We start from the raw sequence: 144,179 nt of genomic DNA on the forward strand, positions 1-144,179 counted from the left end.
TGGTTAGAACACGTAGGAGCCATAGACCTTGAGCAAGCAGGCCTAGCCCAATTGAGAGCGACACCGGTGCTTAGGACAGAATCACCATCTGAACTGCGACCACCAAGGGAGACCCCCTCTTCTAGCGAAGACGACGAGTTTGAGTTTGAGTCGGAGGTAAGCTCGGATAGTAACCCAGAAATACCTAGGCCACCCAAGACGCGACGCACCAACGGGGACCTACCTGTCCACTTGAGGCGCAGACGATTGAAGCAGCAAAGGGCAAAACAACCCAGGGACACACGAACAAACGAAACGAAAACCGTGGGATCTCCCTAAAAGATTTATGAAATTCAAGAAAGGAGATAGGGTAGTGATTTTGTTGGGTGCCAAATGGCAAGGGCAAACGAGCGAACTAATCGAGGGACCAGCCAGGGTCAAGGAGATGAACCTAGCCCAGGAAGGGGAGGCACCCCGACCAGCCTTCATTGCCGATGACTTGACTGAGGAAGAAGAAATGAGTCTTGTTGCTCTATTGCGAGAGTACGTAGACGTATTCGCTTGGTCCTTGGAAGAGCTTAAAGGGGTGGACCCGAGTGTAGTGACTCATAATATACCCATGACACCAGACGCAACACCGGTGAAGCAGCAACCGTACCCAATGAATCCAAAGCACGCTCATGCTGTCAAGGAAGAGATTGATAAGCTGATGAGAGGGGGATTCATTTACCAAATTGAGCACACAGATTGGGTATCACCCATAATCATTATGATGAAGAAAAACGGGAAAATTAGAGTGTGCGTCAATTACAAGAAGGTGAACGCTGCTACTAAAAGGGACAACTATCCATTGCCATACACGGAGCACATGCTTGAAAGAGTGGCGGGCAAGGAGGCCTACAGTTTTCTGGATGGTTTCTTAGGATACAATCAGGTGCAAGTGCATCCTGCCGACGTGCATAAGATTGCCTTCGCCACCGAGTGGGGCATCTTTGCTTACATAGTCATGCCTTTCGGGTTGACTAATGCCCCTACCACCTTCCAACGCCTCATGTGCACCATATTTAAAGACATGCTTCGCAAGGATTTGGAAGTATTTGTCGATGACCTCTGCATTCACTCGACCTGGATGGAACACTTAGACAAACTCCAAGCAGTCTTTGAGTGGTGTCGCCTATATCGTCTCTCCTTAAACCCCTTGAAATGCCAGTTTTGGGTGAAGCATGGATGCATCCTCAACTACGTGGTGTCGAAGAACGGCATTGCCACTGACTTCTCGAAAGTCCGGGTTATTGTCGACCTTCCATCCCCAACCAACTACAAGGGAGTTCAATGCTTCTTAGGCCATACGGGATACTATCAACAGTTTGTGCTGAATTACGCATTGATAGCTAGACCTTTATACAAGCTGTTGATTGTATTTGAATGGACTGAAGCATGCCAACGAGCATATGAAGAGTTGAAGAAGGCTCTAACCACAGCACCAATTCTACGAGCCCCAGATCCATTACCTTCCACATGCATATCGATGCTTCTAAATTTGGTGTGGGGACAATATTGTGCCAACCTGGCAAGCACAACCTAGACTATCCAGTGAGCTTTGCTAGAGCAGACAACTCATTGAGATGGAAAACTACTCGAGGATAGAAAGAGAGGGCTTGGCCATGGTGTTTGTTGTAAAGAAGTTCCGGCATTATCTATCGACTACACCTTGTACCTTTTTTGTGGACCATCAAGCCTTGCTATATCTAGTGAATAAACCTTACTCTAAAGGACACATAGCTCGGTGGCTCCTTCTGCTTTTGGAGTTTGACTTCTCAGTTGTTGTATAGAAGGGAAAAAAGCATTACATGGTTGATCATATGTCACGTATCCCCACAGGAGAAGCCGTTGGGGAAGGCATTGCTGATGAATTGCCAAACGTCCACCTGTTTAACCTCTCCAGCAAGAGAGATTTATTCAAGGCCGATCTAACGCCATATTGGGCAGATGACATAGTCCAACTGCTTGAGCACGGACTGCCTGAACGGTCAATAGAGAATGCAAGGCTGAGGCGAATCATTCTCAAAATCCAATCCTACCAGTCAGCAGGTCAGCTGTATCGCTTAGGGCAAGATGGATTGTTGCACAGATGCATGTGCGAGCATGAGATGCACAATGTACTCTCAGAGGCACACAACATAATTGCTAGTGGACACTTTAGCGGAGACACGACGGCTCGCAAGGTGCTACAGTCTCAATTATGGTGGCCAATGCTGTTCCGTGATGCCGCACGATTTGTTAAGCATTGTGACGAGTGTCAGGCGGACGAAGGTCCTGATTCGCAAGGATCAAATGGAGTTGACCGCAATCATTGCACGATAACCCTTCGAAAAATGGGGAATTGACTTCATAGGACCCATCAGCCCCGCTGCACAGTATTCGCAGGCCAAATACATCATTGTGGCCACAGACTACCTAACGAAGTAGGCAGAGGCGAGAGCAACATGAAAGAACGATGCTCGAATGACTGCCAAGTTCTTATGGGAGCATGTGATCTCATGATTCAGCTGGCCCATTGAACTAGTCAGTGACCAGGGGACACACGTTATCAATGAAGTCATAGCGCATCTCCTATCCACCTTCCTAATTATCCATAGAAAATCCTCTCCATACTACCCTCAAGCAAACGACCAGGCAGAATCCATGAATAAGATTCTTGTCAACGTCCTAACCAAGGTGGTCTCTGCCTCGCACAGTGATTGGGGTAACAAGCTGATGGCAGCCTTGTGGGCTTATTGCACATCTTATAAAATGGCTGTCGGCCAAACCCCCTTTAGGTTGACCTACGGAACCGAAGCAATTCTCCCCATAGAATTCTTCGTGCCTAGCCTGCGAATTGCACTTCAGGAGCGATGGGAAGGAAAGGAGGCATGGACACAAGGCCTAGTTGAGCTCGAACGCCTCTCGTCGGAGACTCGCCTTCTAACCACTCATGCACTCATATGTGAGAAGGCACGATGCAAGAGCTGGTTTGGCAAGCATGTCAAGCAATGCGACTTCGAACAAGGCAACTTAGTGCTTCTATTCTCAGTTAAGGGGCATAAGCAAAAAATGAAGTTTAGGGGTCCTGGACCTTTCAGAGTCCATGCAATTAGCCGAACGGGCAACGTCGAGCTCGAGACTCTAGACAGTGAGGGAATAGGCTTCTTCAATGGCAGTCGTGTCAAGAAATACTATCCTCCCACGCATCCTTTGCATGAGCCACCAATGTTGGAACTACTTGTCAAAGTATGAGTAGCCACCATCACTGAAATCGATGATGAGGATGAGAAAACCGTGGAGCCTGCATACCTGCACATCACGGTCACTACCAAGCGAACATGCATCTTCAATGCCTTAATTGCTAGGGCGAACCTTCAAAAACCAAACTTGTTGCAACGTTGATTATGAGTTGCAGTGCATTCACCTCACCATAGGCAACATCCGCATTGTTACAACTTTCAGCAAGGGCTGCGCGACCTCACCCTTGTCCGCACGGCCACACCGATAGAACTGTTAGCAGCCAAATCTAAGGAGAAGGATAGTGCTCGGCCACCACCCACCACCTCTCAAGAACCACTACTCGTGGAAGCAAAAGCTAAGACCCAACAGCCTAGGTTTCAATGGAGGCCTAAACAGCCGCAACCACCGCCTAGGAGTCTCCGCACACAACCTCATAAGACCCGAAGCTCTAAACCTAGGAAACCAAGGCGCAGTACAGAAATCAGCGCATGATCAAACAAAGGTGGGTCGTAGCTGCTACTTCCCCGGCCCTAAGCCAGGAAATCCAATCGCAACCTCAAGAACACCCGCAGCCACAACTATTCATTGTCAAAGGCTCTAGTGCCATCAAACCCCAACCACCACCAGCACGTCTTAAACCCTCCTATGAGCAAAAATCATTTTTAACATTGTCCTCAGATCTAGCTGAAGATACAGGGGATGACGTGGTTGATTGCATTAGACGGCTCGATGCCACTTTCAGAGAGCTAGCTTTGAGCTACGACCGCTTGGACTTAGGCTTGTTGCCCGAGCCTTTTGCAACCGAAGTTCGTATGATGCCTTGTTCTTGGGAGAGGTTTGAACTTGCCTTCGCAAAAGCAACTAACTCCGCTACTGTATTGCTCAACAATGAGATCTCTAAAGAGCAAGCCCTCAAATAGTGCCTCATCACGTCATATGATCAGCGAACCACTTCTGCCATCACCGACCAAGAAATTGCAGAATTATCCAAACTTGCTGAGATCGAATCCCCGTTCTTGAGACACTGGTACACTCTTAGGTTGCAATGGGAAGTAGAAGGGTATCGAGTCATGACAAACGTTGAGCAGCGCCGCACAATCAAAATAGTGGAGTACGACCCCACTTATGTTGCGCCAACCTCATATAGAGTGTGAATCACTCTTCGCGGCCGCCCCCTGGAAGAGCACATCAAGGGACACCCTTATCTCGATCGCCTATACTGACTGAGGAAGAGCTACATATTGCTAGCCGTGTCGCCTCCGGTGACTTTCTAACAGATGTTCTCACTTACATTACACAAGTGGGCACTCGACCTTTTGATCTAGACCGCGAAGCTCAGTTAGAGTACAACCCTGATTTCTACACTTGGTTCTTATGCCGGTAACTCCTAGGCCCATTGTAGAATGTCCTTGACCTCCAAAACCTTCAATCCTAGGAAGGATTCTTCTCGAGCTGAGAGGGGAGGGGGGTGAGGTGAATCAAATTAAAACCAAGGAAAATCAAGCGAAATGCATAAACACGTAAGCAACGAGCGAGGTAGGAAAATGGCAAGGGAACTTTGAAATAAGGGGCAAAAAGAGCGCTTTGCCTTCCTCAGGAGGTTGATGGGCATGGGATGAGATGACGTCTTTCTTCATCTTGTTGTACATGTGTACATGTTGTATTGTCTTTTTTCTTTTTCTTTTCACTCCTCACTAGGGCAGATTCGCCTTTAAGTGGGGGGTTGTTGGGGGTAAAGGTGCCTCCGCCTAGCCGCCCGTGTACTACTACACTTGTTGGGGGTAAAGGCGCCTAGCCGCCCGTGTATTACTACACTGACAGTCACTGCCACTGCACACTGCAGGTGGCGGGCACCCGTCACCATCACTTTATTCTTTATTCTTTTAGTGACAGTTTGAATAAAGGAAGGGTTGGTCACACATTGTGACTGTTGGAGTTCCCATTTCTTGTCTCTCTCTTTCTTGTTCTTACTCTCCCGCCATAGCTCTTGAGTGCAACCTTCGATCCTTCTCACCTTTCAGTTGAAACTGATCATAACCTGAGTAAAGATCACCCAAAGAATAGATCGCTCTGCCTGCAAAAGCCTCTACAAATTCATCAACCACAGGACCTGCACCCACATTTCTTATGGTCACTTTATTGACCGGTTGCATGTCTTGAATAAATCTCAAAGCCCCATTCTTTTTAAGCACACTAAACCAACAATTTGAGTACGGGGCTAAAGAAGGCTCCAAGATCTTCATGCAAATCTTTTCATTTAGCAAATCCATCAGCTTTGGCAAGTAAGCTTTAGGCACTGGAATAGGCCTCAAGTTCCATGGTACATGTGGCACAGTAAATATGACCATAGGAGAGACAACATTTGGATCCACACAACCTATTTCACTTGGCTGAAATGCAAATGCCTTCCCATGTCTAGCCAACATCTGCATAAAACAGTCTCTCTCAGTAGGCAAAAAAAACTCTTCTACACCAACTTTCAATTCCTATAATGTTTCAGATGTAAACTGATGACCTATATCTTTAGGATCTCGTAAGCTTGGCTGCCTTGACACTTTTTCATACATACCCTCACTCTCTGGTGGAAGTGGCAAAGCAATTGGTTTCACCTTTTTGTCAATTGTCTTATACTTTGTCTCCACAAGTGCTTCAGCCCATTGTAATCCTTCCTGTTGAGCAAACAATGCTATGACATCATACATGTCCAAAGAACATACTGACAACACTATGTTTTCAGCCACATTTTCTGCATGTATAGTTGTTGAAATTTCAGCCATAGTGTCATTAATATTCAGCCCATAAAAGATGCCTGAAATACCATCATTTTCAGTTAACAATCCCAATGCTCTCAGTTTCTTAGTAGCCTGTTTCATAGATATGCGTTCAACCCTACACATAGCTTCCATAGGCTTAAACCAACATGAATTGTTTGCTATAAACTGAGAATTACCAATAGTAAATACATGCTTCATTTTATCAAGAGCAAGTACACCCTCTGAACATCACTACTGTAGCCTCCCGTTACAACAGTGCTTAATGAAAATCCAAGTCTTTGAATTCCCTTGCATTTGGAACCAAAGGAGACTCTTGAAGTGTATCACGATTTCTAGGATGATTAACACAAACAGTAAGAAATTGGACTGCTTTTCTCCCATCCTTGCTTCTGACTCTTGCATAAGCAAAACCATCATCAAGCACCTTTGTTTCCATACGCACACCTGTAATATAGGGCTGTCCCAGAATCATTGCATATGAGGAATTATCTTGCACAAAGAAGTGTTGCTCTTCATGTACATCAGCAATCATCACTTTTACATTAGGACATGCAGCATAGAGCTCCCCTAAAGAATTATTTGCAGCCCTGTCTAGCCATCGAACTTATTTGGTAGACAACTTCAGTTGGGATTGAAAGTATTTGAGGGAGATGTTGGTGAAGACTACTATGTGTTGTTGTCTTGGACATAATGCTTCCATTTTCTAAGACAATGAATTACTGCTATCAAATCCTTCTCATGTGTGCTCCATTTGGTTTCGACATATGTGAACTTCTTAGATTCATAAGCTACGGGGTGGCCCTCTTGCACCAGCACGCCCCCAATGCCATAATTTAATGCATATCTGGAGATCTCGAAGGGCTTGGTGAAGTTTGGTACTTTAAGGACAGGGGTTTGACTCATACATTTCTTCATCAGCTCAAAAGGAGCTTGATGCTCGCTTCCCCATGCAAGCATGTTATCTTCTTTGGTGAGGTGGAATAGTGGTGCGATGATGAGGCTATAATCCTTTATGAATCTTCTACAAAACACCATGAAGCCTAGGAACTCTCGCACTTCCCTCATAGTCTTCAACACATAAAAATTCTTTACGGCTTCTACTTTCTTGGGGTCCACCTTGATGCCATCCTCTTCTATAATGAACCCTAGGAACTCTAATTCATTTACTACAAACTCACATTTTTCTAGCTTGGCATATAGTTTGTGTCGTCTAAGCTTCTAAAAAACTAGGCGTAAGTGTCTTTTGTGTTCCTCTAGAGTTTTGTTATTTACTAGGAGATCATCGATGTGGATAATGATGAAGACATCTATTTCGGACTGAAAGACTCCATCCATGAGACCACAAAGGTTTCCATCCCATTACTGAATCCAAAACCTAATACTAGCCATTCAAAGTTGCCATATCGGGTATGGAAAGTTGTTTTGGGGATATCTTCTTCTGTTATGTAAATCTGATGGTACCTTGACCTAAGGTCTATATGGCTAAAGTATTTGGCTCCATGTAGCCTATCTAAGAGGTATACCTATTCTTTATAGTGATCTTATTAAGGGCCCTATAATCTACACATAGTCAGAATCCCTCATCCTTCTTCTTGACAAACAACATTGGGCCACCAAAGGGAGACTTACTAGGGCGGATGAAACCTTGCTCTTCCATTCATGTAACTGCTTCTTCAACTCCATGAGTTCTATGTGATTCATACAATAAGGGGCTCTAGCCAGTGGGGTGGCCCCTGAAATGAGCTCGATCTTGTGATCCACTTCTCTTTTGGGTAGTAGGCCCTTGGATAGTTCTGTTGGCATTACATCCTTAAACTTCTCAAGTATTTCTACCACTTATGTAGTATTAGTAACTTGGAGTTTGGGTTTCTTGGTGACCTCTTGCTCCAATGGGTCGAATCATGCATAGATATAACATGCCTCCTTACTTTATTGACTTCTCCACTTGCTTGGCATTACAAGTCATGATGCAAGGCCTAATGTGGTTAGCCTGGCAAGGTGGTGCTTGGGTTGGTGCTCCTGGTTGGCTTGTACTTGGTTTCGTTGTCTGGCATGAGACTCCAAGCTTGTTCTCCTTCATTTGCACTTTGATTGATGTTCTACTTGCTGGTAGTTGCACTCTTTCACAAGGTACTCTAATGCCTTCTCCTTGCATATCCAACATCATCTCATTAACTCCTTTTCCAAACATTGTGATGACATACTTGTCATAGAATTCCAGACCTAATATGACTTCAAAATCGTCCATGGGAATGACTAAGATGTCGAGTTTGGCTTTCCATTTCTCTGTTTCTACTTGCATTGCAAAGACTTGTTTCACCTCCTTCGCTTCTCCTTGGGCGAAAGTTATTGATAATCCTTGTGGGGCCTTAGACAATTTGAGCCCATAATTGGTTGCACAGTCTAGTGTGATGAAGTTGTGGGTGGCCCCTGTGTCCACCATGATGGCTTAATCCCCTTCACTCACTCTGCCCTTGATGTATAAGTGTTGAACATCTACTACACGGACTGCCATGCATTGGGGATGAGCACTAATTGTCCCCACCCTTGGATGGTCTAGGCTTTCATCACTTCCAATGGGGATTTCTTGGATGCAAGGGGGTTGTGGCTCCTCTCCTCCATATGCACTAGTGGCTACCACATTAGACCCACTTCATGAGGCTATGTCGTCCATGGGGCATCGATTTTGATAGTGGGGTCCCCCGCACTTAAAACATATAATCCCTGTGGTTGAGCCATGGGGTCTCCACCATGATGTATTTGATCATATGGGCCAATATGATGCACTCGGAGTTGGTTTATAGTGGTTAGTCCCCCCATATGCCAATTTCTCTGCTTGGACCTATGGCAAATTGTGACGTGGCTAGGGTTATGCATGAGGTTTGACTCTATATCTCTCCGTAATGGGCCTCTAGGGGTATTGGGTCTCGGGGTCTAGGAGTTGTTATTGAGGTTGGTGTTGAATCTGTTCTAACTTCCTTGGGTTGTCCTCCTCCCTTCTAGGTCCACTAATCTTTCAGCCATCCTCATGGCCTCAACTAAACTGGTTGGCTCCTGTCTCTCTACATCTCTTCTGGCCCATTCTTGCATATCAAATAGGAATCCATGTACCTTAATGTCAGTGTTCATGTTGGGTAATTGTAGCATGAGTTGCCTATATTTGCTAACATACTCCTTTATCTTCCCTTGTGTCTGTTTGAGGTTTCTCCATTCATCTCTAACTTTGATTTTTTCCATCTTTGGAATGAAATAGTCTTTGAGTTCCTATTGGAGTTCTTCCCATGAAAAGATGGTGCATTCTTGCCCATGTTCCAATAGCAGGTACCAACTAGCAGCGTCTTTCTCTAAGTAGATGGCTGCCACTTCTTCCTTCCTATCTTTTGTGATCATGGCATACTTCAAGCATCTGTCTACCTCAACCATCCATTTCTTTAAAACCAACTAGTCTCTCTCTCCTTTGTACTTAGTGGGTTGGGACATTTTGAACTTACTGTAGTCGTCTTCTGAACTATCGCTCTCCTCCTCTTCTCTGTGGTTGTGTCTTTTGTCATTCTTCTTATTTCTTGCTTCCACTACCTTCTCCTTGTCTTTTCTTGTATCTTGTACCCTCCTAGAAGACTCCTCTCTCCCTAACCTGTCCATATCCTCTTGTAGTTTGTGTCTTCTCTCCTCTTCTTGTTGTTGTAACCCCCACTCTTTGTAACCTTGCTCCACTTCTAGTTTTCTTCTTCTTTCCTCTTCTTCCTCTTTCATTTGCATGTTCCTCCAAATTGAGCCCAATAGGCTTGACATGCCCTCCAAGTGCCTCTCTAGTTCGGTTACCTTCTCCTCTTGAGCTACCCTCCATTCTTGCCCTCTGCTCTTCATCCTCTCTTCCATTGTTGGGATGGGTGCATTCTCTCTGTCGTCCTCCATGTGGTCATTGGACATCGTCCCTCAGCTTTCGAGGTTGTTGATGTAGGGAAGCCGCATTTCGCCTTGGTGGTGATCGTGCCGCAGGAAAGCTATGGCACGTCTTTAGATGTTGGTTGGTGTTGGGGTCGCTGTATTGGAGTCATCACGCCGAGGGGTCGACGCAACGGGGATCGATGCTATGTGGGGCATTGCGATGTGGATTTTTTCGACACGATTTCTTTGGGACACTTGATCTCCTTTCCTACTTCCATGAGCACTCCTTCACTCTGAGCAAGAGTTGCTCTGATAACAAGTGTGATGCACTCACACTCGTTCACTCACTCAACACGGCACAGAAAGGTTACACGATATGTGAGAGCATGGTACACTCTTGTATTATTCAATCAAAGAAATGGTACAATGGCACATCCTACAACTGCACCCTCATGACGCTGCACATATGAGAGTTCACCATTGGGTATAAAGAATCACACGTAGAGTGGAAACCAAGCAAGGCTCAGAGTCACTACTACTCTCTATATAAGTGTTTCTGGTAACAACACCATGGTATACCTACAAAGCCCTTATAGACGGAACATTGTTATGTCTCGGGTGGTACTATGAGTTGCGTCCCTTAGATGACTGTCTCATGACTCCCAACCCTCTACTGGTAAGGCTATGTCCCCCTCTGGTAAAGTTGTGGACCCATGTGAAACCCTCATCGCCCACCTACGTAGTCACCTTCACACCAAAGCGAGTGCCACCCTACTTTGAGAACCCTTGTGGCCATTATTGCATTAGCAAAATAGCAAAAGAAGAGGGGAGGGGAGGATCGTGCTGAAGATACGCCCAAAATCCTCTACCAACTGCCACTACTCCATTTGCTAGTCTGGGAAAACTTTGCATTGCTAAATTCACTCTTGCAACATCATTTTCAGCCATAAGAAAGTCATCTTCTTCCTCCTCATCCATCATCCCATCTTCATTCTCATAGCGTGCTCGAGATAACATGTCTGCCTTTGGGTTATCTCTTCCTGCAATATGTTGAAATTCAAGGTTCAAAGATTTGATGTATGCAATCCACTGGAGCATAGCAATGTCCAGGGTAGCACAACTAGTATTCATACCCAATACCAGCAAACAATCAGTCTCAATGACTACATGAGAACCCATAAAATACTCCTTATCACATTTCATTACCAATTTATTAGAGAGATCATTGAGGACAAGTCCGTTGAGCTTGTCAAGATCTCAACTAGCCAAAATCTTGCAAATTTTCTCACTAAAAGTCTCTCAATGAAGTGTTTTGTCTCCCTTAGAAAGTTTATAGGTGTTAGATGGGATTATGCCTTTCTTCATCCTATTATACTCTATGTATACTTGTACTTTGAGTGATCGGATATTGAGGGAGTCTGATATGGAGCTTGAAGCTCTCGATAGTGAAGTTGCTGTACCACGGGACCAACTAAATGACTCCTTTCATGGTGGCTATGGGGGAGCTGCCAACAAGCTCCAAAGCCCCACAACCTTACCGAGAATCGTGGTCCTCTCTAGCGAATGGACAAGAGCTATTCCTCCGTGAACGGTGAGAGTGAAACGCAAGGCGTGTGACTAGGGGGTTCCCACTGCAGGTCTTCGTTTGGGTGGGGAGCGGGTTTGCCTCGAGGGGAGGGGGGCAGCAGCGATGGTGCAGTTCCGCCATTGACCTGTGGTGGGTTTGAAGGGGGGGGGATGTGTGTTGGTGGGATGGGGTGGGGAGGCAGGCGCAGAGGGCGGCCAAATGGTTGGCAACCAGGGCTATGGTGATGAAGGGCCTGTAGGGGGGCGGAGCTATGGAGAAGGCAGGTAGGGGCTGCTGGAACAGCGAATGGTTTTAGTGGTGAGGGAGATGCAAGGTGCCATGTGGGGGGTTGCGTGACTGGTAGGAGGCTCAGCGGTGTGTAGAATGTGGCGGGGTTGCAGTAAAAGACGGAAGGCTGACGGCGCTCGTGACATTGCTGGAGGAACATAAACATCATCAATATAAATATAGATATAGATGTAGCCCATTGGAAAATACAAGAAGGCTCTCTTTCTACTTTGTTACTTCAAGCACTTATTAGCTCATTACTTGCCTACTTCGAGAGGTGAGTGAGAGAAAAGAGAGTGTAAAGAAGGTGCATAAAGGTGACGTGAAAGCAAAGGTGAATAAGGTGATGTGAAAACAAAGATTTTGTGGTATGCAAAAGACAACTACTAAGGTAAGGGGGGCAGTTGTTGAACACCCGCCAGTAATGGCACAAAACCTTGACACTGCTAGGGCCCAATGATAGCATATTTTGAGCCTATTTAAAAAAGAAAAGCTTATATTTTTCGGCACAATTTGTTACATAGTCAAAATCTTCTATTTTTTGTCTCTATTTGTGCCTTTTCCAAGCTTGAGCCACATCACTACTCCTACAGGCCTATCCCATGCCTCACTACTATGTATGCATTCCTTGGAAAAAAAACAAAGCAGATTCTCTTTCTCACTGCACACTACATTCTTCTTCTCCAACTCCTTTGTCACTTTATTGGCCCCCACACCAGCCACAATTGCTTCTTACATGCAAAAACCAACAAAATCCAACATGCCAATACTCAACCGCCCTATCTTCTTGCAACTAATACCTGCATAGCATCATGATAATACCACATCCACCTACAATCGCAAGGGGGACCAGTAGAAGACATTGTATTTAATCAAACATTGACAGAGAGAATTTTGAAGAGAATTGCAAGTAGAATCTAAATTGCTCACTGTGTGATTGGCCAATACAAATTGGCTAGCCTGGCAGTGAATCACTCACTGGTTTTGGCCAAGTAGAAGCAGGGAAGAATATATAGGGAACTATGGGCATGGAAGGTTATGCAGGGAAATTGGAACAATATGTAGTGACTTGCTATGAGAATCTGGAATACTATGGCTCGCTTGCTGTCACTGTGAGAATTTGGAATACTAATCACTTGCCTTGTTGTGAGAATCTGAAATACTAATCACTGGTTTAGTCAGTAGAAGCCTTCAAGAATAGGTAGCAAAGAAAATGCAGGTAACAGTAGTACATAGGGAGAGCAAGTATGCTTGCTAGGAACATAGGGAGAGTAGGAGGAGACAAATATTTAGTTTGTGGGGTGAGGCTTCTATGCTTTGCTATGGAATATGGAACAGAGGGAGAGCATGGGGAAACAAATATTTAGTTTGTGGGGTGAGGTTTCTATGCTCTTAGGAGAGCTAGAAGGTTACCAACCTTGTATAACAAATTGTGAAGAAATCTATTTTATATGTTGAACACTGTGATAATATGCCTTACTTAATTACATAATTAAAACAAATCTATTGAGGAAAGTGGGAGGCTTGGGACTTGATGATTGCTGATAACTAGACAGACTTGGTAAGTTAGGTAACTTTCCTAAAGCACTAGCTAAAATTGTTAGAATATGACCCAATTGAGTAGGATTAAAATGAGCTTAACATTGTTCTAGGGGACCATAGTGCAATTGACTATAGGTCCTAATGGCCGTGGAAGTTAAAAGATAACTCTAGTATCTTTGAACCAACTATGATGTTAGCCCACTCTCACCTTTGGTTGATTATAAAGTGATCTTTCTTAGGTAGGCATTATATTGTTATTAGGGGTGATTGTCCCATGCTTCCTTAAAATTTCCATGCCCAACTAAATTTGTTATTTCTGGAGGGAAGATTAGATGATAATGCACATGGACTCATGTTTTAGTAGACTACTACTAGAGGACTCATCTTGACTCATAGACTAGAAAGGGTATCTTACACACATGTGTCACACTATTTTATAAATAGAGAAGCACACATAGTTGCTCATATAGCCTATCTAGTTTATTTTTGTTATCTAAGATATAAGTTGATACCCACTATCAAGTTTAGGCATCAATACAATGATTGTGAATCCTCTAATTGTGATTATAGATATTTAGATTATCAAATTCCCAATGTTTACAATGAAACCTACATAATGCAAAGGGGAGGTACAAAAATATATTGACCATACAATGTAAATCTAAATTATTATGAGAGATTAAAATACAAAAATATGATAGGGGATTTGAATATTCAAGCAAACCATTGTGGTTTTTACCCAATGTAAATCTAAATTATTATGATAGATTAAAATAAAAAAATATGATAGGGGAATTGAATATTCAAGCAAACCATTATGGTTTTTACCCAAGAACTCCATCTTAAATATGATCCAAATTTCAAAACCATCTAAGTCACTATGAGACCTTGAAATACATAGATATGTTTGGGGAATTGAAGGCTTAAGCAAAAAATAATGTTTTTCATCCAACAACTTTGATGCAAATTTTGCTCAAAATTTCAAAACAATCTATAGTGTATATTTCTTTTATTGTGATTAAGGGAGATCTAGAACATTGAAAGGTACATTGCTTCAAATCTACAAAGAAATATTTCAAATTTTAGTCGTCCTCTCTTCCCCTCTCATAGCTAGCTAGCTTTATCTCTTTGACAACATCTCTCTTTGTGTGTCAATGCCACACATCTGTGTGTGTGTGTGTGTGTGTGTGTGTGTGTGTGTGTGTGTGTGTGTGTCTTTTTCCACTCTCTTTGAACCAAGTGTGATGTTAGCCTTCTCTCACCTTTGGTTGATTACAAAGTGATCTTTCTTAGGTAGGCATTAGATTGTTATTAGGGGTGATTGTTCCATGCTTCCTTTGTAAAGTAGAACTAGAATTCTACTGCTGAACTAAGTTTGTCATTACTTGAGGGGAGACTAGATGGTGATGTGCATGGACTCAAGTGTTGGTTGACTACTACTAGAGGACTGTCGTGGACTTATAGAGGAAGCACCACACACACACATGCATCGTACTACTTTATAAATAGAAAAGCACACATAGTTATCCATATAGCCTATCTAGTTTCCTTTGCCTATGTTTTGAAGTTTAGATATGCTAAAAATGTGAAGCCTTTGGTGATGTTTGCTTGTGGTAGTGTGATGTCATTAATGGAGCATCTATATTATTTTAGAATCAAGGACTAGAGGGTCTTCTTGATTGTTTTGAGGTCAATTGATTGAGTAGGATATCCTTAATAAAACAATTTTTGGATGAAATTCTTCTATTAAGATGCTCAATAATTTAAGGAATATTGACGCATGAGCATCTCAATTCATCCACAGTCTAATAGGCACCATATTCATGAAGCTCATTGAATATGTGTGGTCAAAGACACATGAGCATCTCAATTCCTCCCTATTCTAATGATGTCATACTTATGTAGCTCATTGAATATGTGTGGTTACACTGACATTGTTCACTATGTATCAACTTCTATGTTTTATGCATGCTAATCTTATGTAAAGAAACACATTGTTGTTGTTTGGACCCTATGGTTAGTTTCATTCTTTCACAATATTTGAAACTACTAAAAAAACCTAGAAATTTGAAATGTGCAACCAAAAAGGTAGTGACTAAACTAATGCTACTAGTGATCCACAAAATGATCATAGTAGTCTTCTTCTAGCCATCATCAGGTGTGCTATTGTTGCACACCTTTGCATACATAAGAGAGAGGGGGGGGAGGGGAGAAGGAGGAGAAGGAGGAGGAGGAAGAAGAAGAGGGAAGAACAAGAAGAAATAAGGAGGAAGAAGTAGTAAATGAGGGAGTAGGAAGAAGAAGGAAGAAGGAAGAAGAATAAATAGTGAGAAGTGTGAAGAAGCAGCAATAGGCAAGGGTGCATGAAGGACAATAAGGTCTACAACATCCTTCCTCTTCATGACATGCTTGTTGTCCACAATATTTTATGATTTCCAAAATTACTAGTGTCCATCATGCAAGCGCTTCAAAGCATAGGGAAAGTCATGGGGCCTCTTATAGGCCCCTTGTTATGCCAACAAGGTAGGTAAGATGGATATACAATGTTTTGAGGATATGTAATAATAGTATTGAAGCCAGGCATTTCCTTTACATCTATTCTTCATACATGCAACAAAACTAGTTTATCTTCAGCTAGATTGAGCGACTTTAAGTTAATGGTAGAAGAACATAAGATTGAACCAACTATAGATCATTATGTATGTGTGATCCATATTTTTCCATGATCAGGAAGTATTTCTAAGGCAGAAATTCTTTTTGAGGCCTTGTAGCAAACACACTATAAGGTTCAAGTTAAGTAAGTCTGCAAATATCTTTCCATGAACAAGTTTTGAGTGGTGGCTTGTGCAAAGCCTAAGTGGGATCTTTGAGGCCATTTACAAATAATTTCTAGAGATTATCTATGTTGATCAAACCATGGTTTTGTTAAAGAAGGTAAGATTTTTTTGTGTTATACCTAATATGTTATCCCCTCACGACCAAGTGTGGATGGATATATTGAAGATTTGATAGTGCCAAGCCTTTCATCTCTAAATTGGGAGATTCGAGACGAAGCAATGGTATAAAGCTATAAACTTAAAAGCTCCTAGGATATTCAAAAGGCCATGAATCTTGAAAGGATTTGAAGAATATGCTTATTTTAGTGTGTGGTCCTACATATCATTATGGATTTCTTCAAACCAACCAAAGCTATAAAAGACAAGGTCATCATGGCTATGCAGATATTTTCTAGAATATTATTTCGACAACATAACAGGACCATTTTGGGAATCTAGAGACTGTGACCATAAGGGTGACTTTATGATGTGCAATGCATTCCCTCTGTCCTTGGCTTTGTCTCACAATATCCCTTGACAATATCTTACTATGGGCTTTGATTATAGGAGATACTTATTCAAATTGGATACCTAGGATCCTTTAGATTGTAATATAGATTGCATGTCATTTATGTCATTTAGAGTTAAGGTGCTACTTATTTCACATGAAGAAGTAAAGGAGGTCAATATTACTTCCCATAAGACATTTAAGGACATAAGAGATACATTAGAGTCTCTTGGTAATAGAACTCCTAGATATAAGTTCAAGGTTATTATATGAGTTGTTTATCTCCCACTCTTGTAAGTTTTGAACCATGAATATATAAATAGTTGACACTTTGTTCTTGCCCATTGGTATTCTTGTGAACAAACATTTGGCAAAAGCTTCATACACTATTCATAAACAAAGTATTTGATTTGTATGTCCAAAAGGACTTTATCCCATCATGTGAGGCACAATATGATTTAGATTATGATGTAGATTGGATGCTTTTTAGACTTGAGAGACATGCAATTCCACATAAAGAAAGGACGAAGGTTAATGTTTCTCCCTTGTGGACATGAAAAGATGTTAGAAATACCTTGGAGTCTCTGACAAGACAATAAAACTTTTGGATATAAGTTCAAGATCAATTATGTGAACCATCGAAAAAAGAGTTGGCTTTTTGTCTTGTATGATTTGTATATCTTTCATTGTTTTAATTTTGGACCAAGAATACATAAAAAGGTGACAATTTTTCCTTTCTCGTTGGTGTTGTTGTGAGAAGAAACATTTGGCAAAAATTTCATAGGAAATTCAACATGATTTCATAAATAAAAATGTATTTGAGCACATATTTGAAAGGATTTCATTACATCATATGAGTTACAAATATCAAAGCATATATATAAATCAACAAAATAATAATCTACCCTTAGGATGGACCCTTCATTTCTACATTGTAAGTGTGGCGATCTCTATTTACAAGAATGGTGGAATGATTCCACAAGTTTATCTTCTATGAATACACTACATGCTTTACTACAATGGTAAAGAAACATAATAAAGCTACTCTTCTGCTTGTTTTTGCTCTTCATTTTCTCATATTTGAGTATGAAACAAGTTAGTTGCATAATAGTCATTTTCAATTATGCAACAAAAGATAGGGATCCTTACATTCAATCCATCTATGTTTAACAACTTTGCATCTATTGCAAAAATTTGCAAACACTCTCCATCTATAAGTGTTTGTATCATTCTATAGTGAGACATCCTAAATGAGATACTTGAATGGCTTATAAGGTTCAGTAATGTCTTCATAACAAGTCTATTAGCACAACAATTTAAAAAATAATTAGCACAAGTAATAAAGAAACCTATTTACAATATTAAAAGAACAAGACATAATTAAATAAATTATAAAATAACATTTGTACTCATAGACTAGACTTATCTTTAATCTAATGGAAAAAAGATGTGATAGTTTGTTAAGCTGTCATATGAATTGAATTTTTTTTCAATATTTGATTCTATTTTTGAAAATAGATCCATTGAGAGAAGTGGATCAATGAAAATCTTTGTTGAGAAAAGTAATGTATACCCTACACTGAAACAAGGGTGTACTATTATGTGCAAGAGCATTGCATATATAATATAATATAATATAATATAATAATAATTATATATATATATATATATATATATATAGAGAGAGAGAGAGAGAGAGAGAGCACCCTTTTTCTTTAATTTTCTAAAATATTTTTTTTCTTGAAAAGCAAGATATCCAAACATTTCAAGGCTAAGTGAACCACTTAATTGGAGTTAACTCCATGTAAATTTTTAAGGACTTGCACCACCTTTTCATTGCACCATGTATAAGCATATGCCCCAATGGAAAATGCTAATAAAGAAATTATGAGTAAATGAGTTGATACTAGGATAGTAATCCTTATTAAATAGGTCATCAAATATAAGAGACAAGTAAGAAGGGTTTACATAATGCAACAATATACCATTGAATCACATAGTTGGACATCTCTCTTCTCAAACATGCACTTGTCTTCGAGAGATATTTGTAGATACTTCTCCTTTGGAAAAAGAGAGACATTCAAAGCATTTGACCATGCACATGCCAAAAGAATATATAATCTACGTAAAGATATAATAATTCAAAACATGTTCTATATTTTCTTGTAGCTAAAAAAGATCGATTATGTTTACTAGCTAGTGCCTTTTCAAAAAGACAGTCTTTAGAAAATCATAAATTAGCTTAGAAATAGCAAAAGAGCTAAAAAACTTCTTAAAAAGTTACCTAACTTTTCTTAAATCATATTGTACTTTTGAGAATTTTTTTTGCATTTTTGAATAGGTTTAATATTTCATTAAAAATAAATAGTCAAACATGACTATCTTATTAAACCACTTTTGACTCTTCTTTTTATTTTTCATCTCAAATTTGCACATGTTATAACAACATGATATACTGTTGGCCTCAATTCTCATTAATGGGACATTGAACATAACTCCTATTGATTTAAGAGCTTCAACTACCATGGATCTAACTATCTCTCACCTAGTTGTCTTATCTTTTGGCTCTAAACAAACCATATATCATTTCCCCCTATTCCAAGAAAGTAAAACACACAAGGCTAGCTTCAAGATGAGTGAACCATGTATTCTTTGTCTCTATTCCAAGAAATCAAAGAACACAAGACTAGCTTGATGAGGAACTCACATACTAACATTCCCACATTGTAGTTTGAAGCTTGAAGGATGGTAGTTGACTCCATGTTCCATGCAATATGTGGTATAAAAAAATGCCTCAACTCCTTCACATTTGCATCAAGCACACTCACCATTATTGAGGAAAGAAGATGGAGAAGAACAAGGAGAAGAAGAGGATGTAGTAGAGCTTTGGCTCCCTAGGTCCATCATTCTCACTCACAAGCTCTCCCTCACACAACTCTAAACTCAACAAGAACTCAATCTATTACCAAAATGGTAAGAAGAGAAGTAAGAGATGGAGATGAGCTTTGGTATCCCAAGTCCCTCACTCATGCACACATTCTCCTCATTCTCTCCCTCACTCTCAACAATTTTTGCACAAGATAGAAGACAAGAAGCAGGAAGAGTAATTACTCAAAGTTTGCAGACACATGAATAGGGTGCTCCACTAATTTTTTTGTCTTTTATATATTAGGGTTAGAGTTAGAATTAGGGTTTCCACCAAAATTAGGGTTAGGTTTCCACTCTTGTTGAGGATCATATTCACTCTGGTGGCTTATTTTCAGTCCTTCTTTTGATTAATGATTTCAGATTAGGTTAATTAGACATGTTCTAGTCTAAAGTGAGTAGAGATACATATCCCATCCCTCAAATCCCATTATGGGTCATCTAAATCTCACAAAATATTGGAAAAATAATAATGTCTTCTCATTACAAGTGTTCAAAAAATATAACAAAGCTTTAAAAATCATCATTCTTTCAAAAATAGACTTTGGCATGCCAACTTTGACTTTGTTTTGACTTTATCTCTCACATTTTGGGGTTAACTTATTCCCTCCTAGACAACTAAAGGTTCCTTAGCACTCATTGTCATAGGTAGAATGCTGGAGCTTTTACAAAAAATACAAAATACTAGGATGGACGTGATATCTTCATATTGGACAAGTGGCAATTACCATCGATGATGAAGTTGAAGACTACTTTTGGTGCTCTGATAGATAATGGTTGAATTTATGGATGATGTCTTTGCTTGTAAATAATGATGTTGTTTTTTTATGTTGATAAAGAAGAAGTGAAGAGATGAAGGAGTAAAGGGTTCGTACTCACACTAATTTTGATGGATCTTCTTGTTTGGTCTTTAGTGGTGCTGCTTGCAACCAATGTGCATTTCTTTGGGGTGTACTATGTTATTGCAAGTGAAAAATGTGCGTATGCAAGTGCAACTAAAACATAGTCAAACTCTAGGTAATCCTATAGTATTGTCCTATGCTTAAGAACCTAGTTGGTGTAATGTTGTTTGTGAGGTTCTAAGCTCAAGGTGATAGCTTGAGAGATCTTACCCTTGAAGTGCCCTAAGATTGTAAAGTGGGGTAAGAAAGGGCTATGGGATTAGAATGTATTCCCTAAGGAATAGAAAAAGCTACCCCTAAAAAAGGAAAGATCATGAGATCAAGTTAGCTCTAAAGGTAGGACCTACAACAAAGAGACCTTATAAAATACCTAATGCTTGAATCCATAGAGATGAAGTATCTCAAATAGTTGCTAGATCAAGGATTCATCCATCCCAACAACTCTTGTTTGGGTGTGCTAGTATTATTCTTGAAGATGCATGGCTTCCTTAGATTGTGAATTGACTTTAAGGGACTAAACCAAGACACAATCAAGAATAAAAACCCCATCCCTTTATTGAATGTACTCCTTAATTAGTTATAAGGAGAAAGAATCACCTCCAAAATAGATCTTAGATTTGAATATTAATAGATTGAGATCAAACAAGAAGATATTCCAAAGACAACCTTCAAAACTAGGTATAGACATCATGCATTTATTGTTATGTCCTTTATTCTAACCAATGGACCAGCTACTTTTAATAGGCTAATATAGGGTATCTTTAGACCATAAATAGATGGTGTGGTTTTCTTTGTTGATATCTTTAATTGTTACAAGGAAAAAGAAGAGCACTCAGGCCACTTGTGCATCACCATAGGGACATTAAGGGAGAATAAGTGTTATTCCAAGAAAAGCAAGTTTGGTTTCTTTAAAAGACTAATTGAATACGTTGGGTGCATTGTCTCAAAAGAAGGGATTAGTATTGACCCATCCAAGGTCAAAGATATCCTAGATTAGCTACCCCCAAAAATTGTCAAAGAAGTCAAAGGATTCCTTAATCTAACAAGTTGGATGTCCCGAATTGGACACCCCCACAAACCATCAAAGAAGTCAAAGGATTCCTTAGTCTAACATATTAGTACCATATCTTCATGAAGGACTGTGCCTTACTTGCAGCACCTCTTATACCTAAGAAGTAGACATAAATTGTTTGGACTAGGGTGGAGCAAGGAAGCTTTGATAAGCTTTAAAAGGAGTGCTTAACCACATCACCCAATTTGAACCTCCCACAAGCCTAAGCATTATGAAATGAGCTATGCTACTTATGACTTAGAGCTCTTAGCAGTTTTACACATCTTTTTTCGATCCCCTTCATCTTGCAATGGAGCTCAACTCTTTTTTTATTTTAAAAAAATAAATATCAATAAATGTAAATGTGAGCTACTCCTATCTACAACTTGGTCATTTTATCATGAATCACACCATATCACTCCTTGCATCCAAATAAAACATTTTTCATGTATTCAATTCAATCCACAAAGACAATATCTAAAATGTCACACTCTACTAGCTTGATGTCAAGACCATTGGACACATTCTTATAGATTCAAGAGTTTCGACCTATGAACTCATGGCTGTCTCTCACCTAGTCTACTCACACGCTCAATCTACAACTAAAATGATGAGAGTACACACTTACATATACTTATAGTGTTGTAGTCATTGTATTGGTAGGCCACATCCTAAATCCACACACAGACATACCTATACTTAGTGTTGTAGTTATCGTATTAGCAAGCCACATCCTTAATCTACACACATGCTCCATTGCCTTTGATCTTGCTTCCATTATTGCCACCATGGAAAGGAGATACCAATGAGGAGCTCAAGGAGATGAAGAGAAGAAGAAGACTTCTCGATCCATGTCCCTCACCTTCTCACACTCTCAACCCACACACTCTTGCTCTCGTTTCCACTCTTGCAACTAAGTTCTATGGTGCTTGGATGAGTGCTAAGTTGTATGTGTATTAAAGTGACTACTCTTAACACAATGTACATTCAACAATAACTCTTGAATGGTTTGGCAAAGTGCTCCTATTTGTATGACCAAGTGTCTCCTACTACTAATTATATGTACAATGCCAATTTACGGGTCCCTTCTATGTGCCCTAATACTATTCATGTGGTGACTATGCATACACTAATGCTAGGTTTCCCTTCTATGTGCCCTAATACTATTCATATGGTGACTGTGCATATACTAATGCCAGGTTGGGCTAGGCTAATCTTGTGACTTAGTCTTTTGGTGTTTAAATGTGTCCTTAAGAGTATAGTTATGCCTAGGTTAGTCTATTAAATTGATGTGCACACATTGTTATGTGTAGAAAACTCCTATTGTTATGTATGGCCTATCCTCCTAGATGTAAGAGTATATGCTACATGCATCTACCCTATGAAAAGGGTCGTGTTTTATTTAAGAAAAAGTCACAAATAAGGATATTTATAAATAGGCCTTGAACACACGTGATATCTTTATATTACTTTGTATTTTCTTTGCATCCTTGGATATAAGAGAAAGCAACCATAGGGTAGATAATGGAAGATCAAAGTAGAAATTGCCATGTGAGGGGCAATAGGGTTGAGATTTCATTCCAAGCCCTTGAAATTAATTGTGAAATTAATTGCATCCTCTTTTGTCCAAAATGTCCTTAAGCTCCAATGGACTCATTAGAAAAAGTTAAAGAAGTATAAGGGAAGAGAATAGAGCTCACACTTGGCTTAATCCTCTCTAACGAGTACACACTAACCTCCTCTCATTCTCACACAAGCTCTAAGCAATGCAATAGAAAGGTTGTGATTCTTTAATCTTCTTTTTTAGAGAAAGGTTTCAAAAATAGCAAAAGAGTGCAAATTGAATGTGCTAATGGCAAATATTTATATTCTCTACTTCCGTACCCATGTCAAGGGGTAATCTGTACCAATCACACCTTCTAATATAGGATTTTTTGAGACCCAAGGCAAGGCCTAATATTTATGCTTCTTATTTAAGATGGCCACTTGTAAGTCCATGGCATGCAAATTACATACATGAAGTAGCTTGAAATTTCTTGTGATGACTACATTTTACAATGCGTTATTGAAAATTTGCATGGGGATTCCTTCCATTTTTCTTCATTATGCTTTTCCACGTCCAACTTTTGTGTACTAGAATTCTCTTTAATACCTGGCCATTCTTTGCTTTCAAATGATCCTTATGCTCATACACTATTTGATATATACTTTGACATGCACTATGGAATCCCTTGGTTGGATCAAACTCATACAAATAAAGTATTCCTAAATCACATAATGAAAACAATTGTGTTTAGTATCGAAAAGTCATTATGACAATAATAAGAGCGAGTTTGCCAAAGTTGGAGACTATACATTATATGACCAAGTGAAAGATTCAGTCACCATAATATTAAAAAAGGACCCCAAAACAACAAATATCATTTGTCATGGTTTACAAATAAATGCCCAAAATTTTCTTTCAAAGCTAGAATATAAACAAGGTGCACATTTTTTGAAATATGCCATTCAAACTATGCTTATTCACCTAAAGCTAAGCCATCAAGAATGGTGTGACAATCTATGCTATATTCACCTCTCTGCAACAACCAAAAAACGAGGATAGAATGGAGCCCCTAATAAGATTTATTGAAACAATTGCAAGAAGAAAATGAAAAATAACAAGCAATGGAGAAGCAATGGAGGAACAAGACAAAGCTGAAAGCTCTAATGAAGAAAGACGTTCCAAAAGATAAAGTATAAAAATATGTGTACACAATGCTAGATTGAACAAGTATAAGGTTGTATAAGCTTGATGGAAAAATGCCTTTTAAGGAGGGAAAAAGCTAAGTGATCCTAATTTTATGCACTAATCACTATGATAGTATATGCTACAAAAGAAGGGATGAGGGAATTCGATGAAGAATTCGTACCTAGAATAGTGATCCACAAGCACATTATAAGAGAATGCTTTGTAGCAAGGCAAATGGGTACATGAAAAATTTACTTTGTAGCAAGGCAAAATGGTGTACGCAAAAAATATAGCAAACAAGTTTGCGTGTTGCAAAATTTTGCTAGAAATTCTCATTGATAGGAACATAGGAGTTGTAGCAGTATGAAAAGACTCTATGTAAGGAAGGGTACCATGTAGCTCAACTACCTAGTTGCCACTTCAAAAATGGAATAGCACTCAACCAATGGAGTGGTAGAAAAGAGGTGACAAAGGTAGACCCCATTGTCAAAATGGTTTGAGCTACATGCCTACCCCCCTTCATGAGGTTACATAAAGTACAGTAATAATAATTTATAATCATCTATTTGATTATGCAAAATAATTGTCTTGATATATTAGCAAAAATGATCATTCAGCTTCCAATTAGTCCATACACTAATCTATTTTTTACCATATATTTTCATAGCTTTATATACAATAAAATTTTATGTTTTGGCTGTCAAGGAATTATCTAATATTGCAAATTACTAAATTTAGTTATGTTCTTCGAATTAGTATGATCATGATGTCTAATTTATTTAACTAATTTGTTGGAAGTCTTTTCAAAAGTGATAAAAGTAATACACTAGATTAATTTTATTTAATTATTGTGTACCTCCCATAAATAATCTACTCACACATAATGTATCTACGTAATCAAAGCTTGTTAATTTATTCAATTTAATAATCTTATTTCTTTATTTTTCTTTTCATTATAGTTTTTAATAGATAATCCCTTACACTTGCATGGTTGCAAGTGTAAAAAGCATACTTATTTTTTGAACTGCTCTCTTAAATGATTTGCCTAAATTAGTAACCAATAACTTACTAAAGTTCATATTTTATAAAATTACTTATACAAATTACTTTTATTATTGAAGACTATGATGCAATATTTTGTGGTTTCTATTATTAATCTATAAATAATACATTATGATGTTTATCTATGTGATTTCTTCACTAATTAACTTTTCTCATCAAATAATTAACGTCTTTTAATTATTTTCATTTATCAACTTGTCTATCATCTTAATCGTTATTTCTTTTATACTTTTTATTTGCTAATATATGTATTTTTCTAATAGTCTATTCTATCATCTTATAACCTTATTAAAAGAATTTTCTAGCTAATCTAATTCATTTAATGGATGAAAATATTTATGTGTATCCAATTAAGGCTCTTGGAAAAAAGTCTATATGCTAAGATAAACCCTTATCAAAAAAGAGTTTTTTAATTGTCTAATTCATTACTTCACCCTAATCATTTAATTCATTACAATTATTTCAAAGCAAAAGTGAAGACTCGCCACATCCAAAGGTACTCCCACATGGATTCACTTACACAGAGGCATCGCAAAGGGAAAGGAAGGGTTGTATTGGAGAGAAAGGGTCTCCAAATGTGCATGTGAATTTTGTCTTAAACTTTGCCTTCGCTTGCTTGTGTGCCTCGAGTGCTTTGCCTTCGCTTGCTTTCTTTCTTCGTCTCTCTCATTCTTTGTTTTCTTCTCTACCTTACTCCATGCCTCTCAATATCTTTACTTCATTCTCTTTTCTCATTCACTTCTTCTTCTTCTTCTTCTTCTTCTTCTTCTTCTTCTTCTTCTTCCTCTCTCCCTCCCTCCCTCCCTCCCTCCCTCCCTCACACACACACACACACACACACACACACACACACACACACACTCTCTCTCTCTCTCTCTCTCTCTCTCTCTCTCTCTCTCTCTCTCTCTCTCTCTCTCTCTCTCTCTCTCTCTCTCTCTCTCTCTCTCTCTCTCTCTCTCTCTCTCTATAGTTTCTTGTCTCAAAAATGGCTTCCCCCCTCATCTTGGGGAAGAGGGGGGGGGGGGGGGGGGGGGGGTGTTGGCAGATGATGAGTTATTCAAGAGGGAGGAGTGTTGCTTCATTGTTGATGCCTACAAATATTTTCTTCTGTTTTCATAAGGGGGAGGCTAGGTAGGCAATGATTTTTTTGTGGGGGGAAGGTTTTAATCATTGGGAAGGGTGGAGGTTTTATCATTCTAATATATATATATATATATATATGTATATGTTGGTGCAAAACAAACCCCTCCCAATGATTGGGGGACTAAAATTTAAACTTTTGTGTTTTTTTTAAACTTTCGACATCTTGGTGGCCTAAAATGGCCACCCCTCCCCTTATTCTCTTTTGAATACCTATCCCCCCCCCCCCCCCCCCCCCCCCAAAAAAAAAACACACATTAACGCTAAATATAAAAATTTTGTCCCATTTTTTATACCATGGTTCACGCACAAGGGGGGTTTAGCATTTTAGCTTTAGGTTGGCTATAGATTTTGAGTATACAAGCTTGAACATGCTCATTCTTGATCGAATCCATAACTGATAAATAAAGTACATGGTATATATTTTATCAAATGCATAGCATAGGTGAGAATAAAAAGAACTGGCATATTACATTCTTTTTCCCTTACTAAAATTCAGATGTCCTCATCTAGAGAGAAAAACTAGGTGGTCTCATTTGAGAATGGACTCCTTGATCCATATTGCATCTTCTTTTGGGAAGTCTCTCCATTGAACAAGGTATTCACATAGAGTGCAATTTCTAAGAGGCTTCCCTTTAATTTTTATAATCCTATTTGGCTGTATCTTAAGGATTCCTTGAGTTGGCATTGCAATTTGACCATTGTCCAAGACATGATCAAGATTACGAATATTGGATTTCAAGAGATTCACATGAAAGACATTGTGTACTTTGAGATGAGGCATTCCTACTAAGACATTTGACAATCTTATAGGGTCAATACCTTGGACACTTTTCTTGAATTTACCAAGGGATAAAAAACTATTCTTCTGTCGGACTCTCAAGAAAACCATGTCTCCTTCCTTCAAAGTTCGAGGATTCCTCTTGGGATCTACATAGGCATTCTTTCTATCTTGGGCTACTTTAGTGTCTTGGCAAATTGCCTTGGTCTATTCTTCCATTTCCTCTAGTAGTTTCTTGGACACTTCGATCCCTAGGGTTGGATCTGAGAAATTTAGAGGGGATGAAGAGTCTTGACCACACAATGCCTAAAAAGGAGTTATACCAATACTTTGTTAGTACGAAGAGTTGTAGGGAAACTCAACTAGAGGCAAGTACTCAATCCATTTATTTGGCTCTCTACTATAATAAGATCTCAAAATATCCTTCAAGACTTGGTTAACTCTTTCATTTTTCATGTCATTTTGAGGATGATAGGTCATACTAAAATATACATGAATACCAATAGCTTGAAAGCAACATCTTCAAATTTTGGAGAGGAACAATGAATCTTTGTCTCACTAGCACTTCTCTTTGGCAAAACATGTAGTTCGAAGATCTCTATGACAAAGAATCTAGCAATATTAGATGTTTGAAGGTGTTCTTTATAGAAACAGCATTTACAACATTTGTCAACATATCTACAATCACTAGAATTGAGTCATCTTCTCCTTGCACAATAGGAAGACCAATTACAAAATCCATATTGATGTACTCCCACTTCATCTATGGTATGTCAAGTGGATGTAGCTTTCCTAGCAACTTCATCCTTTCAGCTTTGATCCACTAGCAACTCAAACATTGAGTTACATATCTCAACACATCAACTTTCATTATTGGCCAATGGTAGCTCTTTCTTATAGCATTCATTGTTTTTGTATAGTCGAGATGTTCAGATATACTACTAGACCGTCATGTGCTTACTATATGATCTTCTGTTTCATATCCTAGCTATTAGGAACACATAATCTACATTGGTAGTACAAAATTTCTCCTTCAATATGATAATATTTGTACTTAGCCTTTTCCCTTGGAGTTTCTCCACCTACTTGTATATTTGAAGGTAGATAGGATTATTCAAGATTTCAATGGTTATGACTTCGAGAATAGGATTATTAGGCATGGAAATCAGATTCACAAGGAATCCTCTATTGTCACGCTCCTTCAATAGTAAGAATTTTAAGAAGGAGTCTCTACTTAAGGTATCAACTACTAGATTGTAAGAACTAGTAGGGTATATAGATGCCAATCATCCACGCAAGGTATGAAACTTGAAGATGTCTCTATATGGGCTAAAGCAAGCCCCTAGATCTTGGTGTACTAAGATTAACTCATTCTTGCAAGCTCATAGATTTTGGATTGACAATGTTGATCCTAATCTCTATAACAAGCAGGAAGGTAAGAATACTACATTGCTTACTATCTATGGGGATGATCTCATACTTACCAATGGAAGGCTTGCATGTATGGATGCTATCAAACATCGGTAAAAAATGGAATATGACATGAAAGATCTTGGTGAACTATAATATTTTCCTAGGCTTGATGTCTTAAGAGATAGAAATTAGATTTTTCTTTGTCAACATAAGTATGCTAATGATAACTTGAAGAGGTTTAACATGCAATCTTGTAAACCAGTCTCTACTCTAATGGACATCATTGTAAGAGATGATTATCACAAACTTGCAAATGTCAATCTATATTGGAAATCAGTCAACTTGGCATGATCTTGCTTTTGCTATAAGTGTTGTCAGTTAGTTTATGCATGGACCCTAGCAAAGTCACTAGATTGTAGCCTATAGGTTTCCATATATGTCAGAGACACTTCAAAATTTGGGTTACTTTATGAGTCTACTTTAGCTCAGAAAGTATTTGGATACATAGATGCAGCATCCTATAATTCCATTATCATCTACTAAACTTGAACATAGAGGAGCAACATGTTAATTGTGAGATTATATGGTTGATAATAATGCTTGCAGATATTGGTATACTAATTGAAGGACAAACTAAAGTGTTTTGTGATAATCTCTCCAATATTTACCTTGCCAATAATCCTATCTGGTAAGTGAAGACTAGACACACTAAGATACATCACCACTTCACCTGACAGAAAGTCATGAACCAAGAAATTGTCTTGATTCATTGCTCCACACATGATTGAGTTTGTAGATAACTTCCCAAAGCCACTTGGACTAGAAAGCTCGTCATCTTTAGGAACAAGCTTAGTGTATGCAAGTACACTTCTTATTTGAGGGGAGGTGATAAAACTCAGTTAATAACTAGCAAACAAGTGGCTAGTAACTAGTAGAACTAGCTAGTCAGGTAGCTAAAATCTAGTAGATAGCTAGCTGCTAGCTAGTACAATTGGCCATAGATGGAAGCATAATTGTCATGGGATGATAATGACATGTCAGTAAAAATATCAATAAGCATATCTCTCATGGATCTAATACTTTACACATCCATATGGTTGGTCAAACTGCCAAGACCCACGGATGCTTATTGTGTCAAGCGTTCCAAGTGAGCTCTAATGGCTATCTCTCACCTAACCGATGCACCGTCAATTCTACGAGTGTAGTGAGTTTACCTTGATGCCAATATGAGTTGCTTCCTCTCTCGCACACTTCGGTAGCTCCACGATCCTAGATGCTAGCTCAAGCATCCTCAAGACTCCTCCATCTCCAAGCTTTATCCACCATAGCCACGCACGCAAGAGAAGAGAAGAGAAGAGAAGAAGGGAAGAGAAGAGGAGATGGTGAAGGGCTTCACCCTCTTGATCCCTCACTCTCACACACTCACTCTCTCACACTCTCACACTCCCTCTCTCAAGAGCACACACAAGCAAGAAGAGGAGAAGAAGAGAAGAGCTCTTGTTAGCCACACACCAAAGAATGAGCTTCCATTCACTTTTTGAACTTTATATATACAAACCCTAAAAACCCCATGGGTGCCCACCCCTTTTTACATGACTAGCCATTGTGGCAAGGTCCTTTGTCTATTTTCCCCTTCTAGCCTTGTGCCTCTAACCTACACCTGTTTAATACTTTACAATCGGCACAAGAGGGAGCCTAGCACTCTTTTACACAAACTTTTGGAGTTTTTTGAGGCGCCTTTCATTTAAAATTACGCTTTTGGCCCCAGCTTAGCTTTAGAGGCCGCTTGCGTGTCTTTGCTCTTTTTCCATCTTCTTCCCGCTTTTTCATTCATTCTTCTGCCTTCTTGACTTGGGGTTAACATTACCCCCCTCTGAGACGGGTGCCAGTCCCACCGCACTCTTGGCTATTGTTGGGGTTCAAGAGGCAATTGGCGAAGTAGTTGTGTAAGGGTAGGGCCACGTGTGAACTCGAGTGCTCATGGAAGCTGGGTAACAAGGTTGGTTAGAGAAGCCAAACGGATAGCAAGTGGTTGATGGGGGCCTCCGAAGTCGGTGATTGGTCGCCTTTGTGATGCTTGGAAGGAAAAGGTGCAGTGCTCTACGTAAGGGGGATGTCAATCTTATTGTGTAGTGTATTGTGCTTGTGCTGGTGGAATGGGGAGTTGGGTCTAACCACGGGCTAGCCTGGGTGATGTCCCACACTTGAGGACCCCATTCGTGCAAAGGGAGGTGCGGTGCAAGGAGCTTAAGGTGACAGGTCTAACCATAGGCAAGTGGTATCCCCCTAGGTATGTCCTATCCTTGATGTGACCTAAGCTGAAGTGGGGGAGCAAAAAGGGCGATGGGGTTAGGAGCGGGGCCAGTCGACCGAAGCCACCGGGCATGCCTAACGTGAGGACCCCTAGGTGAAGTGACTGTGCTTCATGTGGTGCTAAGTGCTTCTGTAAGTGATTTGTTTTGTCCATTCCATGCGTAATGTTTCTCTTGCTCTTCCTTGGATGCTTGTTCGTTCTCTTTTTCTTTTTTTTTCCCTTTTTGGAATAGTATTACACTAGTAGAATGACAGCCTGTGCCTAATTTTCCGCCCTTGCCTTCAAGGACAGCGGGCAGCGTGACTTCTGGTACCTACGTGCTGGAACTAGGCCCTTCTTCCCTCAACGGGCTCCAGGCTCCCAGATCATCAGCCCTACACTGTTGCTCAATGGACCATCATGTGGCTTTGGCCAAGTCCTCGTCCTTCCTTCTTAGTTCCTCTTCTTCCTCAACAGCTCTTCTTTGCCTTTCTTCTTTAACTTTCCTGTACTCTTCCTCCAATTTCTCTTTTTCTTCATGTTCTTTCCTTTTCCTCTTCTCGGCCTCCTGTTTTAATACCTTTTTAGCCCTGTTGACTTCTTCCTTTGTTTTTTCTTCTTCCTGTTTCTTCTTCTTCTCCCTCTCCTCGGCCTCGATGAGGGAGACTCTTTTTGTCTTTTCTAGATCCTCTTTCTCCTTCTTGCGGCCTTCATCCATCTTCTTTTTCTTTTGTGCCGCCTTCTTTGTGGGTTTCTTAGCCTGCTTTTTGCCCGATTGTTCTTCTTGTTCATGCCCTTCCTTATCACTCTCGGTCATGTCGCTGGACCTCTCTTGGTCCTGGTAAGGGGGTGACCTGTCAAGCGTTTCTCCTTCCCCTTCTTCTGCATCTTGTGTCTCCTTCACTGCCTTGTGGATGAGCGCAATCAAAATGCTTCCATAGGCAATAAATGAGGCCTTCTTTCTTTTTGTGGCCTTGGAAGCTGGGGACTCCCCTCATGTTGGTATGCTTCCTAATGCTAGTGCTCTAGTCGTTTGGTTAATGGTTTTGCGTACATAACCGTTCCAGTCGACTTCATGCAAGGTATGAGCCGCTACGTTCTCCAGCACATGCACGCTGATTCGATGCATTAAGGTGTTGTACCGCTGGCTGGAGAAAAGCGTGTGTACTAGCTTTGCTTGCAGTCTGGCTTCCACATCAAGAATGTCCTGGATGCTGATGTCGTAATTAGTTAGCACATCCTCCTTTTTCATTTTTAGCATGGCGTACACATCCCTCTTCTGCTTCTTCTCTATCTTTGGCTCTAGTCCCAGTGCCTTCTCCACCAAGGCAGGGTTTAAGTGAACCTATACCTGTTTGGCATTTTCTCCCCTTCCTACCGTGATGGTGCCGCACTCATTGTTAGGATCGTAAGTCCTGAGAAACTCCACACACTTCGTGTGGTCAGGTTCTTGCGCAAATTTCTCGAGGTACTTGGTGAAGTTGCATTGCTCAATGACTCTCTTGATTGCTTCCTCCTTGGCCACTACACCTTCTACATTGTGAATGGTTCGGAACTTAAGCTGGTTGTAGGCACGACTTTCAAGAGTGATGATGTATTGTGCTCTTTCCTCTTCCGTGAACGGAAGTTAGTGGGTGCGGTCTTGCTGAGTCATCTTTTGTTCCTGTCATAATCCCAAGTTTCCATTAGTGCTTCCAAATTAACAATTCGCAAGAAAAGTTATAGTTAAAAAGGACTCTATATGTTTATTAAATGAAAGCATTAAAATCCCATCCAATGTAGAATCTTCCCTTTTGACTTTCGTGAGCAGATCTGCAGGATTCTGGTAAGTCAAGATCTTGACAAGATCAACAGACTTGTCCTCACCGACCTCACGTATGAAGTGATACCTCACCTCAATGTGTTTCGTCTTCGCATGGAAGACCAAATTCCTAGCGAGATAACATCAATACCAAGGTCAGCAACCAAACGACCCAACCAAATGGCCTCCTTGCAAGCCTCAGTGGGGCTACAACATACTCGGACTCTGTAGTAGAAAGGGCCGTGCTTTTCTGCACCCTGGACATCCAAGAAATAGCACCTCTAGTATATGTGAATACATAGCCGAAAAGTGGACTTCCTACTATCTGCATGTCCTGCATAATCAGAGTCAGTGTAGCCCATGACTCCTATATCCTGGCTGCCATAGCATATGCATATATCTGCGGTGCCCTTCAGGTACCTCATGATACCCTTCACGGCATCCCAATGCTTCTTGCCAGGTGTAGCCATATAGTGTGCCACAACACCAACTGCAAAGGTAATATCTGGATGAGTGGCTATCATGGCATACATAAGACTGCCCACTGCGGATGCATAGGGAATCTTGGCCATCTCAGCCCTCTGCTCATCTGTCTGCAAACAATCAACATGTGATACCTTCACATAAGAAGGCAATGGACAGCCAATAGGCTTTACGTCCTGCATGCGAAAGCGCTCAAGGACTTTATGAATGTACTCCCTCTGTGATAAGTAGAGGAGTCCCTAATGCCTGTCGCGTCTAATGCGCATTCCACTCTCGGCTCCTCCTGAAATATGACCGTGCGGATCTCAACAACTCTCTCAGGTTGCCGATGCATCTTGTCTTCATGGAAGACTACATCATGACTGCGGATGACTTTCTGTGCCTATGGATCCCATCTCACCTGCATCCCCATAACCAAGGAAAATGCATTTGACACTCTTAGGATCCAGCTTACTTCTCTTGACCCTAGGCACATGGAAAAATACCTCACATCCAAAGACACGGAGATGCGCTTAAGCAGGAGGTTTTCCAGTCCATACCTCCTCTGCAACCTAGAAATCCAAACCACTAGAAGGTGATTTGTTTATGATATGCACAGGTATACTAACTGCCTCAAGGGATAGAGGCTGCCACCCTTGGCACCTCTCGCAATCACAAGTCTGCCACGAGTGATCTTCCATGTAGAGTCTCCAAAAGATACATGATAACCTACGTCATCAAGCTGTCCAACTGATAGTAGACTGTGTGTCAAAGCAGGTACATGACGTACATCCTGTATAACAAAAGTGCTTCCAGAAGGAAGCTGCAGCCTAACATCACCAATGCCCACAATGTCAAGAGAGCTGTCATCACCCAAGTGCACAGAACCCAAAATAGTACGGTATGAATGAAACCACTCTCGGCAAGGTGTCACATGAAAGGACGCACCTGAGTCCAAGAGCCAATACTGTGTATACATAGAGTGTATCTCCATCATCTACGAAGCACTAGAAGAAGCTGCAAGGATATAATCATCATCAACATCCTCAGACTGCATAACATTAATCTCTTAAATTTTAACACTGGACTTTGTAGGTACTATGCTGCGATCAGAAGACTTATCTTGCACTTTGTCTTTCCCCTTATCTTTGCGCCTTTCATTGCGCAGTTCATGGCATTGTGGCCTAATATGGCCCTTTTTCCCACAATGGTGACAAGTAACATCTGCATTCCTGCCACGGGATTTGCTACGTGACTTCCCACGAGACTTGGATCGAGATTTCTGAGAATCCCGTCCATGGCCACTGGCACTGCCATGCTTTCCATATCCATCATTCCTTCCTCTAATTGTCATAGCATGCGACACACGAGAGGCATCCAAATTCTTACGGTTAATCTCTTCCTGCAGAAGAGCACTCTCAACATCAGATAATTTCAAGGTAGTAGCAGAGGCACATAATGCAGTGCGAAATACATCCCATGACTCATTAAGAGTACCAAGTAAGAAAAGAGGAGTTACAACCTCTGCAAAAGTGATGTCCTGCGAAGTCAAGTTCTTGAGTATAGCATGGAACTGGCTCAAGTGAGCAGACATAGTCACATTCTCCTTCATGCGGCGCAGATCCATAAGCTGCTTCAGTCAATACATCTGACTCCCTGGACTTTTCTTGTCATAAAGATTCTTGATTTTATCCCACAGCTGCCATGCACTCTGTTCTTCCTCAAATACATTGTAATGAACATGTTCTGTGAGAGATAATACAATAGTGGACTTGCATAACACATCAAGCTCAAGCCATTCCTCATCTGGCATAGTTACAGGCAGATGCCCGCTCAACCTCAATGGTTTGATTTGCGATTTCTGTACCAACACTTGCCAAATCTAGCTCTTCCAATAAGAGTAGTTTGTACCATCAAGCTAAGTGATGTTGAAAATAGCATGATCAGTGGATGAACTCGCCATAATGCAGGTTGGAAGAATGTAGACAGTTCAAAATTGCTTGTTGTTTACTACAGAAAATGACCAAAAAATCACCAAAATCGAGAGAAAATAGCGAGAAAAGTGTAACCAAAGCTGATGTCCACCAAGTACTAGTGAAAGTACATCATTTCAGAATATTTCAGCATGAAAAATCCCTGTCAGTCCGGAGTTATATGCTTGCTGTAATAAATGATACCAGGGTACTGTGAGAGGCAATTGCTGACCAAATCACTGCACCAAGTCAAGAAATGACAGCCAAGACATGACCAGCCATAAACGTGCATAAATCAGCACCAAACGGTCATCAAGACCCTTAGCAAACACCCAAACATGTCACCAAAGCATTCGTCAGTGGAGTAGGCATACCCCCTGGACAATAGGGCAAAGTATACATAACACTGGCAAGACTTGACACTAGTAGGTGTATGCTTACAAGAGTGCAAAGCCCAAGCTTAGGTCAAAAGAAACTCCAAGATATCAGTGCATGAACCATGCAACAATTCAGTGTAAGAGATCCCAAAGTCTCAAGTATCTGCAAAATGCTCAAAATAGCATAAAGCTCCTGCTCAATGTCAGTCAAGCATACAAGATGCTCCCACTGGCACAAAAGGCGGATAAACGAGCTCAACAGCTCAATCAAACCAAGTCAGAGTACCAAAGACAGGTAACCAAGACAATGTCTCAATAGCATCCAAGGTCGTAATGGAAAAAGCCAAGTCATAATGGAAAAAGCCAAGTCAATGTCCAACTGCTCAAGGGAATACTCAAATGAATGTCGAGACGAGCTCAAAAAACTGCCATCCACAGCCAAAGCATAAAGCATTCACTAAGATATCATAGCTCGTACTGGGTATCCTAGGCATAAACCATGTCATAGATGAAATGCCAGCTACAAAGAAGTGATAGTCAAACCCAAGTTGAAGAGGTTTTGATTATTGCGCATATGTGTGGGCCTTATGGGCGAAGGCCATCACCAGCAAAAATAGATGGGATTGATAGAATGCAAGATGTGTGCATGAATGTATTAGAGGTGCGTAGATTCTTGGGTGCATGTGTGTTCTATTTGATATGGATTCCTCACTTTGCACATGTAGCCGATGCTCTTTATCAGCTTCTAAGGAAAGGTAAAAAATTTCATTGGGAAAGGAAGCATCAGAAAGCAATGAAGAAATTGAAGCAACTCTTAAAATCTGCTCCTACATTGAGAAAGGCTAACTATTCACATGGAAAGCCTATCATTATTATTGTTGATACAAGCCCAATCGGGATTGGATGGGCAATTGGGCAAGATGATGAGGAAGGGCAAAGATATGCAATTCGCTTCAGTGCAAAAGTATTGACTGAATGACAGAGAAGATATCCACATGTAAAAAGAGAATGATGGGGAATTGTGGCAGCCCTTACAAAGAAGCTTGGACAACAAAGAGAAGATACTTTAGATGTTTTGCATCTTGTGTAGAAGTGTTTTTGGAAGACAAATATGCAGGAGAGTGGCCAAGAATTGGTCAATATCTCAGTACATTAACAAAGAGAGATGAATGGTCAGATGAGGAGTTTAAGAAGATCAAGAGGAAAGCCTATGGATTTTTTTAAAAAGATGGATACTTATGGAAACATGCTAAAAAGAAACAGGGTATGCCATTGCGAGTTTTGGGGGACAGAGCTTCACAAATAAAAGTAATGCAAGAATTTCATGAAAGCTTGTGGGCTGGTCATAGAAGTGTTTGGGGTACTTTTACAAAGATCAAAGAAAGATATCGATGGCAGGGTATGTGTAAGGATGTTGCTCACTTTGTGGAAACATGTACGATATGTCACATGTATTCAATTGTGAGACATCGGGATGGATTGCAACCCACATATCCATTGTCTCTTCATTTTAAGTGGGTGGTGGATTTGGTCACAATGCCTACAGGTCTTTGGCAAATGAGGTATCTTGTGCTTACTCGTGAAGACTTGACTAATCAAGTGGAAGGGAGAGCTCTACGTACTAAGACGACAAATGCCGTATGTACTTTTCTCTTAGAAGAGATCTTTTGTCAATATGGCTGTGTGGAAAAAATTACAGCAGATAAGGGTGAGCTGGATGCAGATGAAGCTCATGATTTCTTTGCACGGTTGGGGATAAAGATTGCTTTAATTTTAGCCTATAACCCTGAAGGAAATGGAAAAAGTGAAAGAGGTCGTCCACCTATTGTGAAGGCATTGGCAAAAGCATGTGGAGAGAAGGTAAAAGAGTGGCCACGATTTCTCCCTTATGCTTTGTAGGCCGATAGAACAACTCATAGTGCTGTTACATGGTATATGCTTGTAGAGTTGATGTATGGTAAAAAACCTATCATGTCGATAGAAGAGATGACAGTCATATGGAGTGTGTTACCTTGGGAAGTGGAGTTGAATCAAGAGGAGTTGTTGGCCTTACGCATTAGACAGTTGGAAAGAAAGTCATAAGACATAGAGGCAACAACTGCAAAGTTAAGGGTAGCAAGGATACAAAACAAAAAACGGTTTGACAAAAGACATAGACTGAGACTAAGAACCATACAAGATGGGGATTGGGTACTGGTTTATGATAGCAGTTTAGATAACCAGCATAGTGCCATGCGTAAAGTTTCCAAAAGATGGTTTGGACCCTATGTTCTAAGACAGGTGTTTGATAATGCTACTTATGCATTAAATGAGCTGGATGGGACAGCCATCAAACTTTCAATAGCAGGGAAAAGAAATAAATTATTCAAAAGGCGGGAATCTACTACCTATGAGTTGCCAGAATTGGAAGGAAATAGTGGCCATGATACAGGGGCTAGCCAGGAAGATATGGAAGATGAAGAAGCAAAGGATATGGTTGCAGAGGATGAGGAGGACCCAGAATCTAGTGACAACTAGGATTTTGGCACATACTGGAGGATGTGCAGGTTCAGAGGGGATGGATGTCCTGATGTTATGAGGACACAATGTGAAAAAGTATGGAATGCATCATCATCTGTCTTCTTTATTGATCTAGAGAGTCAATGTGATCTGAGCCATTAGTACTAGTGTGAGTTGCATGGATTATTCAAAAATACTAGATTTTTGGATAATTTTAGTCTATTTTTTATATTATTTATTGTAAAAAATAGAAGAAGTTAGAAAAATTTTCTAGATTAGGATGGCATGCAAAAAGCTAGTTGTTTTTTCAGCCAGTTAAGGGATTTTCACAAGAAGGACAGATTGACGAAATCGCACGCGCTGTGATCGCTGTAAATAAGCTGAAAATTGCAGATTAAATGGAAAGAAGAAGAATGAGTGATCTGGGAGACCCATGACCAGGCGTCCAAGGGTTTTATCCCCCTTTCGAAGCCAACGGAGCCATTAGATTTGGATTCCGAGCAGCAGAGATGAAGCTGTAACTTTGATGCACGTTTTGTCCTACGAAGGAGCTTCGGGAGAACTAATGCCTGGAGATTGCTTCTGAGTAGTGCGACGATTCCAGATTATTTTAATAAATATTGATTCAATTCATTGTGCTTTGTCTTTTTCGTGTTTACCACTTGGGTATTCTCTATCTTCTCTTCCATCTCCTATCTCTACTTCCTTCTACTTTTGATCCCCGGTGGATTCGACCTTTCGACAAAAACCCCTCCGACAACGGTCCAAGCCAACATGCTTACTTCAACCAATGCCAGTACCTAGATGGCCATGGGATGTAATTAGCATGGAGTTCATTGTGGAGCTCCTCGAATCCCATGGTTACACCATCATTTTTGTAGTGGTGGACTATTTCTCAAAGCAAGCTCACTTCATACCTGCCAAGCCACCATTGAATGACAAGGACGTAGCTCACCTCTTCTTCACGCATGTTTTAAAGCTGCATGGTTTACCCTTAGCCATAGTGTCAGATAGAGATGGAAGATTAATGAGTGACATGTGGAAGAAACTCTTTAAGACCCTGGAAACACAGTTGAGATTCTCATCCTCCTTCCACCCCGAGATAGAAGGGAAAACAGAGTGAGTCAACCAATGCATTGAAGACTATCTCAGGAGCTATGCTCGAGTGGACCAAAAGGATTGGGCCTTGTACCTCAATGTACTCAAGTTTCACTACAACAATTCAATCCACTCCACCACAGGCTACACACCCTTTGAGTTAGCCACAGGAAAAGAAGTCATCACACCCCTTGCCTTAGCCTGAAGAGAGGCTAAAGCTAAAGATTAGGATGCAAAAGATTTCTTGAAGAAATGGAGAGACCGCAATGCCGCAGCTAAGCAAAACCTGGAACATAGCAACATCACCGTGACAAAACATGCCAATAAGAAGCAAAAGGTAGTACTCTTTACCAAGGGAGACATGGTCCTAGTTAGCTCCAAGTATATGTCACTCCTAAAGAATATGAGCCCCAAATTCAATCACCGCTACTATGGATCTTACCGCATCACTCAAGTGCTGAATGAAGTCACATACAAACTTGACCTGCCAGAAAGTATTTGTGTTCATAATGCATTTCATGCTCGACTTTTGCACAGGTTCTATCCCGACAACCAATGGGGGTGGCACGTACCACTGCTTCACTCCAATGGCCTCTTCGAAGTAGAAGCATTCCTTCGATGCCGGGAACACAAAGAGTACCGTGAGTATCTCACCAAGTGGAAAGGATGCCCTCTCAAGGAACCCACTTGGATTTCGAAAGCAGAGTCACGCGAATGTGGAAGATGCCTTTGCCATCTGGTTCAAGGAGAATCCCACCAATTCTTCTAATGCCCCTTGAGTCATCCATGGAACTCATCATAGGTCTAGTACCACCTCCACTCCTCATATGTAATTGTGTCGAGGGTGGACTTGCATTGTAGCCAAAATAAACCAAAGCACCCAAAAATCCTGGATGAATAGACACTGACTAGCTTGATAGGAAAAGTTGTGTTAAGACCCCCAAGTCCTAGTGTGGCAGACACTGACCAGTCTAATAGTAAAGGCTACATTAAGACCCTACTAATGTATCAAGTTCTAGATTGACAAACACTGGCCAACTTGTTAACAGAAGCTGTGTTAAGACCCTCGGATGAGTCACATAACCTCTACCCTTAGATTGTTGAACAATCTAGTAAGTGGGGGTGAGTGTAAGGGCTTTGTAGCTATACCATGGCTTTGCTACCGGAAACACCTATATAGGGAGTAGTAGTGACTCTGAGCCCTACTTGGTTTCCGCTCTACATGTGATTCCCTATACCCAGTGGTGAACCCTCATATGTGCAGTGTCATGAGGGTGTAGTCATGGGATGTGCCTATGTTGTATCATTTCTTTGATTGAATAATATAAGAGTATACCTTGCTCTCACATATCGTGTTACCTTTATGTGCCGTGTTGAGTGAGTGAATGAGTCCAGGTGCATCACACCCCCCCTCCCCCAAACCAGCACCACAATCCTTTCCCCCCCTCCCCCTTCACCCCCCCCACACACCCCCTCACTTGGTCCTTCAGCACCCTAGCCCCTCAAGTTGCAACCTCCTTCCACAAGGGGTGGACCCCCACACACCTGCTAGCTCTCCTCGTCCACAACCTACCTCCCCCTTCACACCACCACAATTTATGCAATAGTGCCAGCTCCTCGGAGTTTCCCCCACCAAGCATAGCTTATGAAATAAGTCTTTGTGATGTGACATGTGGTCATACATGAGAGTGGCGAGACAAATAGAGTTTTCAATTCCCTTAGAGGTGGGGATCTTTGTGGTTTACAAATAGAGGGGTGGCAAAGCCCACCTACTTGCACCACGAGATGGATGGAACTATACCTTCTTCCTTCAATCTTCTCACTTAGGAGCCTAGTCAATAACTTTGGTGGATGAGTCGTGGGAGACCAAGTAGCAGACCATGTCTCTTAGTGACTGGGAGAGGCAAGATTAGCACTACTAGCATAGCGGTGGTTGAGTTGTCAGATGGACATATTTTTTGGAGTTTTCCTGGGGATACAAGCAACTAGGTGGCATGCTCCTAGAGTGGTTGGATAGGTTCTATGCTAGGGGATGGGGGTGCTTCAAAGGAGGGTAGGTTGGGCAACCAGCTGGGACCACCCTCTAAGCTTGTGCTACTCACACTGGATGTGCTTGGTTCTACAATGGACACTTGCTCCTACTACATTCCAGATTTGACCTATGGATAGGAAAAGGGGAGGAAGCAAATCAAGTAGCTTTGGACCAGGGATTGGGCGTGGAGTTACTAGATTGCAAAGTAGGTCACAGAGATTCTATGAGAGTGGAGCAAGATTTGCCAAGAGTTAACTCTCCGAGCTCGAAAACAGTGTTGAGAGGAGGGCATGGCACTTCGAAGAGACCTAGCAACCATTTATAGATTGCTTTAAGTGGCACATGGAGATCCCACCTCAAACATGCAAGAGCTTAGAGTGTGGGTAGCCCTCACAGGCCTTGAGGATAGGCGTTGTGGGTTCTCCTTCTAGCTCAGTAGCATTTTGGGCACGGAAGGGGCAACAATGTGCAAAGAGCTCGTCTTGGTGCATCAACCTCATACCTCGGGTGACTAGATCCGGAGTCTCCATGATCAGCATGGGAGGGTCTACTCTAAACCCTTGCAAGGTGATGGAGGTCACTATCATCTTGTACAAATTTCTTTTTTAGTAGGATGTAGTATCAAACAAGGCACTCCAATGTAGACAGCATGTGTGGGAGTGCAACTTGGCCCTTGTGATCAAGATGATGGGATAGGCACTCCTTAATCCATTCATTGAGAAAGAATTAGTTCAGATGTTCCACACATGGGATGGGCAGAAATGCCCCGGAGAGGATGGGCTATCTAAAGCCTTCTTTGCCACTTTTTGGGAGGTGGTGAAGGAGCGCCTACTTTAGGCTTTTTAGGAGATTTTGAGCTTAGGATGGATACCAGGCACCTTGTTTGCGAGTCTAGTCAATCTCATCCCCAAAGGGGAGATCGCTTGGAGCTATCACATCGATAGTGGGCGATCATCTTGTTGTAAGTGGCCTATAAGGCCTTGGCCAAGATGATTGGTAGCAAGCTTTGCTCGATTCTCCTAGACATCATTTATGACACACAAACAGGTTTCATCTAGGAAAGGAGCATCCTAGACAATGTTTTGACCTTCTTTGAGGATAATGAGTGGGCTCAACATAAAGGCCAGAGGACGGAAGTGCTTCTCATGAATTTTGGGAAGGCCTATGATAGTGTTGACTGGGACTTTCTAAAAGGTACTATGGCACGATTGGGTTTCCCCCAAGAGTGGATCAAAGAGTTATCAACCCTGTATAGGTTAGCCATTAGTAGGGTACTCATAGGGGATGCAAGGGGCGAGAATTTCACTTGGAGAGGTCGATCCAATAGGTCTGCTCTCCTCTAGGCCCCCAACCTTTTCCTACTTTTTGCAAATGTGATGTTCTACTTTCTCCACTTGAGTTGATCGGCCTGCATGGCCTCAAGCTTCCAATGAGTGACAAGATAGAGCTAGTGGACTCTGAGAGGTTGAGACTGGCACTGGAGGTCTTCTACATAGAGAATCAATTGACAAAAGTTAGTTGCCTCTCTCATGGATCCAAAGTCTACCACCGAGTGGGGCATCCACTTGGATTTCAAATGGGTGAGTAGGAGACTAGCTGTCCATTATCATGGTCTCTAGGTGGGCCTCGAGATTACCCCAACCCAACAATTTCTCCTCATACTTGACTCCAATAGAAGGAAGTTGACCTACTAAATCATAATCTACCTATCCGTGGTCGGCATGGCCCTAGTGGTCAACCAAGTCCACTTAGCAATAGCCTAGTACATTGCTTATTACTAGTGTTTCTCCTCATCCTATGTGGCTCATCTTCATCACCTCATGCATAATTTTCTTTGGGTTGGTTCAAATGGGTCTAGGGACTACCAAGCCAAGATGGCATGGGAAACCTTTATTTGGTATCACTCTTGGGGGGGGGTGTGGGGGGGGAAGGGGGGTTTGGGATCATCAACCCTAGGGTATCAAAGTCAGACCCTCCTGGGCAAGTTGGTGGTTCAAGGGCTCACACTAGAGGGACACACATGGAAGGTCCTTCTATAGGAGGAGCTTTGGAGTACACACCATGGCTCATCAGGGGGTGGAGGCCATCCTTGAGATGGATCTTCACATCAACACAAATCATTCCACCCAAATCCTCCTTCCTACGTAGTTTGCTCTACCAATGTAGTACGGCCTACATAAGGCCCTAATTCAGAGGCCTCTAGTCTTGTCAAGAGGAGAGAGACCGCCACATAATGGTCTAGAATCCCCATATTTGAGATCGAGACAAGATCCACATCAACAAGCACCCTCATGTTCTGTGGGTTGGGTTAGCCCTATTGATATTGTCAAAATGTGGAGGGAGATTTACACGTTGGCTGATGAGGCCATCTTACAACAAGCATTTGGCTATCAACATGGAGTTGAAATTAGGAGGGATATTGAGGTAGCAATCCCTCAAGATTGGTTGGCCCCCCCATTCAAGAGCCAATGTTACTTGGTGAGCTGTGGGCGACTGGGTTTTTGCCAATGGGCGTCTCCTTATAGGTTGCAAGTAGAGTGGGCGGCAAGGCCCCCCACGAGTTATTATTCACAATCCAAATTGGAAAAAGGCTAGCCCTCCATAGAGGTCAGCTATAGAGGAGGAGCTACTACCTATACCCTAGAGAAGGATCCGTGTTGTTGGACTTCAAGAGGTGCTACTAGACCCCTACATCCCTTATAGTGAGTTTCGAGAATAGTGCTTATGGGTTTCAAAGAGCCCGGTCCTTGATAAGGTGGAGTGGGACCACAATGACTAGCTTTGGCTGGCCATTTTGTGGTTGCCAAGAAGCCTCATGGTTTCTTGGCCTACACAACACACATTGTTGGGAGGCACATCCCTAATGCAAGAGGACATGATTGACCACCCTCGGGTACTAGATACTAGGATGAACATGACATTACCTAGTCTTTTCGAGGACCTAGCAATAGGTGTGGGATAGTTGGAGGCCCTCTCTTATTTCCTATGGATACTAGCAAATGGAGGCTTGGCAATTGGGAGTTGGCTTGTCCAAATATAATAGGATTGAGTTTGCAATTGTGTTGTCCAATTCATCGCTTGGAAACTCCAAAGCATTGCCTCTAATCTTGTGACGCAATGTAGTTGGTGTGGAGATGAGCATGTTGCATTCTTTGTGGTGTGGTGCATAGCTTAGGTTTTGTTACCATTCTTCTTATCAAGGTAGGTGCTTGTGTTGTGGTTAGTTTGGAGGCATTGCCCATCAGGTAGGTACTAGAGTTGACTAGTGAGCAATCATAGGAATGGGGGATTATTGGAATCCTCACAGCTTGGCACAATTGGAAGGCACACTAGCAGTTGGTATTGGGCAGTGAAACTTTGGCAAAGCTCTGAACCTTGATCATCCACTCTCTCTGTAGCTAATGGAATCAGATGCAGCATGACTCTCCAGCTCACAAGGAGCTCCCACACCACTTCTTATGTACCTAGGGTGGTCATGATTTATTATTCACAATGTAAGCAAGCAACCCCAAGTGGCATTAGTCTCCTCCATGGCTTATATTCCCATTCCCCCTAGACCACCTTTAGAGGCTTGAATATATGATCTCAACATGACCTTGTATCAGCTCTAGCCAAGCTCTTGAGCACATAAACTTCATTGTAAAGTCTTCTAGGTAATATAATAAGCACGTTTTTTCTTGTGAAAAATAAAACCATATGGGCTACAATAATAGGAGTTCTCTTCTGAGCCTAAACTCATATTGCTCCTTCTCACTAGCAGTCCTTGATTTAATAGAGCAATTTATCTATGACAACCTTATACGTATTAGATTGGGACCTTTGCACTCTTTAGCTGTGTCTTCCTCAAAATCTAAGAACAATTTTATATTCCATCACTCCTGCATGGAGAACATGGTTTTCACAAGCATTGTCATTGTTGTTGGCTCACTTCTTAGCATTGTTGAAGTTGCTCAAGGGCTTTTACTTTTGTCTATTTCAATTTCTTCTTTTTTCACTATTGATCTTTTTAAACACACATATAGTTTAATGCAATTTCTTGTTTTTTCGCTATTGATCTTTTTAAACACACATTTTAATACTAATTTTTTTCTATCACAAAAGTGTAGCTTAAAAGTTTATGAAAAACAAAAATAATCAGCTTTTGTGGTTTTGAGATAGGTATCCTTTTTTGCTTCATGGCTAATAATGAAGATGATAGGACATTTTTAATATTCAATTTAATATATAAAACCAATTGCTGTAATAAATTGACATTATTAAGTCATATTTTAAGAATCATGATTATCTTTGTTTAGTGTTGGCATAGGTTAACAAGCTATATATTTTTTTGAATGTTGCTATACAAATAACCAATATATTAGCAAAATGAATACTAAATATCTAGGTAAGTTAACTGTTAGCTGACTTCATTTTTACCACACTATATAAAACATTAAAATGCAATACAATACAAGCCAATGATAATTCCCAATAATTATGAATTCTTGAAAAGTACCATGCCAAACTATCTACCATGCTAGCATAATACTATATATTCCATGTGTGTTAAGTGCTTATGCCTAGCCTCATATCACCATGCATAGATCTTTCTTATCATTTTGGCATTTTGTTCTTTAACAATTGTCTTTGTTCGCTTTCCTTCTTGTGCGAGATATGGACATTGATTGTATCAACTCTTGTAAATGTACTCAACCTTGACTTATGATTCTCATATAGACCTCTTATACGTAGTTAATTATACTTAGGCTCAATGTTAACAATAGCATGTAAAAAACCACTCATAGTTTCATCTTTATGATACTACAAAAACTAAGAATGCAATGGCTTCTTTTATAGAGCTTTGCCTCCTCACTTCGAATGTACCCACCTTGGAAACGTGAAAATCGAGCCTTGAGAGTACATTAAATTATTTTCTAGAGTGAATGGATATAGACCCGACCTATGTTCAAATTGTCTTCTAGCTCTTTGCTTAGAAATTTTAGCCTATTCTAGAGAGGCTATTTGATCTCATCTATTGATGTTTGGTACAACCCATATTGTGACCATGAAGTATTGTCTTTTAGATGTGCTAGATGTTTGTAACATGATTGGTTGGGAATCACTAGTAGATCCATATTGAGTGTACATATATTTACCAAAAGTGCAAAACACGAATGTACTTGTGAAAGAGAAACAGAAGAGAGATGAAGATAATGTAGGGATATTTAAGAGAGTGATAAGAAGAAGTGTGGATCAGCTTAAAACTACAAATCAACCATCTCTTGAGCATATTGTGGAAGAGGTTGAACAGGAGTAAAACATGATAGCAAACAAGAGGCAAGCAATCAGGATATAAGTTATAGTGTTATATTGAGATAGCCGTGGATCTCAAGAAGATTATTGAAGAACAAATTTTAAATACTTGATGGAATTCACCTTGGGAGAGATACTTGGCATCACCACAAGTGGGAATTTCATGACAAAATCATTGATATCATTAAGAGAAAGCATTAGTTTCTTGATACAAAATACATCACAAATTGAACCACATTTGAGATAAATGATTGATTTTTCCTTTAAAACTACATTGTCAACAAAGTATAAACTATGTCACGTAGAGTAAAAAAAAGTTTCAACCAATTCTCATCTGTTAACATTCAATCTCTCTCTACTAACTAATATAAGTACTAGAATAAACTCTAACAAGCAACATAAAAGGCTTGATATTGTACAACCAATTTCTACCATGACAAGTTTTTAAAAATATTTGCTTTGTCATCACTCTTAGTTGCACGTGTATACCACCTTTCAATTTTCTTCTATACCTCCCCTTGCATGGTTGTCATTTCCTTGGCTTCATCTTCAACCTTCTTATTAGATGTAGCCATCTAAGCTAGAGCAAAATCGTGATGGGCAATACCAGTGGACATGCTCACATATCTCACAAGAGAGCAACAATGCCAAGGTACAACAAGACTCACGAGAAGAAACATGCTCAATTAAGAACTTTCTTTTTCGAATGTAGATTTCCAGTGTAAGCAAAGGCACCACATACAGTATTGTTAGCTTCTATCCTGTTTTGTCCCAGAAGTTTATAAATTAGCACATTTGAAGCACATACATCATTTCAGCAGTAATCTGGAGTGCTTAAGAAAAGCCACTGGAACACAAACCCCTGATAGCTAGCCAACATCCACCAATAGCAAAGCCAGTTCCATATATGCCCCCGCTCAATTCGTATTTCACCCAAAATAAAACACACACACATAAATGACAAATAATCATCAGCTTCTGTAACACTTCCTTCTCAATACAACTTTTGTCAAAGTTGTGGATACAGGCCTCTTTTTAACAAGGCATTGTTCTCTTTACAATGAAAGTAATCTCTTTACATCTGAAGTATACCGCCTCAGAACATCTTTACAAATAACAAAGAATTTAAATTCCATTTTCCAATAATTCTATGGATGACCTGTTCCTTTAAACCCCATTCAGCAAAGGATAATGCATCCAAACACCCTCATCCCAAGGGATAACATGTTGAAATGCACATGTGCTTTTATTCTTAAATCTACAGCTTCCCGTATCAGACAGCAGTTGGAAAGCCATCCAATCTTAAATATGGGGGTTAGTCGAGTCATGAGACATCAATTTATTTCCTATCTGAACAAGTTTCCACTGTAAACCTTGTGCTTGATTCCCCGTGAGTGTGGATGGGCTCTTTAGTCCTTGGAGTCCAATGAAGCGGGCAAAGAATTTACCTCTCCTCTTGCAGCCTCCACACCCATCTTCCTCAACTGCTCTAACTGCTTGAGCAACTCCAACCTTTCTGGAGCATATGCTGAGGGAATCTGTGTTACAAAAGCCAATGCATTCTTCAAGCCTTCTAGATACACATTATCCTATGAGTAAAGTAAGATAGACTACTTTATGTTAATATCACAAAGTCCTTTGAAGAATGATTGGGTATTATAATCCTTTTTGGGATAAAAGTCATCAGAAAGCATTGAGCTAAAACACTCCTTATATTCCTGTAATAAATTAATTCGTTTTTACTTAAAACATTCAGGCATCTTAAATGAAATAGCATAACTTAAAGACAAATATTCAGTTTGATAACTCAATTTTCATTTCCAATCAGGTCTTGAAGTCAAAAACATTTAGGACACAATTTTTAATACCTTAAGACTTTTCATGTTTTGGTTATTAGTATCTTATGTAATACTGTGACCACACTACAGCTCTTAACACATATTTAAATGTTACACTCACGTTCTTATCTATCAGAAACTTTCATCGGTTTCATGAATTGTTGTAAATTGAAAATTACAAACCGTTCTCAACTTGTAAATGAGCTACTAAAAGCAATCAATCATATTTGATTCCTTTGCAGTCTGTCTGGAGAAGTGCCAAATGTAAATGGAATCTCTCTCTCTATTGACTGTTCAATTCCTTACTACTTTATCTTTTCTCAGTTACTGCAATGGAGTAATCATCCATCGAGGTGGAACTTGTACATGATCTATTGTATATTATGATTAGCGTTATCTATTGGGTGTAAAGTCCCTTTAATCTCCGTGTGTATAAACTTAAGGGTGTGAACACACCCTTATTTGTACCCTGACATATAAATACATTTTATTCTTTGTGTACCGTAACTCAACTGGTACACTCATCTTGGAATTCTTTCACTAACTCAACTGGTACACTCATATTGGAATTCTCTCACTCTCACTCTTAACACTGTTTTGCTCCATTTCTGTCTCGCACTCCATTGTGCACTCATCTCAACAAGTTGGTATTAGAGCTCTTGGCAAGAGTGTGAGTGCTTCCCAAGAGTGCGAGTCAATTCTGCATGTGTGAAGAAGCCGTTCACCTTCTCTGTCAGTCATTGAGAGCAGGCCAATTGTCGTTTTGACCAAGCAACAAGTTAGCTTGGTCTGGCGCAGCTTTTGCGGGTTAGCGGCAGCCAATAGTGTCCGGTCAACAGCTCAAAAATCTGTCATGGGCAGGCCGCAGCACATGATGACCCACGGAGGCTGACGGAGACAGGTCTGACCAGCATGGCAACAGTCATGACCAGCATTCATGACCCAACGGACAGTGTGGACCCAGGCGACGGCAGGCGGCAGCACGTGAGACCTTTTTGATGATGTGGCACATTTTTTAAAGCCCCAATTCATGCGTGCAAGCACAATTCTCAATTTTATGCAAATTTGTGCTCGGAAATTTGGGGCTTTTCCCAGATTTGATGCTGGTCATCCATAACAGTGACATCGGACCCAGAAAATGCAAATATTGTGTACATTGGCCTTGAAAATTTTGGGGCTTTTTATGTATCAGCGAAATTTTGCCTAGTTGAGCCAAATTCACTCACATTGGTGCACATTTGGACCTAAGAAATTTAGGGCTTTTGCAAAATTCTGTAAAAATTTGCTAAATTTGCTTGTTTTATGCCCTCAAGAACACATATTAATGCAATTGGGGAAGATTGATCAATGAAAATTTGGGGCTTTTGCCGAAATTTGTGGATTTTGGCAAAAATTGATGTGTGGAATGTACATTGGGGACATTACTAAAGCAATCTTGGTGTTGTACGCACTGAAATTCAAGCTTATTATCTCTCACTTGCAAGATTTTGAAGAAATTGCAGAGAATTCTGGTGTTTCTGTGTATCAAAAGTGCTTTTGGGCACATATGTATGCAGTTCACATGTTTGGTAGCTCCCATTGAGTTGATATATTGCTGAATATTCATGGTGTAGTAGTCTTAGTGATCATTTGCAGATTTGGGATTGTTGCAAATGTATTTTTGGTGATATTGCTAAAGTGGGAGTCACTTTGCAGTGGTGTATGCATGGATTATATGCTGAAATCTCAGTTATATTGTTGAAACTTGAAAGTCATTCCTTCTACTGTTGTACATGAACTTGGATTAAATCTTGCTCTTATCTCCTGAAATTTTGGGCTGAAATCAGCTCAATATTCAGCCTAATATTTACTGTTATAAAATACAACATTGGTACTTGGCACTTTGCTGAATAATGGCCACTAATGCTTCTAGCAACAGTGACACTAAATCCCTTCTTGAAATCAAGAGGTTTGATGGCACTGGCTTTGACTTGTGGAAGGACAAGATGCAAGGCATTTTGTTTCTCAAGGATTGTGATGATGCTCTCTTGGAAATCAAGCCTGCAGCTATGATAGATGAGGATTGGGCTAGACTCAACAACAAGACTATTGCATACATTAAAATGGTTGTATCTAATGATGTACTTACATTAAGCGTCTTGATATGGCTTATGCCATATGGAAAAAGTTGATGGACACTTATGAAAATACAACTCCAGTAAATCAAGTGTATCTCAGGCACAAGCTTGTAAACATGGAGTTGGATGAGTCTAAGCCAACATCGAAGCATTTGAGTGCTTTCACAGGGATTTTGAGTCAATTGCGGGACTCTGGTTTCTAGCCCTTCAATGGTAAATTGAAGTCTATTTTCTTGTTGGTGACTCTGCCTGATAGTTGGGAGTCTTTGGTTGTTTCACTAAGCAGCAAGCCTACTTAAACCTTTGATGGTGTTAGGGGCTCTATTCTCAATTAGGAGATAAGAAGAAAGTCCAATGGAGAAAGCAGTGGTTAATGCTATGATCTTAGAGGCTGGTCTAAAAAGAGGAGTAATGCAAGAAATAAAGGCAAAAGTAGGAGTAAAAGCAAGGGCAAACAACAGGATGTTACTTGCTATCAATGTAGACGTAAAGGGCATAAAAAACCCAATTGTTGGTACTATAAGAAAGAGCAAGAAAGAAAGAAACAAGGGAAAAAAAAGAATGATGACAAGAAAGATGATGATAGCTCTCCCTCAAAACAAGTTGCAAAGGAAAATTTTGCATCTAGTGTGGTCATTGAAAAGCTCTTTCGCATTGAAGAGATACTTGTTGCAACCTCATGTAATGATGTAGACATTATGACAACAGCAGGTGATATACACATTACCAAAAAGGAGGTGATTGATGCCTTACTTTCAGCTCATGATGAGATGTCCCAATCATGGATAGTGGACAACGGTGCCTCTTTTCATGTTACTTCTTGTTTGGAGTCATTTTCTGAATACACTCCGGGTTGCCTAGGCAAGGTTTACTTGGGCAACAATTATGCATGTGAAATAGAGGGTATAGGTACCATTCACCTGGTCCTTGAAAATGGCCAAGAGCTGATTTTAAAGGATGTCAGATATGTACTTTGGCATAAAGAACAATCTATTGTTAGTTGGGCAGCTTGATGCAAGAGGATATTTTACTACCTTTGGTGGTGGATCTTGGAAGGTCCACAAGGGCTCTATGCTAATTGTTAAGGGTAGCAAAAAGGGGACTTTGTACTATTTGCATTGTAAAGCATTACCTTGCAAGTTCTTGGTTGTGGCTGAAGTTCATTCACAGATGAAACTTTAGCATAAAGGACTCTGTCATATGAGCCAGAAAGGCCTTCAAGTTCTCTTCTTTTGAGGGAGACTTCATGTGAAAAGCTCTGGTCTTGACTTTTGTAATGATTGCATATGTGAAAAACATGTGAAGTCTCCTTTTTACTCTGGTGTCGTTAAGAAGTCCAATGCTCTTGATTTAGTACACTCTAATGTGTGCACTATGCTTGTTAATTCACATGGGAGTGAACGATACTTTGTCACTTTTACTGATGATTTCACTGGAAAGTCATGGATATATGTGTTAAAGAGCAAAAAGGAAGTATTGGATGCCTTTAAAAGGTTTCATGCTTTTGTTACCACACAGAATGGCCTTAAGTTAAGAGCTATAAGAACGGATAATGGAGGCAAGTATGTTTCTAACGAGTTCAAAAAGTTTTGTGAGATGCATAGCATTAAGAGGGAGTTGACAACCCCTTACAATCTTGCATCAAATGGCGTGGCTGAGAGAGATAATCGCACACTTTGTGAGAGAGTTAGATGCATGCTGTCCACAGCTAATCTCTCGTAACAATTCTGGGGAGAGGCTCTTAAAACTGCATTCCATGTATACAATCGCTCTCCCGATCATGCATTGGAAAATGGCATTCCTAAAGAGGATTGGTCTGGCAAACCTGCTTCATATGACCATTTGTGTGTCTATGGTTGTGATGCCTTTGTGCACGTTCTTGTAGATTAGAGGACTAAACTAGACACGAAATCCATAAAGGGCATCTTCATGGGATATGGAGATGAGGGAGAGATGGGTTATAGAGTTTGGCTTCCTCACGACAAGAAGATAGTACGCAACCAAGAAGTAGTATTTAATGAGGCAAAGTTGCTGAAAAATGCTACACATGGTAACCTTGACAAAAAGAATGTCAAATTTTGGTATGAACAACCAGCCATTCAGCAACCATTAGCTGAAGATTTTATTCCTTTTGATGCTGAAAATGAGCAATAACCTATTGTGCTACAACCAAAAGATAATGGACAGCAAATAGATGCATAGGATGGAACAAGACAGCAAGAAGAACATGCTGAAAATAGGTTACAACAGCAAGAAAATGCTGAAAATCAGCCACCAGGTGATGGTATGCATATACTTGAGGATGTAGACCCATTGCCTAACGATACAGATCATTGGGTTAAGAAGGTCTACACGTGTTGTTTTAACCATCTTTGGATTGTATCTTATTGACCAATGAAGGTGAGCCTCTGACATTTAGACAGGCACAATCACGTGAAAACAAGAGAAAGTGGGAGCTTGCTATGCAAGAAGAGATGAAGTCTCTGTATGCGAATAACACATGAGAGCTTGTACCTTTGCCCAAGGATAGGAAAGCCATTCCTAATAAATGGGTTTACAAGCTGAAATGTATTGATGGGAAGCCCAAGTACAAGGCACGCTTGGTTGCTAAGGGCTATACACAAAAGGAAGGCATAGACCTCCAAGAGGCTTTTTCACCAGTGGTGAAGATGACTACGCTCCATGTTTAGTTTGCTCTCACTACATCCTTGGATTTAGAGTTGGATCAGATGGATGTGAAGACTACTTTTTTTCATGGTGACTTGGATGAAGAATTGTACATGAAACACCCCGAAGGTTTTGCTATTCCAGGCAAAGAGCATTTAGTTTGTAAGGTGAAATGTAGCTTATATGTACTAAAACAAGCCCCTAGATAGTGGTATAAAAATTTTGATGCTTTTATGCTCAGCCATGGGTGGATTTAAACACAATCATGCAAATCATCACTTATACACTAAAAAGGCAGATGATGAAAGCCTCATTGTGCTGGTTTTGTATGTGGATAACATGCTGATTGTACACTAAAAAGGCAGATGATGAAAGCCTTATTGTGCTGGTCTTGTATGTGGATGACATGCTGATTGTAGGAAAGCATAAGAGTACTTTAAATGCTCTTAAAAGGCAGCTGAGTTTAGCCTTCTCAATGAAAGATTTGGGAGCAGTTGAACACATTTTGGGCATGCGCATTAAAAGAGATAGAGGACAACACTTCTTGTTTCTCTCAGAGGACAAGTACATCAGCAAAGTACTTGACAGATTTAATATGGTTGATACTGAGCCTCTTGGTGTGCCTTTATTGCCATATACAAAGCTTAGAATTAATATTGTGGAAGCTAATTTAATATTAATAAGGAAGGTTGCCACTTGGCAAAGCGTCCTATCCAAAGTTTGGAAAGGCTGAATTGGGCTGAAGGAGAGAAGGAAATCTCGTTTTTGCAATCGAGAGTTGTTGGGGAGAGGGGTTGGATTGCTGCTACATGCTTTTGGGGCTATTTCCTAGAGACCATCTTGGTGAAGGGGACTGCATATTCTTGACCTTGGGAAGCTAACAATTGCTGCTGATGCACTTTCTCAGAAAGATTACAGTCTTGAATGCTCCAATTGCTACTGGTGAATCCATTTGGGGCTAGAAAAAAAGGACATCAGCTCAAAGTCTGGTTCATGACCAAAACATGCTTGGAATGGAGTCACTATTTTTAAAGCTTTAGTTGGACCTTTGCTTAGGATCTAACCATAGTTTCTGCGAAGTATCCTGTTACATTAATGAATGTAACTTATGGGGAAACAGCACGAGAGATGACCATCCGAGGCCTTGGGTGCCCGTACGGGGTTCGGGGGGCTTAGGAATGAAAGTGGGAACAAGGCAATTAGTAAGTGAATTATAAATTAGTATAACTCATGAGAAATCGACGGCTGGCAGGATGCTAGGCACGCATTGTTCCTGAATCTTCCTTAGCGTGGCTGAGAGGTGAATCAATAGACTCTCGTGCTTTCTGACACAGGGCGACTGCAAACACTGGTCGCAACACAACACTCGACACAACATATCCTTATCATATATTGAGTCATTTCCATGATGGTTCAATTTTTCATTTTCACTACTACATTTTATTGTGGAATATACCTAGAGACACATTGATGCTTAATATCCTTAAACTTAAGGAAATTTTCAAGAGAATTTGACAAATATTCACTTCCCCATCCGTTATGAGGATTTTAATTCTTTTCACAGACTCATTTTCTATCCTACTTGTAAAGCCTTTGAATGTTAGAGTTACATTAAATTTGATTTTCAAGCCAAATACACAAGAATATTTAGTTTTTGTATAGAGCTATAAAGGTTGATGGGCATGGGCTCCAAATTCTTCAAGGCTTTAACAATTCATCCTTTACAAATGGTTTACAATGCATTTCCCAAGAACCCATCCTTCGGATAGCTACTATTGTTGGGAGGCCTCCACAATGTCTAGAAGATCGTTCACCATCTACAATCATTGTAGTAGCTGCAAACTCTTGTAGTGACAAAAGTGGGAATGCTAGAGATTTGCAATCACTAGCTCTCCTATAGAGATGGTGGCAAATGCTTTTGCCTCCCTCGAAATGATCAGCAGACTAGTTTATACAAGCCTTGAAGATGTGACCCTAATATTACAATAATATTCCCCTTCTCAAGGTCTCAAGCCATGCACTTATCTTGCTAGAAATAACAGCTAAGGCAATACAAGATACAGACAAAATACCAGGACATAAGAGTACATCTTAAACATCTATTTTTAGCTACAATGATTACAATGCGTCGAATGCCCTAGACTGGATAAGAAATGTTATTAGCACATTCTACCGTTTTTCAAATGGAGCTGATCCTTGGATATCTAGTAAGTTTTTATGTGAAGTGGTATGCTTAGTAGCACCACTATCAAAATACCATGCATCATACATGAAGGGTGGATGAAGTGTGAAGGGCCTTTCCTTCTTTTGGATTATAAATGCATACAAGGAAGGACTGAGCATCTGAAATGGCATGATTGGCCTCTTCAAATTAGAGTAGAACATTCAGCTAAGGAAACTACCACACTTGAGTCTTTAGTCTTCTTTCATTTTGCAAGCCATTTTCTACACTCTCCAATGTAGTGACACGGATTCTTACAGTGGTGCCACTTGCCCTTCTTTGCATTTTCCACTTTTTGCAAACCAGTCCAAGATGATCCTTGGAGTAGAACTTATGTTACTACCAGACTTCCCTTTGAGGTCGGAGTCCAATAGATTTGGAGGAGAGCTCTTAGGATAGTATTCCATGGTACAGCAGAGTCCATGGTGGCGACATGGGGGGCTGCAGCTTGGGTCACAGACAGAGGTCCAGCATGCGGCTATGAGGACACTCAAGGGAGCATTTCTTTTCTCATCATTGGACAGCATCTGAGCAAGATCCATACCCAAGACTACTCACAGACACAGTGGACTCAAGGACATTGTCACAGATGAAAGCTGATTTCCAGTATCATAGCTTGGTACATATGGACAACGAGATGTAGCCAGGTCATTGATCTTCAGGATATACCCACTGGGAGTCTTTATCGAGGATTTGGACAAAGATAGTCCATACTCTCCGTGGGAGATGGGAGAGGTTGCAAGGCAGCTTTGAGAGGATGAGGAAGAAAAGAGAGGCTTTCCTGAGGATTTGGGATTCAGACACCTTCTTTCACACTACCCCTCAGATAGTCTGGCACTTTAGCCCACGAGATTGGTTGTTTACACAACCATTGTATCTTTGATGTACTTAGTTACTCTTCATAGAGTTTCTTGTACTTTGTATTTATCTTAGGGGAACTTTCTCCGAGGTGTTATTAATAGAATTCTCTTTTCTTGGAAAAAAAAGGACCTAGGTTTCTCTCAAAGAACACGGCTCTAATATCATGTGAAGAAAATACCCTAACACAGAAACACAAATAACATTGTACGACAAAGCATAGATTGATAGAAGAACAATGTTAGGGTTAGGGTAACTGAGAGACAATGAAAACAGAGAATGAATGAAGTGATACGATTATTGAATATACAATGCTCATGCAATAAACACACTATGCAATGACTGAATATTGTATCTCAAACTCTTGTATCTCAAGGATCAGGGTAGGGGTAATGAGCTGGAGAGTATGCCATACTCCTAACGGATCCCAAACCGCAGCAAGATAGCCTCCGGATGTTAAACACCAACAAACCCAGCCAAGGAAGGCTGGATCTAATGCAGATGGTAGTGCAAAAAGAGAGAAATACTAAAAACACAGGTCAGGAGAGAGAAAACAGCAAACGCACATGGGAGGAGAGAGAAAACAGCAGACGCATGTTGCAGGAGAGAGAAAACAGCAATGATAGGTTGAGAAAATGATGGTGACAATTGGAGGAGAAGGAATCTATAGGGCAGCAGCTGCGGCCTGCAAATGCAGCAGTATGCTAACATGGCAAGTTTTACAACAACTAGATGATAAACAGCAGCAGTTGCCTAGCTGAAAACAGCAGCAAATTGATGACAGAGGGCTAGAAACAGGTGCCAGATGAGTAAAGACTCCAATGGACAGCTTGGACTGCGATGTCCTCCGACCATGAACGGGGTGTGGATGAAACTTGCAAAAACGAGATTAAAGCTAAATGGAGGGCAGCATACCTATTTATAGAAAGTTTGGGCCCTCCCAAGTGGGTTTGTGCTTATGGGATACATACACTCTCTGGGAACGCATTTCTTTTTAAATAAACAAGGTTTTTTCCTTAATTAAGCATGTTTTGGGGCTATTTAAGTAAAGCTAGTGTATTTTTAGCTCAACACACAATGCATCATATGAGCCCACAATCGACGATTGGTTCCATCCAACTTGTCCTCAATAACCAACATACGAAATACGTCATTGTTGCTAGCTATGGCCATTGAATGTACTTGATGCAAAAATTACTCGTGTAGAGAAAAATATGCACAAAATCAACTTGTGCTATGTAGCATAGTACAAAGGAGACTGTAAGGGCTCTTACACAGAATTGATAGCTATTGAAAATTCTATACAAAAGGATGAAATATCCTACATAATACTAACAATAGTGCAAATAGAGAACAAAATGAACCCAAAGCAAAATCAGATGATGCCAAGCCCTTACAAGCTTGCCCTCAATATCTGTGACCTACGAACGCTTGTCAAACCTCATCCCAATCTGAGAAAATCACACAAAGGGTATTGACGACTTTGCCCAAGAGGTCAAAGCCCGCTCTAATACTAACTATTGGAATTAGGGTGGAGGAATGCACACATACAACTTGGAGAAGAATAAGATCGAGAGAGCACAATACAAAGTATATTATAGGTATCAATAGAGAAGATTTACAAGACTAAGAATGCCCTAAAGTGGATAGGCATATATACAAAGCCAAGGGAAAAAGCCTCCTAGAGAGCAAAAATAGTGCCCCAATAGCCATAATTGTGTTCGCACAAATCACTACCAAAATATGGTGACAATAGATAATACAACTTCAATATAGATTCTCCTCTTAAACAAAGTCAAAGCCGAGAATGAAGACAGCACACCAAGAGTGTGCACACAAGATAGAATCAATGATAGAGGTGAAGACAAACTCCAATGTGCACACAAACTTCGATATGCACTTTGGACAGAATCAGAGATACTTGTTGAAAGACAAACTCTGATGTGAAGTGTGTGTTTACCAATAATGTGAGATTCCTATGCAACAAACGCCCATTTGTGCCTTGCGAGCACAGACTTTCACCTCCACTGCTGAAGAGGTGTAGATGGCAGCAAATCCCTTTGCATTCGTTGTCTTTGTCTACTTCGATAGAAAAAGTCAGTACAGAAAAGGTGCAACAACTTGCTGATTTGCTGAAGAGCAATGTTGAGAGAAGTGAAATAAAGAGGAATCAAAGGCAGCAAACAGGTGATTATGAGATAGCAAGTAGATGACAAATATTTTAAGTTGTGAAGAGAATACAGCAGTGGACAGCAGGAGACGACAGCATATTGGTGGGCAGGTAGGAAAAAATTGGCAGATATGATACGAGACAGGCACAAAGAGCAATCCACAATAGCAAATATCAAGTACTGGATTAGTAGTCAACCACAAAGGGACTGGTGCTGACTGCAGGTACAGTTGACAGGCTGCAAGGACAGTAAACATGTGGAGAGAGTAGCAAACAGGTGCACAGAGGCAGCCAGCAATTGAACAGGAACAAAGAACAGCAAATTGAGGAAGCTATGTTATCAACACTTGTGAAGGCTGAGAAGGTTCTGATACCAAATGAAGACATGTTTGGGCATAGCGAATGAAGAGAGGCACAATGATAGAATGTCATTCAATTGATTAGATGGAATGACTGATTACATGTCACAACAAAGGTCCTTTTATAGGCCTTCAGCAAAGTTACAAATATCCACTACTTTTTAGACAATTCTTGGTGTGACTACGAGTGTCACTTTTTCTAGAGATTTCTTGATATTTCCAGAAAAATCTACCTTTCTCAAGAATAAAATTTGGCTAGAGGTGTATTCATATGCATGTGTTGACATCACATATACATGTCCATTGAATTGTGTTCACATGCATGTATACAAAATAATTATTTAATGCACATGTAAATACAAATGTGCAAATAGTGCTCACATGGAGCACTTCGACGAACATTTCCAACAAATGCACCCTCTCAATGAGCACTTTTTAGCCTCTTGCGTAGGAGGAGTTTTTTACCCATTTAAGCACCCACATTGGGTGTAGGTCATATACCTTAGGGCTTGCACCTTTCTTTTCACTCTTGCATTAGTGAAGGTACACTTACACAAACTGTGGGTCTGCTCTATCTCATTTCACTCTCTCTTCTGTTCATTGTTTCCTCTCAATGAGCACTTTTTAGCCTCTTGCATGGGAGGGGTTTTTTACCCATTTAATCACCCACATTGGGTGTAGGTCATATACCTTAGGGCTTGCACCTTTCTTTTCACTCTTGCATTAGTGAAGGTACACTTACACAAACTGTGTGTCTGCTCTATCTCATCTCATTCTCTCTTCTGCTCATTGTTTCCTCTCACTCTACCTCGATTTCAATATTTTTGCTGAGGTAACTAAGCATGAAGATCCATACCAGCAAGCAGTTGTGTCTCAGGCATCAGAAGTTGTCATTTTCACAAAGCAAGTTCATGATATGCTCCATTTCACTCCAAGGCAGCATAAGATGTCATACAAGACCTACTAACAATCCATCTAATCCAGTAGATGATTGGGTAGTGGATAGTGGTGCTCCCAACATATGTGCAGGCAATAGAGATAGTTTGACCAGCTTATACTAGCCCATGGTTAGAACATGTGCCGTGACAGTAAGCATATGTAGTTGACAAGGCAGTTTTCCTCGCGATTCTGTTGATGGGGCCAGCAAGTAAGAATCACAATCATCCTTGTACTCCATCATTTGGAATAGTTTTGAAGGAATTAGGTCTCAATCAGAGACCTGCAATGGCCAAACGCTTGCCATGGTTGACACTGATGTTCATGCATACCAGAATCAATGATTTAGTGCACAAAAAGTCACTGACCTAATGCTGGAGTAGTAGTTTGTGTGTTCTTGTCACGATTGCCATTTCCTATGCTACAGGCTTTTGTAAAGCTGCCCATTACCCCAGGCCATAAGGTAGTGATGGAGAGGATGTTAGAGGAAAAGCAGGGGTAAAAAAGTCCACACCTTGATGTAGCCTATGATTAAATAAGTAGTTGTTTTTGTCTTTTAGAGGAGTTTGTAGCCCTTAAGACATTACACTATGGGAGGAATCTCTTGCCTGGGGAAGAAAATGAAATTTTCTCGCGGCGTTCATGATTGCAATGATATCTCTGGCTGTTTGTAGCCCTTCTGACATTCTAACTATACTAAAAAAGAATGAACTCAGGAAAGGGAAATCTTTTCACAACCTTCAAAGTTCACGCCTGCAATGATATGTCTGGCTTATTGACATTTCATGCTAGAATGCTTCACCAACATGTAAATTGATGATTTTAAAATTGTTTGGGTCTAACTCAAAAGAAGCAACTCTCTTGAAGATAGATGTATTACCAGAGCAGGGATATATTTCTGTATTCCCGCAAGCATAGCTGCATGCCCAACAGCTGTGACCTACAAGTACCAAATTAGGAAATTCTAAGAAACGATACCAACAACCTTTCCAACATCACAGGTAAAATTTTTGTTATCAAGATTGTAATGGGCCATAAACATTGTAACTTGAGAAGATTAACTTACAGGGAGAAGCATTAGGAAACCTATTGGTATAACTGATGCTAAATCTGTGCAAGTTCTTCTCAAAGTTTTCTTCTCTCTTTCTGTCAATTCATGCCCTGACATACTGCTTTTTAAAAGGGTCACCGCTACAACTACATCTGTTGCAAGAATCTGCGTTCCTTTCAACACATCCTGTAAAATAGAAAATCTGTTATGTATACATCTGTTGCAAGAATCTGCGTTCCTTTCAACACGTCCTGTAAAATAGAAAATCTGTTATGTATATATCTGAGTTACTCACAGCTATTGAAAGCTTCCACAGCTTTAAACACTTACCAGACTAGCATTTTTAAACTTTCTGGATGACTTGCTGAGAAAATCCCATATTTTTCCTTTCTCCTCAGCAGTTTTGTCAATCTGAGATAAGCTTCTAATGGTATCTTCTCCCTGGGTAGTTTACATCAATATTTCTACTGTGAGCACTACAAGACACCACTAACAGCATTTTGTTGAAAAGCTGTCTACCACTTCAGTTTGCTCTGCCAGTCATTATGATAGATAACAAAAACCTTATAACATACATTATGAGTCACCCAACTTTTAGCAGCACATCACTGATAAAAACCAATGCCTTAGTGTCTATGACCCCTATTGCATCTTCTCGTTCTAATATTGACAGACAGCTTGTTTAATCATTCCAGCCCTCCCCTCCCTCCTTATCACCCCAAAGAAAGCATATTAGATGTACTTTTAACTAATCCTTCATATCCAATCAACGACCTCATATGACCTTCACTTTGAAACAAGGCACATTTCATTCATCACTGCAACCTCAGCAAGATTACAAATCATTGCATATTTGCTGTCCCTTGTCCCTCTTTTGAGAAGCCTATACTCATTTTGTACTTGTTGCACTATCAGACTTTATAAGGTCAGTATTTATGCAGATTTCATGTTACTAGCTGTTCAGACTGCACAGAATTTTTGCATGTAATTGTCATGACCTCCTCTTACCTGCCTTTAGAAAGCCTTAAATAAAGCATTCTAAATATTGGCCTTCTAGCACATATTTTGACTTAATATTTTCAAGTTAAAGAGTGAGCATTTCAAACAAAGTGTTTCATTGAGTAAAGTTTGTTTTACAGGGGTTCCAACATACACTTTCCAAAGAGCCCTCTCCAGCACAAGCACGGATGTGAGAGTCAAGCTGCAACAATTCTCGACGCAAGGCCTCAAATTGTGCAACTTCAGTTGGAATAGAAGCCTGGTCTAAAGCAGCAGCAGCAGCCCTGTCAAAAGCATCATCAACCTGTGATGAAAAAATGAAAAATTTTCAGACCCGTGCATGAGAGCCAATGTTAAAAATGGCAACACCAGTTTGTTTTTTTTTTTTTTCCACATTATGGACAGGTGCAATGTTGGTAAATCTTACGTTTGCTGAAAGGTCTCTCTTTTGGATTAAGTTTTCAGTGGCAGATGGCAAAAATGACAGCTTCTTTGCAAACTCCCAGGCCATATCCTTTGCATCATCAAAAGCCAAATTTACTCTGCAAACATCAAAATACCATTATTGGTGAAAGGCCTGTACTTCACACTTGTTGCTTCTGCAAGGTACGGCAAATATCAGCATCAGGATACTGCATAATTTATAACACTTTGCTCAGCTGACTATTATGTGCACGGTGCAGCACACACTACAGAAAAGACTTGCCAATAGCCACATGAAAACAATTGCAAGAAAGTTGGCACAAGTAGTCAGGTAAAATCAGTACACTTTGAGCCTTGAAGAGAAGACAAAGGAAATACCTTTCTTCACAAAGAGAAAAATTCAATGAAATCCACCTCAGCTGAAAAACTAAGCTTTAAGATAAATTTTCATTAGCTGAAGCCAAGCAAAAGTAGAAAGTTTAAACATAGAAAGAACATATAAGCTGAAGCCAAAAAAAAAAAAGTTAAAAAAATAGGATAGGACAATCTGCCACACTGGCTAACTATGAGCTCAATGAGTTATAAAGATACAATCCAGAGTAGTATACTGCCAACAACCCAAAAGAAAACCAAAACAAAACCCCAAAAATTGAACTCCCAATCCAATTCAACTAGCACGCTGGACCTTCCCCATATCCCCATATGCCTATACACACTTTTTTAAAATGAAACAACTGAATTATATTATACCAATGTACAAAGAAATTGATGTTCAGTGTGAACATAGTGTAATATCAAAAGCATTGAAGAAGAGAGAGACTTGTTTGAAGTTTGATAAATGTTGTGGAGTCTAAAGCAGTCATTCAAAGACTGCTGCTGCCTCTAGAGATATCCTAAAAAGTAAAAGAAACAAATAGATGAGTAACCAAAGACCATATCATTTTGAGATTTCTAGATGGTCCAGAGAGCAAGAATCTGATGAGCAAAAAAGTGAAAAGAGCCCCTCAAAACAGAAGGCAAGATCCCAAACATCCCAAAATACTTTGTGAAATCTATGGAAAAGGAAACAATCCCTCAAATATGCTCACAATCTATCCAGAAAGGCACGGGCCAAAGGACAAAACCATAAAACGTAAGGGACTGGCGCATTGCATTGTTGCAACATCAACAACTGAAAAAGCAATGCCTCTCCTTGCAAGCAGCACCCCATAAGAGAGGACACCCACCAGACATCTCCCCAAGAAAACCACAATTTAAGAAGAAGCTTGTTTATCAAAACTTCTCAAAGTCAGCCTCCACACACTAACACTTTTAAGCTATGGCCCTCTATGATGTGAGCATGAAATACTTTCCCCATTGGACCTCACCCCTTCAAAAAGAAAGATATATTAACATCTTCTAATGCCAAAATTGGCTTATGAGACAAAACCATCTACAATGTTGATGGATAGGAGGATCAAGCAATACATGTCTAGCTGCATGGCTGAATGATATACAGATATCTAGTTCCACCTAGTAAGGATCAAGTATAACATGTCATACATCCCTGATGAAATAGTACAGGGTAGCATCTGGACTGATCACTCAGCTGTATCATGTACTACTCATGTCACAAGCAGATCTCCCTCATCTCTCTCTAGTGTATCATCTGGACTGATCGCTCAGCTGTATCATGTGCTACTCATGTCACAAGCGGATCTCCCTCATCTCTCTCTAGTGTAGCATCTATATTTGGTATCCCTATATCTCTGGACAGTGTGCTGCTCTGATCTCCTCAGCTCTCTGGACTATGATCTATCACCCCTCTCTGTTCGCTGGTTGTGTGTGGAGTCACTGTCTGGCAGAAATCCATACACTATGATTGACGTCCCCTTCTCTGCATGGTGCCTGCATGTAATAATGATGTGTGGAGTCTTTGCATGTCAACTAAGAACTGGCCCAGGAAACTCTGGTCTTGGGACTCCATGACTAGTCTGAGGGAGGTGTCTCCTCCAAATTGCGTGAGGTATCTAGCTCGAACTATGCTATAGCTCTACATCTGCAGATATAGTGCTCCTCACTCTCCACCTCCTCTTGGCATAGTTTGCAAATCCGCTACGCTCTAGGGATGTGGGCTGCCCTCCAAGTCTGAATCTCAAGCTGATGAGAGGATACTCTAAGCCAGCCAATGGCTACTAGCATCTCATGTGGCATGTCTACATCTAGGTATCTAGGTCTCACAATGAAACCATCATTGTAGTCCTCATAAAGTGATTCCTTTAGTCTAACATCTTCAGTGGATGAGGCTGCTGAGGTGAAATCCATGTTATGCTATATGTACTAAAAGATGTGTGAAGGGGGATTCAAGGTCATACTAAGAGGGGGGAAGGTGGTCCATATTGATCCCATATCCTATGAGTCACTAATTGACCTATGCATGTGAATGGGAATGGGAATGGGGACTAGAATTGCCATTGCCTATCACCATTAGAGGGGGCTCTAACAAGAGGATGGGATTGGGAGGATTGGGACGGTTTGAGGATAACCTGGAACTAGGACAAGAAGCTAGAAATGCCCATTCCATGTGACTATGACCCATGCATACCATGAGGTCTCATGCCCTACCTAAGCTAGCTGTCAAGAGGCCTCAATGGCTCTCCTAGGTAGCCTATTTGAATGCATGCCATGTACTCTGTGTATGAAGCTCATGGTCTAAAAAAGGGCCTCCATCATCATGGGAGGTGCAATAGACTCACTTCTAATAATCTCATGTGGTATTGATGGTTTGCTATGAATCATCCATGAGAGCATGATGACTTAACAATCTCTCAATCTGTGTCCATTGGTATGTAGCCATGCTGGGAGTTCAAATAGGTGCACCATACATCATGCCTAGTGTGGCCCATGTGTCCAATAGCCACCTCTGTGTGCAAGGCTCCTAGAAGTATGCATGTTGGCATTGTCTCTCCGTCATGGCCAATGCTACAAATCCTCTTGTGAGTTGGTCTTTGGCTACCTATGCTATGGTGAATCTCCCAGCCGATGTAGTGAATGTTCCGTGAATGTGACCCCTAAACAAACATACGAGTCCACAACCTCCACTTGTACTGCTCCTGGGGTGAAGACTGATCTCTCCTCACTTGGGCTAATGTGTGCAAGATCAAGATCTTGGTTTTCTCAAGATTAACCATCAATCCACAATGTGTGCAAAAGTCATGAAGGACATGAAGATGTCGCCATAGACTCTACTATGACTTAGATACTAAAACAATATCATCAACATAAAGCATAATAGAGACTAATATACCTGCCATCTCTACCCCATCACATTCTCCTCATGTGATGTGGTCTTCTATCTTGTCGATACAGAGTCCAAAACATAGTTGAAAACATACGTCTTATACTTTCATACGTGTACGGGTATGAAAGTATGATTGAAGTATGATTTAGACCCCTGGGCTGAATCGTATATTTTTAAAAGACTAGAAAAATATAAGAATGATAAGTTGAACCTTAATATGAATTGTAGACATTTCAAAAAAGCTTACACTTTGAAAAACAAGCATAAAAGACATTAAATTTTCACAAGGCGACTGTATGAATTTTGAGATAATAATCAGCCCACAAAGATCACAAAATGTCATGACTCATTGACTCATAAATTATGATCAGCCCACTAAGATCACAAAATGTCATGACTCATAATACATCATAGTACTCTAGACTCTATGGAGGCAACTCAAGAGACTGAAGATACAAGGGTCAAGACTCCGAATTGTAGGCTTGTTGTGGCATGTGGTAGTCAAGTTGACTAATGAATCATTTTCATCTCCGACATTCTCATCCTCATCCTCATCCTGCTCACCCTCACCCTCACCCTCACCCTCACCCTCGACGTCATCCTACTAGAGCTACTAGCACACCCAATGTTAGAGAAGCTTAATTCTCATCATCTTTCTCTCTCATTGCCTGCAAAGCAAACAACCTTTCATCATCCTTTTCCCTATTTAGCATTTCCAATGTCACTTCTATCTTCTCGAATCCTCGTTCTTTCAACGTGCTTATGAGATGCAAATTGGTGTGAATAAAAACAATGGCTAAAACTTGTTTCTTTTCTTCGTATGAATGAGAGAAAAAGTGCTCCAACTCCCACATGGTGAAGCACAAGTGCCTTGAGACAATATCTTAAGTGCCAAGCACTATAAATTTGTTGTCTCGGCCCCAAAAGTTTCCCACCACTTCACACCTTGATGCATCCTCTTCTCATCCTTTGCAATAGGACACGCCAATGCACAGACTCCTCACCTTCCAATGAGGTATGTCCTCTGCATAAAAGAACCAACGAAGAGAAATTAAAGCCTCTTTCCTTGCTTGTATGTCCAAACTTTGAAACAAGGGACCTTCCCTAGCATTAGCTTTGCACTTTCTAGACATCATTCCATGAGCATCACTAGCTTGAGAGGAACAAGCAGCCACATTGGCACTAGCACTTCCTAATGCATCTCGCAAATCAAAAACTTTAGCATCCAATGCATCCTATGAACTCATGGGAGCACTTACATGCAATCTATGAACTGCATCTATCACATCTTGGGTGCACTCGAGCATTTATCAACCCCAAATCCCTTCAGCCCCAAGACATGGGCACGAATATGAGTGGAGTCACCATTCCATGTGTGGGAACAATATCTGCACTGCATAATACACTATTTTGTTTTTGTTTTTGTTTTTTGTTGTTTTTTGACCCGGGTGCCTAATCAGACTCAAAGGCGGAACCCTCTACCACTAGCTTATGACAAATCGCCATTCTTTTCCTTGCTTTTGAACCATGTTGACGTGGAAAAAACTGAGATCAGAGAAAGAGAGGATGAGGCTGAGTACTCAATAGTGAGCACACTGCAGTCTGCACACACTGCCCTCTTGTGAAGCTGAATTTCTGCACACACTGATCACTGAAGTCTGAATATTGCTGGTTGCACACGTGCAGGGTGAGAGCTGACCATGTAGGCTGCACACACTGAAAAAATGCAGAGAACTGAGGCAAAAACTGCTGCAAACAGGGCACCAAGATGAAATCATCAAATTGGGGCAATCATGGCCTTTTTTTTAATGTGAAAAAAATATCAAGTATGAAATGGCATATCATATGTTTTCATACCAAACATTTTTAGATGTCTTGTATGATGATTCATATGCATCTAAATCCAGCACCGGTCCAAAGAGTGTAGGGGAGAGGGAACATCCCTACTTCACTTGAATCATCGATGGTGCTCAAGACCATGTCCGAAAGTCCTACTAGGCACCTCACTTGGCCGACCACCCTCTCATACAGTGCATTGATGGAAGGTTCCCCAAATCATGTCCAATGGGATCCCCAGTCTTTGTAACCTCTATAGTAGCCTATCTCATGGAACTATATCAAAGGCTTTGCGGAAATCCACAAAGTAGCTATAGAGTCTTTTCTTCCTCACTTTTGCCTACTCAATCATGCCCCTCAAGGTAAAGATGTAGTCAAGTATAGAGAATCCCCATCTAGATAGAGCCTATTCTACTACTCTCAATCTCGTTAAGTTCAAAGTATTGCTATACTCATGTTCTTCCCCGCGCTTACATTTCTTCTTCGCAAGAACTCTTCTAGGGTAATGAGATCTTTGGGCCCGACTTTCTCACCATGTCAAGAGACGAAAAGGAGAATTTTGGTGAACCACCAGAAGGCTCCCAACACTTTGTATCTATATGCTTCTTTGATTATGAGAAGATACAAGGATACAAGGAGCTGAAAACCAATCTAAAAATTCAAGCTTTGATGGAGAGAAGGGCTAAAGCACAAGCGCAAGCGAATGTCTTTCCTTACTAAGATGGCCCTTGAGATAGATAGTATTACGCATAGAAACATGAAACGGGGAACGGGAACGGGAAACGGGGACGGGAACGCCAAACCTAGGGAACGGGGACGTGGGAACGAGAACGGCATTTAAAAAATCAAAATTCATGAAGTAAGTAGGAATGGAAACACCAAACCTAGAGAAGGAAGAGAAGAAAGAGAAAGAAGAGAAAGAAGAAGAAGGAAGAGAAGGAAGAGGTTGGAGGTGGGAGGAGAAAGAAGAGAAAGAAGAAGGAAGAGAGGGAAGAGAAGGAAGAGAAGAAAGAAGAAGAAGGAAGAGAATGAAGGTGGTTGGGGGCAGGATACAGGCGGGAGCAGGACGCGACCGGGCGCAGGTAAGTTTTGCCACGTGGCGTTCCCTATCTGAAACAGGACAAGAATTTTTCATCATTTGGAAACGCGGTCCATGACGGATACATTCCGAGGACGGCGATTCCACGTGCAGGGGGGCCATTCCGGCCGTTTCCTGTCACTATGGTATTACAGCTGCGAATGTCTACCTTAGCATGAAAGGTTTCATTGTTATTGACACAACTAAGTCTATGAAAGCTAACACATCACCTATCATTCGAGGATCCACCCAAGCAGTGACTTCAAAGTCTCATCATACACAAGAAACCTCCTCTTGTTCCAAGAATCCCTCCAGGGAGAAGGGCAAGGAGAAAATCCAAGAACTGGCTATTCTTATAGTAGTTGAATCTCCAAAGATGCTTTTAGCAAAGGAAAACGATGCTTAAACATATTTCAAGCCCGGAGAGAAGAGCGTCAAGTTTGGCGTTTTCTATGGTAAGAGAGGTTCTCAAAAAGCTATGTCTTTTACTAAACAATTTGATGCTGCTTTTGGTGGTGAAGATTATACAAAAAAATCAAAGATTAGGAACGTTAAAATGCATCTAAAGGATCTCGTTTTAAATTGGGAGCTTAAAGTTATTTAAGAGAGAAAGGAACGCAAGTCTTGGAAGTTTAAGGAGATGTTCAACAAGTAGTTTTTGTCTTCATCCTTTGAAGCCAATGTGCAACAAGAATGGGATGAGCTAAAGCAAAGCCATGGAGACAATGTTGAAACATATATCAACAGGTTTGCAATTTTTTCTTTTAAATTTACATCTCTTAATGAAATTTCTTCTAATATGGAGATGAGAAAGTTTATCCATGTTTTGCATTCAACGATATGGCAAATTGTCAAGATGACAAAGCTTGGTACTTTGGAAGTAGCCCAAGATACTATGAAGAAACTGCTAGGGTTTCCACTGAGGAAACACAGAGTATACAACAATGACAAAAACACAAAGACACAAATAGTAATGTGCAAGACTCAAACCCTAAATACAAATGCCAAATGCAAAAACATAAACACAAATAGAGAGAAGGAGAACTCTGAAGTGAATGAATCAATGCAGTAAATAAATGTAAGAGTGAACAGAATGCTCAAGGGCAAAGTAGTGAGTATCAGAGCATGACGTCTACCGAAGATAGATCCTAAGTGTTGTTAATCACGAGTTGACATTTGTCCGAGCATGTAGAAGATCAAAATGCAGATCACCGAAAGCAATAGGATGCCTGGCAATAGTAGTGAAGATGTATGAGGATGTCGATGATGGTGCACGCCAAAGGCAGCAGAAGAGGTGTCGATTGAGGCTGCCGATGTCTGTCTAGGGCCAAATGCAACAATGGAAGAAGCACGAAGCTGCCAGGCGACAACTAGAAGTGCAATCACCAGGGAATGGAGCAGTTGATAGAGTGGTGGCAGTAGTCACAAAGGCTGTACAACCATCTGGAGAAAGGTCGATGGCAAAGATCTTCACGTAAACGCAAAAAACCTACATGGAAGAGATGAAGCCTAAGTAGGGATTGCTTGTTTATTTATAGATGTGGATGGACCCTCCCAAAAACTCTCTTGAATTGTGTATTGATTTTGCATTTTTCAAGAAATAAGCATGTTTTGGGGCTGTTTGAGAGGCTAGTTAGCATGGAATGCATTTCTTAGCTCAACACCCCATCTCACACCCAAAAGAGGGCTAGAAAGGAAAGCCGATCTAGGTTTACCCAAGACTTCCAATCCCAAAGCAACCAAGCAATCAAACAAAGAGTACATGGTGACTTCCCAAAGGCTATGTATATCTTACCAAGGGAGTCCAAGTAGCCACCCCAGGGAGGACAGGGCATCGAACAAAGGGTACGCATCGGGTACCCAGTGGCCTACCAAGTCTTGCAAAGACAGATGGAACCACAATGAACTATATCGGTTATTTTTAATTAATTAATAAATATAAAGGTGTTTGAAGAGATGGTTGGTGATCGATTAAGTAGTTGTACAATACAGGAAAATGAGAAGAGATACTTAGATCCAACCCATCACAAAACAGAGAAGCTACCCATCCACTCGAGGGTATACATGAGGGGGGAAGGGGTGATGGAGTGTTGATGTGGTATAAGAACCTTCCATGGACATGGCTCAGATCCACCAAGGGGTGCTCTACACAATGAGATGCATAGTATACTAAATGTTGAGAATGCTCATGCAACATGTACTACTTGGACAGAGTTCCTCATGGGAAGATTGTTCATATGCCCAAGCACCCTTTACAAAGATGATGAAATCATGCAAAGCAGAGGAGAAGGTACAACAAGGAGGGAAAGGCCAATGTCCAAGACAAGTGCCCAAACCTAGAGAATACAAAGAAGGGTAGCAAACCCCTCTCAATCATGGATGTTGATGTCGAAGTAGAAAGAGAAGCCGAATGTCAGCCTTCGTGTGGTACTGAGAACCATGATATAATAAAGCATCCCAACCAAAAGAACAAGATAGAAGTCACCACCATTATAGCATCAAGAGAGATGATGCATGATCCGCCTCAGGAGGAGAAGCATCCATGCTGGTAGAAAAGAAAAACTCCTAGGATGATGAAATCATGAATGAAACAGCACGCATCCCAAGTCTCTAGCCCAAGCAGGACTATTGTAAACCTATATTTTAGCACTACACTAAAAACAAAACCCCCAAAAGAGATGAAGATCTGCAAGTACACAAGTTAATAGTGAGATGCTCCAAAAAATAAAACAAAATTGAAATGAAAAGCTATCTGAATGAACGATGCAATGATGCAAATGTGTATGTGTGTATAAATAAATACAACACAAGACTTAAGAATGAAAATCTAAGAACAAAATCCTATGGGCCAGACTCAATAGCCTCAAGATCTAAGAGAAATCTAAGAACAAAATCCTATGGGCCAGACTCAAAAGCCTAAAGACCCAAGAGAGTGAAGATGCAGCGAATCTAACGATGTAGCCACCATCATGTACACCCACTAGCAAGGCTCTGCCCCAATGAAACGCCTAACAAGGTGGTGACGTAGTCCTAGATAAAGGTGAATGTCAAGTGGATGCGTAAAGTGCAACGGGATCCGTACTAGCACCAATCAGCTAATTTTTCAAGAACAATGAAACATATAGGTTGCTGAGGCTATCTGCATGCCACATGTCCAATAGTCACTCGGACAGATAGAGCAAATGGTGCAACAACGGAGATGTGGCCCCATTGGACTAGCTAGCCGGAGTGAAGGAAGTCGTAGTAGTCTACGATGGTTTTCTACAGTGGAAGACCCTAGGCCTTAATACAACACTCCTCGTCCACATGTCCTAATCTCTAGCAATGTATGCAAAACCTATTTTTCTTAGGGAGTTGTTGCGAGATGGTTTTTGTTTCTTTGGTCTGTCTGAGCAAGAGACATCACCCTTTGATTACCTAACCTTCGCAACTTGCAAGTTCTTGCCACTATTGGTTTTTCCTCTCGAAGAACAAACAACTAATCCCCTCCTCAAAGTAAGGCTGTGTGGAGACTTTATCATGAACTTGATCATGTAGCCATGAGTAATGCAAGAACTGACACTCAAACTCGTAGAAGATCAACAATCTACGTAGTGAGATAATGTGCTGGATAAAATGGAAGTATTTGTCGGGAAACTTATTCAAGATGAACGTGAACTGATCGTTGTTTGACTTAGCAGAGCCAATAGCAGCAAACCTGGTGAGTAACCACTAATATTCGGCTAACTTGACTTTCAAATCATTTTCTTTCTTAATGGAGAACTCTTGAAGCTCAAAATCATGATTGATACGTCGAGTGTAATCTCACACTGCATAGCAATCAATGAGATGACTCCAATCCTCAAATGCAAGGGGAAAATGTTGTAACTAAGAGTGAAACTCAAGAAGCGACCCCTACATTAACTCAACATTGATTGTGGCATTGCAAGTTCTCCATTGACGAATGAGATTAAGGTGAGCTAATCAAAGGTCTAGCATAGGCTCTAGGCCAACGACAAGATCCCAAAGTCCCTAAGATTCGACCTAGTGGTGAAATTTGACCCATTAAAATAAGTCTTATTTGTGAAGGCATTCTTGGGCCATTGCAACGGAAGTGGTAGTGCTAGGAGATGGATAAGGTGTGTAATGGGGGTAGGGTGGTTTGAGGGAATAGGATGGGGGAGTGAAGTACACTTGGGAAGTAACCCCACAATGTCCACCATACATACGAGAACTGTGTACAATGGATCCAAATGTGGGCATGGCTAATTGGGTATGGACATGGTAACTGCATGAGAAGCCCATGGTGGAGGGAAAGGGACACATGGAGCAAAGGATGGGAATCTCTATGTAGGTGTGACCCAAGGAATGTGAGATGACACATCATAAGTAGAGGACGGAAATCCATGTGTCTGAGAGGACAAAGGAGCTGGGTGACTAGGGGTAGTGAGGAGGATGCCCATCACAATCATCCCAATAGGAAATTATGTGCTCACTGACAGAAAGGTCGAGGAAAATGTGGTAAAGAATACAATGCCCTCTGACAAGGCCCCATGGTGCAAAGAGGCTTGAGGGTATCTAGAGAGTATAGTCTTAAAAGAGTAGCATTCCCCATAATGATGTACCATGATGTCAACGGGTAGAAAAAAATACATGCCATTTCAACTTCCCCCATGGGTCCCATCTCATCCTCCCTAATGCCTAGACGAGCAGCCATGTCAACAGAGATGAGTTGGCTCGTGCACCATTATCAAAGAAAATCAATACATGTTCATCCCTACTTTTACCCCATGCTCTGCGCAACTCAGTAGCATCATCATTGGGCTGATCACTAACAACATTGGGCACCAATCCCACTAGTGTTTTAGGCTTCCTTCCTTTAGAATCTCCCTAATTTTCTGATTTTCTAGCTTGTTGCCTATTGGGACAGTCCCTTGCAATGTGACCCTCCTGTTCACAAATAAAACATTTATTTGTAGCCATCAATTCCCTACGTTGTGCCAATGTTTTCGAGCCCTTTCTTTGTTGTTTTGGCCTCTTTTCAGGTTGATTTTCAGATCTTCCCTTTTCTCCGTCTTACACAACTTTTTATTCGACTTCTCTCCACTCTCTAGGAAGCCTGAATCCTTCCCATGCAGCAAAGCATCGGCTGTAGCAGTAGTCTCTATAAGCTGAGACATGCTAGACACGATGGATTTAATGCAAAAATCCTTGATTCCTTTAGGCAGCCCACAAACATATTTTTCCACTTGCTCATGAAGGTGTATGGGGCGATAAGAAGTAATAGGCAGGAATGCATCCCAAAACTTCTTATTATATTACTCCAAATTCTTATATTCCTTAGCATCCAGCTTATTCCAAGCTGTCATGATGTCCACCTCAAAGGTACTTGTCAACCCATTTGATGCAAAATATTTGCTTGAATTGTACCCACGTTGACGGTGCTCTACCTTGCATCAAAAGAGTGGACCACCACTGTAATGCATTCCCTTTCAAGAAAGTGGCTGCCTTTCGAATCTTTGAGAACTCTGTGAAGTTCCACCCTGAATAGGCTACATTAAACTACTGAATGAAAGTCAAAGCTTTCAGCCTATCTTGTACACCGCTGAAGGACTCAAACTTCGCTCCTTTTCCACCCTCATCATAGACTTTTGTTGCCCTTTGGGTGTCAAGTTGTCATACACTGGCTGCTACAAAAAGGGTGCATTTGCTGAATTTTCATCAAAACCGATGCCAAATGGAGCATTTGCATAACCAACATTGATTCCTTGGGTCCCATAAGCATTTGGGGGTGCAGATGCAGTACCAAACATGCTACTTTGTGTCCCGGGCATCAAGCCAATGCTGCCATACATCGGGTTTTGCATATTTCCAACCATACACTGGCTGCTACAAAAAGGGTGCATTTACTGAATTTTCATCAAAACCGATGCCAAATGGAGCATTTGCATTACCAACATTGATTCCTTGGGTCCCATAAGCATTTGGGGGTGCAGATGTAGTACCAAACATGCTACTTTGTGCCCCAGGCATCAAGCCAGTGCTGCCATACATAGGGTTTTGCATATTTCCAACCATACGCGAATACATTGGGCCTTGCACACCATGCATTGGTTGCTGCATACCATAGGGATTTGTGCCATACATTCCCATATGCGGTCGTTGTCCAACCATAGCATGAAAAATCATGCTTCCACCAAAATATCTTGGCTGCCCCATCATAGCATGCATGCCTGGCTATCCAAAATCCATTGGATTGGCATTTCCGTGATGGCCTTGCATTTGCATTCCTTGCCCCGTAGGTATCAACTGTTTTATTTCATTAGCATCTTTGGGAGCTTCAAATCAAGGGTTTGGCATATCTTCGGTACATATTGCTGTCTCGAAGATGTAGAAGACGTCTTCTTCTTCTTGCCTTGCTGTCCTTCTTCGAAGCATTCAAAAATCGGGTAAAAGGAGCCTTTGTCCATTCAGCAAAGAGATCTGCTACTGTCCTTATCCAATTCTTGAACTGGTCATCAAATTCCTCTTCACTTTGCTGGTCATTAGCCTCCTTATGCCCTGAAGGCCGTGAATCTTGCCCAACAGCAACATTTTCAGCTTGTTGTCCATAATCTAAGCCTTATCCAAGGTCAGGCATTGCATTTCTTTCATTCCCATGTGAACGATCATACTACGAGGCATCATCATTGCTTGAGTCCATCTCACTGTATAAAGGCATATTGCTGTAATTTCTAAGTTGAGAGTAAAAATTAGCACAAGCACAAAGCTTTGGCTTGCAATCAAGTGCCTTGGGCCCACCAAATCAAGGGATTGAGTGGTGTCCCAACAGCAGAACCATGAAACCAGCCTTTCTTCCGTGGATGGGTGGTAAATCCCTGATTACAACTTAATTACAACAACAAACAATTAGTTAAAATTTGAAAATACAAATTTACCTAATGATCTTAAACAATGCACACCTGATTGGCCTCAAAATTGGCGCCCCTTTTGGTATTTCTTTAGCTTTATTGAAGAAGAAATTGATTTACAATGGGATTCGCCCAATCCCTTTCGGTATTCCAACTTCCCTTACTGTTCAAAATCACCAACAAGCCATTAATCTAATTTTTCCCTTGATTCAGGCAATCAATTGGCTTTCACCCGCTTTGATGAAGATGGAAAATGTTATGAGGACATGTATTTTTGAAACCTCACTTAACATGTGGATTAATTTTTAATCACATAGTTACATAAACGTTGCACATGTGAGGTATAACTGGGGTTAGAGTAAATTTAAAAGCTCGGAACTCGAGGAAATCACGGGATGTCAAAGGCAAAAGTTGCTATAAGTTATGCCGCATAGGTACTTGGTGGTATTTTGTGCCAATTGTTAGCCTAGGTCATCCATTTGGCCATAAATGTCAATTGGTGACGCTAGAGAAGTAGCGTTTAATGGTGTCTAACGCCAATCTGATGATCAAAGATGGCGCAGAGACACTCGGGAATGGAAGTTGCCTAGCCAATTTAATTATTGGCTAGTTATTATTTTTCAGGACACCGAAATAATTATTAGATTAATTCTCACTACTTAAAGGCTGAAAATTAATATTTGATTATGAAAAATGCTGGAAAACCCATTTGGGAAGGCTGCCGCTTGTCAAAAATGCCCATGCAAGACTGAAAAACGTCTTTAGAGGCTGCAGAGAGGCATTTTTATAAATCCAGCCTGCAGCAGAGAGGGGGGGGAAGCAGTTGGTCTGATTTGCAGCCATTGGAGGACCTTCTGAGGCTGCCAAGGAAAAGAGAAGACCAATCAACAGCAGTGACAGCATCTACAGGCTGTTGAGATGGAGCAACAACAGTAAATGACTTATTTTCTTCAATTCTTTGCATCTACAAGCTGTTGTGGCAGGGCAGCAGTTGGATTTGACTGATTTTCAGTCCTTCTTCATGACAAAACTTTGAATTTTCTCTCTCTACAGCTTTCTCTCTCATCTCCCAACCATTTCCCAACCTTGCTCCGAAGATTTCAGTATTTGGACCCTTGGAGACTGAGAAATTGCGAATTTCTCTGCTGTAAACCCTAATGCAGAAATTAGGGTTTAGCAATAGCCTCGTAAAGCGTGCAAAAATTGGAAGCTCCAAGACTTGGATTTAACAGGGCTGAAGCTATTTTTAGCCTATTCAAATGGAGAGACCAGCAAATAATTGAATTTGGGGCATTTTCCATCTCCATCAAAGCAGGTGAAGGCCAATTGACTGCCCGAATCAAGGGGCAAATCGGATTAAAGACTTACTGGTGATTCATCACAGCAAGGGGAGTTGGAATACCGAAAGGGATTGGGAGAATCCCATTGTAAATCAACTTCTTCTTCAATAAAGCTAAAGAAATACCGAAAGGGGCGCCAATTTTGGGGCCAATCGGGTGTGCATTGTCTAAGATCAGTAGGTAAATTTGTATTTTCAGATTTGCATTAATTGTTTGTTGTTGTAATTAAGTTGTAATCAAGGATTTACCACCCATCCACGGAAGGAAGGCTGGTTACATGGTTCCATCGCCGGGATACCATCAAATCCTTTGAATTGGTGGGCCCATGGTACTTAATTACAACTTGGGACTATTGCATTATTGCTGAAATTATTCTCAGCAGTGAATTACAGCAAGCATGTCTTCACATGGTGATACAGGATCAAGTGGAAAGGATACATCACTCCTTGGTCAATCACATGGTGAAGGGGGAAATGCAATGACTGATGTTGGGTATGGTTCTCAGCATGGACAGCATGCTGAAAATGTGGAAAATGACCCAAATGTTGGCACTTCAATGCATGAAGAGGCTGATGGCCAGCAAGGGGCTGAAGAATTTGATGATAGCTTCAAGGATCGAATGCATACAGCAGCAAATCTTTTTGCTGAATTGGCAAAGGATCCCCAATTTATTCGATTCTCGAATGCCCCAAAGAAAGACAGCAAAGGCAAAGAGAAGATGACACCTTCTACAGCTTCAGGACAGCCACAAGAACCGAAGGAAATGCCTAAGCTTGGGGCACAAAGTAGCATGTTTGGTGCTGCATCTGCACCCCCAAATGCTTATGGGGCTCAAGGAATGAATGTTGGTCATGCAAATGCTCTGTTTGGCGTTGGTTTTGATGTAAATTCAGCAAATGCACCTTTTTTGCAGCAGCCGGTGTATGATAACTTGACACCCAAACGAGCAACAAAAGACTATGATGAGGGTGGAAAATGAGTGAAGTTTGAGTCCTTCAGCAGTGTACAAGATAGGCTGAAAGCTTTGACTTTCATTCAGCAGTTTGATGCAGCCTATTCAAGGGGAAACTTCACAGAGTCCTCAAAGATTCAAAAGATAAACATTTTCTTGAAAGGGAATGCATTACAATGGTGGTCCACTCTTTTGATGCAAGGTAGAGCACCGTCAACGTGGATACAATTCAAGCAAATGTTTGCATCGAATGGGTTGATAAGTATCTTTGAGGTGGACATCATGACAACTTGGAATAAGTTGGATGCTAAGGAACGTAAGAATTTGGAGCAATATAATAAGAAGTTTTGGGATGCATTACTGCCTATTACTTCTCATCGCCGCGTACCCCTTCATGAGGAAGTGGAAAAATATGTTTGTGGGCTGCCCAAAGAAATCAAGGATTTTTGCAATAAGTCCACTGTTTCGAACATGTCTTAGCTTATAGAAACTGCCACTACAGCCGACACATTGTTGCGTGGAAGGATACAGGATTCCACGATGATGATGCCAAGTCACATGTCAAAGAGACAAAGGCTGAGAAAAGGGTAAATCTGAAAATAAAGCTGAAAATCGGGGCAGATCTAAAAAATAGGGTTGGAAAGAGGAACTGATCACAAAGAAAGAGTGGGAAAAGTGATGCATTGTCACGTAAACCTCAATTGTCGGCTGTCAATATGGTTTATCACACTGAGTTGGATGCTATGAAAGAGCAATATGCTGCTGATTTAGACTTTGCTAATGTTTATGATTAGCTTTGCAATGGCCAAAGGCATGAACACTTTGTGCTAAGAGATGGATTTCTGATGATGCATGGATGACTATGCATCATAAAGCAGTTAAGGCCTAGAGTTATCACTAAAGTCATGCTCCTCTATATGCAGGACACAGAGGTATTGATGCCACAGTCAAGGCAGTGGAGCATTTCTTTTATTGGCCAGCTTTGACACATGATATAGAACAGTTTGTTAAGACATGCATCATATGCCAAAAGATAAAGCATGATAGGCAAAAGATGCCGGGTTTATTGCAACCCTTGCCTATTCTAGATAGGCCTTGGCAGAGCATTGCAATGGACTTTATTTTTTAGCTTCCTAAGACACCTACAGGGAATGATGAGATATGGACTATCATTTGCAGGTTTAGCAAACAAGCCCATTTCATTCCGGTGAGAAAGAAAATAAAGGTTGATCATATGGCACAATTGTTTTTGCCGAACATCTTTAAGTATCACCGTATGCCAGAGTCGATCATCAGTAATCGAGACCCCCGGATGACCTATTTATTTTGGAAGGGCTTGTTTGAGAATATGGATACCACGCTGAAATTCTTATCATTCATTTATCCGCATATAGATGATTAGTTTGAGGAAGCAAATTCCACAGTGTTAGATCTTTTGAGGTGCTATGTTTCAGACCACAAGACACAGTGAGAGAAGTATTTGCCCTTCGTTGAGTTTGCTTACAGCAACACAGTGCATTGTTCTACGGGCAAAGCTCCATTTGAGGTGGTTGAGGGTGGCAAGAAGGTACCACCTATTCTGCAAACAAAGAATAAGATCTTTGAGGCTGATGGTTATGTGGAAAACTTGGATGTAGCCTATGCAAAGATAAAATATGCACCAGAAGATCAACGATGTGGCATATCGGTTGAAATTACCTCCACATTGGCAGATACAATGCCTTTCATGTCAGTTTGTTGAGGCCTTTTCATGGTGATGTGCCAAAGGATATGTCTGCTGATATTCAACCTGAGGTTGAGGAGCTAGATGAGATTTTGGTACCTGAGCAGATTTTGGCACGTAAGGAAAGAAAGGTCAAAGGTAAAGTTTCCAAGAGATACTTGGTGAAATTTCAAAATTATTCACCAATGGATGCCAAATGGATGGAAGAAGATGACTTGGCAAACCATCCTCAGTTGTTGCAACTTTACCTAGAATCCTTTCAGTTAGAGCAGACTTTAGTTCGGACTCCGTCAGGTTCAACAGAGCAAGGGTCTGGAGTATTGTCTGATGCTCAAGGGGGAGGTAGCACTTCCCCTCCTCGAGTTATGGACAACTCTCGTATGTAGTGGATCTCGGATGTATTTAGCATGCATCCAAGGTACCACGTTGACAATATGTTTGCCATGAGATCGCTATTTAGTGTAATAGTCACTATGTTTGGTATGTAGATCGGTATGGTTTTCACTGCAGCTCTGAAACTCTACATTTGCATCCATTATGGTTCGGGTGTAATCAGTTATGCTTGGTATGGAATCGGTTATGCTTGGTGTAGCATCAGTTAATGATCATCAGGGGCTAATTATCGAATGTTGGTTTTCAGCATATAATCATTAATAGTCAATGGCTTAGTTTTTTATCAACTTGAGAGCCATTTATGGTCACTTTTTGGATCAGTTGTGCATCAGTTTTTGCACTGATTGTTGGTAAGTCTTTGCAAGGACTTTGTGATCAGTTTGCGGGTCACATTTGCAGCAGTTTGTGATCAGTTTATGATTAGAATATACTCAGTTTTCAATGGTTTACATCTAGTTCCATGGACAACAGCATATGTTATGATGCCATTGATGTTTTAGCCATGGTTTATGCTTAGTTATGCTATGCTATGGTTTGGTTTTGCTAGATGAGTTGAGTCGTGAGAAATGGACATGTCACATGATAATCTAGCAATGTTTTTAAGATTCTTTGCGAGTCTTATGCTATGTTATGCTGGCTGGTAATTTTCAGCATATGTTGAGCATATGGAATGGTTGAATAGCAGTGCGCAATGTTGTGTTGACTATGATGCCCTATGGAAAATTCAAGTGTAGTACTTTGCTTTTGATGCATTTGGCAGTGCAAACGAGGAGGATTGCAAGGATTTCAAGGGGGAGGGCTATCATGAGGACATGTATTTTTCGAATCTCAGTTAACATGTGGATTAATTTTTAATCACATGATCAAGTAAACGTTGCACACGTGAGATGTAATCGGGGTTAGAGTAAATTTACAAGCCCGGGACTCCAGAAAATCACGGGATGTCAAAGGCAAAAGTTGCTAGAAGTTATGCCGCACTGGTACTTGGTGCTATCTCGTGCCAGCTGTTAGCCTAGGTCATCCATTTGGCCATAAGTGTCAGTTGTTGGTGACGCTAGAGAAGTAGCGTTTAATGGTACCAAACACCAATCTAATGGTCAAAGATGACGCAGAGACACTCAGCGATGGAAGTTGCCTAGCCAATTTAATTATTGGCCAATCATTATTTTTTAGGGCACCGAAATAATTATTAGATTAATTTTTAATATTTAAAGGCTGAAAATTAATATTTGATTATGGAAAATGCCGGAAAAACCATTTGGGAAGACTGCCACTTGTCAAAAATGCCCATGCAAGACTGAAAAACGTCTTTAGAGGCTAGAGAGAGGCATTTCTATAAATTTAGTCTGCAAGAGGGAGGGAGGGGAGACTGCTGATCTAATTTGCAGCCATTGGAGGACCTTTTGAGATTGCCAAGGGCAAGAGAAGACCAATCAATGGGAGGAGACAACATCTACAGGCTGTTGAGACAGGGCAGCAGCAGTAAATGACTGATTTCTTCAATTCTTTGCATCTACAAGCTGTTGTGGCAGGGCAACAGGTATATTTGATTGATTTTCAATCATTCTTCGTAACAAAACTCTGAATTTTCTCTCTCTACAGTCTTCCCTCTCATCTCCTAGCCATTTCACAGCCTTGCTTCGAAGATCTCAGCATTTGGACCCTTAGAGGTTGAGAAATTGCAAATTTCTCTGATGTAAACCCTAATTTACCGAGAAATTAGGATTTAGCAGTAGCATCGTAAGTGTGCCAGAAATTGAAAGCTCCAAGACTTGGATTTAACAGGGTTGAAGCTGTTTTTAGTCTATTCAAATGGAGGGACCAGCAAATAATTGAATTTGGGGCATTTTCCATCTCCATCAAAGCGGGTGAAGGCCAATTAATTGCCCGAATCAAAGGGCAAATCGGATTAAAGACTTGATGGTGATTCATCACAGAAATGGAAGTTGGAATATCGAAAGGGATTGGGAGAATCCCATTGTAAATCAACTTCTTCTTCGATAAAGCTAAAGAACTACCGAAAGGGGCACCAATTTTAGGGCCAATCGGATGTGCATTGGATCAGTAGGTAAATTTGTATTTTCAGATTTGCATTAATTGTTTGCTATTGTAATTAGGGATTTACCACCCATCCACAGAAGGAAGGCTAGTTACAAAAAATGCCCCAAATTCAATTATTTGTTGGTTTCCCCACTTGAATAGGCTAAAAACAGCTTCAACCCTGTTGAATCCAAGTCTTGGAGCTTCCAATTTCTGGCATACTTCCGGAGGCTGTTGCTAAACCTTAATTTATGCTGTAAATTAGGGTTTACAGCAGAGAAATTAGCAATTTCTCAGTCTCCAAGGGTCCAAATGCTGAGATCTTTGAAGCAAGGCTGTGAAATGGCTGGGAGATGAGAGGAAAAACCGTAGAGAGAGAAAATTCAGAGTTTTGTGGCGAAGAATGACTGAAAATCAGTCAAATGCACCTGCTACCCAACCACAACAGCTTGTAGATGCAAAGAACTGAAGAAAATAAGTCATTTAGTGCTGCTACCCCATCTCAACAACCTGTACATGCTGTCACCTACTGTTGATTGGTCTTCTCTTGCCCTTGGCAGCCTCAAAAGGTCCTCCAATGGCTGCAAATCAGACCAGCACCCTTCCCTCCCTCTCTCTTGCAGGCTGAATTTATAAAAATGCTTCTCTCAAGCCTCTAAAGACGTTTTTCAGTCTTGCATGGGCATTTTTGACAAGTGGCAACCTTCCCAAATGATTTTTCTAGCATTTTCAATAATTAAATATTAACTTTCAATCTTTAAATATTAAAATTAATCTAATAATTATTTCAGTGCCCTGAAAAATAATCTGACTGGCCAATAATTAAATTGGCTAGGCAATTGCTATTCCCGAGTGTCTTTGCACCATCTTTGACTATCAGATTGGTATTAGGTACCATTAAACGCCACTTCTCTAGTGTCACCAACTGACACTTATGGCCAAATGAATGACCTAGGCCAACAACTGGCATCAAATACTACCCAGTACCTATGTGGCATAACTTATAGCAACTTTTACCTTTGACATCCCATGATTTCTTCGGGTCCCGGGATCGTAAATTTACTTTAACCCCAGTTGCACCTCACATTTGCAACATTTACTTAATCACGTGATTAAAATTAATCCACATGTTAAGTGAGATTTCAAAAATATATGTCCTCATGACAAAACAGGTATAGCAATAGGGAACTGTCTTGAAGGACCCTGCATAACACAAGGAGAATGGATCCTATAAAGCCCGCTCTCCTACCAACTTGTCACAATAATAGCCCCTATAAAAGAATCCTCAATACCAACGGCTTGCTCGATGAAGACAACCCAGGTACCAAGCCTTGTAAGGCCATAAACTAAGAGGAGTGGAAAGCCCAAATCTAGAACATAAAGAACCTGTAAAAGGGAGCTCAACGCATGGTCGGGAAATAAAGGCAAAGTGTTAACACCACAAATAGGCACCGAACAATGTCACCAACAGTAATGGAACCCTCAGAAGGGCATAGATCTTGCAACAAATCACCTCGTGGAGTCATATGACTAGAAGCTCCACTATCAATCAGCTAAGGTCTCTTAGAAGATGAGGCAACCACGGAAGAAGGCTCCTCCAAGTCAACAATATGAATGAACACTGACTCATGGGTAACCGCTAGAGTAGAGGTAGAAGGCTCGGATGTTTTAACTCCATTATTTGCTCTCGAACGAAGGTAAGGGTACTTCTTTCAACATTTCTCCTCTAGGTATGTCCCCTTCCCACAATATGGGCATTTAGGCTTCTTCGAGTCGGAGTCAAAGCCTGAAGCACTCTTTAGCCTTTGACTTCCGCTTTTTCTTCTACCCTCCTCCCAAACCTACAATAAAAGCTTGGGTGACGGTGGATTCAATAGCTACCTCTTTGGTGCGCTCATCATGCTCCAAAATAAGCGGGGCAAGCTCCTGGCATAGAACCTTTTCACAAATCCTTGATGTAAGAAGGCTGGTGTAGAAGATATTAAACCAAGGAGATGGCAACTCAATCAAAAGACTCATGGCTATATCCTCTGAAGAGATCATCTTGACAAGGGACACAAGCTCATCCCAAGTATCCTCCAACCCATTGATATGATCCTTTATGGAAGAAGAGTCATCAACAATGAGCATCTGTAACTTCTTAAGAGTAATCCGTTGGGTAAATGTCATCTAATGGTACAAAGAAGCAAGCTTTGTCCATACTTCCACTGTTTTGTGCAACCTGTGCAATGCACTAGGACAGAATCCCATAAGCTCATAAAGAGAAAAGATCATAATACTGCACAATCCATCAATGATCCAATGGTGGGATTCTCCACTAGACAGGGAATAGGGTGGGTAACAAACTCCCAAAGATCAAAGGTATCAAGGATGCACTCCACTTCATACAACCAAAGCGAGTAATTGGAACCATCAAGCCGGTCTTCTTTAGGCAAAGAAGGAAGTACGGGCATCTATATCAAGGGTGTCATGAATGGCATATGAAGGCTAGCAGAATGGGCCTTCTATGAAACATGGAGAGAACGGGGAGGAGAGGATTCCCGAACAAACAGGTTAGGTGACCTCCGGTCGTCACAAGAACTAGCACGAAAATCTCTCCATCTCTCAGAGAAAGGAACAAATTCCTCATTCTCTCAGTCAGCAAAGAACTGGTGATAAGACATCTTTTATATCCTGCAAGACACCCATCAAATCCTAGTAACTTCACTAAAAATTCTTCATTCCGGTCTCTTTTATCTTTATTCACTTCACAAAAAATATGTGCTTTGGCAGTAGACAGCCCCGAAACAAGAGGAAACAGCTACAAGATCACAAGGAAGTCAATGTAGAGGATTTGCCTGGGGGAGGTAGACTGTCACGTACACAAGGACTATGTTTGCTTACTGAGGACAGTTGTCGTCTGACCAAGAAACACTACATTTGCAACAGAAGACTATTGCCTAACTGAGGAAACTCGCTACCTCCAACAGGAGAGGCAGTGGGCAGCAAAACGGGTACCTAGCATAAGAAAAGTAAATGCCTCCAAGCAAAAAGCTGTGTTTTCAGCAAAACACTGATGTGGCAAGGCCGCCTAGCAATCTAGGATAGTCTCCTCCATGAGAAGTCAACTTTGTGTCTCTTTTAGGCGATAATACCATGCTTTGATACTACATGTGGAGTGCGCAACAAAAGAAGAAACATAAAGAAAGAGAGAGACAATCTGCAAGAAAATAAGCAAAGAAACCTACACTAAACAAGGATTAAATGTTGAATACAGAAGGAGGACTAATCAATCCCTACATGCAGTCCACAACATTAGGGAGGGCACCATATCAGGCTAATGATGACGACAGCACTGAACACGAAGGAAGATGACAGAGTCGGAGAGTGTACCTACCAAGGAAGGAGGGAAGATAATAATGTATATGATTGCCAAGTGGAAAATGGCTATAAATAGCCAAATATTTCAAAAATTAGCCAACCTGAATCTGGGAGTAAAAATAGGGTCGACCAATATTTAATGTTGGTAAAAATGTCAAGAATGCTCATAAATTTTCCAAAAAGGATAGAGAATGTTCGACAAGTGAGGCAAGCTAAAGAATACAAAAACTGCCCCGGGAAATGCGCATAAAATCCCAACTAGAGGAGAAAATGCATTGAAATGCAATAAACATAGTACTCTAGAATAAGCTCTCTCTTCCATCAAAACAAGTGTTAGATAGATTATAGCTCCTAAAGTCCTCGTCTAACTCAGACTAAGGCTCATAGGCAGGAGATGACAAGGCATGACAATCATGACTGCTAATAGGGTCGTTATTAACAAGATGCCTAAGAGAAATTAAAAGTTTAGTATGGCAGTCAGATTGACCAAAAAGCTCAGATGACTAAGACTTTTACACTCAGATAATTAAATTGACTAAAAACTCATATAATTAGTTGTTTCAGAAAGTCAAACCAAATGCTAATGATCAAAGAAACAAACCATAAACCAGTGAACCTGTATAATGAAACTCTCTAGAATCTAAATTTGGCGACTCCTAAAATTTAGGATGTTACTATTTTTGAAAGTTTCTCAAATGGAAATTTTGTTCACAACAAAGTCTCTAGAATTTCTCAAGGAACAACTTTGTCTTTAGCAACTATCTCAAATACTTAAGCATTTGAGAAATTTTAAAAGTAGAATCTTTAAAAGCTTCTTTCTCTAGAAAAAAGGCATGTGGCATCTAGAATAGGATATGTATCATTATAAAGAGACAAGTGTCCCTACGCTTGTCATTTTTAGTAAACATTTGTCATTTGTAACCTCTACTTTTCACTTTCAAGCACCCAAGCCCCACATTTATATATTGGAGATCTCTCTCTTCATTTGGAATACTCTCTCAACATGTCGAAGGAGATTGTATACTCGAAGTGTATAAGCCAATCATAGACAAGAAGGCTACATATATCAGCTAGCTTGTACAAGAAATAGAAAGTGGTGAACTAGGTGTGGGTGGAAGCTGGCACCTATGGGCATAGAAAAGCAAATATGGGGAGGGATAAATAGGTATGATTTGCTCCAATCAAGCAAAGGGGGATGCTTAAGCATCTAATTAGTTCCATCATCTCAATGGAAGTTAGTACATAATCCACCGTGCTGCCTCCTACCAACAAAATCTCTCCCAGTTCATAGTAGTGTACAATCTTGTCTAAGAGGTCTATGAAAGGGGACTCTCCTCCTACAACTCCCTTTCTCTCTTGCTAGGGCTTCCTAGTGGCATATCTCGACCCCCACACAAGAAAGTAGAAAAGGGAAATTTATAGCATCTGCTCAAGGGAGATCTTGAAACCAACCTTCCTCCTTGGAGAGAGTGATAATAATCCGATTTTACAGTAATTACAGCAAGTAAATAAGCCACATAAACTCAAATGCATACTTTACCACTTTAATCTTAGACAATGGATAGCCTATTGGCCCCAAAACTAGCACCCCTTGCAATATTTCTTTATCTTCGATTGCAAATGGACGGAGTACAACTGGGATTTACTAAACTCCTCCGCTAATCTGAGTATCTCTTGCTGTCATGAATGGCTAGAAAGCCTTCAAACCAATTTGCCCCTTGGTTTGCTCAGAAATTGGCCTTCACCCTACTCCTTGTGACAGAAATTTCACCCCAAATTTGATATTGGTTGGCTAGCCTCTTAAATCACCCTAAAATTATTAAATTTCAGCTACTAGAATTCAAGTCCCAGGCTCTCAATTTTGAGCACACATCCTGAGTTAGTTGTCAAACTCTAATTTCTACTATAAATTAGGGTTTAGAGCAGAGATTGACCGAAATCTCCACCTCTAATGCCTCAAATGGCTGGATTTTTCTGACATAACTTAAGAGATGGCCGAAGGATGAGAGAGAATGCTGAATAGAGAAAATTCAAACTTCCATTGCGAGAAAATGGAAGAAATCAATTACTACCCTATCTAGACAGCCATGAAATCTGTCTCCATTAATGAAACGCCCAGAATATGATGTTGTCTAGCTGAAACAACCCCCAAATTGTTGTTATTTGTTATTGTATTAGTCTCTTTTGGAAAATGTCATCAACTCCTAAATTGTTGTTATTTGTTATTGTATTAGTCTCTTTTGGAAAATGTCATCAACTCCTAAAGAGTCTCCTATTGGCTGGAAATGACCTATCAATTGTAGCAGCAGCAATGGCAGCCTTCTCTCTCTCTCTCTCTTTTTTTTTTGTAAAAGGTAATTGTATTAATTACAAAAAAAGGTACAAGGTTACATGATTACAAGATACACGATGGCTCTAAGCCACCGTGTGTGAACTTGTCAGTACAAAACGCGGACTGAGATACACAAGTCATGGCAAAGACACAGAGGAAATTGCCCTATGCCAGGGAAGCAAGTCTTCCCGAGGGAGCAAGTCAGAGTGCCGAATGAGATCTATCTGCCAAAGCAAGAGGCCTTTAAGCCTAGCAATGTGTCCCGGAACATTAGAGGCCGAATCAAAAATAAGGCATTCCGAGTAGTCCAATTATGCCAACATCCCCAATATCTGAGAAAATGGAACAAGGTCTTCATATGCAACTGTGCCGGTGCGGGGTATTTTGGGCGTACAAAAACCCAATCGAAAGGACTCATTGAGAAACCAACCACAGCTCGCCAAACCGCTGACAAAAGCGACCAGATTTTCTTAGCGAGAGGGCAAGAGATAAATCGGTGACGGGCCGATTCCACAGTAGTGGTGCAGAAGAAACAGTTGCCGTTAGAGATTCGACGCTTGGAAAGGGCCGAGGCAAGAGGAAGACCACCAATCATTACCCTCCAAAGAAAGACCTTGCATTTGAAAGGTGTCTTGTTCACCCAGCCCTCCATCACGATTGCCTTCCACCATGACTGAGATTTCCGCAACCCCCATACAGTATTAGCTTTAGTGACCGGCCATTGATGATCTTTAATTAGAAGATGGAACACCTGGTTAGCCGAGGCCTTTTCCAAATTTAACCAACCTGCAAGGACCCAGTCCTGCCAAGGGCGATCCACAGCAAGGGCAGGAAAGGGTTGCCTGCTCTAAAGCACTAACAAAAGCTGTTCCCATAAATCATGGTATCCACGAGGGATTCGGAAAAGCCTCCTGGCAGTACGAAATGATATGAAGACATTACGACTAGCAAGGGTGGCATCTGCAACTGAGGTCAAGCCCGAACGGGCCATGCGGTTAAATTTTGGTCTAAGCTCCTGTTTGCCTTCCCATGAAAGTAATCTCGAGGCTGCCAACAATTCCAGTTGAAAAGAGTTAGTATTTACGCGGTCCTCCGCTGGAGACCAACGTGCCTTCTGAAGAACCAATTGCCAGGAGCCGACCAAATGAATAAGCAGAGATGAGGAAGGACTCGAAAACCGAGAGTCTGTATTAAGCACATGCCACCAAGAGCCTCGAATTTGTGTATTCCCATGCAGAAGCCCGCGGTCCTCAAGAAAATAACGGGCTATAGTGGCCCACGGGTGATGCTCCACACACATGGCACGAAAAAGAGACCAACGAAGTGCCAACACATGAGTTTCGGCATCCAAAATAGCCCCACCACCCAGGTGTTTTGGGGTACATGTATGCGACCACGAAATCCACGAAATACCGGCATGCAATGAATCCTTCTTCCATAACATGAAACGAATGGGCCGGGTGAGAGAATTCAAAGTAGTAGGAGTCCAGGGCAGCAATGGTAAGAAATATGTGAGCATTGGCAGCATAATTGTTTGAGCCACTTTGAGGCGAACATGGAAGGGCGAAGCTTGCGACTTCCAATAGAGAAACTTCGCTGCCAGTTTCTGTGAAATCCACTGTAGTAGTTGTTTTGACCGAACATCAACACCCAAAGGATACCCAAGATGCCTGACAATGGAACCACGGGGCATAACCTGTCCTTGCCAGCCCAATGACTGTAAATCGGACTCCGTACAACTGAGAAGGGCCGATTTGAAAGTATTGATACGAAGACCAAAAGCCTGACCAAAGAGCGTCCAGACATCTAACGCCTTGCGAATATTGTCCTTGTCCGCATGTAAAATCATAAAACTGTCGTATGCCAAAGATTGACTAACGAAGTGCTGACCAAAAGAAAGAGAGAATCCGGCCAACTGAGTAGAAGCTGCCATGGAGGATAACATCGACAGAACCGGATGAGTCGCCAGGGCAAAGAAGAGAGGACTCAAAGGACAACCCTGTCTCACAGAACGTGCCAGGACAAAGGGCTCTGTAACACCACCATTTAGCATAACTCGCGAAGAGGCCGCCACACTAATGGTGTAGATCAAGCGGGACATCCGAGTGCCAAAGCCCATCGTAGACATAAGTTCTGCAATGAAAGACCAGTCTAAATAGTCAAACGCTTTTTCCAGATCCAATTGGATCAATACCACTTCCTGACTAGAGTGCCTTGCATAGTCAATAGCCATTTGCACATTTAAGATATTATGCAGAATATTGCGGCCCTTAACGAAACCATATTGAAGAGGATGCACAATGGCCAGAAGATGTTTGTGGAGCCGATTCGCCAGCACTTTGGAAAAGATTTTATACATCGAACCCATCAAAGAGATTGGTCTCCAATGTTGCAACATTGACGGCGAAGGAACCTTTGGAAGCAATTTGATAAGCCCTTCTTTCCATGAAGAAGGTATGAACCCTGTTTCCCAAACCTGCTGAAACATAGCCGTCAATGACTTCACCAGTTGGGTAGCACAACTCTCAAAGGATTCATTGGTGAGACCATCCCAACCGGGACTTTTATCCTTAGACAAGCGCAACAAAACATCCATAACCTCCTCCTCACAAATATCAGACTCCAAAGTAGTTTGCATATCAAGTGGAACCTGATGTCGGACCAAATCATAGAAGACTGAACGTGCATGCGTAACCTGGTCAGAAGGTGACTGAGAAGAACCAAGAAGGCTGATATTTCTCATGTACAATCATAAGCACACCAGAATAATGCCCGGCGGGTGTCCCTGCATAAAATAAGTGAAACCCATGGCAATCCACAACTTTTCCTGCTTCACCGTGACTCTTGTGCTCTACCGCACACAAGACATCCCACTGATTCTCATGCAATACAGTCCACATGGCATGTTGCTTAGGGCGAGAACAAATGCCTCGGGGCTATCTTCATGTGTATTCAAAAAGAAAATCAGGAACGAGGCACCACTTGCCTTGATTTAACATTTTTTGCTAGAATATCAAGGACACCCTCATCAAAAAAATCAGCTAACACGGCAAAGGAGTTCTGACGGCCAGCTTTAGAGGTAGACGGAATATCCACTGTCTTGGGGATAGAACGGGGATAACGACGATCCCATGGCGTAATCACATTCCCTCGAGTATCAAAAGCTAACTTAGCAGGTGGGCCCTTTAGACCGTCGGTATATATTTTCCTAGCAGACTGATTACGAGGAGCAGAAGGAACCATAGTACGCGCAGCGTGCTCTGAAGACAGCATTTCTTTCCTGTGCATATACGTGCGGATGGAATCTTGTGAAACATTAGGCCCAGTAGCTACCAAGCCAGCATCAACCTTTTTACCTTTTTTGGGACGTGTCTCTACCCAGTCATTGCCACGGGAATCCAAACCCAAAGCAAGTTGTTTACCTTTATCCAGAACTTTATGTGGCTGGGGTGCATCCTAGGACGGAGCATCAAGCACCATGTCTTCCATCGGCAGCGCAACATGCTCATCATCTAAAGATGGTTTCTTCTCTGGGCATTCGGCCATAAAATGCCCCAATTTTCCACACGAAAAGCAGTGTCCTGCAAAGTTGTTCCATTTCAAACGAAAGTGCAAAGGATGCATGCCAAAGCAATTAATACAAAGCCATACAGGCCTTTTCCTAGCAGTATCCCATAACATACACAAACGGTTGTGATTCATGGCCCTTAGGCTCGGGGGAACCAAAACAGTTTCCACAACGGCCATGGCATCCTTTAACAACAGCCAATAGACAGCCGGGCAATTTTCCACTTCAACCCACACCGGGCATTCACGTTGAAGGAGACGCTGAAAGTTTGCCACAGGGCGCCATGGCACAACATGGACCAAACGGCGATCAAAGAACAATGGCAGTTTAGACAGAAGCTCAGCCCGATGCATCTCAGATTTCAACAGTACCTCATAGAAGCCTTGGGGCCCAACAAAAATCTCCTCAACACACTCCCCCTGTAGTAAATGATGCAGCCACTGGCGAATGTGGGAAAGCACTGGAATCCTGCCAGTGAAGAAGAGTATAACGGCACCGTCATAAAACACCGAAAAAGAGCGTAAGACACTTTTTGGGTCCACCGTGGCTTCCAGAACATCGTCAGTTCCAGAGTCAGAAAACGCTGCATGATTGTGTTGGACATACTCGCCAAGCAGAGTGTTGGCAAACTCCAGTAAATGCTCCCAATTCTCTTCTGACGTATGCTTGGAGCGTTTGCCCGCAGGGGCTGGAAGTCTGAACCAGGGGACATCTCCTCTGTACATGGAACCATATCCTCTGGTTTCTCTGTATCAGAATCCGGACCAAGGACTGCCACCATTTGGTCGATAAAAGCCAAATCCAGTCCAACCATGGTGTTTCAGTACGTGTGCAGGTCAGATGCCACACCAAGAGCTCGCGGAAGACCGAGACAGCGCAGGCCTCTCTGTGTGTGTCTCACTGCAGCACAAATCTCTGTCTGCTGAGTTAGAAATCTGCACCCCTGTAAGCTGGTTTCTCACACTGCGGAGGCCGACCCTCTATTATATCACAAAATTCTTTCTGTTGTGCCAGAAACCTACAAGACTGCATGCCGATCGCTCTTAGTACAGGGGATTTGAAGGCCAGAAGAGACAAGGGACTGACGGTGAATTCTGCAGTGCAGCCACCTCCCGTTTGTACTGCTCCCGCTAGCTGATTCCCTCCCTCGCCTGTTGTAGATGCGATCACGGGGGTGGTGGGACAGAGTGCGCGCAGGACAGGACAAGGACGTCTGGAAGGCAAGGGCGGAATTCGACACGTCTGGCAAGGAAGACAGACGGCGCCCGTTCTCTCTCACGCGCGTACCTGCTGTACAGAAGATCAGGGTCGTTGGGCAAGAAAAACGGCGCAGATTCACCCTCGCTTGCTCACGGTCCGGCTGCACGCAGGGTCAGGTCGATCCTGCATAGACCTGGGGAAAGGGTTCAGACGACGTGCAGGGCAAGGATCCGCCATCGTTCCGTCGGCAGCTCTTTCCCTCTCTCTCTCTCTCGCGTAATAGGTACAAAAGATCAAATAACTAAAAGACTACACAACACACCATAGTTGTCTCTATACGTTGTATGATACTAATCGTGCCGTACGATCCGTACTATATGTTGTTGAGAGTCATCTCCTACCACATCAGCAGTGCCACGTGGCAGCAGGCAGACTGTCCGTCGGACTGTCCACGACTGCAGTCAGCTGCATTAAATGCAGCCGACCTGGCTATTATGGGCCATTTCTGAGGCATTCTTTTCACCCTTTGTAAGGCTGAGTTTCCAGCAGACTTCAACACTAGTATCTGAAAGATTTCAGTATGCTGGTGACGGAGACTGTACTCAGGGCTGACGGAGATCGAGGTCCTCAAGGTGGAGACATACGCATATATTTTCTCTGCACTCGTGTATAATTCTGCATCCTTATACAGCATTCTTTACTACAGATTTTCTATGTTTCGCTCTCTTTCTCTCTCTCTCTCTTCTCTCTCTGTTCACTCTTTGTCACGGTCATTTGCCTCCGCATTGCTTCACTCTGACATGGTATCAGAGCATTGAAGGACTGACCTAGGGTGGACCTATCTGAAGAGGAGTTTTCAATGTGACACAAGGCTGCGTTTTCAATGTTCAAGTGCGAGCAAGTGGGCTGCGCATCAAAACAAGGCTGAGGCGAGCATGGGCGTGGGCGTGAAAGAAAAGAGAAGATTTGCTAAAGCTGCTGCTGTTTTTTGCTGTTAGAGAAGGAAGAAAGCTGCGTTTTTGGCCTTAAAGTGCAGATTTTACCTTTTCATTGCCTCAAACGGCTGAAGAAGGTTCGGGACGCAGAGACAAGAGCCCTAGCAGGCTGCGTTTTCACAGTCAGAGGGGGGTTCTTTTGCATTTGTGCAAGCATTGTAGGTGAAGATGTCTACAAAGACTAACGTGGAGTTCCAGGTGATCATGGACCGGAAGGTGCCTGTCTTACCGGCTCTTCCATCAGATCAAAAGCTCAATGGCGACAATTACGGCATCTAGCGTGTGATGATGTTGGCCGTATTGGAGTCTTACAATTTGGCGAAGTTGGTGATGGAGGAGATCAACCGGCCCTTGGTGAGAGATAAGTCCAAACTCTCTTCAAATGCTTGTGCGGAGTTGACCAAGGCCCAATCTCATTGGGACAAGCTAAATGCTAGGATTCGTTCTTTTCTTTTTCTGTCTTGTACAATAGCCGTGATAGCCCATATAAAGCACTTGACGGTGGCTCGAGAGATATTGTTGGAGCTTGACCAAATGTACAACCGGATGACCCTTATAATGAGGGTTTCTTTGGAGGTGCAGATGCGGACCCTGTCCGTGAATAAGTCTTCTTCACTTCGGAAACACATCAACAAGCTTCAATAGCCTCAAATGCACGTTCAAAATGCGGAGAAGCCCATTTTCTCCGAAGACATGGCGATCACCTTATTGTCCCAACTGCCGCCACGATTCGATACCTTTTATTCCGCCCTTATTGCTTCAAGGCGTGAGTCGACTCTTCATTGGGAAGAGTTAGTTCCTGCGGTCTTGGACCAAGAGGAACAATTGAAGGGACAGAATGCTTCCAAATCGGAGGCATCGATTGGTCAAGCCTCTCAAAAGAAGAGAAGAACCAAAAGAATGAGGACAACAAATCTAAGAAGAACAAAGAGAAAGAATCGGCATGCCATATTTGTGATAAGACCAGCCATTGGAAGGACTTCCTCGACAAGGACAAGAAGGACACTAAGGACACGAAGGATTCTGGAGCGGTGGCTTCACTCTCATCAACTGCTTTTCTACACTTAGCGGTCATTGAAGACTCTTCACCGAAGACTTCTGATGCTGCGATGATAGCTCCCCATGCTCGAGAGTGGATTGTGGACAATGGTGCTTCACGGCACATGACTCCTTCGACAGTTGGTGTTGCCCATTTGTGACCCTCGCGTGGGCAGATTCTCTTAGGAGACAACTCTTCTATGTCTATTGCTGCATGGGGTGAGATGCAGCTGATTCCAAATGGACGTGGTGATACCCACACTTCCAAGGTGTTGCATGTGACAGGTTTAGGGTATCATTTGCTTTCGGTACATTAGAATTGTTCTCTTGGTCTCTTAGTGAAGTTTGACAGAGATGTTGTTTGAGATCTTGATCGAGGATCGAGGAAGGTTCTCTCTTCAAGGTATGAGAAGAATGGCATCTACAAATTGAAGTATTCTTCCGCTCTTACCTCTCAGACACAATCCGAGCTCTGGCATGCTCGATTTGGCCACCTGAACTATGAGTATCTTTGGAAGGCGTCGCGAGGATCGCTTGTTTGAGGTTGAACATAGTGGTGAGCCAGCAGCCATGCGTCTCCTGCATTCGTGGAAAGCAGCATAGGGATGCGATTCCCAACAAAGCTTCGAGGCGGTCTACTTCACCTATGGAGCTTGTGTCTATGGATCTTTGTGGCCCAATGAGAAATGAGTCCTTGAAGGGGAGCTCTACTTCATGTTGATCATTGATGATGACGTGGACCTAATTCTTGGCACTAAAGTCGGAGACTTTCTCCCACTTCAAGGATTGGCATCTCTTTGAGGAGAACCGATCGGGCCGAAGATTGAAGACCTTGCAATCAAACAAGGGTGGTGAATTTATTTCTATTGAGTTTGCTCATTTTTGTGCAGATAGAGGCATTCACCAGGAGTTTGCTAATGCCAACACTCCTCAAGAGAATGGCATTTTGGAGCGGAAGAACCAAAGTGTGATTAAGATAGCACGCACCATGATGGAGCACTGACAGATACCGCAGTTTCTGTGGGCCGAGACAGTGTCTACGGCAGTCCACATCCTAAATCGACCCCCCACTTCGGCCATTGACAGGATGACATCTTTTGAGGCTTATCTTGGGACTACGCCTAATGTCTCTTATTTCAGGATCTTTAGGTGTGACGCCTACGTGCACATCCCGAAGATGCAGCGTGATAGATTTGAGATGGCTTCCCGAGACAACAGGTATTTGTTGGCTACAACTCCCAATCCCAAGGTTATCACTTGTATGATCCCGTTAAGCGGGATGTCTACACGAGCCGAGATGTGCAGTTCGTAGAAGATCCGGCCACAGAAGGGGGTAAGGAACTCCCCGTACTTGGAGATCCAGGGGAGAGTTGGCTCCCAAGATAGTTCCTTTGGAGCCAAAGCCTTTTGATGGAGATTCTTCTTCAAATTCCAAGTCTTCTCTTCCACCGACCACCCCAGTGGAGATCCCGCCGGTGTATGTACCTGAGTCTTCAGTAGATGGAGAGTGATGAGGAGAGATTCGGCCTCCTCCTCGATGGGCATGTGACACTCCAAGATTCAGGGATCAAGGGGGTCCCTAAGGACTAGAAACCGCAAGATGGACAGCGGAGGTCATGGAGACACCATGCACATTCTTCAGAGCTTGTTTCCTCTAACTATTGTTTGATGTCACATGTTATGCATAATAGAGAGCCTACATCAGTGAAGAGGCCTTTACAGTCTAATCATTGGCGGAAGATGATGGAAGCCAAGTTGAAGGCTATTGAGCGGAATGGCACTTGGTTCCTTGTGCCTCGTCCCTCTCATCAAAAGGTGATTGGTGTCAAATGGGTCTTCAAGACCAAGTACATAGCGATGACTCTTTGGACAAGCACAAGGCTCGCATTGTTGCTAAAGGTTTTGTACAACGCCCAGGTATTGACTTCCATGATACTTTTGCCCCAAAAGCTCGCATGGCAACTATTCGTGTTGTTCTTGCCTTGGCTAGTCATAGGAAATGGTCTGTTTTTCAATTGGATGTGACGTTGACCTTCTTGAATGGTGATTTGAAGAAGGAGATCTATGTAGAGTAGCCTCCTGGTTTTGGTTCCTTGGATAGGAAGGTTTACAAGTTGAAGAAGGCCTTGTATGGCCTGAAACAGGCTCTGCGTGCTTGGAACGAGAAGATTGATTCGTTTCTCCAGGCCAAGTTGGGATATCGGCCAATCTGCAGCTTTATGTGTACACTTTTGAGGGTGAATGTGTGTTGTTTGTTTTATATGTTGATGACTTAATTGTTGCAAGTTATCATGCCCAAAAGGTCGAAGAGACAAAGACAGCCCTACATCAGAAGTTTGAGATGATGGATTTAGGACTTCTCCATTTCTTTTTGGGCCGCGAGATTTGTCAATCTCAGAGATGGATTTTTATCTCTCAGCAAAGATATATGCAGGAGCTCTTGACTTTTGAGATGGAGGATTGTCGGTCTGTTTCTACTCCTATGGATCCGGACTGGAAGGCCACTTCACACACAGATTCTCCTTTGACGGATGCTACCCGCTATCGTCAGCTGATTGGATCCCTTATTTGGCTCCTCAACACACGTGTGGATCTATGTTTTGCTATAGATCTCTTGGTTGGGTTCATGAGTGCCCCTCAGCAAGTGCATTGGCAGGCTGCTCAAAGGTATCGACATTTGCATTGATCCTAAAAAAGTCAATTTAGTTCAACAATTCCCACATAGAGATGCATCAACAATAAAAAAACTACAAAGTCTCCTAGGGCTAATCACATTCTCAACAAGTTTCATTCCAAATCTAATAGCTATGAAAAAATCATTGCAAGATTTACTAAACAATGAAAAAAATACAAATGGATAGCCCAATGTAAAAGAAGCTTCAATGAACTCAAAGAAGCGATGCAAAGGATACTTCAACTGAATTACTAGATTTCACAAAGTCATTCAGCTACAAACAGATGCATCAATTGCCAGTATCGGTAAAATTCTACTATAAAAGGCATATGCACAGAGTCTTTCCTGCAGTTAATACTCAAATTTGACATAATTTGAAGCCCTCTTTATGTAGAGTAGTTGTGCTAGAAAACAAGCTATAAATGCCAAAAACTTAAATTTTAAAATCTCAAAAGCTGGAGAGCAAATCACAGCAGGCTGAAACCTCTATTGAAGAGCTTTAGGAGGTTGGCACAAGCCACCCAGAGCAAAAGATATTGCCAATTTTATTGTTCTCAATCTTCTCCAGCCTTCTTTGACCAAGACGAAGCTGTCATGTGCCTTGGGCAAGGTGACCAATGGCCATCCATATCATCAAGGAGGATCCTGCTCTGTTTTCCTTTTCCATACAAGCTGGCAGCAACGTTTTTGTTGATAGGGAGACTTTTTCATGCACCTAGCCCAGGCTGATTCTCACAACAATTTTATCAAATGAGGTCCTCCTCACTCCAACTTCAACAAATTCAGGCTGAATTGTTTCTGACCATGGCTGTTCTGCTCCTTTCTCATCCAAATCTATCTAGGGATAAAGAAGTTTCAGGTGTCTTCTAAGGAAGACTAGATTTGATTTAAGACAGAGCTGACCATCTAAAGACCTTCGTTATACTCTCTTGTTTTTCTCTACTTGTTATTGTTGAGAATGTTAGCAAAGGAAAAAGCTGCCCAGCCTCATATTGAGACTTGAGTAGAAAATAGTTGTCTTGATAATGAGAGTAGGCCCTTCCACCTCAGTGCTTTGTTCCAAAGTCTCTTGTATCAGGATCTTTTCCTTTCAATACTGCATGATTGATGAATGGCAATTAAATGTCATCAACACAACCCTTGCCAGGTTTGAATTAAGAAGCATATCTCCAATTTTGAGGCAATAGCTAGCTTTCTAGTAGCACAATATGAATCTCATGCAGGCCATCCCGGTCACATGACAAGCTTTCATTGTCTTAAAAGGGCTTTTGACTTAAGCATACCGAATGACACAAACACTTCTAATACTATATCAAGATAACATTAACACTAGCAGTTTCCAAAATAACCCTACAACAACAAGGACTGGAATCTTTGTTGAAATATTACTTTCCTATTGTAATAGTCTATTTAGGGTAATGTCTCACATCTGAGAACAATAACAGAGATACTATGCTGACCTTGACCTTTGCTCTGATAAATCGGTTTCCTTAACCTCAATGACAGCTTCAAAGCTTTCCAAAGGAAACTGAGACTCCACCTGTAAAACATCAAGAAATAATTAGCATCTTTGACAATGTTGTTACTATAATGAGGGAAACAGTTGGCACTTGTTCCTTGAAAACACCAATACAGAGTCATTGACTTGAAGAACTTGTGTGGGGTCCCAAAATTGAGCCCCTGCAATCAGAAGTTATTAACAACTAAATATAGCACACGATGCACATAGTTTAGATGCGAGCAAGCAGCAGAGAACAAATTGGACACTTCCCACAAAGCAAAACAAATGGAAGTTGGAGAAATCAGAACAAACAGAAGTTCCAACATATGAGCTCCAGTCAACCACAATAACAAGAGAAAAGAGGAAGATGACATTTTTAAATACTCTCCAAAGGCCACAACTCAGCACTTATATATGTAGACATTATCTACAAATAGAATTAAACAAGCTGGGGAATACCACCTTGCTTATTTCAGGATCCTTAGAAAATGCCTTTTGTTTTAAAGATGCTTCAATTGCTTGTGCTTCTTTCTTTAAGCGCCTGATCTTTTGAAGGTTGATGTTTATAGCTGTAAGCTGGACTCGTCCATTTTGAAACTTTGACAGCTCAGAATCTTTCAACAACTCTTCCAGCTTGGACAAGACTTCTTCAACTTTCTGTAAATCCTGATCCAAAATCATGCCTCTCAGAAATCAGAATAACATTAACCAATATTTCTGAACCCCCAACTAGTACATATAACATACACGTAAACACAAAAAAAACATTTTCTGCCATTTAAGAGAAGCTCAGCTCTAGTTTTGAAGCATCTTTTCAATGTTCACAAAGGCATCTAGATACAAGGCAAAGACACCACATCACACATGATGCTACTGAAATTTGAAAGTTGGCATCTAACCCTGTACTACATGATCTTGTGAGAGTGCGCAGCGAAAGAAGAACACGAACACAGAGGAGAGGAGAGAGGAAGCAGAGAATGAAGGAAGAAAATCTGCACTGACTGAGATGAATGCTGAATACACTGGAATGGACAGAACAGTCCCTGCACGCAGCCCGGAGCGTCAGTGAGGGAACCAGGACAGACTGGAAGCAGAGGCAGCACCAATGCCGGAGACGGAGACGGAGGGAGGAGTGCTGAACCTGCAGAGCATGAATGAGATGAATGCTGGACTGACTGGGGGGGCAGCTATAAATAGCCCCCAGCCAGCAAACTGGCCGACCAGCTAAACTGGCCGACCTGGCCAGATCTGGCCGACTATGGCCAGATCTGGTCCGACTGGCCAGTTCTGGTCCGACTGACCAGAACTGGTCCGACTGCCCAAAATAATGGGCAGTCACCCCAAAAACAGCCCAGATCTGGGCTGTAAAATGCCCAAGGCTGCATGCAGACTAAGGCAGCCTGAAAACACACTGACAGAGCTCCTCTGTCTCCTGTCAGACTCTGACAAGAGCTCACAACCAGGAGATGACAGACTGAGACTAAATAAGAGCAGGCTAACACCCCCTCTCAACTCCTGGGAGAGTCTGAAGACCCAAGAACCGCATGTGATGAAGCAAAGAAGCCTGAGGCAAAGGCTTTGTAAAGAGATCAACTGCATTGGCCGCCGTAGGACAATAGACCACCATCAGCTCCGAATCCACGATCCGCTCTCGAACATAGTGATACTGAACCTCAATGTGCTTCGTACGAGCATGAAACACCGGGTTCTTGGCCAGAGCAAGAGCACTCTGGTTATCCACGCGCAGCTCCGTAGGTCCGGTCTGGGAAAAGCCAATCTCCGTGAGTAAGCGACGGAGCCAAACTGCCTCCATAGCGGTCGAACATAGGGCCCGATACTCAGCCTCTGTAGAAGAAAGTGCCACAGTAGGCTGCTTCTTGCTGCTCCAAGAGACAGCACCAGATCCAAGGGTGAAAGCATAACCTGTAGTGGATCGTCGCGAATCCACATCACCTGCCCAATCAGAATCACTCCATCCAGAAAGGGTAATCCCATCTCCATACATGATCCCAAAGGATCGAGTCCCCTGCAAATAGCGAAGAACCCGCAAGGCCGCCTGCCAGTGATCCTGGGTAGGAGTCTGCATAAAGGAAGACAATAAAGCCACCACAAAGGAGATATCCGGCCGAGTGCGAAGTAGCCAGATAAGAGAGCCGACAAGGCACCTGTAACGGGTGGGATCGGTAAGAGGAACTCCAGCTGTCAAAAGCTTGGACTCAGGGTCCATAGGGCATGAGATAGGCTGACACTCAGCCATATCAAACTCCGAAAGAAGCTCGGAGATGTACCTGTGCTGCGAGATAAAAATGCCCTGTGCCATCTGATAGATCTCCAGACCTAGAAAGAAGTGAAGGATCCCTAGATCCGTCATGTCAAACTCCTGCTGTAGAATGGACCGTGTATACTCCACCTGCTAAGTGTCACTCCCTGTAATAATAAGATCATCCACATACAAGATGAGGAACACCGAAAGAGAATCCACAACCCGTAAGTAGAGGTTGGGATCATAAGCGGAGCGCGCAAAGCCACTCCGGAGAAAGAAGCGGTCAATCCGCTGGTACCAAGCACGAGGAGCCTGCTTTAGGCCATAAAGAGCCTTCCGCAGCCTGTAGACATGATCCTCCTTCCCCTGCACAAGAAAACCAGGAGGCTATGAAACATAAATCTCCTCCTCAAGAACGCCATTCAGAAAAGCAGACTTGACGTCCATCTGATAGACAGGCCAACGGTGGTGAGTAGCAAGAGCCAAAAGCACTCTGATGGTGGACATCCTAGCTGTAGGAGCAAAAGTCTCAAAGTAATCCAACCCTGCACGCTGAGCAAAACCCTTGGCAACAAGCCTAGCTTTATGCTTGTCCAAGGAGCCATCTGCAAGATATTTGGTCTTAAAGACCCATTTCACACCAATCACCTTCCGTTTCGCGGGACGCGGTACAAGCTCCCACGTATGGTTGCGCTCGATGGAGTCGAGCTCGGATTGCATAGCCTGTCTCCAAATATCCTGTGCAAGAGCCTCCTCCACAGTGGAAGGCTCGGAATCCTGAAGAATCTGTGACATAAGAGCATACTTCACACATAGTGAACTGTCCCGCTGTGCCTGTAAACGGGCTGATCGACGAGGACCTGTAGAAGAAGCAGGAAAGTGAGTAACACCTGAATCCTGCATGAGCCGGCGATACCATAAAGGAATCCTGAGAGACTCCTTCTGTGAGGGAGACCGGGGGGTCTCCGGAACCTGTAAAGCACCCAAATCGGAGAGGGACTCCCCCTCACCGAGTGAAGGTAAATCCTCCGCATCTGAAGAAGGCTGTATATCCCGTGAAGATCCCGAAGAGGTGGAAGAAGAGCTCGTAGAAGACGAAGGCACATCCACCAAAGGGGAAAGGGAAGCGGAAGGAGGAGGAGGAATAGGGGGGGTGCTAAGGGTGATCCTGGAGGGAAGTGAAGGGAGAGAAGGTGGGGGAGGGTCCGTCGATGATGAAGAAACATCGGAAATAGAACCATCAATCGGATCCTCAGAGGCCGAAGCCTCATCAAAGATCACATCCCTGCTCACCTCAACCTGCCGCGTCGTCGGGTCGTAGAGCCGATATCCCTTCGTGGTCGTACTATAACCAACGAAGATAAGCTTTCTCGACTTAGAGTCGAACTTCGTCTTCCTCTTCTTCTTGTCCACATGGACAAAAGCATCGCACCCAAAGATGCGAAAATGGGACACGGAAGGCTTCTTTCCAAAGAAAGCCTCATATGGAGTCATGTCCTGTAACGCCGAAGTCGGAGAGCGGTTGCGTATATGCACCGCTGTAGCCACCGCCTCACCCCAAAGGAAATGAGGAAGACTCCTATGCTCCAGCATAGATCGGGCCATCTCAATCATGGTCCGATTCGCACGCTCCACCACACCATTCTCTGATGGTGTGTTCGGATGGGAATACTCCACCCGAATACCATGATCCCTGCAAAACTGAGAGAAAAGGTGAGAAGTGAACTCTCCACCGTGATCAGCTCGAACACCGTGGACTTTGGAAGTTGTTTGAGTCTCCACAAACACCTGCCACTCACAGAAACGGGAGTACGCCTCGCTCTTGTACTCCAAGAAATAAGGCCACACATAACGACTAAAGTCGTCCACAATCAGCATCAAATACTTGGCCTTCCCAAGGGAGGCCGTTTCCATAGGTCCGCAAAGGTCAGTATGAACCAACTCAAGCGGTGAAGTAGCCCTCCTAGAAGCAACCTGCGGGTGAGGCTGCCTGTGCTGCTTGCCCCTCAAGCAGCTAGGGCACAAAGTGTGAAGAGGAGGGAAATCAGGAAGTCCCTCCACCATCTTCCTCCTAGAAGCCCGGCGAAGAGAATCAAGGTTCAAATGACCATACCGAGCATGCCAGAGCAGCCCAAGCTCATGGGAAGTCCGCGCAGCCAAGGCTGTGAGCGTATAAAGCCCACCCTCCTGTGTACCTGTCCAAAGAGCATCACCTGTAGAAGCATCCTCCACTGTGACTGCATCCTGAGTAAAAATGACTCGGGTACCTAACTGAGTAAGACCATGCACAGATAATAGGTTAAAACCCAAATCAGGCACATAGAGAACTTTGGCGGAGGAAGACCGCCTGTCAGAAAACATAGGTAAAGTCCCCACTCCATGAACAGGAACTGTAGAATTGTCACCAATGGTGACTGTACCCCCTCTGGAACGAAGATCCTAAAGCCAATCCTAACGGAAGGTCATATGTGAAGATGCTCCACTGTCGACGAGCCAAGGCTTCTCCTGTGTGGTAGAAGCTAGGGCAGTGTCTTCCTCAACAAAGAGATGCACAAACGCAGATTCTGTTGTGGCTGGGGCCACCTTCGAGTCCTTCTCCTTAGGCTTCAAATGGGGATACTTCTGCCAACACTTCTCCTCGGGATGAGTGCCCTTCCCACAATGGGGACACTTGGGCTTCTTCTCCTTCGCATCCTTCTTATCTTCCTCCTTCTTGTCCTTGGACTTCTCCTTCTTTTGTTTCTTCTTCTTGCCACCACCTGTGGCAACCGTAAATGCCTTGGTGGAGCCAGTGGCTCCCACCTCTTTGAGTCGCTCGTCATGCTCCAAGACAAGCGGGGAAAGCTCCTCCCATAGGAGAGTCTCACGGGTTCTCGTAGTGATGAGGCTGGTGTAGAAGACATCATATCGGGGTGATGGCAGCTGAGTCAACACAATCATCGCCATATCCTCAGACGATTTCAGACGACCAAGAGAGACAAGCTCGCCTCGCATATCCTCCATCTTCGTGATGTGCTCCTTCATGGAAGAAGAACCATCAAGACTGAGCATCCGCAACTTCTTCTCCAGGGAAATCTTGTGGGCAAATGTCTTGTGCTGATACAAAGACGCAAGCTTTGTCCATACTTCCGCCGCGGTCTGTAACCTGTGAACATGTACAAGAACTGAATCATGGAGACTCATAAAAAGAAAGGAACGGGCTCGTGAGTTGAGCCTATCCCATAAGGCTGCACGGTCCATAGAGGTGCCATCGGACGAATCCACGGGGGGTCGGTCGATGGGCGAAGAAACAAGATCCCATAGATCAAAGGTATCAAGAATGCAAGCCACCTTGCATGACCATAGGGAATAGTTGGAACCATCCAACTTGTCTTCCTTCGGAAAGGAAGGGAGAATCGGCACCTGTATAGAGGGGATCAAGGAAGGCATCCGCACAGTTGATGCAGTCTTCACTGAAGAAACCTTCGCAGTAGATGGAACCCTCTGAGATGCATGGACTGAAGAAGGACGAGTGCGAGGAGGGTCCTCCCGATGACGAACTTCACGATAGTCCCGCCTCCACTCAGAGGAATGATGAGAAAGAAGCTCATCCTCTGAGTCTTCAAAGCCTGAGAACTGGTAAGACATCTTCCAATCTGCAAAATACCAAGAAAGTTGTGCCGCTGACGAAATAGGACCAACAGTGTGGTCACCAACCACCAAGATGCAGGCAGAGAGTGCCTACAACCACCTAGATCTGCAAAACGCAAATAGATCTGATGCAGAACACCAGAATCGAGACCACCAGCACCGGAAACTTGCCCAGACAAAGGTCGCCTGCAGGATAGGAGCAGCCGGGGTAGGAGCGACCTGCAAAACAGCAAAACGCAAGCTGGAGGAGGGTCACCCTGCAACAGAAGAGGTCGCCTGGCAGCAAACGCAGGGTTGCTGCGTCACTGGATGACGTGGCAGCCCCTGTGTACAGCAAACACAGGCTGTACAGCCTTCTGATGCAGTCGCCTGGCTGGAATAGACCTGTTGGCAGCCGTCTGAGGGAATCGCCTGGCTGTTGTGGAACTGTGGGCAGCAGCAGTAAGGTATTTCTCGCGTCCTCCGTGCTCTCAATCAGGCGATGATACCATGTGAGAGTGCGCAGCGAAAGAAGAACACGAACACAGAGGAGAGGAGAGAGGAAGCAGAGAATGAAGGAAGAAAATCTGCACTGACTGAGATGAATGCTGAATACACTGGAATGGACAGAACAGTCCCTGCACGCAGCCCGGAGCGTCAGTGAGGGAACCAGGACAGACTGGAAGCAGAGGCAGCACCAATGCCGGAGACGGAGACGGAGGGAGGAGTGCTGAACCTGCAGAGCATGAATGAGATGAATGCTGGACTGACTGGGGGGGCAGCTATAAATATCCCCCAGCCAGCAAACTGGCCGACCAGCTAAACTGGCCGACCTGGCCAGATCTGGCCGACTATGGCCAGATCTGGTCCGACTGGCCAGTTCTGGTCCGACTGACCAGAACTGGTCCGACTGCCCAAAATAATGGGCAGTCACCCCAAAAACAGCCCAGATCTGGGCTGTAAAATGCCCAGCGCTGCATACAGACTAAGGCAGCCTGAAAACACACTGACAGAGCTCCTCTGTCTCCTGTCAGACTCTGACAGGAGCTCACAGCCAGGAGATGACAGACTGAGACTAAATAAGAGCAGGCTAACAGATCTATCATTGATACTAATAGTTTCAAGCTGCTGGGCAATATCATTCCTATTGTCGTACACCCAGTTCTAATAAAGCTGACCATAAGGGGACTTCCGTTATAAAGATAAATGCTCAGTAATAGCTCAAGTTCCACAGAACAACTTTGCATACTTTCCAGGGGAATAGTCAGCAGAAGAAACCTGTTTCAAAAGTATAACATTTTGAAACCACGTCAAAATAAAAATCTTGTTCTGCAGACACATTCTCTCAAGTTCCAGGCCCCATTCTACTTCAGAAGGATGATGAAGTCTAGACTAGTGTATTAGAGTCTTAGGTCATGGGCCAATTGTTTGTTGTTCAAATTTATCCCTGACATCATGATTCCATAGAGGTGAATCTATAATTACTGAGTGCTCTTTCACCACATTTGTACCAAAGTCAATTTGCATGTTTATACAAGCACTGATACCTAATGTTGAAAGATAGAAACTGCTTTATCCATCATATCATAAGTAGGTTTAAGTTTTGTGTGCACTGAATTTTGAAAATTGATGATAGATCGTTAAAGCAACCACACGTGCGCACGCACAGAAATTGTTAGATCTTTAGAGCAGACATAAACACGCACACATACGCTGGGCACATTGTTTTCTGCCATTGTCTCCAATCCCAAGAAGTGCGTCCATATTCTGTCTCGTCCCCTTTAAATGGACTGAGGCAAAGATGAACTAGAAAACATGTCATACGGATTGCAAATCACAGCAGGCAGCTTGTAGACGCAATCAGCAGGTGCAAAGGCAAATCTCAGTTCTGGACAAGGTCACGGGTTGAACAGGGCGGCAGCTGGCTGCAGCAAACACAAGGCTGGGTAGCACCTAAACAGGGTGGAGAAAATGGTGACAGCTGCCAAGAAGAGCACCTCAGGCTGAAGGACAAGCTGTACCATGAACTGAGGTATCTGCCAAGGACAGGTGTAGACAACAATGAAGATAGGGCACTAGCAATATGCAAAACAAGAGTAGAATGAAGTGGCTGGGCAGCCTTCTATTTATGGATGTGGATCCTCCCAAATTTTCGGTGTTTGGCTTATGGGATGCAGAAACGTTGGCAATCTCTCATAAAGTTTGGTAATTTTTTCATTTTGGGTCTATTGAAAGTTTGTAACGCACCTTTGTAGCTTAACAATGAGTTGGACCAGAATGCCCATTTGCATCTCATCCATGACTCTGTATTTCCTCTCTTACTTTTGAGTACACTGTTACTCCTATGATGTCTAGATCGGCCCTCACTTGTGCTTGCATTACCTTCTCCATTTCAGCATAGATTCCCTTTTTCCAAGCGTGCATTTCCTCTCTACCATTTTTTACACTTCATTTTCTATATATGTGCTTTTTCCACCTCTGCTGTCCATGCACATGTTGCTTCCTTTACATTGCTTATATTTCATCATGCAGTATTTCTTCCCAAAAATTTGCACTTATCCTGCTGCCCATGCATACATTGCTTATATTTCTTCATGCTATAATTCTTCCCAAAAATTTACACTTATGCCTTTCTGGTCACTCTTTTGAAAGCGGGAGAACATGTCATGTCACTTTTCCTCTTAACTATATAGGCCTTTTCTGGTGTTATAGGTAGTGGTCAGTCTTCTGCCTTTCTTGCCCTTTCATGTTATCACTTGTGCCTCCACCTCCCAAGAACTTGCCCTTAACTATATAATATAGGCCTTTTCTGGTGTTAGGTAGCAGTCAGTCTTCTGCCTTTCTTGCCCTTTCATGTTATCACTCACACCTCCACCTCCCAAGAACTTGTGCCATCACCCATCTAGTGTTTGAAATGCTGAATTCACTATTAGCTTCAATACTGCATTCTATGTTTCATGCAGCAGTGTTTAGACTGCACCGTTACAGTAAATTTCACTGTTAGTATACAACTGCAGTCACTGCATGTAGGACAAAAATCTTGGTCCAAACTGATTGGATACCTTGAAAATTGGGCTCAGCAACATTGCAGAACTGTGGGCAACAGTATTTTAGAATCGTATCTGTTTTTCAGATAGCATAAGGATCACATTGCAAATCATTCCAGAAAGTGTAATCTGCAGAGTTTCGGGGTTGTTACAAAGCTTAAACAACATTCAACTGCCAATCACAACAGCCTACAGAAGCTACATGACAGTCATCTGCCAGAAACAGATTTTCTGGTCACAGGAGCCATAAGGCATTCCAATAGTCAAAGCAACATTTACAGATGGTCACGACAGAGTTGCAGGTGGCCATGAGAAGCTACATGTCACATGCTTGCAGTTCATGCAAGCTGCAAGCATCCATTTCACCACAGGAAGAATCATGCCAGCATCATGCTACTGCCTTCCTGTCACGAGCATCCAGCCAGTTTCACACCATCCCTTTCATTCATGTCATTGACTTCACATCACAGCATTGCCTTCACTCATGTCAGCGCAGACACTCGTGCCAGCATCACTCCTAGAGAGAGACGAGAGCGAGAGCGAGAGAGAGAGAGAGAGAGAGAGAGAGATGCATTTACATCTGGCTTTGTATCTTTTTCTATATGATGGCCTAGAGCCATCCTGGCATCTTGTAATCCTGTACTTTTTTCATAATTATTACACTGTTACAGGGGGGAAAAAAAAGATGCATATACATCTGGCTACATCTAGCCATGTACAAAATGGCCTCTCAATGATCATGTAGCTGACCCGTAGGATGGCAATCTCATTGATAGAAACTGGTAAAAACTCTGTACTCTCCTCAACACAAAGATCTCTCTTCTAGGGTAATACAAGACAGCGAGTCTGTTGAAAGGAGGTACTCACCTAATGCCTGTTCTATGTTAGCATGCCACCAAGCCATCATGCTTCAAAAAAACCATGATATCCATAAGGCTCGAAAACCTCAATGACAATCAACCACACCCTCAATTGTCATCAGCATCCAATCCCAATGATTCTTCAGGGTATGGATGATATTGCCAAAATACAGTGCATTTTAAAGGAGTGCTGATGTGTATAACTGCTAGAAAATGGTCTCTAAGCTAGGGAGTAGTCATTTGGCTAACAGACATTGAGCAGCACCACTAGGGCATCACAATGGTCCTGAAATGGACAAGTGCAGATGATGCCAAGAAGCAAAGCTTGAAAGATTCAGAACCAAACCTATTCAGCATATGGACAATCCAAGGAGCCCTTAAATAAACCCCACATGTATGGAACAGCCAGGATTGGAAACTATGCATAACCTTCTCCAGAAGTATGATGTCATCAAAAATGCACTGATTATGTATTTATTTCAATCTCAATACAATGGATAGGACTAGATTCTGCAAGCTAAATGAGCAGTGTACTAGCATTACAAGAAAAGTGCGATGGAGCACTGGGCCCAGGATCCTACTGAGGTCCAAAACATGGAGATTCTCAAGGACTCACAAATCTATGATACTGGATTCAATACTACTCATTACAAAGCATTTCTCTTCCATACTTTTTGTAACAAATTCAATGAGTCTCGACCTTTGAAACAACATGAACAAAGCTCTAAAAGTGTAAACTTCATTCTACAGGAAATTTAAAAATGCAGTGTTTACTACCTTGGAAGCTTTCCATTAATTATAACACAAATCTTAGGGAAACCTTCAAATATGATCTCCAATGATGGAAGTGCAATATTGGATTGAAAGTGATATAAGTGCTATAGCCTATAGGAAGGGTAGATAAGACCCCAAAAAATGCATAATCCATAAACATGCCAAGATGGACCCACCCCACTCAATGTTCTGAACTGCCATATACTCCTGCATGGCTCGTCTAGTTAATGAAACGATTTCACAGGGAATCCCTCCGAATACAAGGGGGGTCTCCTCCATTCATTAAACTTCAGCTCCTCTATTATCTATGTAGTTGACTTTGTGGGTGGACAATCATAACCAACTTCCTGGTATGCTGTAAAGCAACTCTGTGTTCTTCCATAAAAGAGAAAACTACTATAGGTTTTCAACCAATGAGTAACTCCAACTGACCAGAAGGAAGCACATAATCTTTTCACCTTGTCAAAAGCCTTCAATTGTTGTTCCAACTGAAAAAGGTCAACCTGCTCTTCTGTATCTTGCCAATCCAACCCAATTTCCCACGTCCATGGTTTATGTAGATCACCACCACTCCCTCCAACAGGCTTGTAGTTCAAATCTTCATATAGCAAGCGTTTTAAAGTCTCCTCTACTTCAACTGCAGCTTTGCTGATCACAAACCTGCAGTCAGTACAGAGGCTATGTGAACAGGCTAACCTGAAGAATTTAGATGTGCACCGAGCTAGTGTTCTAATATCAACCCTTTCTATATCCAAACATAAGAGATTATAACCTTACTTATTGGAACTGTTCTGTCGATGAATGCAGCTAGTTGCCGCAATGCAATCACAAACTCGAGATTGGCTGTATACCATGCAAAGAGCAAACCATAAGCTTTATCAAAGAATGAATGTCCATTATACCTACTTGTAGATTATTTCATGTAAATAGAAGAGAAGTATTAACCATTCTATAATGCCTTAGTTGAACCTGCCAAGCAAAAAAAAATTAGAGAACACAGGGGGTTTACATTTTCCTTAAAAATGATGCTGCCAGGCCAGTCTTAGCTTGTTGAATCCACTTGCTGTGATTCATAAAATCATCAACCCAATAGGAACAAACATCAAAGACAGCAGCTAGAGCCTCTCCTTCTTCCTCCCGCAATATAAGTTGGTCAACCTCCCCTTGTTCATTCTTCATCCTTTCCCATACGGGAGAGCTACTGGAAAATTCTTTGAAGAATGGAATCCATGCTAATTCCTCACTAACAACCTGAAAATTTCAAAGCACACAAACGTGATGGATTAACTCAATGTGAATCGATTGCTTTTACTTTGACACACCATCTAAACTGTAGGACAAATGAATCTTGCTTCTGTCTAAACCATGTGAAACGTACCATAAAAAGAGTAGATTGCTTCTAGGTTCCATGTAAACTATGTGAAAAAGCTCTGGAAAGAGCACGTTCCTTTTTACCTCAACAAAGAGTTGAAAGGTTGTCAGAGTTGCCAGCTGTGGATAATAAAGAACAGATCCACCCTCCAGAAACCTGCATACTTAAGCATTAGCTAACAAGGGCAGATTCCAACTCTTATAAGAAAAACTGCAGGATACAGAATGTCTGAACCTTAGTAAGCCTTGAGTAGAATCGTCCAAATCAACTTTCCGCATAGCCAAAAATGAGCGAGTTCTCCTTCCCAATGCAGCAAAGAATCCAAATACAGCAAGGTCTTGCTCAAGCACCTGCACACAATTAAACACTCAGGAAGCATGAAGTGAAAATGTAATCAGTGACTAGGAACATTTAAAATTTGACTGTTGTCGTGCAACCAAATTCAATTTATCAAGATCAACAAGAGAAACCTTACAGATAGACATAGATCACAAACGAAAGGCAACCAGCAAGGCAACAGCTGGAATGAAAGTTCAATAAGGGAAAATACAGTTCTATATCTGGTAGGACAGCGCTAATTGCCAAGAAAGGGAAACACAATTCTAAAAATGAGATATTTACACTACAACTCAATGCAATTAACCTGTATGCTTTTTTTTTAAAGATTATTTCCCCAAAGCTCTCCAACACACATCCTTTTCATAGGAAAACATGCAGCTCATGCACGAGGCTCGGCACAAGTAACTTCAGTTCCCCCTCAGGGGGAAGGGATTTTGAGAGTCTAATTTGATGGATCTCAGCAGGCAGAGGAGATCCTCAGACACAGGGAAAGGACTTCTCTAGCCTTGAAGACAACGAGGCAGTTACCATCATCTACCTTTGTCTTGATGTGCAGATCTAGAGCATTCCAAGATGTGGATATACACTGACATGGTAGAGGGAGCCCTATTCTAGTCTTCAGTGAGGGCGACTGCCTTAACGTACATTAGATTCTCTGCCTTCATCCCAACTCATTCCCACCATTCACAAAGAGGTTGCTACAAGTGATAAGAGTACAATGGCCTTCCTGATCTATGATTCCATGAAAGAGAACAAGGTCATCTACTACCAACATGCTGTATGAATCACAAGCATCTGGAGCTACAAGCTGGTTGTCCAAGGAGCTCAAAAGGCTAGTACAAAGATCATGGTGGAGGATGACATCCAAGTACAAGTGAGAGACATTAAGTTAGATGATGTTAGCAATCCAGTCAGCTCGTGTCGTGTGCGTGTCCAACAAGCTATGGTGGAATGGGACTCCATGGGGGGGAGAGAGAGAGAGAGAGAGAGAGAGAACTCTAGCCAAACTCAAGGGTCTTCTACACTGGCAGTTAGATCTTGTACAGCATGTTGATCTTCTCCTTAGGGAGGATTTAGCTCCTTGGCACGACAAACTCTGCTATGGCTGGCCAACCAACATTTATTTCTGGCCAACATGATGCATTATTTGCATTATTTTCTACCTACGTATACAGGTCCCTTCTCCTTAGTCAGATCATTCATCAATTGCAAATTCTAATGCAGGTCCTATTGGAGAGTGGGAGTCAATACCAATGCCCATGCAGCCAATGACTCATAGTTGTACGCGATTATCTCGTGTCTGGTACCTGGATTCCATTTCCTAAGCATATCTCCAAGTTCCCCTTTTAGTGTTCTTTTGTTCTCTTCTGTTTTCTCTTTTCTCTCATGTTGCACAGTCCATTATAACAACCTCCATCATTGCATCCACTTCTGACATGGTATCAAGCATCCATGTTGTCCGCCGGGCTCTGGATGCTATTTTCTGCTGAGGACAATCTGCGCTCACAGTTTTCTGATGCTGATCAGTCTTCTTCTATTTGCTGCAGACTGGCTGACCAGTTTCTAGGCATTCTCAGCCTGTTTTCAGCCTTCAATCTTCTGCGTTTGTATGCTGCAGTCTGTGCTTTCATTGTCTGCAATATTTTAATGCTGCACGACTGCATTTAATGCTCTTGCTGCCTGTGTTTTTGTTGTCTACATTTGCATTTTCAACATTTCGTGCTCTGCAGGCTGAGCAACAATGTTTTCAGCCTCTGTCAGTGTTTATTGACTATCGTCGCTCTAATTCTCCAGAATTTTGTAGACATTTTGTGATCAACTCCCCTTAACACTATGTGTGAACTTGTACTTTGTGCTCCTCTACCAAAGGATTGGAATGAGGACAAGCACGAGGTAGTTGTGCTTACATGGGATTCCAATGATGCCCGTGCATATTCTACCCTTCTCCGCTATATCTCTAAAGAGGTTCTTCCAATGGTCACCTCTTGCAAGACAACATCAGGGATATGTGCGAAGCTTCAAATGTTGTACGAGACTCCCTCAACCATGCGTGCAGTTACCCTCTATAGACATCTCCAACAAATGACGTTTGAGCCTAAGGATACCATCCGATCATTCTTACTTCATGTTACACAAGTACAGGATCAGCTTTGACACGTGCAATCCATAATTCTAGAGGCTCATCTTATGGGGATAGCTCTACAACCTCCCTTTGGAATTTAATGGAGTAGCCAATGTGAAGATATGCTAGGGTTCGCAACGAGGAAACACAGCATGTATGGCCAAGACTCAAACAAAGACGAGCTAAATTTAAACCCTAAACACAAGATGCAAAACTCAAAATGCAAAACGCCAAAACTCAAAACTCAAACACAAAGACATACACAGAGAGAAGAAACTCTAAAGTGAATGAATGTAAGAGTGTGCAAAATGCCCAAGGGCAAAGCAATGCAGTGTCAGAGAGTTTCTCTAGGCACAACCAGAGAGAGATGCAAAGCCCATCACCCACACCCTCGCAAGAGGCATCATCTATAGTACTACACCATCACTAAGGGACCCTACCTCACCGCTTCAACCTCTATGCTAGATAGACCCATAAGAGATATCCTAAGATGAGAGTGCCTCCTAAGCAGTTCCACATTGTATGTGGCTTAGACATCATTTTGCACTCATCAGCTATGTATGTTCACTGTTTATTTCCATTTAGTTAGCCATAGCATTAGATGACAGCTATTTTGGGACATGGGAAATTCCTTAACTTTTCAAATGTAACATTTTGGTCTCATGGGCCGATCTGGCCTTTTGTGGAATTTAAAGCTCAATAACTTAAAGAGTGAAAGAAATGCCTTAGCTTTTGTTAGTTTTTACCCCAAGGCATCCCACCCCAAAGCAACCAAGGCATCGAACAAAGGGTGTACATTCACTCTACAATGGTCTACCAAGGCTACAAAAGGGATGATTATCCTACGAAGGGAGTCCAGGTAGTGACCTAAAGAGGCCAAAACATCTAACAAAGGGTGTATGTTGATTGCCCAGTTGCTTACCAAGTCCTACAGAGGCAAATAGAACCACATTGAACTTTTTGGAAAAAAAAAATTAGTGTTTGTGTAAAAGATATGGGTTGCGGTCGATTGACTAACTAATGAGAGACTAATGGTCAAACCCAAGACCTTCATAAAATAAGCAAGCTATCCCTACCACTATTAGGTGTCGATAATGAAAGAATAGACTAAGGGTGTGCAGCAAATTTAAAGAATATATGCAAAGGCAAAAAAGATATGTGAAAAGCAAGCTAGCAAAGCCAAGCAACCAAGGAGACTGTCATGTGCAATGCCATATGGTGATTCCAAAGTTGAGCACCCCAAAAGACTAAAAAAGGGATAAATGCACACAAATGCATATGTACAAGAAAAGAATGCCAATGCATTGTTTCATGCAAAAGGCAATACAGGTGTGATCATGCTCGTGCAAAATGCTATACAATGGTGCCACTTGGACAGTGCTCTCATATTGGAATTGTTCACTTGCCCAAGCACCCTCTTACAAACATGTCATCATATTGATGCATATGAGGATACAAAGTTTAATATACATAATGTTTGAAAAAGAAATTGTAAACATCCTGTCGCCACCAAGAGAAAAAAGCTACTTCCTCTCAAACTGAAAGGAAAAGCAACTTTCTTTCTTTCTGCTGTTCATTATTTAATTTCAATCCGGTCATATACTTTTGCATTCTCTGCACTTTGATAGTATACCCAATCAGAATATACAAGTCCCTGCATGGCGCAAGCCCTAGTGTTTAGTCAACTGTTGTCATCAATAGCCCTCCAGGCCTTTCCTGGTCCCAAACTTATGATGCAGTGCAGATCCTTTAACCACGAGTTAAGTGTATAATCAATTCACAAAAATATGTGGTAGTCACATACGAATACTGCAGAGTCAAAGCCGCCATTTGAAAACTTGTTAGCTGCAAACTACTTTCTTCTACTCAAGGACTTCTTTCAGCATCATGTATGATAGCAAACCCTTATATAGAAACGAGCTATTCAACAGAAATTTGAAAAGATCAGTAACGAGCTTGTGGAAACAATTAACAGGCCAAGAAAACATCTTCTATTTCAAAAATTTTCACCTCAAGGTTTGCAACTGTTGATAACTTCTGCCGAACTCCTTCCCTTGACAAGGCCCCTTTTAACAGTTTCTGGACCAACTCAACCCAAAATGTCCTTTCACCCTCCTTAAGATTCAAATCACCTTTAAGTAATGCAGCTCGAGGACCAAAATACATCAAAAATTCACTTTTGAGACCATAGCGAATGCTGAAGGAATAAACATGTTCAATAGAAGAAAACTCTGCGAGCACATCCATCAAATGCCCTGTTTCTTCTGCCAATTTTTTTGAGAAGTCGGAACACGAGAGTTTTGCAGCACCCAATTTCATTATTGTTGCACACACACTCAAGCCCAGCACAAGTATTGCAGTATCAAGCTCTTTGTTGAAATTTTGAGAAGGTTCTGCTCCATCTCTGACAATAATACAGCCACATTAAGTTGAATCAGTAAGAATTCGACAAAACAAGTTTGTACCCCAATGGTCAGAAATTCATATAGCAAGACTGTGAATGCTCATGAGCAAACAGATCTTTAAATTAACACATACAAAATTGCTAGTGTGTTGAAGCATGGATCTTTCTCCAAAATACTGGCAATATTAGCAACAGCAACTGGATGCTGTTGATTCCAAAGCCATTCCTCAGCATCTGGATCTCTTGAAGACAATTGCTGCCGTATAGAATCTTCTAGTGGATTGCACAGACGCATCAAACTGCAAAGTTACCATATTGGAGACTCAGTGAGCACCCTTACATTGACATGCAACCACTCTATAGTCCACATAATGTCCTAAATCCAGTAAAGCTACATGACAGATAGTAAAGACCTTTCTTCCATAGCAGCGCAAGCAGCAACATTTTTGTCTTCTCTCCTTCTACCAATGTTCAAGGCTGACTGAATGAAGGCATGCACTGCAGCCTGCAAATGAAAGTGTAACCCTGAGTTGGTTTCAAGAGTTTGTCATAGAGACTAAATGAAAAAAGGCCCACTTAGCATTTTTCCAAAGACTAGACAAGCATTATCAACTGATACATTGTGTTCAGTGGGAAAACAAGGCCAACACACCGTAATGACCATACCTGATAAGCAATTGACTTAATCCATGCATTGTGATCAATACCAAGCCATGCTTTGGCAAACCATGGCCCCTTTGTCAAAGCTCTTTGTTTCTCAATTGCGATTTGAAACATTCTGGCTGTTTTGTGCAAAGATTGAACCACGTCCCTGTCAGTTGTTGTGCAATCAAAAGATGCATCCAGCATTTTTCTTGCTTCCTCCAATGCAACACCATGTTGATTAGCATGGGGCATGTCATGACAGCTGATTCCTTCCTCTAAAGGTGCAGATAATGCCATGACTTGGGATCGTTTGATCCTTTTCCTTGAAGGCCAAATTGTCTGGGCAAGTGGTTGTAGAGAATTTTGATGATACTTTTTCAAAATCTTCCTCATTTGACTTCTAGATATACAGCCACCAAGAAGTGATATACTTAAACAATCATTGTCTTTCGTCTTAAAAATACCAGGCAAGATGCTGCATTCAAGAAGGTGAATTAGCATTTGACAGTTCCTTGCTCCCCCTCCCTGCCTCTCCCTTTTTGCTCTCCTTCTCCCTCTCCCTTTCTCGTGCACACCCTCCCCTCCCTATATACATGCACGAATAGTACGAGGTAACGACCCCTGCAAAACAGCTTCAAATCAAAGAGTCCTCCAAAAGTGAGAGTCTGAGGGTGAAACAGTACTGTAGAATAGCAGAGCATACAATCAAACTGCAGACGATGAGCCTGTGTAACCTACCACTAGTGTCAAATTTTCAGTTCGTAGCTCTGTAGCTCTATTCTCTTTGATTTCCCACAGTACATAAAGCTTCCTTTTTCATACCAAATAATAGGTAATCATCTTGTGATATCACAGGTGCTCTGGTTAGCAAGTCCCTAAGGCATAACATCTATGTATTTTTAGTTGTCAATGCTATTGTTTCTTCTCTTTTCCATGATGAGATGCCACATCGAGCCATTGTAATCGGTTTCTAAGGTCCCCAGGCCACCTGTAGAGATTAATCCTCCCTACCCTTATCAAGGTGTGTTTTGAAGTGAACAAATATGATGTGCCAATACACTTGGAAGAATGTGCTTAACTAGCAGAGACCACATGAGAAAAACTGGAAACATACTGATGAAAAACATTGGTAATCAAAGCTTCACTTAATTCTTGGCAGATGCATTGCAGCAATTTTTGTTTGTAGTACACACCAGGAAGATCTAGCCGTGGGACTTCCCGTAGGGCTGGAGAAGCCGAACGTGCAGGGAGAGCTCGAGGACGCCATCTCTATCTGTGCTACTCTTTGATGCAAAAATTAAAAAAGCAGAGCTATAGGAATCCGAACGGAATTTGTGCATCAATAAACCCCCGCGACAGCAAGAGATCTTTACAATTCCGAGACGCAAGACCTGAAAGCGGATTGTGTATCAACGAGTATTTCAAGCCTGTCTTCTTCTGACACGAGGAAGGACTGCAGGAAAGAGGACTCGCACCACGGAGAATCTCTTCGACAGTATGTACAAAGCAAGACAGAGAGAAAAACACACACACACACACACAAGGACACAACGGGAGAGAGAGAGAGGGAGAGAGAGGCAGGAAGCGCATTGGTTTTCTCTCCTTGGCCCTTTCGCCGGTTTCCTGCCTACGAGTAACCGACACTTGGCAGTCGTCCTTATCAAGAAGACCGGCTCTATCGGTTCTTATATTGCACAACGAGGCAAAGGGCACGGTTGACTAGCCACGTCGGTGCCCAATTCACCTCCACCCAGGCCCACATCCACTCGTGGTGAGGTTCACACCCCAACCCTCTAAAGGTTGGGTCGCACCCAGCACCAATGGGAGTAGGGTGAATACAATAGGTCTATTGAAGTGTGGTCACACAAAGGGCCATAGAACTAAAAGGGGTTGCTTGTTCTCTCAATAGCACTCTAAGAATTCATGAAAAAACAAAGTGCTATCATCATGCTAATAATGTTAAGGTCATTGATCTGATGGCCATAAAGGGTACCTCGACTTGCAGTGAATGGTCTTCTTGCGTTTCTCACATTCAATGCTAAGTTTGGCATCTGCTATAAATTTCATCTATACCTCCATCTTGGGACCCTCAATGTGGCCACTTTATAATGAGCTCAACTACAATTCTACTACCCCCAGAAGCCCCAATGTGACTCAGCTCTAGCTCATCACTAAGGGCATTGTAACTCATTGATTGGTATGTTGCGTCTATGTCATGGAGGTTGAGGCTATTAGTGAGGTCTTAGGTTTAAGGGGTGAAAAAATTAGAGACATTGCAAGTGGCATAATTTTCCTCTCCTAGTCTCAAGTTGTGGATGAGTTAGCCAAGGTTGTCTCTCATGGCATCCATGTTAACAAAGGGGCACAACAATTTTGTTGGATACAACACCCAAGTTCTTCTTTGTGTTGCAGTTGATATCCTCCTACTTACCATCATGCAACAAGTGGATGTGGATGTGGATGTAGACGAGATTTGAACATTTGGATAGGTCTTTTTGCTCCTTGAGAAATATTTCATCTAGTTTACCTATATTCAAATGCAGGGCTTATGAACGTGGTCATGGACACGTTGGATCCTTTAGAAGTAGTCTTCCCATTTCCAAGTCTTCTACTTTTGGGTCCTTGATTTGTGGATAGATATGGCTAACGTGTGCCCTTTCTTCATCAACATATGTCCCTTCTTTGGCATGCTTTAGTTCCTTGTCTTTCAATGCCAAATGCTTTAAGCATTGTGTCTATTTTGGCAAGCCAATTTTTTTGTGGACTATTTAATTAGTTAGGCTTAGCCTTTGTTGCACGTCCATCATATTCGTAAAAGGACACACTACGATACCATTAATAACCAATAGCTTTAATGGTAATGGTTGGATTTATTATTTTGTAGAGGGGTACTTCTTAGCTTCTAAATGGTATGCATTGGAACTTGGGGGGTTTTCCTCAACTACAAGATCCCCACAAATAAGAACTATTGCAATAGAAGGTCATTCCATTTATGGTTGAAATGGTTTCCCTAGCATGATAATGTACTTTTGGTATAGTATTGAAGATAAACATAAGCAAAGGGTAAAGATAAAAGGCTAGTTCTTTGCACAAAATAGATCGATGTGACTCACTATTGTCTGTCACCTATGATCATTCCTTTTTTTAGCACTATGAAGTGGGATAGTTTTTTATGCACTTTGTGACTTTCAATATCAATAATAACAAGTGTTTGAAGGATCTAAACTAATATTCCCTTCTCTGGGTTATATTGGACAAAAAGGATATGTTGAAGGCCTCTAAGCTTTCACATCTAAATACATCTACCAATGATCTACCCATGTACTGAAAGGTTGTAATGTTGGTCAAAATTTAAGTCCATTTGCCCTATAGCACTTTGTGTTCATGATGTTATTTTGTTCACTATCGTGGATTGTATAAAAGGGATACAATATGCAAGATGCAACCATGGCAATGCAAGAGTGGGGGACATATAGTTTTGTGGGTGTAGAGTAGGCAACAAGATGCAAACACAACATTGTAAGAATGGGGGACATGTAGTTTTGTGGGGAGGCAAGATGGAAGATCAACATGGAGAGAGAGGGTGAGGAGGGGGGGGGAAGATCCAAAATTTTGATATTGGATATAGAATGACTCTAGTAGAGCAAACATGACCAAGCAAAGGATGAAGTAGGGTCATCCTCAAAGAAACCATAAATAGAGCTGTGAAAGATTTTTGTATTGTAACATTACTTACAGCTCTTATGACTAGCATTCTTCGTGCACAACGAATGCTAGGCTGCTTTGTAGCAGCTTTGCACCTCCAATGTTGTGAAGTTTAACTCCACACTTATGCTTTCCCTAGCTATTAGAGTTTTGGAATGTTACAATCCTTGCTCTCCACTTTCTCTCTCTTCTTATTCACTTTATTCACTCCCCCAATATTTCTCTATCTTTGTCTTTATCTCTATCTCTCTCAATCCATCCACATTCTTCTTGTATGTGATTGTCATAATTGACCTTTGATTAAGAGAAAGAGTGAGAGAGGGCACCTAGTATCATGCTTAAACTTGATTTTGAGACACACACACACCCTCTATGTGTGTGTATGTGCGCGCGCGCGTAGGTGCACTTCAACTATGCACTAGATCTAGATGGAAGCACACATATCAATCATGCACTCTCTCTAGCCAAGATATCATACAATCTCTCACCTCACAATATCTCCTACCATCTACTCCTACCCACTTTGCTAGTCTTGGATAAAAATCTGTACCCTATCAAGCAAGCAAAATGAATCGAATAAATAGTCAAAGTAAGAAAACTTACCATCTATTGTAGTCTATGCATTCATTGATGAGCTTCCATGCTTTAACGATCTTGTTGACTATGTACTCGAAAGCTTCACGTTCTTCAATCCCATTAACTCTATGCAAAGTTGTAGATCATGTTGACTATGCACTCGCAAGCTTCATGTTCTTCAATCCCACCGAACTCTACGCAAGGTTGCAAATCCTCACTAGTCCTTTCAAGCCAAGCAAGATGAGAACACTCACTCACTCACTCACTCACTCACGCACGCACACACACACACACACACACACACACACTCTCTCTCTCTCTCTCTCTCTCTCTCTCTCTCTCTCTCTCTCTCTCTCTCTCTCTCTCTCTCTCTCTCTCTCTCTCTCTCTCTCTAAAGCTCCCTCTTGCTCTCAAGCTCGTGTACTTACAAACTTTGTCTCTTTATCTCTCAATGTGAGAAATCCAAGGAAGGCGAGAAGAAGAGATAGAGGAGTTATAGGCAAGAAGTAGAAGAGCAAGGCTCAAAGGCTTGTTCAAGAAACACTCATTATCTCCCAAAAAAGCTTGCATGCACACACAAAGAAGGCTCCTGAGATAGAGTTAACACAGAGAAGGAGAAAAGAGATAAGCTTTTGATTTCCCGTCATTTGGAATGCTTACACCAAGGTTTTTTCAACCTTATATATGACCTTTTGGATTTTGAATTTTGGGCAAGGCCCAATTCCCATGGGTGCCTATTGCTTATAGCTACTCTCAAGCTCATCTTTGGGGTCCCACACTTGAGAACCCAATCAATGGAAGGCTATTGGTGCAACGATGTGGCATTCAAGGTGATACGTTTGCCAATTTCTTGGAATGTCCTATTGTTGAGGACCCTAACGAAATGTGGGGGACAAGGCTAGGGGCTTGAAGGTGGAGCTAGTCGACCTAGATCATTGGGCACCCCAAAGTTGAGGACCCCTAGGTGCCTGTGCTCTCTCTTTTTTCTTTTGGGTGAAGTAAACCCTACTTCTTTTCTTTCATGTTGTCTTGAGATGGTGGAAGTAATGGCTCTAATAAATGCTCAACACAAGCTTTGCTCTTGTCTTGAGATGGTGGAAGTAAGGGCTCTAGTAAATGCTCAACACAAGCTTTGCTCGTTAGGTATCCTTTGATGGAGATATGCATGCTCACTAGAGTATATGATAGGTATGGATGGTCATTGTTGGTAAAGCAATGTTCATTTATATCTTCTAAGAGGTTGAGATAGAAAGCTGATAACATAGTAGCTTGAAGGATGAGTCTAATCATGGTGTACCTGTCAATTCCTGCATTTATATCAAAAAATAGAGGATGCAATCTTTCCTGTTTTGCGGCTCTCTTTTGGTTCAATAGAACCACCATTAACTTAAGGTAATCACATGTAGTTACAAAGGCTGCATTGGGATAATTCTTGAAAGTGTCCATGAACTTACGGAAGGAAGGGATGAGATCCAACTCTTGGAACTTCAAGCTGTCTTTAGGATTTTTGGCATTGATATTGAAGATAAGAGGAAAGCCATATCTGCAATGGAGACCCTGCATGGTTGAAGTCAACTCCATGCCTCCATGGGTAGGGTAGGTAGGTAGGTAGGGTTTCCTCTTTCTATGGAAAGGGCTCCACAAAAGGCCATCCCACCTCCATTTCTAGCTTCAAGGATGGGTTTCCTCCATGCTAGTTGTGCCTCAAATCCTCACACCTTCTTAGGTGTTCCCTATGTCTTATTTTGCCAGTAACCTTCCTCCTCCTATTGCCATAAGTCAAGGCTCTAGATTTTTTCATCGATCCATTGCTTCCCCAATCCTTCACCTCTTAATTACCTGGTTCATAGTGCTGACTGGAAGTATTAGCTTTAGCTTTTGAGTCATACTAAAGGCAAAGATAAGTGGTGCTTCTAGTGGCTCTTTTCTCTCTAGCTTTCTGATCTCCTCCTCCCATTGGATAATGACCACATTTGGTTCCTTTAAGAAGGGACATCTAGTACTTGTGGCAATGCCTTGAATTTTAGCTCAACTTTGTCTAGTTTCTTCTTCCATTGCTATCTTGGATCCCTTGGTGCATCTGAGGAAGTGGATTGATCAAGAGATTGCTCAATGTGTGTTTGCTCAAGAGAGAGGTTTGGAGCATCCACCACATCCAATCTCCTATGTCAATCAAGGGTGGTGGCAATGCAAGCTCGTTTGGAATCATGAAGCCCACTCTAGTTAGTTGCTCATTAGTGAGCCCCTCTTCTTTAAGCTAGTGTGTCACTTCATCTAGTGTGGGCTCATACTCATGTGTCTAAGGCACTATTCCTAAGGTGCCTTGGAGAGACTCTCTAGCCAATTGCAATTTTCTCGTGATCCCTTCCATTGTTACCCCCTTGCTTGGCTCAAAGATTTCAATTAGTGTTTTGGTGAAACTTCTGTGCTGAATCTTCACGAGTTTCTCTACCATTTCAGCTCTATCCCTAGAAACCTCTTTTTCATCCCTTGCTTTTGCAAGTCTACAAGCAAGCTCTTGCATAGGTTTGGAGCTTCTCTCCTTCAGCTACTCAATCCTCTTTTTTGTTTGCTCTAGTCCCTAGTCCTACCACATGGTTAATGCTTCTAGTCTGGTAGTTTTCTCCTTTTTGCTTTGTAGGAGCTCTTCATTTTCTTTGGTCAATTCTTTCACTTTCTGTTCAAGGTGCTCCTGATTCTTAAATGCTTCCTCCCGTTGCTCTACCAGTCTGAGCAACCTGTCCTTTATCTACATTGCTTCATCTTCATCATGTTGCAACTAGCTAATTTGGTCTCATAGTTTACTTAGTTTTTCTTCTAATTGTGCTATAATTTTTTATGGCTTCCTCATCATGGCATACCTCCCATCTTTCTTTGTTCTCATTTTCTTACTTTGTAACGGGTAGCACTTCTTCGTACTTTTCATGAAAGGTGAGAAGGATCGAAGCTTGCTTGAAAGAGCTATGGCGAGAGAGCAAGAGCAAGAAAAAGAGAGAGACCAAATGGGAACTCCAATTGTCATAATGTGTGACCGGGCCTTCATTTATTCAAATTGTCACTAAAAGAATAAAGAATAAAGTGACGGTGATGGGTGTCCGCCACCTACGGTGTGTAGTGGCGGGTACTGTTAGTGTAGTAATATACGGGTGGCCAGGCAGAGGTGCCTTTACCCCCAACAACCTCCCACTTAAAGGTGAATCTACCCCATTGAGGAGTGAAAAAGAAAAAGAAAAGACAGTATAATGTACACATGTACAATAGGATGAGGAAAAACGTCATCTCATCTAATGCCCATCAATCTCTTGAGGAAGGCAAAGCACTTAGTAGTGAGGCTTTTCGTGAGCAGATCGGCAAGATTTTCATTAGTGGAGATCTCGACAGGGTCAATAGACTTGCCCTCCATGACGCCACGTATGAAGTGATACCTCACCTCAATGTGTTTTGTCTTCGCATGGAAGATTGGATTCTTGGCTAGCTGAATAGCACTCATAGAATCCAAATGCAACGTAGGTATAGAATCAATCCCAAGGTCATGAACCAAACGGCCCAACCATATGGCCTCCTTGCAAGCCTCAGTGGCTGCAACATACTTGACCTCAGTGGTAGAGAGAGTTGTACACTTTTGAACCCTAAACATCCAAGAGATAGAACCTCCAGCATAGGTGGAAACATAGGCAGAAGTGGACTTCCTACTATCTGCATGTCTTGCATAATCAAAGTCTGTGTATCCCACAACTCCTATATCTTGGCTGCCATAGCAAATACGCATATCTGTTGTGCCTTTTAGGTATCTCATGATACCCTTCATGGCATCCCAATGTTTCTTGCCAGGTGTAGCCATATAGCATGCCATAGCACCAACGGCAAAGGCAATATTTGGTCGAGTGGCTATCATGGCATACATCAAACTACCCATAACTGATGCATAAGGGATCTTGGCCATCTCGGCCCTCTGCTCATCTGTCTATGGATAATCAACCTGTGAAACCTTCACATAAGAAGGTAATGGATAGCAAATAGGCTTCACGTTTTGCATGTGGAAATGCTCAACGACTTTATGAATGTACTCCCTCTGTGAGAGGTAGAGTAGTCCCTAATGCCTATCGCGCTTAATGCACATACCAAGAATGTGAGAGGCGTGTCCCAAATCCTTCATCTCAAAGCTCTTCTTCAACTGAGATTTAAGAGCATCCAGCTCATCGTGAGCTTTCCATGCTATCAGTATATCATCCACATAAAGTACCAAAATAAGTAATGAGACATTACGGGCTATGTTAGTGTAAAGACACGGATCCATGGCACCCTTGCTATAGCCCTGTGGCTGCATAAAGGCATCAAACTTATGATACCACTCCCTAGGTGCCTGCTTCAAGCCATAAAGACTTTTCTTCAACTTGCATACTAAGTGCTCCCTGCCAGGTTCTACAAAGCCCTTAGGCTGCTTCATGTATATCTCATTATGCAAATCCCCATGCAAGAATGCAGTCTTGACATCCATCTTATACATGTCCAAGTCAAGCTGTGCGACTAAGGCCAAAACCAAGCATAGGGTGGACATCTTGACCACAAGAGAAAAGACCATCAAAGTCAACTCTATGCTCCTGCTTAAAACCCTTAGCAACAAGTCTTGCCTTATAAGCCAGCTTGGGGTGTCTAAGGGTACTTTTCAGCTTGTACACCCACTTGCATGGCAGAGCCTTCTTGCCAGCAGCAAGGAAACCAAATTCCAAGTCATATTCTTATGTAGGGAGTCCATCTCAGATTGCATAGCCCTCTCCTAGGAGTGACTGTCACCCCTGCACATAGCTGCATCATAGGTGAGAGGCTCTCCTGCATCTGTAACCACGACATAATGCATCAAGGGCTCAAATCGATCAGGTAGACGTCTAGCTCTAGTAGACTGTCTCACTACAGGCTCTACTGCATATCTAGCATCGTGTCCAACACCCTGGCTATGTGTACCAACTGCTGCTGTAGGCAGTCCAATTGGTTGTGCAGGAGCACATGGCTCCTCCTCGAATATAACCTTGCATATCTCTACCACCTTCTTAGGTTGCCTATGCATCTTGTCTTCATGGAAGACGATATCATGGCTGCGGATGACTTTCCATGCTTACGGATCCTAGAGGTGGTAACCCATCTCGCATGCATCTCCATAGCCAAGAAAAATACATTTGACACTCTTAGGATCTAGCTTACGACGCTTGTCCTTGGGCACATGACAGAATGCCTCACATCCAAAGACACATAGATGTGCATAAGACGAAGGTTTCTCAATCCATACCTCCTCTACAACCTGAAAATCCAAACCACTAGAAGGTGATCTATTGATGACATGCACAGCTGTATTTACTGCCTTAGCCCAAAAGCTCTGTGGTAGGCCTGCATGGCTAAGCATACTACATACACGCTCCTGGATGGTTCTATTCATCCGCTCAGCCAAACCATTCTGGGATGGGGTATAGGGAGCGGTCAACTGACGCTTATTACACCTCTCATCACATAGCTACTCAAAGGAATGTGACACATGTTCTCCCCCATTGTCAGTCCTAAGGCATTTTAGCCTATGCCCAATCTAGTTCTCAACCAATGTAAGCCATCTTTGAAACACAGCCAAGACATCTAACTTAAGCTTAATGGGGTAAGCCCAGACTTTGCACGAAAAATCGTCAATGAATGTCACAAAATACTTTGCACCACTCATAGACTGACAGAGCATGGACCCACAGACATGTGAATGTACCAATGCCAGGGGCTCACTCATGCGTGTCCTACTAGACTTATGTGTATTCCTAGTTTGTCTACCATAAAGACAATGCTCACATGAATCAAAACATGCATAGTCAAGGGATGGTAAGTCCTGCAAACCAGAAAACATTTTCATTCCCTTCAAGGACATATGGCCCAAACGTGCATGTCAAAGAGATACATGTGGGATGGAACCGATCGACAAAACATGGTCAACAGAGGATAGAGACTGCCAGCCTTGGCACCTCTAGCAAGCACAAGTCTGCCATGGCTAATCTTCCAGGCAGAATCCCCAAATGAAACATGAAATCCAACATCATCAAGTTGCCTTGTAGACATAAGACTGCATGTAAGCACATGTACATGATGTATATCCTGTAATAAAACAGTACTGCCAGTAGAGAATTGTAGTCGTACATCCCTAATGCCAACAATAGTAAGTGACTTGTCATCACCCAAGTGAACTGAACCAGAGACAGTGTGGTAGGAGTGAAACCATTCATGGCATGGTGTAATATGAAATGAAACACCATAATCCAAAAGCCAGCACTGCCATTCATAGAGTGAACCTCGCTCAACGGGGTAGCATCACAAGAACTACCTGCAAGTATGTACTCCCCATCGGAGTCATCAATCTGCATGACATTGATTTCCTCTATTTTCACATTGGATTTCGCAGCTACCATGCTGCGATCAGAGGACTTTTCTTGTACTTTGTCATTCCCTTTATCTTTGCACTTCTCATTACGCAACTCGTGACATTGTGGGCGTATGTGACCCTTCTTGCCACTATGATGACATGTCACATTAGCATTTCTCCCAGGAGACTTGCTACGTGACTTAGACCTAGACTTTTGCGGGTCTCTACCATGGCCATTCCCATGGTCATTCTTTCCATTACCATCTCTGCCTCTAACAGTCAAAGCATGTGACACACGAGAGGCATCCAAGCTCTTACGGTTTATCTCTTCATGTAGAAGAGCACTCTCTACATCAAGCAAGTTCAAAATAGTAGCAGGAGTACATAAGATAATGCGAAATACATCCCATGACTCACTCAAAGTCCCAAGCAAAAAATAATGGAGTAACCTCATCATTAAAGGTAATGCCCTACGAAGTCAAGTTCTTGAGAATAGCATGGAACTGGCTCAAATGAGCAAACATCATCATATTCTCCTTCATGTGCAAGTCCATATGTTGCTTCAACCAATACATTTGACTTGTTTGACTTTTCTTATTATAGAGGTTCTTGATCTTATCCCAAAGCTACCAAGAACTCTGTGCTTCCTCATAGAGGTTCTTGATCTTATCCCAAAGCCACCAAGAACTCTGTGCTTCCTCAACCACATTGTAATGCACCTATTCAGTGAGAGACAAGATTAGGTGGACTTGCATAACTCATCAAGCTCATCCCATTCGTCATCAATCATAGTTTCAGGCTGCTCACCATGCATCCTTAATGGCTTTATCTGGGATTTTTGCACCAATACCTACCAAACTTGGCTCTTCTAGTAGGCATAATTCGTACCATCAAGCTTAGTGATGTTGAAGATAGCACTGTTAGTGGAAGAAGATGCCATGCTGCAGTCCAAAATGGTGCAGACAGTTCAAAACTGCCTTATGTTTTCTACTGTAAACAACCAAAATACCACCAAAACCAAGGCAAAATGACCACGAGAACTGATAGCTAATGATGCTGCCCACCAAGTGCCATCAAAAGTACATAAAATCGGGATGATTCAACATGAAAAATACATCACAGTCCATGCATAACTGCTGGCTGTAATAAATTATAACCAAGTACAATGAGAGCAAATTGTATGCAAAATGAATGCACCAAGTCAACCACTGACTGTCAAAGCATAACCGGCATCAAGTAGGCATAAATCATCATGTGATAGTCATATGGACATCGAGCAAACACCCAAGCATGTCAAATGAATCCGTCAGTAAGTCAACACACCCCCTATGTAATAGGGCAAAGTGTACACAACACTGGCAAGACCTGACACAAAGAAGTGTATACTCAAGGACTGCAAAGCCCAAATCAGCCCAAGTACATCTGTGAGGGCCACGGCATATCAACTATGCAACATCCAAGTGAAGATCCCAGTCTCAAGTATCCGAATGCTCAAGTAGCATAAACCGCCTGCTCAATGTCTGTCAAGCATATCAAGACGCTCCCACTTGCACAAAAAGCCATAAATATCAAGCAAATAAGCTCAACAAGGGCATATGATAGCACCAATGCCAGAAGATCCAAGATCAATCATCAATAAGACCTCATGAGCATATAGGCCGTGTAGCATCCGTACATAGCATCCATAGACATAAAATACATCAAAACCATAACTTTGGCAAGCCAAAAAATAGCCAAAGTAAGCTCCAGGCAATCAAATGTTAAGCCAAAGTAAGGCTCAATAGCATCCAACTCCAAAAGTACATCAAATAGGAAGATCCCAATACTATGCAAAGTGAGCTCAAGCTCAACCAATGATTCGAGAGCAAATCCAAGCTCTATGTCGATCCTCGAGAATCACTACATCAACGTATACATCCAAGACATAGCTCAAATCCAACAGGCATATCCAAACATAAGCAAATAAGCTTCAGCCTTGAATATTCTGATAGCAAATAAACATCCAAAACTGAGCAAACAATGGCCCAATCCAAGCTCAAAACCATAGACAACAAACCATGGGCATACTTTCCCATGTGTATAGGTACCGACCGGGCATAATCAGGCATCAAATGACTATGTAGCATGAGCATAAACTGCCCTGATTTTGGCTGCCTGTGGATTGTGTAAAATAGTCAATGATTGAACAAATTCAACCCCAAAAGCATCTCATATCATAGGCATACATTTCCCTAGCATTCGGGACCCCAACCGAGCAACCAATGTCAATGCCAACCAAACATAAACATAAAATGTTGATGAAACACTATTTATGGCTGCATGTGGACTATGTAAAATAGTCCTCCACTGAGGTAAATTAGTCCACAAATCAATGCCAATGATAACCACTAATGTAGAGTATCAAGGGGGTGTTTCCAAGTGCCAAATGAAGTGTTTTCAAGCTACCAATGAGTGCAAAGGGAGGCCTGAAGTAAAAAACGAATTTTTTGTAGGTCTTCAAGCTAGCCCAAACTAATCTAGGGCCTATGGAAGGGTTGGACAAGGTTAAGGAAAGGTTGGGGGAGTAGTCAAGGACCCCTAGGAGCTCTCTCTTGAAGGGCAAAGTCACTGGTAGAGAGTAGGCATCATAAGAAGCAAGAGGACATGGCTGTCCTGCTTCACAAAACCTGGGGACTGAAGTAAAATAACAAAAGAGAGCTCCAATACCTTTGAAGGAATGCCCTGAGACTACCCAAATGGGCTGGGTAGGTGCTTCAAAAGCCAAGGAGTGATAGGAGCTCGAGAGAGTTGGCTATGGCTGCCGAGAAGAAGGAGACCCAATGAGTCTAGGTAATCGATAGGAAGCTGAAGGTCACAAACCAAGTTGGAATGCTTGAGAAACCATGCTCTGATACCAGTTGAAAGGTGAGAAGGATCGAAGCTTTCTTGGAAGAGCTATGGCGGGAGAGCAAGAGCAAGAAAGAGAGAGAGACCAAATGGGAACTCCGACAATCACAATGTGTGACCAGGGATTCCTTTATTCAAACTGTCACTAAAAGAATAAAGAATAAAGTGACGGTGATGGGTACCCACCACCTGTAGTGTGTAGTGGCAGGTACTGTCAGTGTAGTAATACATGGGCGGCTAGGCAGAGGTGCCTTTACCCCCAACATTTCATTCTCTATCCCTTTTCTTGCAAATGTTTCTACTTTCATCTTATAGGTGTGAGAGCTTGCTCTTGGGTCACTTGTGTGGTAATGAGTTCTTCAACAATACAAGCATGCTTAGTGAAGATGAATTCAAATCTTCCGAAGAACAAAAAGGCCTTCTAATTGTGCTTTGATTTCTTGATTTAATAGACCTAGGTCAAGATGTTCATTAGTGCAAGTGAATATGGGGAAAGTATTATTAAGGTGTTGGATGTTTTTAACTAAACTATCATCTATATTGGTAGCCATATTTGCAGTAGTAAGTTCCACTATTGAGGGTCTAAAGTATGTGGGCAACAACTCCACAAGTGGTTTTGGTTTATTGCGGCATACATGGTGCATAAGTTATGGGCTTTAGTCTTGGGGTGGGAGCTGGTTAGAGTTTGCACTTGAGTTCTCTAAAGTGCAAGAAGTAGTGGACTCTAGGACTTGATTCTAGTTGGGTAACATTTGGAGTGGTTTGAGTTGAAGTCATTGTTGTTGAGGGTGTAATTTCTTTGTGTTTAAACTCCCATATTTCAAATCATGGTGGTACTTGATGGTTCTAATGTATTCTTGTTCTTGATTGTGATGACATCAAGCACTCTTGGATGGTGCTAGACTAGTTTTTGTGCTATGTTGTTTTTGTTAGAGGAGAGTACAATCATGAGTACAATAGTAGGTTTACAAGTGCTATTAGTTTGAGCAATTGTGCACTTCTTTTGCTTGTATGATATCATGATGGTGGATGGTGTTACAACCTCTTGTGAGGGTGCAGTTTGTGTGGCTATGCGAGTGAGTAATGTGGGACTCTTTGGAAGCCAAATCCAATGATTACCCTTGTAGTACCCCCTATGTACGTAGTAGGGCCTTGGGAACACATCACAACTTTGCATGTGTGGTTACCATAAGGCCAACTATTTTATTTGGGTTTATGGTATGAGGTTCAAGGCCTAGTCTTTCCCATAAAGTGAGCTTCTAAGGGATACAATTTACCCTTGGGAACCCATTTGGTTTGGTGCTCTCTAGTTGTGATCAACTTCCTCATTGGTTCCCTTTTGCTCTTTTGAGCCAATTTTATGTTGTTTAGTAGTTTTTTACCCCCTTCTTGACATCATTCTCAAAATTAGGAGGCAAGAACTAAGCATAAAACTTCTTCTTGAACTTTTCCCAAGTCGTAGGTTTCCTTTCCTCCAAAATGAGAGTCAACCACCAATTTCTAGCGGTGTCTTTCAAGTGCATGCCTACATGCCTTAGCTTGGACTTTTCTGAGAAATTACCATCAGAAAAAGCAACTTCAAATTGCCTGACAAAGGCTAACGCCTTAGTAGGATCTCTCTTACCGGAGTAAGAGTCAAACTTTATGTCCTTATCCCCAAACTTAAAAGTCTTAGTCTTCTTAAGGTTGCTCCTCTTATGGTCCCTCTTTGTCCATTTGCGGATTGCACGAGATTTGGAATCAAGAGAGTAGAAACTAGAAGATGATGAGGAGGAGGAGGAACTTGAATAATCAAGGGAGTAGCTGGTTACTGAGGGAGATGACTCCCTTCTTATCCACCTCACTCGAGGTGAGGTCTTTTTACTCATCTTGACCCGAGAATCCTTCTTCCTTCTAGGAAGCTTCTCAGCAATTGGATGCTTTGCATCTTCACCATCAATTGCTGCACTGGTGTTTCCTCTAGTATCACCATCTTTTGGAGGATTCAATCCTTCATAAGTAGCTTCTTCCCTTGCCCTTAAGCTGTCAATCAATTGATGCACTTCGGGAATCTCCAACAAGCTATGATACTCTGCCAATTGGGCCTGTAATTGCTCACTTGTAGGTGCTTCATTACTTGCCATCTTTACCTTCTTCTTGCAAGGATCACCTTTACTTTGAGAAAAGCAAAAAGACATGCTCTGATACCACTGTTATAAAAATCTGAGATACATGCTTGACTTTCTTATATACTTAAAATATATACGGCGAATATTGTGTTGGCACAGAGGGAGAATAGATGAGAGAAAAGAAAGATGTAGAGAGAGAGGTAGAGAAACTGGCAACACACTAGGGACTGGAAGATGGGCTAGTCCCCCCCCCCCCCCCTTGTGGAGTTATATTATTGACAAGGAGCAAGCTCCTCCATTATACGAGCCGGTTCTTACTTGTATATCTTTGAAACAAGATCACGGTTCCTTGCACGGTATACAACCGGCTAACACTTGCACAACTTGGAAGTTGGCACCTTTTGATCCTTCTTGAGTCTCCTTCTCTCCTACACAATATGTGTAGGGTTCTCCTCTTGGCACTTGATTTCAGCAGAGCTTCCGTAGCACTTGCACCTTCTCTTCTCCTCTTGGAACTTGATTTCAGCAGAGCTTCCGCAGCACTTGCACCTTCTCTTCTTCTCTTGGAACTTGATTTTAGCAGAGCTTTTGCAGCACTTGATTTCAGCAGGGCTTTCGCAGAACTCGCACCATCTCTTCTCCTCTTGGATACATGCAAAGTGATGCTTCCTTTACCTCTTTTCTACACCCAAGGAGAGCCTCCTCTTTTATAGGCTTTCAAGAGCTTCTCTTCTTGGAGAGAGTGTTGAGTTGATCTTCATGCAAGATGTGGTTGTTCCACTCTACAGTGCTAATTTCGAGATATCTCTTTGTGCATTGTTTGGATGAAAAAACGTCCAACATGAAAGTTGTAGATCTCTCTGTTTTCGATAACCCATACGGCCCGTTTTTAGAGATCGTTTTTCTATTACGAGATATTTTAAAAATGGATTTTCCAAAAAGCAGCTTTTTAAACTGTACTCTTAACTTGTGGTCCATGCAACCGCCTTGAGTCATAGATAAGGAGAGTTCATTAGATTGCCTTGGGCCTCAACCTTAAGATTGAATTGCGCACAAAAGCTTGTGTCATTTTAGACCTTAGAAAGAGAAAATCACTTCTCTCCTCAGTTCCAGAGGATCACGTCTCTCATCTTTCTTCGTGAGAGAATTCCCTCTCTCGTCTTTCTTAATGAAAGAAAAGTCCTTAAACCTTGACTTGTAGGGGAGAGGATGACCCCAAATGAATGCAATGCTCATTACACACAAGTAAACATTCCCAAGAATCCCTGGATGCACATATAAATACATGTACACAATGCTAATGTACTTTCTCTTCTTAGAACTCAATCCATCTTCATTTATGTGTAACTCCTTAGTTCTTGTGTACACTCTTACACTTGGCAAACACTTCTTTCCCCCTTTATAACTTATACTACCTATACCAGATATCCCCGTCACAGTGCTTTGATCACCCCATTAAGTGATACACTAGGAATACTGGTCTCTAAATGGTCTCATGGCCATGCTAGATCATCATCAACACTTAAAAGAAAAGTGAGTCATTAATTTATTGACATGAATTTATTAAATACAGAATGCGTAATAAGCAATCAATTTAGTGACATCTGGTATTGTGTGCTTAGGCGATAATTGGGTCTCTTGCTATTGTTGGCATTGGTGATGTCACTCTACAGTTTTCATCTGGTAGCACTTTTATTCTAAATAATGTACGTCATGTACCTGCACTAACTAAAAGCCTTATGTCTGCTGGGTAGCTTGATGATGCAGGTTATCATATATACTTTGGTGATTATGTATGGAAGATAACTCGTGGCATGCTTGTTCTTGCAAGAGGTGCCAAGTTTGGCAGTCTCTACCCCTTGGTTGTATCAGGTACTATTGACCATGTTCTGCCAGTGGTTTCTATCCCACATGTATCTCTCTAGCATGCTTGTCTAGGCCATATGTCACTTAAGGGAATGAAAATGCTTAGTGCTTTGCGATCTGTCTTTTGACTACTCGCATTTTGAGTCGTATGATCATTGTTTATATGGTAGGCAAACTAGGAATTCGCTTAAAAAGTTTGGTATTCCATGCATGGGTGAGCCTTTGGCTCTTATGCATTCAAATGTATGTGGACCCATGCCATGTTAGTCATTAGGGGGTGTGAAGTACTTTGTCACATTTATTAACGATTATTCACATAAGGTTTGGGCTTATCCCATAAAGTAGAAATTTGATGTCTTAGCCGTCTTTCAGCATTGGCTTGCTTTAGCAAAGAATCAGTTTGGGCATAGGTTGAAATGCCTGAGGACCGATAACGGGGTGAGTACGTCTCGCATGCCTTTGAGCAATTTTGTGATGAGCAGGGTATTAAGCGTCAGTTGACCTCCCCTTACACCCCTCCCCAAAATGCTATGGCTGAGAGTATGAATGGGACTATCTAAGAGAGGGTCCGTAGTATGCTTAGCCAAGCAAGCTTACCACAGCATTTTTGGGCTAAGGTAGTCTCTACTACCGTGCATCTCATTAACACGTCACCCTTGCAATGGTATTGACTTCCAGGTTACAGAGGAGGTATGGACATGAAAGCCTCCCTCATATACTCATTAACAAGTCACCTTGCATTGGTATTGACTTCCAGGTTACAGAGGAGGTATGGACATGAAAGCCTTCCTCATATGCTCATTTGCGTGTCTTTGGATGTGAGGCCTTTTGCCATGTACCCAAGGATAAATGCAATAAGATGGATTCTAAAAGTGTGAAATGCATTTTCCTTTGCTATGGAGATGCAGGTGAGATGGGATACCGTATTTGGGGTCCGCAAGTGCAAAAAGTGATCTGCAGCTATGATGTTGTCTCCATGAGGAAAAAACGCATATGTGTCTAAGAAAGTTGTTGAGATATGCATGGTTATCTTTCAAGAGGAGCCCCCTGCTCCTACACAGCTAGCTAGACAGCCTGCACTAACTAATCCTCATGGCCAAGATGTTAGACAGGATATTGGACAGGTAGCATAGCCTACATTGAGGTGTTCTACTAGAGATAGATGACCTCCTTACCACTATGAGCCCTCCATAAATTATGTCTTGGTTAAAGATGCAGGAGAGCCTATCACCTATGATGAGGCTATGCATAGGGGTGATAGTCACTCCTGGAAGAGGACTATGTAGTCTGAGATTGACTCGTTGCATAAGAATTGTACGTGGGATTTGGTTTCCTTGCCTAGTGGCAATAGAGCTTTGCCTTGTAAGTGGGTGTACAAGTTGAAAAGTGCCCTTGGACACCCTAGGTCGGCATACAAGGCCAAATTGGTAGCAAAGGGTTTTAAGTAGAAGCATGGTGTTGACTTTAATGAGGTCTTGTCTCCTATGGTTAAGATGACCACCCTATGCTTAGTCTTGGCTTTGGCTGTGTAGCTTGACTTGGACTTGTATTAATTGGGATATCAAGACGGCCTTCTTACATGGGGACTTGCATGATGAGATTTACATGGAGCAACCTAAGGGCTTTGCAGAGCTTGGCAAGGAACACCTAGTGTGTAGATTGAGGAAAAGTCTTTATGGCTTGAAGCAGGCACCTAAGAAATGGTATCATAATTTTGATGCATTTATGCAGTCACAGGGCTATAGTCGTAGTGCAATGGATCTGTGCTTATACACGAAGAAATCCCATGATGGATCTTTATTGATTTTGTTACTCTGTGGATGACATACTTTTGGCAGGAAATGCTCATGATGAGCTAGATGCTCTTAAGGCTTAGCTCAAGAAGAGCTTTGAGATGAAAGATCTGGGACATGCCTCTCATATTCTTGGTATACGCATTGCGCGTGATAGGCATCAAGGACTACTACTATCACAGAGAGAGTACATTCATAAAGTCATTGAGCACTTCCATATGTAGAATGATGTAAAGCCTATTAGCTGTCCATAGCTTTCTCATGTGAAGGTATCACAGGTCGATTGTCCGCAAACAGATGAGCAGAGGGTCGAGATGGCCAAGATTCCCTATGTATCTACAGTGGGCAGTCTTTTGCATGCCATGATAGCCACTGTCCAAAATATTGCTTTTGCAATTGGTGTTGTGGCACATTATATGGCTACACCTCACAAGAGGCATTGGGATGCCGTGAAGGGTATCATGAGGTACTTGAAGGGCACTGCTAATATATGCATATGTTATGGCAGCCAGGATACAGGAGTCATGGGATACACAATGACTCTAACTATGTAGGACATGCAAATAGTAGGAAGCCCACCTCTGGCTATGTGTTCACTTTTGCTGGAGGTGCTATTTCATGGATGTCCAGGGTGTAGAAATGCACAGTCCTTTCTACTACAAAGGACGAGTATGTTGTAGCCACTAAGGCTTGCAAGGAGGCCATTTGATTGGGTCATTTGGTTGTTGACCTTGGTATTGGAGATGTTATCCCTACACTGCATTCAGATTCTGAGTGCTATCAATTAGCCAAGAATCCGGACTTCCATGAGAAGACAAAACACATTGAGGTGAGGTATCACTTCATTCATGGGGTCGTTGTGGACAAGTTTATTGACCTTGTCAAGATCTCAATAGACCAAAATCCTGCAGACTTGCTCACAAAAAGCCTCTCTATAGAGCACTTTGCCTTTCTTAGGAAGTTGATGGGCATTGAATGAGATGATGTCTTTTCTCATCCTCTTGTATCTATATACATGTTGTACTACATTTTTTCTTTCTTCTTCTCACTCCTCACTGAGTCAAATTTGCCTTTAAATGGGAGGTTGTTAGGGACCTCCGCCTAGCCGCCCGTGTATTACTACACTGATAGTACCCGCACATGCACATTACAGGCGATGGGAGCCCATCATTGTTACTTTATTCTTTATTCTTTCAGTGACATATGAATAAAGGAAAAGCCAGTCACACATTGTGACTATTGGAGTTCCCACATTTGGAGTCTCACTCTTTCTGACTCTTGCTCCATCCGCCATAGCTCTCACCTCCATGCTCTCTTGCTCAATACTTCTCATCTTTCACTTGGTGAACATAACATGGATTTTCTAGTGAATGAATTACTCAACAATAGAGCAAGAAGGATTGGATATGATATTTGCAATGATAAATTTAAGTATTACCTTTTGGTGACACCATTTACCTTCTTTACAGATCATCAGGCATTACTTTACCTTGTAAATAAACCATATGCAAAGGCAAATTACTAGACGACTACTCTTGTTGTTAGAGTTTGACTTCTTGGTGATAATGTGTAAGGATAAACATCACTACATGGTTGGCCACATGTCTCGCATAACCACTAGAGAAGTTGATGAGCAAGGCATCATGGATAATTTACATGTTGATGTTCATCTCTTCAAGATTTCTAGCGAAGAAGAGCTTGATAAAATAGACTTTACACCCTATTGGGCAAGACAGTGTAGTTTAGATCCCAATGCAGGACCCTTGACCCATCCAATTGAGAAGGCGATGCTAAGGTGACTCATTCTAAATGTCTAACCCCATCAATTGGTTGCCGATTAGCTCTATCAATTACGATAAGATGGATTGCTAAGAAGATGCGTTTCCAAATATGAGATGCATGATGTACTCATGGAGACACATGGGGGAATTGTGGGAGGACACTTCAATGGAGACACGGCCTCACAAAAGTCCTTCAGACTCAATTATGGTGACTTATGCTTTTTAGCTATGCTACCAAGTTTGTTAAGCATTGCAATGAGTGTCAACGTACCAAGGAACCCATTTAAGAGAACAAAATGGAATTGACACTAGTGATAGCATGACAACCATTCAAAAAATGGGGCATTGACTTCATTGAGCCCGTTAGTCCTATAGCCCAATAGTCACAAACTATACTCGTATAGCAATTAGTTACCTCAAAAAATGGGATGAAGCTTGAGTGACCAGGAAAAATGATGCTAGAATGATAACAAAGTTTCTTTGGGAGCAAGTGATCTCAAGGTTTTGCTACCCCATTGAACTAGTAAGCGACCAAGGCAGACAATTCATAAATGAATTCATTACTCATCTGCTATTCACCTTCCTAGTAATCCATTGAAAATCATCCTTGTATTATCGCCAGGCACAATGGTCAAGCTAAAGCAACAAACAAAATATTGGTGAGTGTATTGGGACAAAGACTTATCTCGACCTCACATAGTGACTAGGAAAACAAGCTAATGGCAACCTTGTAGGTCTATTGAATAGCCTACAAAATGGCAATCGCACAAACACCATTCAAGCTAACCTATGGGACAAAGGAAATCTTATGAGTCAATTATTTGTTCCAAGCTAGAATATTGTTGTACAAGAAAGATAGAAGGAAAGGAGGTATGGATGGACCGCCTAGTAAAGTTGGAATGGCTATTTGAAACTCGGCACATAGCCACCTGTGCATTCATCTGTGAGAAAGTGAGAAGAAAGACTTGGTTTGATAAACATGTCAAATAGTGCAGTTTTAAAAAGGGTGACTTAGTGTTATTTTATTCAATTAAAAGCCACAAATAGAAAATGAAATTTAGAGAACTTGGACCCTTCCAAGTTTATCAATTTAGTAGAACTAGCAACGTGGAGCTCAAAACCTTATAATCTAAAGGAATAGGATTCTTCAATGGAAGTCAAAGTAATAAGTACTACCCACCAATGCACCCACTACATGACCCTTCCATGTTGTTACTACCCATAGCTATGCATGCCATCTCCATCAAGGAGATTGACCCTGAAGATGAGGATCCCATAGCACCAGCCTATTTGAGGCTAAGAATCACTACCCAGAAAGACCATGTCCTCGATGTGTTGATTAATGAAGGAGCAAATAACAACATCCTTACCTACGAGGATTGGACTAGAATAGGACAACCCTAGTTGATCCCTACTGCCACTAAAGGCAACCCATACGAGGAAACACCCTACTCCTTACTAGGAAAATGCAAGGTCATGATTACCATCAAGACTGAGAGTCTCCCAATAATCTTTTGTGTGGAACCAAATGTTGAGGGGGTGGGCCAAGGGGGGGGGGGGTTTGGGAAGGAAACATTGTTTGGAAAAGCTTTCAAGAAAGAGACTTAGTCTAACATTGACTATGAGAACCAACACATCCACCTCGCCCTAGATCATAACAGCTTTTAGCACAAATGCACTCATGCTTCTAGAAAGCCTATAGCACCACTAATACCCACATCATGTGCCAACTCTAACGCCCTTTCGACATAGGACAGCACCTAGCCCCTCAACTGATGCATCTGTGTGTACGTGAAACTCCTTCGTCCAATCAGGAGGTTGCATGATGGGTGCCTCAATCAGACACTACTTCAGAGTGTTAAAGGCTTTGTCACATTCTTCCGTCCAAATAAACTCTGCATCTTTCCTCAGAAGCTTGTGCAAGGGGTTTGCCTTTGTTGCAAAATGGGCTATGAACCTTCTGTAATAACCCACATGGCCTAGGAATCCCCTCAACTGTTTCAGGTTGGTGGGTGCTGTCAGAGCTGCGATCTTCTCGATCTTTGCAGGGTCTATTGATATCCCTTGTGTAGAGACAATGTGGCCCAATAGAACTCCAGAAGAGACTCCAAAGATGCATTTTTCGGGGTTGAAAGAGATCCCATACTCCCGGCATTGGTCAAAGCATTGTTCCAAATGTCCCCAATATTCATGAATCAGACTGTAAACACAGAAGTCATCCAAATATACCTCAATAAAGTCGTGCAAATGATTTTGGAATGCGGCCATCATGACTCGATGGAAGGTAGCAGGGGCATTGCAGAGTCCAAACGGTATCACTCGATAAGCGTAGGTCACCCATTCTGTGGTGAATGTTGTTTTGGACTGATCTTCTTCTGCTATTTGCACTTGGTTGTATCCACTGAAGCCATCTAACAAGGAGTAAAGCTCATGTCCTGCCACTGTGTCTAACAGCTAGTCTATAAAAGGGATAGGAAAGTGATCCTTCTTCGTCTTGGAATTCAACTTGTGGAAATCCACACATATACGAAGCTTGCCATTCTTCTTGGGTACAACCATGATGGGTGAAACCCATTTACTGTTGGCCACTGGATAGATGAACTCCGCTTCCAAAAGCTTCAGCAACTCTGGTTTCACCAGTGTGGAATAATTCGGGTTCATTCGCCTCTGTCGTTGTTGTACTGGCTTGGCATCAAGCTCCAAGTCAATATGATGTTGACATATTGTGGGATCAATCCCCTTTAAGTCTTTGTAGGACCATGCAAACACGTCCAAATTCTCTTTCAACAAGCTGTACAAGGTTGACAACTCCTCTTCTGGTAGGTTGTTACCCACCTTCAAGTGGCGTTCAGTGCCATTTGCATCCACAAAGGTTAAATGCCTTTCACCTTTTACTTCACAGATGAAGGTCCCACGGACTGCTTCTGGGTACAGATCCAACTCCTTCAAGGGGGTGGTGTCCTCTTCTGATGTCCCACTAGACCCAATGTCTTCTTGCAATAAGGACTTAAGTTGCCCCTTGAAATGGTGAAATGGGATCAGCACTGTCTCGGTTTTGGTTTGAATGTTAATTACCTTAGAGCTTGAGGACTCCTCTTCAGAGGATGCATCCAGGAATGTTACATAACAAGGGCTCTCGGAATTCTGTTGTGGCCTTGGAACTGGTACTTGTTGACAAGGAGTATCATCATCATCCTTTCTTGGCAAGTGTGGATGGGTGCGACAAGAATCACTGATAAAAGACGGCTTATTTTGCTTGATCCACTTCTTATATAGGCTTTGCCTATGGAAAGATCCATTTACCAATCCAAAGGATACCATTGCCATTCTATCCCACAGCATGGAGTCTTCTGCTTCTGAAGCTTCTGGAACTCCCTCCTCATCTATGCCTTCTGTGGGTGGAGTGGTTTCGTCTGTCTCGTTTTCAAAGTCTTCTTCTTCAGATTCATCATCATCCTCTTCAGACTCTGGCTCTGCCTCTGTAGGCGCTCTATAAGAGAAGAACAGATCCTCTGATTCGCCTTCTGCCTTTATCTTTGGCTCTGCTATGGCCATGTAACAGGGAGAGCGGTACATCCATGCTTCTATCTCATTGTTAGAAGTGATTTTGGAAATCGTTCCTGATTCAAGCAGGAAGTATTTACCCATTGATAATGGCTTTGTATCTTTTGGGAGTTGGCTTACAATACCCACTGTTAAGGAACATGCCTCTGTTTTCTTGGAAAGGATCTGTCTGACAGCATCTTCTTTTGCTGATGTTCCATCTGTAGCCTCATTGGGGGAGTCAGAAGATAATTCCAAGGAGGTGGATCCATGTCCTTTTTGAGCACCATATAACTTCAGCACCACTTTATTGGGTCCTCTATCCAAGGTCAAGGTTCCTTTGAACCAATCCGTCCTTGCTCTAGCTTCAAAAAGCCATGGTCTGCCCAGTAACAGGGGGTAGGATGTACCATAAGATTTTGGCTTCACCACCAGATAGGTTAGCCAATAATCTTTTCCAGCCACTGTAGTCTTCACATATGGGAGAATGCCCAAAGGCTTGATTCTGCTCTGATCCGCCAGTTTGATGAGCCATTGAGTTGATTGCATACCTTGTAGGCCTAGATCCTTCATTGTCACATCCGTCATAATGTTCATTGATGAGCCACCATCAATCAGTGCATTTGCAATAAAGCAGCCTTCTATCCATACGCCAGTCTCTGGGGTACAAGGATCTAGGAAGGCGTTAGCCACATCCACTTCTTTTACAGGCTCTGGAGCTTTGTTGGATTTTGTTGCTGTTGAGGGAGCAATCCTTAAGCCACATCTTCTTGTCAGTATACTTTTGAACCTTTTCCGGCAACTGGGAGACAACATCAACAATTGTCGAAATGTGAGGTTTGGTTTAAAGGTATCTAGATCTCTGACCAGATCATATTCCTTAGTAGGATCCACTGGCTTCTCTAGCCGGTTAGGAAATGGGGCGACACCCATTTTCATTTTTCCTTTTCCTTCCAACAGGGGCATCATGGGGACTTCTTCTGCCACTTGTGGCACTTCCTCTTCTTCTATCTCCTGGACTTCTGGTCTTGTCTCTGGAACTCTCTCTATATCCCTCTGTGGCACTGTAGTGCTCTGTACGGCATTGTCAGGCTCTGTTCTGTTCTGTTCTTCTGTTGGAAGATTGAACTTCACTGTTTTGGCAGGAGGATTATTTTCTTTCTGGACAGGTGGTTCCTTTTTCTTTGCACGCGTGATGGCAGCAACTTCCAATTCCACTAAATTGGAGGTAGGCTCTTGGGCCTTGGACGGATTATCAGTAGTACTGTTTTTCACTGGGGTTGGGCTTGGACAGTCTTTTGCAGTGTGGCCTTCTCCTTTGCATCGACTGCATAAGGGCTTGTAATCCACTGACCTTCTGGGATTTGGACAATTTGGTGAAATGTGTCACTTTTCTCCGCATCTGTAATACTCCACTTCTGATCTCTGACCACCGCCAGATTGTCTTCCTCTGTAACTTTGAGAGGGAAACCTCCTTGGACCGAAATTAGGACCAAACTCTCTAGGCTTGGGTCCGATATCCTGTGTTGTCATTTTGGATTCTAGCAAGTTGAATCTTGCATCTTCTTCCTTTCTTCTCCTATCATGCATCTCCTTCAAAGAGCAAATATCCTCTGTATGGTTCTTCCTAAGACAGTAAGAACAGAAGCTCTAGGAATGGTTGGCTTTCGTGTACATTCAGTGGCTAAATGGCCTGCTTGATGACACTTACCACACCAAGTATTTGACCGCATCACATCTCTTTCTACCCCTGCAACGTTGGATATGCTAGCGGTATTCACTTTCAGTGTCTGTAACTGCTCTGTAATCACATCCATCAACTCCTTTTTTATATTTGCAACTGAGTTGGATAAATAATCCTTCAAATTTTCTTCTCCGGAGGCACTGGCAGTAGGGTTTTGAGGAGTCTTTATAATCACCGCATAAACAGGTTGGGCTGGTGCAGAGGGGTCTCTGTTCTGATTCTGACTTAGAGCTCCTGTTTGAACTCTTGTGGCTGTTGGCTCCAGCTGGTAGGATTCCACTATTGCTGCTGATTTGGCATTGGGGAAATTGTTTGGGATCATTGTTGTTGTGGTTGAACCATCATTTGAGGCATTGATTGTGGCCACTGTGGATTTGGTGCACTGTACTGTGATACTGGGGGCATCTGTTGGTAGGGGTAGGGGACAGTCCCTGGGATTGCATTTGGTGGGTACATCATTCCTGGCATCAGAGGAGGTAGAACTCCTCTTCCTGGATTCATCGCCAATCTAGCTTCCACTTCATCGTACAGTCTTGCACCTTCTGTTGTTGCAGCTTGCAGTATGGCTGGTCTTTGCAGCTCCACAAACTTACGGACTTCTGGTTGTAATCCTCTGAGAAAGACTCCCTTCTGAATGCCATTATCTAGATTATGGTTGGTCCATCTCTTCAAGATGGATTTCATTCGCGAGACATAAGCTTCTACTCTTTCTCTAGAGGACTGACTTAAATTCATGAATTCCTCTCGCATCCGCTCTTCAAACCCTTCATGCCTGAATTTAGTGAGGAAGGCCAACTTCAGGTCGTCCCATGTGCCAAAAGTTCCTACTGCTTGTCTCTCATACCACTGAAATGCTGCACCCTTGAAAGTGGCGGGGAATATTGCTAACCAATGCTCAAGAGTTCTGGCATTGTTAGCCACACATGCTACCATAAACTCCGCTACATGAAGATCGGGGTCTTCATTGTACTCTCCCTTAAAAATTGGCAACGGGACTACATTCGCTAGCCTGTCATCAATATTTCCAGGACGGATCTTGCTTGGAAATAGACCTCCAGCAGGAGGAGGAAGGGCTTGATGTGCCATTGGGACTTCTGTAAAGAGTTCTGCAAGGGTGTCAAAGGCAGCTTCTCCTGCTAGCTCGTTCTCGGCTTTTATTTTTGCTTTCTCTCTTCTCACGTACCTCTGAACTTGTTCTAACGCTTGCCTCTTTATTGCGTCATTCATCAGGGGGTTGAATCCACTATGTTATCAGTGCTCCACAGAGGGATAACAGAAGGCTTCAGTCTCTGGAGGACTCTCTTGCCAACATTTCTTCTACTTCTTCCTTTTCAATGTCTCTGAATTCAGCTTTCATGCCACTGCATAGAGGAAGGTTTCAACAGTGTATGTTGTAAAGAACACTCTGTCTACCAACTTCCAGTGGGTTGCCAATTGGACAAACAAAAGATTGTCAGAACACCAAGCATCCTACGTATCTTGCTGTTGAGCGTCTACGAACAAGTCCCAACTCAGTTCCTTTTTATTTTTGTGAACCTCCACAGACCACGACTCCTAAAGCTTCTTGACTATTTCCCACTTGATGATGTTTGGAAATTCTTCAATGAAGGCCAAATCCTCCATTAATACTCATTCTCTCTGTCTACTCTTCAGTTTTGTGGGAGGAACTTTGCAACTGTGATGCAACTTTCTACAGCTTCAGAGGATAGTGAAAACAGACTGTCACAGAGGGACTTCATTAGAATGGCATTGTGCTTTCTCCATTGGGGAATGAATCTTTTATAGAATGTTGCATTGGCAATGAAGGCTTGCAATTCTTCAACAGTGGCAGGAACTCTACTATCCATTGATTTATTTCTTTTTCCACAGTGCCACTTCTTCTATTTTCAGCCTCTGTTTATGCTTGTTGATGGCAAGCTTCCCCGGCTGTGCACCAAAAACATGGAGCCCCAAGAGAGACACCAAGGAAATAGGGTTTCTACTGCAAGAAAATCTATATTGTCATCATCAATAAGCTTTTTTATTAGGTTTTATATGATCACAATGAAGAAAAGAAC

At 42.0% G+C, this 144,179-nt stretch overlaps 1 protein-coding gene across 4 annotated transcripts; it reads right to left on the reverse strand.

The window, feature by feature from the left end:
- Positions 1 to 47,413: 47,413 nt before the first annotated feature.
- On the reverse strand, positions 47,414 to 117,334 carry LOC148036462 (uncharacterized). Of its 4 annotated transcripts, none has more exons than XM_087678443.1 (18): positions 116,926 to 117,334; positions 115,754 to 116,207; positions 115,501 to 115,592; positions 115,222 to 115,386; positions 114,694 to 115,087; positions 110,457 to 110,572; positions 110,306 to 110,378; positions 109,860 to 110,101; positions 109,628 to 109,693; positions 109,309 to 109,498; positions 98,760 to 98,963; positions 98,257 to 98,336; positions 62,102 to 62,216; positions 61,829 to 61,978; positions 61,006 to 61,116; positions 60,691 to 60,861; positions 60,505 to 60,564; positions 47,414 to 47,996 (listed from the first exon to the last, which is right to left on the reverse strand). In XM_087678443.1, the coding sequence occupies exons 1-18, from the start codon at positions 116,997 to 116,999 to the stop codon at positions 47,868 to 47,870; spliced, it is 2,886 nt and encodes a 961-aa protein (XP_087534569.1). In that variant the 5' UTR covers positions 117,000 to 117,334; the 3' UTR covers positions 47,414 to 47,867. The 4 variants fall into 4 exon arrangements, with proteins under 4 accessions (XP_087534569.1, XP_087534568.1, XP_087534567.1 ...); XM_087678442.1 differs by having other exon boundaries at positions 98,263 to 98,336; positions 109,309 to 109,510; XM_087678441.1 differs by having other exon boundaries at positions 109,309 to 109,510; positions 116,926 to 117,333.
- Positions 117,335 to 144,179: the final 26,845 nt, after the last annotated feature.

The sequence above is a fragment of the Lygodium microphyllum genome, chromosome 5, assembly GCF_053477565.2.
Source record: "Lygodium microphyllum isolate KBCC chromosome 5, Lygodium_microphyllum_v1.1.10, whole genome shotgun sequence".
Lineage (NCBI taxonomy): Eukaryota > Viridiplantae > Streptophyta > Polypodiopsida > Schizaeales > Lygodiaceae > Lygodium > Lygodium microphyllum.

What these genes read in the sequence shown, in the direction of transcription:
- LOC148036462 (XM_087678441.1), bottom strand. Translation starts at nt 116,999, where the DNA reads ATGGCGTCCTCGAGCTCTCCCTGCACGTTCGGCTTCTCCAGCCCTACG. An exon ending in TTCAACACACTAGCAATTTT is followed by an intron (nt 115,088 to 115,221) that starts GTATGTGTTAAT and finishes TATTATTGTCAG; the next exon opens with AGATGGAGCAGAACCTTCTC. An exon ending in AGGATCCTGAAATAAGCAAG is followed by an intron (nt 98,337 to 98,759) that starts GTGGTATTCCCC and finishes GATGTTTTACAG; the next exon opens with GTGGAGTCTCAGTTTCCTTT.